This window comes from Corapipo altera, unplaced genomic scaffold (genome assembly GCF_003945725.1).
Source record: "Corapipo altera isolate COAL_440 unplaced genomic scaffold, ASM394572v1 22b, whole genome shotgun sequence".
Lineage (NCBI taxonomy): Eukaryota > Metazoa > Chordata > Aves > Passeriformes > Pipridae > Corapipo > Corapipo altera.
In genome coordinates this window covers 18,093,769-18,237,947 of record NW_020884876.1, presented here as the reverse complement: position 1 = coordinate 18,237,947, position 144,179 = coordinate 18,093,769, and the positions used below count along the sequence as shown (strand labels likewise).

General features: G+C 37.4%; 2 protein-coding genes and 1 long non-coding RNA gene across 3 annotated transcripts; 2 read left to right on the top strand and 1 right to left on the bottom strand.

The window, feature by feature from the left end:
• The first annotated feature begins 43,941 nt into the window (after positions 1-43,941).
• Positions 43,942-78,816, top strand: GUCY1A1 (guanylate cyclase 1 soluble subunit alpha 1). Its single transcript, XM_027635992.1, has 9 exons — positions 43,942-44,038; positions 65,074-65,490; positions 67,192-67,253; positions 68,874-68,932; positions 69,925-70,634; positions 72,153-72,638; positions 73,134-73,277; positions 75,446-75,600; positions 77,765-78,816. The coding sequence occupies exons 2-9, from the start codon at positions 65,242-65,244 to the stop codon at positions 77,964-77,966; spliced, it is 2,067 nt and encodes a 688-aa protein (XP_027491793.1). The 5' UTR covers positions 43,942-44,038; positions 65,074-65,241; the 3' UTR covers positions 77,967-78,816.
• Positions 78,817-80,894: 2,078 nt separating this feature from the next.
• LOC113943772 lies at positions 80,895-85,904 on the bottom strand. Its single transcript, XR_003526437.1, has 3 exons — positions 85,817-85,904; positions 83,791-83,899; positions 80,895-82,440 (listed from the first exon to the last, which is right to left on the bottom strand). It is a non-coding gene; the product is annotated as an uncharacterized LOC113943772 (long non-coding RNA).
• Positions 85,905-86,036: 132 nt separating this feature from the next.
• Positions 86,037-129,484, top strand: GUCY1B1 (guanylate cyclase 1 soluble subunit beta 1). Its single transcript, XM_027635840.1, has 14 exons — positions 86,037-86,114; positions 86,405-86,478; positions 102,294-102,394; positions 103,405-103,523; positions 107,956-108,153; positions 116,410-116,640; positions 118,065-118,181; positions 119,005-119,138; positions 119,929-120,126; positions 121,857-122,094; positions 122,941-123,081; positions 124,240-124,394; positions 124,711-124,837; positions 128,178-129,484. The coding sequence occupies exons 1-14, from the start codon at positions 86,112-86,114 to the stop codon at positions 128,199-128,201; spliced, it is 1,860 nt and encodes a 619-aa protein (XP_027491641.1). The 5' UTR covers positions 86,037-86,111; the 3' UTR covers positions 128,202-129,484.
• Positions 129,485-144,179: the final 14,695 nt, after the last annotated feature.

The following is a 144,179-nucleotide window of genomic DNA, read 5'->3' as shown; positions in this document are numbered from 1 at the left end:
ACTTCATGAAAATATGTAATGTTGTATATCTAACAGAAGAGAATTCTCACAATGTTACCAAGCAACCATAAAAAATACTTTTAAACTATTATAACTTCAAAGGGGTATGTACTGTACGGAACCCCACTACCCAAACCCCACTGCCCAAATCCACTGAGGGGATTAAGATGCTACTTTTTGTCCAAGAGGATCTGATATAAAAACAATTGTAATTGTCAAACAGAACTTCCAGACTAGAACACGTGATATTGTCATGAAATTGCAGAAGCTGTCCCAGGTGCAGAAATCAAAATACAACATTATTTCTTAAATAGGAGTCCTATTGCAAATGCTGTAGAGGCACATTGCCTCCTTTCTTCCGAGTTGGTGAGAATTAAACTCTGAATTAATACAACTTTATTGTTGCGGTAGTTTTCTAACAGGTATGCATTTCAACTCCATAGCCAGAGGATGCGAAGAGCACCAAGACTTTCACAGTCCTTCTGAGTGTTCAGCCTCATCAGCTGTTAAAAAATTATGAAGAGTAACCCCTAGTTTGAAACTGGAGAGAGACCTACTATGAGAGGAATATGGGCTGTGGATTTCAGGCGGACCTTCCAATCTTGAACTCTAGGAGCTGAGATTCTAAAGCCCTGTGTTCAGCATTTTTTGTTACCTAGCATCACCATCCTCAGAGATTTGAGACCAAACTGGATAAAGCCCTGAGCAACTAGGGCAGAATTCAGAATTGACTCAGTTTTGAGCAACAGGGTGAACTCTTGAGCAAGGGGCTCTGTGATTCTATGGCCCAATGATTAAAGTGGTGTCTTCTTCCTGACTGAACAAAAGACTTCAACATAGTAAACCTCAATTTAAATAGATGAGAACTTGAAACCTGAATTCATGTCAAGTTGATATTTTCTTCTTTAACAACTCAAGAATTTCACTCATTAAACATAGTTCTGCTATATCAGTCTTCTCAATGCAACTTACCCAGTTTCTCTGTAAACACGGAGTCCAGCATGCCATTCCCACTACTGCAAGGTACACAGAAATCTGGCTAGGTTTTTTTCTTGTTACCTTCCTGTAAAAGTCTTGCTTTGAAGACAAAGTTGGCAGCAACGTTACTTTATCCCTGACTGTATCAGGATGCAAGTTAAGGGCAAATGCAGCAAAGGAAGTTGCATTATATAAATGAGCATGTATTTTTATTGTTTACTGCTGTCTTTGTCTCCTCAAAAAATCCACTCTCTGTCCTAAATGTGCATCATAATAGCTAAGAAATGGAGATTGAATTGCTTTCCAGCTTTAACAATGAATCCACGAGTGGAGGAAATGGGTTTTGTCTGCAGTTTCTGAATCTTTTTTTAATAGCAAAAATTGCTTCACATAATTCATTTATGTAAATATTCCCACGGAGTAACTGCGTCAAACTCCTTGACAACTTAGAACTGCTATGCTTGTGTTACTGTAAAGCATCCTGATGCCTGATGGCTTTTGGCAGAGATCTGGTAAACAGACATAACTCAATTACAAGAGTTTTAATACAAAATTGAATTATTTTATTCATAACATTGGTGTTCTATCTATTTATTAAATGGTTCTGCTTTCCTTCTATGTTGATTAAATGGAAGTCAAACTGTTAAGAGAATAATCTGATGATATTATGCTGAGTTCTCTGCTGATATAAACTGACATAGTACCAGGTTTTGTCTACTAGTTTCAGTAGAGCAGCAGAAATTTAACAATCATGCTTTATATCCTAGGCAACTTATTGCAATTGAGCATAAACTTGAGTAACTAATCAGCAGGCTGAAGAATCCAAGTGTCTCTGGTCTGTTTCCTTTGTTTTGTTTTGTTACCTTTTTTTGTTTTTTAATTATACTTAGTTTATTTCTAAAAAAAATAATTGTTGCTGTAGAAGGAATTCCAAGAAAAGGCATATATATAAAGAATTTATTGTCTGCAAAAATATCTTCAGAATGAAGAAATATATATTGGAGTCATAGCAAACAAAAAAGCACCATCAACAAATAAAAAATATTAATTTCTTCTACCAATATCCGTATGGCTTCAGAACTGATTGACAGATGCTGTCACATCTAAAGCTGATGGTGGCATTTGTGTATTTAATGTGTATTTAATGTGTATTGAATTTATATGTAATAAAATCACATTTGCATTTGGTCCTTTGAGAGTCTCATTTTGTCCATATGTACTGTGGGTACTCCACTAGAAACTATACCTTCCTGCCAGTTCAGATCAATCTAAACTGTTACCAAAGGCAAGAAAACTCTCCCTGAAAATTTCTGACCAGTTGGGGGAATTTATGAAAGCTCATAATGGACAAACAATAGCTCTAGCTTCTGACAAACATCTTTCCCTCTCTCCCCTGCTACATCGTATGCATCTGAAACCAAGAGACAGTAGTTTAGACTGAATATTCTGCCACTGCTGCTTTGGAATTTGAAATGATCTCAAACACTGGAGCACAGAGAATTGTGTTGCCTTCCACAGAAGCAACCAAATGCTGGTTCATGAGCTCCTCCAACACTGTGTGGGGCAAACTGGCTGAGCCATTTTTGTCCCTGGTGAATCAGGACTCCTGACTGTAGGGCCCTTAATGCTGAGTAACCATGGCAAAGCAAGGCAAGGTAATGTCTTGTTCTACTTGTTGTATTAAGTACACAGTCTGAAAGTTTTCAAGGAGCACTTCCAAACTCTGGATCCTATTTATGTTGGGTAGAGCTATTGGCAGTTGACAGTAACTACAGTAGCTAACCATCTCCAAAAAACAGATGAGTGGAAACACTCTCTAGTGCTGCTAGCACTTCTTTGGTGCTTTGGGAATTTTTGACAAAATTAACAAGATACTAATTAAGGTAATCTCAGACAATACTGAAGTTTTCAACAGGAGCAGCCAATAATATCCAGATTTCCTTCAGCTGCATTTTTTATGTTAGAAAGTTTGTAAAACTTCTTAAATTTTGTTTTTTGGCAAGTTTGAAACCAAACGACCTTTTAAAAAGGAATCTCGTTTCAGTATTTTTCAAAGCTATATGTAATGCAACTTTCCACACTTTTTGTTATGCAATTGTAGTATTGCATATGATCCTAAACTGTGGACTAACCCTTTAAAGCAAGAAAGCAAGCAAGATGTCTCATGGTTCATGCACAGTCCTCTGATACCAAGCCGAATAAATTCAGTTCTTAGCACAAGACACCTACTCACTAGTTGGAGTTAAACTCCTAAGTCCTCAGTGCAGGCTGAAAAAGGGAACAAGGCAGAAGAAATTGAACAGTTTTAGGTCCCAAAACTGACACTGAAAATGCACAAAAAGTGGGTAAAATTGAAGCTCTTTGTTACTGTGCAATTCCTGAATAGTTCTAAATTTATGTGGTTGTTTTCCATAGTTCATTAACTTCATAACTTGCTGCAGATATTTTCTTCTGCCTCATGTACAGAAATGAAATATGTAGACAGCATGTTTTGAAGCAGGGGAGGCAAAGGAAGGTGAGTCCACAGAGGAGTTTGACTGACCTAACATCAAAAAGCCAACTTTGCAAATTTGCAGCTTCCCTGATGGGTGGCTGGTGCATAGCACAACATGCTTCAAAAAAAGGCTCCTAGGAAGGAGGTTAATCGATGGGCTAGACTGGGGAGGTCAGCTCTGTCATGTGTCCCAGAGGCCTGTACCATCATTTGCCTGCACAGGCAGCAGGCTGACATGCAGTGTCGTATCCTTCCAGTCTGCACACCTCTTTGTCACAAAAAAAAAAAAGGTATACAGAATTGGAAAGGAAAGGATGGGTCCCCATGCCAGGATGTCACTTTTGATACAGTTTTATATGAGTTGTACACCAGGAAAAAAAAAGAAGCCCTCACAGGTCTTAACGATTTTGATATAACTGTAGAAGACTTCAAATTCCTCATTAATAAACATCAGATTTATCAAATCAAAGTAAATGTCTCTAAAGGTCATGGGTAGCCTCCAAGGAGATAAAAGGGGTCAGAATATGCAAGAACAGAGATCCAAGGAAGAAAGTTATGCGGGGTACAAGTACTATTACACAAATGAAATATTTTAAGTACCATGAAAATATACCAAGGAAATGACACTTTCTTGGTATTTCCTTGGGAGATATTAGAGATTTTGTCAAAATCTGTCAAAAACTTTGAATTGAAATTGAGAGGCAATATCTAAATGGAGTCCTACCTAGAATACTACTGAATATTCAAGGGCTCTGATACAAGAAAAAAAACTATGATGGGTGATAGCTGGTAAGTTCAGAAATTACACAAAATCAAAATGTAACTTACATCGAGCTTTTGATTTTTAATTGGTCATAGTGGCCTAAACTTGTTACATTAGTTCTTAAGAAGTTCCATCCTGAGGAGAGAGATGAATGAGAGTTAAGACATTGTGTTTTTTTCTTGAAAGGCAGGCAAGATTAAGCGTACCTTGTATAATACAGAAAAGAGCCAAACAGAAAGCTAGAACAAGGGATTTCCAGATGAGCATAGAACAGATAAAAAATACACATCTGTAGCAGAGAAATAAGAAAGAAAGGAAGGCAAACTAAAGTGGGGAGGAAAATCACATAGTATCACACCAGCTGTCTTTTGATGAATCCTAAAAAATCCTATCAGTGAGAAGGGCAAACTCTGGGAGAGTGGTAGTGACAGGGAAAGAAATGAGTCTGTCACAGGCAACTATTAACTTTGAAACCTAATGCTGCTTTGCACAAATAATGGACACGAAAATAAGCATAAAGAAAGTTTATCTGTTTATGGATTTCCAAAATGGTCTGAATTACGAAATCATAGTAGATCTGAATGTAAGCATTAAGGCATCACTTAACATATTTATGTTTTGTTCAGCTGATATATATTTAGTTGCATTTGAATTTGCTTCTATTTTGATCCACTGTGAACATCAGTAGGATTTTAAGGTTATTTCAAACATGGATCTACCAACAATCCAAAATGGTACTGTCTTGCAGCGTTAGAGAGGAAGAACTACCTTTGAACCACACTCATAAGGTTGGCCTGAAATGTAATTTCCATCATTGGCTCCCAAATCTTTTCTGCACATTACTGTAAAAGATCATACTAATGAACATGCTGGCTCCAAGAAATTTTTGTTTGCTGTTGATTCATATTTTTGTTGAACACACTGTTGTACACAATAGATTGTACCCTGAATTTTTTAACATTTTTCTCGTTCAAAGCTAAGGCTGACAAACTTAAGGAATCTAGACAGAAAAATGACATATCATCACAGTGATTAGAACTCTATTTTCTGTTACTACTAACTGGAATGTTAAAGCACTTAGACAGTAAATGAGCAATTCTAAGGATTAAAGATATGAATAGCCTAGATATCACTGGAAATGGACTTTGGGATTATGGTCAAACAGTAATAATCCTGCTTTCATAGCCCAAATAGAAACACAATTATTCTGTTGTTAAATATTTGAAGTACAATGACTCTATAATTTGCTTGCAACAAACATCATTGGCTTAGGTAGCATAATTCTCTTCATCTCAGTCTTCACACAGATCACATCTACCCTGCCATCAGGGATTTTTGGAGACTTTGAACAATGAGTGATATTGACATATTCCTAAATATTCCTCTCAGATACTTGCTAAATTATTGATGTCTCTCAACTCAGTGATTATTTGAAAGACGTAATGGAATTAAACTCAAAATCAGATTGTTTGACATCTATGACAACAAAATACAAGTATTAAAAAACCCCAATAGAAACAGTGGGTTTTTAAAGGTGATCTGGACCACAGCCTGAACAATGAGACAGAAAAATTTAGGATTTAAAAGGAAATTAACTTTTACTGAATGGTTCGTATTGCTCTGAAGGTAGTTGATTGTCATCAACTTCTTTAACAATTAGGTTCTTTCAACATAATTTTAGAATATATTTACAGAGATAATACTGGAATAATCAATTTTTCCATTGGTGAAGTAATACTTCTTTCACAGGGGAAATCTGACCACAGTAATGATTTCCTCTTACTTCTCAACTACATGTTTATGTAGAACAGTGAAGAGGATTACTTGTACAGTGAATCTCCATTTTCCTACAAATACTTGACTGGGAACTTGTATACAGAGGAGCTGCAGTGATCTAATAAAAGATGTAACACTAAGGCTGTTTATTTTAACTGGTGCAAGTTTGTCTGTAAACATTTATTAGTTTTGTTACAAAAATGATAACAAACTTCTCTTGCATCCCAGACAGAAACAACATCACACCAAGTACTTGCTGATTGTGTACAAATGCAAAAGACCCAATTACAAACAGACTGGTTTCTGTCAGCTCACAAAACACAGAATGTACTGGATTCCACCACCAGTCTCACAAACTATTTAAAAGTTAAACTTTTAACCTTGATATTTAAATACCCTAATTTATTTTAGCGTTAGCTTGCATCTTTCTTAGGCACCTGGTCTCTCTCCTATCCTGGAGCTAAATGAGGGCCCAAGGCTCTCCTGTACAGCACGTGGGGCATTAGATATTCCAGAAAGATGCTTTTATTTACAGTCACCTTCAGCACTTCCTGCTGGCTACAAAGAGAGTCCAAGATTTCACTCCAATGCATCCCAAGGGCTGTGGGGCCACAGCTTGGTTCACTTGGTGATGGTACTGCTGAGCTCTCCCCTAGATGCTGTCCTTCGAAAGGCAACGTTAAAGCCCCAGCAGACCCTCTTATACCACAGAAGAGAGGATCTTCCTGTAATGTGCCAGAAGAACCCTTCAGTCAGGGATGCAAATTCTTCACAGATAAAAGCCTAGTTTCCTTTCTAAAGACTACCTTGTTGTCTTTAGATATGTTATTTATAAGTTTACAAATTTTAGGAAGAGATAACTGGTGGGAAAGATAACAGCCTTTTCCAGCTTCAGACATTTAGTGGGCAGGAAGTGCCAAAAAATAATGAGTGTAGCAGAATGGAGGCCTCCCCAGCCCCCTCTTTTTCACAGCCCTTCAAAACTCATTTTAAAAAAATCAAGATCTAGAGGTCAGTCAAATGTTCTTCGTAAACAAATACTTTGTCACAGATTTTCAAAGATAAGTGGGTCCTACATATGCAAAGAGATGCCTTACTCTTTTGTTAATGTTATGGAAGTTATGAGTAAACCCAGGTGCTCTACCAAGCACCATACGCAGAGTTCACATGTGTACCCTAAGGTGCATAGGGTGAAGGAAGACTGGGTTTGTGCTAGTACTCCTTTCCCTTACTTCACCCTCCTTCATGTCTGTTCCCACATGAAAAGATAGCAAGCCATGACAGGTGCACAAGCCTGAATCTACAACTAAAGTCCCCAAATTCTGGAAAAGTCTGGTATATTACAATATTTTTTGAACATCTCTGCTTGTCTGCTTCTGAAAGATGTAAAATATTTGGAGACAGGATTTTCCAATTCTGGTCATGTACCATTATCTAGAAAAGGAGGTTAATATTGCATTGAAAATGAAAAAAAATCCCATTTTTCCAATGATTTACAAATATCTGCTCCTGTATTTGCCATCTTGTTGCTTACTGCTTAAGTAGGTACCTATTCAATTAATGCAGCATGTTTAAAGTTTTAGATACATTAATGTATGTTAATATTACATTGCTAGGACTAGCTTACCTAAAATCTCTATTCCTCTTTTCTTCCTGAATGTTTGAATTTGTTCTTCATTTATGTGGGAAGCTTGGAGGCAGGAATGTGTGTGCTCTGGCAACTATGGTGTCAATACATACTGGGTGCTATATAATTCAAACAAACTAAGAAATGGTCTTCCTTCCTGTTCTTTTGTCCCAATATACACTGGCTAAATTTTTCTGCATTTGTGTATAAATAGATACTCTCTTATATAGGGTATCAGTCCATTCATACATGAAGTATATAACTGTCTATAATACTCGAGTATTCCCTCTGGAATAAATCTGAGTTGATTTATAAACAACACAATCAATGTACTAGTCACTCAAGCTATCTGTGTTCCTATATGTGTTATATGAGTAATGTTACTTTTTCCACTTTTACCCGTTTCCATGATTAACTCTCATGCAGAAGTACACTCTCAACAGTGATTAATGTAACTATTGTAGGAATTGTCAAGCTTGAGAATGTTTACTGGCTAAGAGATATGAGAACATATCAAGATGCTCAGACCTGGGCTAGCAAAATTCCTGAGTGCAAAGTCTATCTTCTACTACCTGTTATCATGTAACCCAAAATCCAAAATGGCAGCGATAAGAAACAAGAGTTCATATCGAGCATACTCAGTTAATATTTTTATAAATGCATATAGTATGCTTATTAACACTGCACAAGCTGTTCATTGTTTAGTCCACGTACAAACTTATTACTTCCTTCAGATTGGATATATTATCCTATAGGTGAGCTATTACTAATTACTGAGGCGGAAGAGGTGGAGTTTGGGAAGGAAGGAGGGATGAGGGGAAGGTGTTTTTAATATTTGTTTTACTTCTCATTGTCCTGCTCTGATTTTGATTGGTGATAAACTCAATTTCCCCAAGTCAAGTCTGTTTTGCCCATGAGATTAATCGATGAGTGATCTCTCCCTGTTCTTATCTCAATTCATATTGTTATATTTTCTCTCTGCTGTCCAGTTGTAGACAAGACTGACAGAGTGGCTTTGGTGGGTACCTGGCATCCAGCCAGGGCCAACCCACCGCACACCTCTACCTTTTGCTCTCTTCCTGAACTTTGCTTAATTGCTAGTATTGGTGATTAAGCAGTGGTATTTTCTATTACTTTCAGCTTCACATTTAGAGTCAGAACTTTGCAATTCTCCAATAAGAAATCAGAAACTGAAAAGTTGGTGCTTTAGACAGATAATATTCAGCCTTTTCATTGGTTACTCTAGCAAGAATTTCCTCTGCCAGCCTGTACTTTACAGCTTTCCTCTGGATTTCTGCATTTATCCAGAGCTGTAACAAAAGTATGTGTGGAACATGGGAACATAGACTATGAGCATTTATGTGCTTTACTGACTAAAAAAAAGTCAGGCAATAGCTCCTTTTCACAGTGTTCTGCCCAAATTTCCAAGCTAGCTGCAATATCAAGATTCAAGACTTTCACATTTAACTACTTTTCACAGACTTTGAATATCATCCATCCTGTCAAAGACAGCAACTTGTATTTTTTCACTGAATTTCATTACACTGAATATGTAACTTGAAAAAATGCCAGTATTCTGCTCAAGTTTGGCTGCAATGCATTGCAATTATTCTTGTAAAGGAAGTACAGACTGAACTCCCTTCGTTTTAGTACAAAGATTTGCTCATGCTATGCACATGAGGGGACAATCTAATATGTTGGAGCAAATCTGGAAGAACTCATTCAATGTGAAGATGAGTATTAACTTTCCTGTCCCAGACCCTTTAGGATTTTTCCATAAAATGGAACAACTGTTCATAAAGACAGTATCTTGTAAGAAGGTTATTCTCTCATGCTGGTCATGCACATACTTTTAACTATTGACTGATACAATAGATGTCTATTTTTACTTATGTGTAAGGATAAAGAGATACTTTCTTGCCTTCTTTTAGCTGTAAAACTCACACACACAATGCAGCTCTAAAGTGTAAGTTTGCTATAGATTATCATTTTAGAATATTTATCTCCCAGGGATGATAAAATGTGTTTTGAAACCCTTTCAACCCATTCTCCAATATTGATTTATTTTTTTTAAGGAAAAATAATTGAATCTGAATGGCAAGATTATAAGTAATGAGAGAAAGACATCAATGGAGTGAGACAAAATCTGAAGACTTTCTTAAAGTGGAAGGAATACCTGACTATCATGCAGGCAGCCTGGAGTAAATTAATAAATTCAGAATAAAATTCAGCAATATAGGTCTCAAGCACACTGCTTTTAATCCTAATAAACATTTCTTTTGAAAACTTAAAATGCTTGTTATGTGAAATCACAAAAACCTGGATGTGTTATTTGGCAGTGGATATGAAAGACCATTATGCATACACTGGAGCTTGACTTAATGTTCCCTATGTGCCTCAGTTTCCTTATGAGCCTGAGCACAACAGTTTCTGGATGGCTGCATAGTCAGTGAGATTTGCATATGACGGACGTGAGAACAAGCTTGTGAAAGGACCTATATGCAAGGACCTAACTCCTTAATGTATCAAGATTAAAACACATTTTTGAGACTGAGTTTTAATTAAAACACATATGTAAAATTGGTGTTAGAATTAATGATAGGGTGGGGAAGAATGTCCAGAGAAGCATGTATTAAATTGGTTCACTTAATTGTGCAAAACAAAAGCTGAGTGCTCTTTATAGACAATACTGCCTAATGTGCCTTATTAAAATTAAAAAAGCCAAAACTTGCTCTGCATAACTTCAGGCTGGAAGTCAGAAGGAAGTTTCTTACCGTTACAGTAGCAAGGGTATGGAACAGTCCTCCAATCAGAGCTGTGCAAGGTAAAAAAAATAAACCGTTAATTGGTTTCAAGACTCATAAACTGATCAACTTCAAGGAATTACAGAAGTGTGTTGCTTACAATAGCATGGTTCCAGCCTCCTGCTCTTGTTACAGCTCTGGGCTCCTTTGGGAGTGTTTTAGCAAGGATCAGAAGTATTAGAAGCGCCAATGTGGTGCATGCAGCCAAACCTTCCCCAGGAGAATCAGAGAGGGCTGGCATATATCTCCTCATATCTGATTGCCCGCCTCAGAAACCACAGAATAAAATATGGAGCCTTGAGCCCAGTTCTGTTTGTTTTCAGAGTAATTATCGCTGTTGGCAACTCTGACAGGAGAAGGAATGACTCAGAGTGAATCAATATGTCCACAAGCAAAAGCAGAATGTTCACAGCCTAAACAGGACACAACCACAGTTGCATAAGCACAGCTATACTACAGTCATAATAGAGAAGCCTATCAAACATGATACAAACCAAAAATCAAATTTGCCTGCCATTAATATGCCCGATGCACAACAAACCTTAAATACTGTCATATCAAAAAGTTTAACAAATAACTACCTATTTGTTTTGGGTGAATATAGGCCGCAACTGATGTCAACACCAGTTTTGTACTGAGACAAATCAGGATTTGCAAATTTCAGGAATTAAAAAAACATACCAGGGCCTGAAAGAATGTTCATGTAACTGTGGCCACGAGTTGTGGTTATAATACAGCCCAGTCTAAATTAATGGCCCCTGTGCTTGGAGCATTCCACATTAATCAACTGCTTAATGTAAAACAGCCGTCATCTTGTCACTCTCTGATTCAATGGAGTTTCCTCCACTGTGGCTCAGTTCAACCAAGGGAAAATAACATCTGCCTCAGAATAACACAGGCTATAGCTTGTGGGAATAGTATTCTAATGTAAAGTGGAATATTTGAATTGGAACTCCTCCAGATTCAGGAAGATCTGACACTAGGTCAACTTTCTGGTCTAACCCCTTGGCTATGAAAATGAGGATTATCATCTGCCACAAGACACATACAAGTAGTGGCTGGAGACAAGGCTAAAAACTGAAATAGGTCTTGACTACTGGAGGCTGGCTGTGTCTGCAAGGACCTTAAAGTCAGAAGTAATGTGCAATGGACTTCAGAGACTGAGCAAGTTGTCTGAAAATAATAGTTAAAGATTTAAATAGAATTTCTGTTCCTAGTTCTGCTTCAGATCAACTCTCTTATCCCTGGGTTTTATTACCTAACTCTTATGAGCCCTATGGTACACATTAAAAATATAAAATGCCTGATCTGCCCTGGATTTGCTTCAGATCTCTGTTAGCTGCTACATTCCAGCATGCTCTTTGCCATCCTTGGCAAGATAAGTCTTAAACAAGACTGAGGTAGCAGAGCTATGTTTAAAATAACTGTTAAGGCTATTTAGCCTTATAGCCTGTAGGAAGCAAAGGAAATTTAAGGTGAGCTACTCCCTCTGAGATGGCATATATCAAATATTTACCAAGTGAAGCACAATCTTAATGAAAGGCCATTTTCAGAGCTACTACTAAGCATTTAACATGCAGTGGTGGGTGCATAAGATAATGCTCCTTTTTTGTTATTGTTGTGGCGGTTTTTGTTTGTTTTTTTTTTGTTTTGTCAAACAGATCCTAAGACACTAACTGCTTGCAAACAAGGACAGAGTCACATACAAACCAAATGTTGAATTGATGGTTATCAGGTAGTTGCTATAAAATTTCTACTGGTAGGAAAGCTCATATTGCATTACCAAATGCTGTATTTCTTTTTTCAAAACCACATACATTTGTAGTGATCCAACAATAAAACCCCCCTTCTATAGTGCTAATACCTTCCTGAAACCTTGTCATGCCACTTTTCACACCGACTCGTTTTCTGGAGATGCTGTGGATGACTGGAGAACAGTGTTGCTATCAAATCAATCCAAAGAATTTATAGCAAGTTCATAACATAATACGAAGAATCCTTCATACTAAAAGTCAGCATAGGGTACTATCTGCAAGAGGTCATGACTACCATGAACTCCTTCCTGATCCTTTTGAGCAAAGTTTGAGATTACTGAAATTCTTGCTGGAACATGGAAGAAGTGTTTTTTTCTAAGTGCCTGAGACTTTCAAGCATTAAGATTTTGGACTCAAACTGACAGCTTGTATGCAAATCTTTTCTTCATTTAGGTCTTTGCATAGGAGGCCAGGTGTACTGCCAGCAGACTGTTTTGTTCAAATGATATGCAAAATACTTGGCTATACACCAGATAGGTATCTGTAGAACATAAGTATGCTGGTTTGGGCTGGGGTAGAGTTAATTTTCTTCACAGTGGCTGGTATGGGTCTGTGTTTTGGATTTCTGCTGAACACAGGATTGATAATAAAGAAATGTTTTTGTTATTGCTGAGCTGCGTTTACACAGGTCCAAGGCCTTTTCTGCTTTTCGTATGGACATGCTGGCAAGGAAATTGGGAGTGCATAGGAGGATGGGAGGAGACATAGCCAGGACCCAAACTGACCAAAGGGATATTCCATACCATATGACATCACGCTCAGTATATGAAGTGAGGGGAAGAAGGAGGTAGGGGGGACATTTGGAGTGATGGTGTTTGTCTTCCCAAGTAACCATTGTGCATAATGGGGCCCTGCTCTCCTGGAGATGGTTGAACACCTGCCTGCCCATGGGAAGCTGTGAATTAATTCCTTGTTTTGCTTTGCTTGTGTGTGCAGCTTCTGCTTTCCCTATCAAACTGTCTTTATCTCCACTCACGTGTTCTCTAGCTTTTACCCGTCTGATTCTCTCCCCAGTCCTGCTGGTGGGGGAGTGAGCGAGTGGCGGCGTGGGGTTTGGTTGATGGTTGGGGTTAAACCATGACAATAAGGAAACTGGAATGTATGTGCAGGCCAGCTCAAATCTTTATTTGCTGGCCAAAGGAACTGTGTTTAGTTCTTCTCTGGAAATGCTCTTCACGTGCAAAGATGACACCTTGTACTTTCTGCATCTCTGTTCTATGGCTTCATTGTTGTTACCACAAAAAATCGGAATATTATCAGTGTAGATAAAAACAAATAAGTTCTGAATTCAAGGACTGGAAAAGTCCAGCTTCACTATTTTCTGTACAGGAGATTTGTCTCCAAGACATGTTGTGGAAGACACTCACCCACTCTTTAGCACTCAGTAATTTTTATTTATAGCTGAAACCTTCCACAGAAGAGAATAGTTATTCCTGTTCAGGTTAATGGGGCAGAAATCTCTATTAATAAAGAATTTTTGGTAATAATTTAAGTAATGTACTGATTTTAATAATTAACTGATAATTTAATTGTTAGTTAATTTTTACAATGGGGAAAAACCTTGTAGAATTAGAAAATAGAAGGTTCATTTCATATATTCGTATTTTTTTACAGTTCCGTTTTATTTCCTATAATAGCAGGAAGATGTTTCAGCAGATCATTGAGTCTATTTCTGGCTGTCCAGAAATTCAAATAATTTTTTTCAAAACAAAGTTTTATTGGAAAAAAAATAAATATATACCAACTGGCCCTACTACAACACAAGATTAGCCCATACAAGCATAGCCTAAGTGTATTCCTATAAGGTTTTGTGAATCTAGAGGTTAGCCACCAGCACCTGCAGACCCACTAATGCTTCTAACATATCCAGAAACATAATTTCAGGTGCAACAAGAAATTTAATATCAAAGAATTCAGGTCTCAGAATGCACAGATTTCTCAGAGGCTTGGCAGCAGCTGAACACTGAACAACGCAAACATGAAAAATGTTTTAAGTACTTAAGCCCAAATACAATCACTAGTATCTCCAGCTGGGAAGGTTAGAGTTGGCTCTTTCTTTCTATTTCTTTTTTTTTTGTTTTGGTGTTTTGATTTGTTTGTTTGTTTGTTTTGTCTTGTTTTGTTTTGTTTGAGGAGCCCCCAGCAATTCTGTATGCACCATAAAAGAAGTCTCAGTACTTAAACAAGAATATTCTTCCTCCTGTAATGAACAAACACCAAATTGAATTACAGAGCTTCGTGCTTTGCCTCTAAAAATTCCTAATGCATACATATGTGACCCTGCATCACTGCAAGAAGCTGTTATTATAGATCTTAGAGGCATGCATTACCACACCTCTGTGCCCAGAACAATTGATCCTGCTTCTCAGAGGACTACCCAGCCCAAGTGGCACATCCTACTGATATCATACTCTTCCTTCCAGGACTACTGGCTCAACATCACATTCAGTAGCACAGATACAGCTTCCATACAGCAGGGCTTTGGCTTTATTTGACTGAATGTGGTAACAAAGACTCATCAAAAGGGGAAAAATAAAGCACCTCACCCCAGTAAAGATGGTCATATCACTTAGTAAAAATGTAATTGCACACTGCTCCACAGACAACCTCTTCTGAGTGTATTATTTATATCTGCTTTTTCAGTTCTTTGAAGTGGACCTGCATAATTGAATCACCACAACTCTGCAACAAAAAGTCCAGTTTCACACAGCAGCAGAAACACTCTATACAACCATAACTGGCAGCAACTGATCAAGAAAACCTGACCATGCCCATCCACCCCAGACTTCCACAAAGGCACCAGCTAAGGAGAGCCAGACTTCCTTCCAGCCTCTATCAAGTGAACTGACACTTCTCCTTGGTAATAATTTTCAAAAGTAAATTAGGTTATTTTAATCTACAACAGCCTATTAACACTTCCTTGGCCTGTGTGGAGTCTGTATTCCCCACCAGAGAATATTTTCTACCTAAGTTTCATGCATTTATTATAATGCTACTGAATTTTGCCGTATGGTGGGCAACCTACTCTGTAACTACACTGTCAGTCTTTTATACAACTGTAGCCCTCTCTGAACACTGACAGTGAATTAATACCTAGTAAATTCAGAATAAAGGAAACCATGTATATTTTTGAATCTACTTCCTTATCAGATGACTTCCCATCAAAAACAGTGAACGTTTTCTGTTGTCTTTAACGAACTTTTATCAAGATCAGTGAACTGCCACCTTCTTGCTAGAATGTCTCTTTCTTCTGCATAGAATATAACAGATTTTAAACTTTGAGTGATGTTAATTACTTCAGCCAAAAAATAAAATAGAAAGAATCCCAGCTATTACTTGTAATAGCTCTGGCAATCTGGCATCAAAGTACAAATATGCACCTCTTTTTCAGAAAAGCAGCTTCCACAGTGACCATGCAATATCACCTTTTCTTTGTCATATGGTGGGGTAAAACACCCACTTTTTCTCTCTGATGTCAAAATAATAAATGAAAACTGAGAAATCCTGGCATGCACTGCTACATATTCTTAAATATAGGTATGAAAATATATACCTCCACAATTTTGTTGAGTATAACGGTTTGATCCTCTGACAGAGAAATATCAGATACATATATATAGCCTCATCATCAAAGTTATTTTATACACATTCTGTTATGAGCTTCAATAAAGATGTTTGCACTGTAATTCTGCCAGTACCCAGGCATGTTTCACACTGTACCAAACAATCACTAACGAGCCCCATCTCTCCAAAGCTACTAAATGTATTTCATTAAGTTTCTTTGTAGATCTAACCTCACCTTCATTTCTGTAAACAAAAATCATATATCTTGTATAAGCCAAAGGGAAACAAATGGTAGTATGGTGTAAATCTGCTTAATTTGTTTCCACACAAGCTGCTAATATTTTATGTTCTTAGCCATTCCAACTTACTACATGCCTCTCTCCTATCTCACTGAGAGCTTTTACTTGTTGCTTGTATGCTTATGTGTGCATTCCTTTGCTGCCAGGATTTGTGGTTTTGAGTGGAGTTCCAGCCAATACCATTAATTTATACATTAAATTTGTACATTTATGTATTTATACATTTGAATTTTCAGTCTCTGAATAACAGTTTTGCTAGACTGAAGACGTTACATTTTAACTAGCAAATACTCATCGGATTCAAATTTCCAGATATATTTGATTAATAACTGGAAGCATAAAGTTGGTCTCTCATATTTGATCCTGTTCACAGGAAGCTTATTTACAGAGGAGCAGTCAATGTCAGTTTTACATGACACAGCTGACAGCCCTTGCTTGGGGGCTGGATTTAGTCTCTACAGTCTCTGACCCAGTGCCTTGTACTGTACTTCAAACAGTGCTCCAGGAATGAAGCAGACTCACAAAATGCCTTTGAAGAGGCATACTGTTTGCTTTTGGATCTGACCATTATCTGCTGGGTTGGGGGCAGTTAAGTCCAAAAATAACTGTAGGGAAATTAAAATGCTATGTTGCCCTGCCATCTACTTCGATTATTACATCTAATTATTGTGAAAACCTTTCCTCAGTTCTCATTAGTAATTTTTTCACTTAAATAACTTGTAATAATAGCTGACATCAAAGGTCTTTTCTGATTCAACTATAGTTATTTTAAACTGCCTAAATCACACTTGTAACTTTCTTGAAACAAGTTTTACAGTGACATATCCACTGCACAACTCTATCAGAGGCACAGTAAAACCTGACTCTGTGAGTCAATTTTTTTTTTCTGAAACTAATTGTATTGACATACTTTATACTACAGATAGGGTAGAAAATTCAAGTTTTAGTGCTAGACTTAGATGTGAAATCAGCAGAAAAAGTGCACTTGTCTTAACGAGTAAATATCTGATTTCTCTTAGTGTGTTCTTGCATATTAGCATCACTTACTTCATGTACCAGTAGAGTTGTGGAACTACTCAGCTGGTTACTAGTTAGTTTTTTTTGATTTCTACTGAGAGAAATCAGTAGCCCTAGGAAACAGAAGATTTTCTTGAAAAAATACAAGTTTCAGAAAGAATCAGGAGAAAAATTTCAGAAAACTTTCCATCGAATTTTCTGTAAAGATTGTGAAGAGTTATTTAATTATCTGATATTCTCCAGTGTGACCACCAGGCTTCTCTGGTGATATGATATATCTGGATTTCCCTAAATAGCCCAACGAGTCAATTACATGGCTGGTACATTTTTTTATCCTGAGCTCTTGCACATAGGCTGATCATCCTCTAAAAATACAGTTTGCCAGGAGTTTACTCAATAGAATTCAATATAATTGAGTCTTGATGCTTTACTTGAGAGATGAATAGTCAAAAAGCATCAGAAGAAGTATGTTACAGATCAGCTCTAGGAGAAGTTTTGAGCTTTTTTCACTTTAAAAATTTTCTGGTTTTCCTTCTGAATAATTAAAATTAAATGTACCAGATTATTGCTAATATTAAAAAAGATAAAATTGGGTAACAATGTATTCTCTATGTTGCAGTACACTGTTCCTGTAGAAGAAAGATTGTCCCAGCTTCACAGTGCTTCCAGGACTGTTGCACTGGGTCCTTGACTCTGTGTCCAGTTCATGGATTCTTGCTGTTTTAGTTAATCCTCAAGTTTTGGGATATAATAACCAATTAGCTACAAAATATGCGGGTCAGTGATGACAGCATTTCAGTAGAATTAATAAGATTTTATATTTCCGTAGTTATTTTCCTGGCATGTCTCTAAGAACTGTTTAAGCCTGACACTTCAGAAACAACCTAAAAAGCAGTTCCTCTATCACACTTTTATAATCAATTGCATATTTTTATATTTTCTCACCTTATGCCACCAATAAGGCCTTATGCCCCTCTCTGGCTACATATTACCACAAAACCTTCAATAAATTCTTTCTTTGATATGTTGTACTACCCAATATCTTAAGAAAGGTTCTGGATAGTCTCACTTGGTCTGTCAAAAGGACTAATAAAGTTTATTAAGCACTTTGTCAGATTATGATTATTTTTATGTGGGTTAAACGCTGCTCATATTATATATAATCATGTCATGTTTGAATAGCTGCAAGTGAAAAATCCAGTTGTACTTAAGAAACAATGTTCGCAAATCTTGAATAAACCATTTATACTATTTAAACAAAAGTGGAAATAAGCTCTGGCATTTTAGTGCTTTGCATGGTGATTTCTCTTTAAGACAAATTGTACTTTCACAGTTTCTCATAATCCCATTTCATGGGAAATGAAACCTACTTTTTTACGAATTATTTTAAGTTTTATTCCATTGCAGACATTAACAAAAGACCAAAATAATGACACTGGTTTTTAGAAGATGGCAGTGCATGTAGCCATGGCAACAGAGAATTCTCTGTGTACTGGCCTCCCAGGTATCTACTGAATTTGTCAGGTGATGTCAACATACACCAAGTTACTTGGTGCCACAGACACGTTTTGTCAGTACCAAAGATGGCTAGGTTAATACCGACTCAGCTACAGCCTCCTGAACAGTCAAAGTGTGCTAAAAGTGTTGTCTTCTTCCAGGCTTCAGAATCAGCTGTGCTGACTTTCCTGTATAGTCTGATGCTCAGGCAGAAAGTAATCTGCCTTAGATTTATTGAAAACAATATTGCAACCAGGAATGCCAGTGTAGAGGAAAAAAATTAGACATTGCCTGACATACTACAATACAATTGGCACCATTGCAGACCTCCCCCTCACCCCTAAAGTACTGAAGTGACACAAAGTTAAATGTTTGGAGACAATCAAATGAAATACAGTATACCAATTCATGTCAAACAACCTGAAAAGAAATACAACATTTTGATATTCCTGATGCAAAATGAAGAAAGACAGAAAAAGCAGTCTTTCTGAGCACAATTTCCATGTTGTGCTCTCTGGGTTTCCTTAAGAAGTATTACTTTTAACTGCTCAACACTATTTTAAATTATTTTAAGTTACATTGTTTATATAATGGACTGAATAGAAATGTACGCAAACATGCTTAGACAAATTTTTTTTGCATTTGACCCTTATGCACTTTATTTTGCATTTGTCCCTTGTCAGAGAATCATAGAATGGTTGGCATTGAAAAGGACCTCTGGAGATCATCTAGTCTAACCCTCCTGCTAAAGTACAGTCACTTGGAGCTGGTTGCACAGGATTGCATCCAGGTGGGTTCTGAGTATCTCCAGGAAAGGAGACTCCAAAACCTCGCTGGGCAGCGTCTTCCAATGCTCTGTCACCCTCAAACGAAAGAAGTTTTTCCTCACATGCAGATGGAACTTCCTGTGTTTCAGTTTGTGCCCATTGCCCCTTATGCTGTCATTGGGCACCACTGAAAAGAATCTGGCACCATCCTCTGGACACCTACCCTTAAGGTATTTGTACACATCTTCAAATGCATTTTCTCCAGCTAAACAGGCCCATCTCCCTCAGCCTTTCCTTTTAAGGGACATGCTTCAGTCCCCTCATCATCTTTGTAAGGTAGTAAGACTCCTCTCCCTTTCCAAGCTGTGTCTACTTACAACAGTCAAGATAAGGGGCAGGGAAGAGAAGTGTGGAAAGTGAGGAGGATTGAATCTTTATGTTAACACTTAAAAACTTCCTACATTCAAGTAAACTCTTAGACATGAATTCTAAAAACTTGACAAAAAGGAATGTTGTTTACCTGATACCAGGTGGTTTTCCAGTAGCACTGGGGAGGAGTCGTTACAACATTAATGATCAATGATACGTATGGATTTGAGGAAGATCTTAAGGTCAGCCATAGCTGTCAATGTAAATAAAGATCAGTGAGTTACTAGGCCAGGAGTATTCTGACACAAGCCATATACTGATAGATAATCATGTGATAGAAACATAGAATACCAGGTTGGAAGACACCTCAAGGATCCCCTTGTCCAACCTTTCTTGTCCAAGTAAGAATAAGATCCAAGTACTGCCCTTGGCCTTGCAACCCTAAATAGATACTAGCAGATTCAGAATTCCTTGCCCAGCCACATTCTCCTGTTCATATTTAGTATATAAGCAAATTACATTAATCATTGAAGTCCCATTTCTTAACGCTTATGCATGTTGTCCATTAGCTATATTACCAGAGGATCTACTAATAATTTTTTTTATTTTTCTACTACTGAGGCTTGCTGTGCAATTAGTCAATGTAAATAAAAGCTACAAATCACAGGAAAAATGTTGTGAGTTTACATAATTCAATATGTCACATTACCATTAATGTGCTACAGTTTTTCTCTAGAAGATTTTTAGTAATCTAAATAAAATTTTCTCCAGGTTTATTAAGTATGATAGCTTGTGTCAGACCCCTTAGTGTGTGCATTCTAGCTAAACTGGGCAATAATTAAGTGACTTAACGTGGGCTGTTGGGTTTTTTTTGTTTGTTTTGTTTTGTTTTGTTGTTTGGGGTTTTGGTTTTTGGTTTTGTTTGGTTGGTTGGTTTTGTTTTTGTTTTCGGTTTTGGGGTTTTTTTTGTTTACTTTTTTAAAATCCTATTATGGACAAGTCATTTGTTTTAAACAGTGGCAAATATCCTAAACTGCAGCAGAACTGCCAAAGTTGAAAAAAAATATGGAAGTTTTAAGTTCACTGTTATTTTTAGATGTTTGTCAAACAGTGAAGGATTTCAAAAGTTTGACCCTTTGTAGCCCCTTCCATCTATGCAAACTTGTAACTCAGTTTTTCAGTTCACAGAAAACATTTTTCTCTTCTGTTTTACTTGGCTTGAATTTCAATTGGAACTTCTCTTTCCCACAGTGTACTCTGAAATGTCAGAGAGAGAGATCGAGATCAAGCATTTTCTTAATGGATGATGGAGTTAGCAGTAAAGGTCTGTGACTTGCTCTTCTGTAGTGTATATGCTAATTCATCACTATGCTCTTCAAATTTGAGAAGGCATTTATAATGTACCCTCAGGAAATGTGCCTTGACCAATCTGCTAGCCATGTGTTAAAGAAGGAGTACATACAGCAACCCTAACCCTTACTGTAGGACATCCAGCCAGTCCTTGCAAGATAGGACAAAAAGGCAACCTGTACTGCAGTGACACATAGGGATTTCAAAACAAACCAGTAAAATGTCCTAAATCTTCTTGCTACTAGTTAGAAAAACACCTGATGAAAAAGCAGGCTTTGCTTTTTCATGTCATTTTATATGAAGATGAGGTTGGTTTATAAATAAACTGAAGAAAAATAATGATGTGGTTCATGTTTAAAGCCGGCAATAAGAGCAGCAAGTAATAAGACAGAGTGAAAAACCTCATGTCACTTTAGCTTAAAAGTCATGCAAAGTCGAAGTCGTGCATCTCCAAAATAAAAAGCAAATCTGAGGAAAGACAACTTGTAGCTCTGGAAAAGCTCAAGAAATATGGCCTGTGTATATACTCCAGGAAAGAAGGATCTGACTGCATCTTCACTGAACAGCAGTCTTCACTCCAACTGCGAGAGACAATGCAACCACACAGTTTCTAATTTCAAGCATTGCTTTGGATATTATGTACTTCTACCACTGTAGCTGAAGCACTATTAAGATCAAACTTACTTTGTCTTTCTCATTATAACTGTAAATGGGCTTGGAGTATCAGCTAGCTATTAATCTACAGGAAATGCCCTCTGACTTGATCAGCGCTGTGTGAATCTACAATACAGACAATTGATTATGCCTGCACCTCAGTATCAATTGTGGCTAAGATCTTTTTAATTTGCTTAGCAAACAGTAATACAAATTCTTGACTGGGCCTATAACTCATATTTCCCAAGCTACTGTCAGCCATTCTGATAAGAGCAAAACTAGAGTAGCTGACAAGTTGATGCTCATGCATAAGCACATAAGATAGAAAGCTAGTCCTGTGGAAAAATATGTGCTTTACCCAGAGAAACATTTTGTTGTGTGTTTATCTTTGAATACAAGCACAACCTCATTATTTTTGTGAGCTGACTCAGATGTTTAATATCAAGTATATGTTGACCAAGTTGGCAGAACTGAAACCACAGTGCTATGGACTTTGCAAGTCTGAGCCTAAGGGGCCTTTCATCTCCAAAAACAATGATTACTGATCATACTGCAAGGTCATCCACTCATTACTGTTACATGCTCAGTATCAGTCAGCTGCACAAAATGTATCAAAAAGCATTTAAAATAAAGCCTTGCATTGACATTATTTAATAAATTGTTGAAAAATACTAGGTAGAAGTACTAAAAAGTTTGAACCAATTGTAACATTATAAGTTTGCCTACAGCTTGCAATGACTTCATATCTACTGACTCCAGTGTAGCAACTTGCTTTGTTCTGAAAGCAGAACTTAGTTATGACAACTTAAAAACAAAAAGAAGATTTTCAGACCAATTGGTGGATAAATACTTTGTAACAAAGTGCTTCGCATTTCAACAAAACTGAATCACCACACTTTTTGTTTAGGCAATACTTTTTCGAATCAAGTCAGCCTTAGGAAAACTACAAAATCACATATTTGTATTAAAATACTATTTTTTAAAAAATGAGAATAATTCTAAACATCCATGACCTACATAGCTATTTTAAGCTATTAGTGATATTTACAGGACACTTTACTAATTCTTCTTTACATTCTGACAGCAGAAACTCAGTTACTGGAATTGAGACACTATAGCAACTGCTCAAATGGTTTAAATATAAAACATATACAGATGGGATGAACTCAGGTAATCACTTCTTATTATAAACTACATTATATACCCTCATTAGTATGAATATGCACAAGCTAATAACTAAAGAGGGAAGTCAGACCACAAGGTTGACCAGTCTCTGACCAACTTCCTCAGTTTTAAATGTTACTAAATTCCCTGGTGTACTTTGGACCTCCTCCAGCCAACCTCTTCCCAAATAGTTCAGTTGGCAGCATGAGCCAGGGACTGGTTCAGTGATCAGTGTGCATGTGATCACCTTCTGAGGGTAAGAGAGTTTAGATGCATGAATATATATGCATCAGGGCCATGGGAAATTTCATAGTCCATTAAAAATCACAGAAACACAGAATGATTTCCGTTTGAATGGACTCCTGATGGTTATCTGGTCCAGCTCCTTGCTCACAGTAGGGCTTACTACTGTAGATCATTGCTGAAGCCCTGTTCACTTGGGTTTTCAATATCTCCAAAGGTGGAGACTCTGCAGCATCTCTGAATCACCTGCTGCAGTGTTTGGCCCCTCTCACTGTGAAGACTTTTTTCCTTTCACCAGTCAGCATTTCCCTTGATGCAGTTTCTGTCTGGTATCATGCTACATTTTGCAGTGTGCATTGTGAACATTCTGGTTCAATCCTCTTTATAGACTTCCATGATATAGTAAAGACACCAGTGAGACCCTCCTGAGCCTCCACTTCTCCAGACTGAACAAACCTAGGTTTTTCAGCTTCTTGTACTCTGTGCTCCAGCCTGCCAAACACTGTGGTGTTTGGTATTCAAATTCAGTTTGTCATTACCTTTGGAAGCACAAAAGTGGATAGGTATGCTCCAGCTTAGTGCCATTTTGTAATTTCCTGAGTGTGCTTTCCATACTTTTTTGTAAGCAGCAATGGTTCCCATGAGATAGTGCCTTGGTAATTTCTCTGCAACATCCTCAGTCTGCAACAAACATACCTATACCTGGTGTATAGGAAAATTGACTCGTATAAATGGAGTAGCACATACTCAAGATAATGATCTGTATTAATTTTGCCTATGAAATCTAGTTCAGGATATCCCAGCAGTGTTGCATAGAGTCATGCTGGCACTACACTGGGTATTGGAAGCACTATAGCAACATTTCCACTGAAGTTAATCCAATTGGCATTTTAATGAACAAACCCTATAATGGAAAGCAGTATGCATTAATCCAAGTAGAAATCTTCACTAATGTGGTTTTATTCCTCCCAGTATTCAAGTTCTTCCTTTTATACATAACTCTGGCAATTCTACATTGTACTGCGATGTGCGATATAGACAGTCCTCAACAGAACCGACTGTATTCACTGTGAGTAGAGGCTGAAAAGCTTCCTTGTCCTACCAGATGGCATGGTTTTGACTCCTGACACAGAAATTAACTTATAGCTAGTCTTTAATATGAAAAAAAAAGAAAAAAAAAGAAAAAGTTACTTCTATTTTGAAATCTGTTTGTTATCTGTTTTTTTCAGTGCAGATAGTACTTCTGGCAGCCCACTTTATAATTAATCCTGACATCTTTGATGGTCTGTTTCAACATGAAGCAATGGTATTTTCTTGCTATACTGACATTTCACATCCCACTGAGTTCAGAACAAAGGTGGTTTTGCTGTGTTGCTTGAATGTTAAGTTTAGAGTAAGAGTTGACAATTTAAGACATGATTGATATACAAAATCTGCATCAGATTCTTAAAAAACAAATTCCTGTCCTGTTAAAATCCACAGTATTTCCTAGAGTGGTGCATTAAAAGGATAAATATATACTGCTATCAGTAAGTCAACATTACATGTTAGATAAAACTAGTATTAGCTTTCTTTTAACAATTTCAAGACTGGTTATTAGAATTTTCTATTTCACCCACATCTGAAGCATGTAATTTTGTTGCAAATAGACAAAAATTCAATCTCTGGACCTCTACCACAAGTGAGGAGGGAAATACATGAAACTTGGAAGCTTTTAGTTGTGCCCTCTTGCAACTTCACGTGCCCTCTACATGATGGCGTCAGAAGAGTGTAGGATGTGGCTGCCTGTACTTGTTTAGGATAAAGGACAAAGAAAGATGCAAAGCCTGTTTTCTTGGCTTTATTCCAGCCAAGGGCAGTTCAACACTAGCTGAACTGTCAGTTATGAGTTTTAAAGCTTCTGTGCTCTACCATGTAATACAGAAGAAATATTACATTGTCTGCCTCACTACATTTCTTACTGAGATATTTTATAATCCTTTTCCCACAGCTTTGCTGGAGTAGTCATAGGGATTTGGTAGGTTTAATTTTATTCCTTTGAAGCTATGCTTATTTTTTAATTCTGTACTGTAATTAGCTAAGGCAGGTGTTGGGATTCAGCTTTAACCATAATTATGGTTCATTTAAACATTACTGAAGCAAGACTTATCATCATGTAGCTAATAGGATCAACTTTATTACAGAAACTTAGTGTCTTTACTAAAGTTAGGAAATCTAATAGCTTATGTGAAATGTACAATGTTCCTAAATGGTAATAAAGGTCATCCCCAATAGATTTTATAATTTTAGTGCAAAATTTACACATGTAAATAATCTGTATCTCAACAATAACAGATAGTGGTGCATCAGCCTTGAAACTATAATTAAGCTTTTTGATCTATTTACTTAATACTGTGTCACAGCATAAACACCAAGTTCATCTATAAGTTGTAAATGCAAACAACTTTTTTGGACAGTTCCAAGTTCAAGACTCTTATAAAAAACCCTGCATATTCTCATTATTACTGTCCTTTCTCTTATCAATGAGATGTATCAGCATAGAGCAGTTTTAGCAGATCTGCTGAAAGTAACTTTAAACAAACAAGACTGGGCATATCTACCCTCACTGTGTTGTATAAATAAAATTTTTTATATGGGATTTTTTTAGATTTGTCAAGGTATTTTCTCATATCAAAGATTTACACCAACAGACTGAAAGAGCTATATAAAGATAAAGATTCCATAAAAAGGCATGGTTGCAAACATTTTTGTAACCTTCCAAGTGGTATGTCTCATACTGGTGGCCCAAAAATAAATGACAAGACTACATCACTCACACTGCAGCACTTCTCATGCAGCAGGGTGTGGAACAGAGAAGAATTATCCTTTAGTCATTCTGTCCATTTTGAGCAACTGACATTTGTGCAGTTGTAAAGAGAGAGAGGTTTCCTCAACTACAGGGTACTGGATTCTTTAATTTGTTGCAGCAGGGTTAATTTATAACCTGAGATAAATGGGCTAGGTAGTTTTCTATATATAAGCAAATATATACATATTATAAACTCTATACATAAATACAAAAACTTTTTAAGCTTCTGTGTGTCTTCTCTGGTTTGCAAGATCCAAGAATTCATGAAGCAATTAACTGTGACAATATTGATCCTATAGTGCTCCAAAAAACCAAGGGAAAGAGTTCCTAAACTTGTATAATTATTTTGATTTACTGCTGAGAAGTAAAGATGTGAAAAATTTTGCTTGCCATCTATTCTGTCATAAATTGCTAAGTTAGTTGACATACAAAAGTAAAGTCTGATTTTGGAAGCACCTTAGCAAAATACATGCCAAATGGATTTGTGTACATAGACTGAGTCACACCATGGGTGATCAATAGTAAAGCTGTATGCTGTCACTACAACCGATCCTTCCAGTGATATTTACTGAATAAAGATTTGAATGCACTGCAGCATAAAGAGGAACACTACATGTGTTCTCCTGCTGCACCGAAGAAAGGATACCAAGGCCCAGCTTTAATATGGTGAAGACAGGAAGCTTTGATGGAGTGGTTTTCCATTCTCATTACAATAATTGTTGTAATCCTGCCATTTTCCATTTCTGTCAGAATCTTTGCTGGAAAGAAGAGGTTTTCTGTTTAAAATTAAGATGTTCAGAGCCCTCCACTCTCTCTAATGTTTGTGTGAGAGGTACTTAGCATTTCAGTGAGCCTAGCCCTAAGCTTCCCATATTCTTTAAAAGACTGCAGAAGGGTGAAGCAAAATGTTCTTTCTGTTCTTCAGCTTTGCTCAGTTGGCTTATCCTGCTTTCTCTTATGGGCTGAAAAAACTTTCTGAGAAAAACATAAAAATCTAGCCATTCAAAATTAGGTTCTTTTAAAAAGTATATATAAAGCCTATATATGGGTATATGCACCTACTATAAATATATACTGTTACTTGAAAAAAAATTGGTAACTGAATTACACACGTATTTCTGGAGTGTGAAAATCTAAAAACCTAAATTATATCTAGCATCATGGTGAAAAAAAAAAAAATTACATATATTATATTCACAAAACTTTTGATCATCTTGTGCATTGATAGTTACCCAAACATAACTTTTCTTCCAGGTGGTTTCTGCAATTAGTAACTGAAAAGATTTTGAAATGCTCAAAGAAGGTTAAAGAAATTGCAGACCACTAAAGACAGGGAAGGAAAGAAAAGCTTAAAAAGGTACCAAGAGAAACAGAGACCCAAGAGAAAGACAGAACAGGCTCAAATCCAGCTAGCAATACATTAAATCCATATGTCAGTGGCAGGAAATACTCAGAAATAAGAATTTAAGATGGTCAATAAAGGAAAACAGCAGCTAAAAGGTTTACTCCAATGTAATACAAACCAGAAATTTACCCTAATCTCTCTCTTACATTGGAAAGTCTCCCCTCTTAAATAAATTGCAGTGCACTTTTTGCAATAAATTTGTGTGCTTAAATTTTAAATGGCATGGAGATTTTTTTTTCTAAAGTGGATCCTTCTTGAGTTGAGACTCCACAGTATTTGCTGAAATTTCATGGACTTTTTTTCTCCATCTTGATGAACCCTGATGAAAGTCAGAAGGCCAAAAATAGGATTTTTTCACAAATCCTTCTATTTCAGTTTTTATCATAGCTTTACTTGTCTGCAATTTCTAGCCTTTCTCCCATTATGCAGCCTAATTCAGCAAGGCTCTACTTGTATATATATTATACTTGGTTACAAAAATTGCTTCCTATAATTATGGTTGATTACTTTTGCACTGTCTTTTGAATCTCTACTAAGCTGCTGAACTTTTGTGTGTTAATCCATAGCAAGAAAGCATGAACATTTTTGACAGGTTTTCAAACTGAAGCAAACATTACCAAAATAAGCAAAACACAATGTGTTCACAATTAATTAGTTTAACCAGGGCACCTTATTTTCTCATGAACAGAAATTTTAATGAATACAAAGAAAAATAATTTAATTATAAATATACTTGCAGTTGAGCCATCAATTTTTTAGTAGACTCCACATTACAGTCCATGGGGGATCTGTTAAAATATTGATAGCAGGATATGGCCCATTATGAGGACGCAAAATGTGTTCTATTTTAAACAGAGAATTAATAAAGATTTGTTTCAGGAGGATGTAAGAAGGATAAATGCTAAGTTTTACTTCAGAATGTCACTGGAGTATAGAAGGAAATCTGAATTATTGCCTTCCACTCTTTACTTTGCCTTGCAGCATGCATGTTATTCATGGGGGAAAAAAAAGAACAGCGTGAACTAAAATATTTCTATTATGTTATACATAAATATATTTTTTTCTCTCTCTTCTGTATAATAAAAAACTAGAGTCCCCAAATGGATCTGAGTACTCAAGGCAGTGGAATTCTTTTCTGCTTTTATCTCATCCAGGTTTACCAGAATGACAAAAGATTTTTCCATTGTTCTGAGGAAAGGAAATAAAAGCCTCCATTTTTAACTCGACCTCCTTGAAGCCTTACAGAATGCATAACAGACATAGATACTAATACAGTATTTCATATCTTTTGTCCTTTTCCTTATTTCTTAGAAATAATTGAGGTATCTTTTATAAGTGCTCTCTAGCTAATACTTTCCAATGCTCAAAAGAGGAGGAGAATATAACAATGGTGGCAACTTAGTCTTTGGAATTTTTATGTGATACTCTATTCTTATTTTTCATTGTTCCCACACAAGACATCCACTCCTCCCCCTAACTTATTTCCTCTACTGGGGAAAGAGAGAGAAACACAATCTAATGAGGAAGTGGAGACTAATACAGACTATCAAGCCAGCCTAGTTCTTTGGTCACAGTAGTTCAGACCGACAATCTCCTTCTGTTTACTGTACACTGGGTTCATCTGCCATTTTTGGGCAGCCAAAACAACCTATTTGGGAGACAAGGGCAATTTATCACTTTCTAGATAGCAATTTTGAAAACTCATGAACAAATACTTTATCTTCAGGTTTCACAGTTTGAGTAAAGTGGACGCTTATGTAACATACTGTTACGAATTTTAGCTAGCACAGCAATATATGAAGATAAGCTATGTGAAGACAGCTAGCTGACAATGACAAGATTTTGGCTGATGCAAGTGTTCTGCTTTCCCTGTTGGCAGGGCTGGGATATCTCTCAGAGTAGTGATTAGGGGCTCATAGCTTGCCTTGCCCCCCAGAAAAATATAGAAATTTGGTGTGTGTGTCCCAGCTGCCAAGATTGATTTGAAGCTGGAAACAATTTATGTCAGGTCCACTATGCAAGGACAATGAGAATTGATAGGTCTTGGAAACACATGTGGCACCTGAACAGATGCCAAAGCAGCCCATTAAAATCGGTGACATTATGCTAAATAATGATTAAACTAATCAGATTTGACTGAGCTATACTATAAAGGGAAAATAAGTTTCCTACTTTCTTTTTCTCCATCTTTTACCTTTGTTGTCCAAGTCTATCTAGTATACAGTGGTTTGATTCTGGTCTCACTAACATCAGTTTCAGCTGGGCTGGAGTTACAACCTTGAACCTATTCAAACATGGCAAATGAATAAGCTCCATCTGACTGCAACTTTGTGCAGAACTGAAACCAGAAATCTCAGTGTCATTGAGTGGCTAACAGAGTTACATTAACACCTTGTGCTGGCAGACATATGCTACTGTTACAAAACAGGTCAAGAAGTCAGGTATTAGATCCTGAAGGTTTTTCCCTGGGCAGTTGCATCATAGGATGTCTATACTTCTGTGGCTTTTCTTTCTTTTTTTTAATTTTTTTTAAAAATACATAAATACAAGTCTTAATATTATTACTTAATCCTTGTTTATACGGAAAGATATTTGTATGGAAGATCTAGAGCATCAGTACTGTGAAGAGAGTTTTGCACCTCAGTTTCTTACACTAGTTTCTTTTGGATACATTGATAATGATAGCTGAGTGTGGAACTAGTCCACAAGCAGCAGCCATTTTTAGGTACCAGAAGTTTTGTTTTGTTCCAAAAAGCCAGATGGAAGTAACAAGTGATATGTTACATACACTGTAATTCGTGTGCCTGTAATGCCCAGAACAGCTGCCCAAAAGAAGTCAACACAAAGGAATGGTGTCAAACAGTCTTTGTTACTTTCAGGATGTAGTCTAATTACCTCAACTGAGGCCAGAAAAACAGATGCAAAGTTCGTAAGTGAAGACGTGAAACCATGGAAAAGAAACAACTATTTTTGTTGTGTTGGGTCTGTTTCTTAACAAAAAAGCATGAGAAAAACTTTGGAAAAAAAAAAGTTTAATCCCGACCAAAGCACTATATCACAAGACAAACTAAATAAATGTCTTTCTTAAGAGTATCTGGTTTTCAGAGTATGAAGCAGTGATTACAGATGAGGCCTATGAGACAAGTATGGCAATACAGTTTAAGCTGACTGATGAATAGTGCTCAGATGTCCTCCCTGTGAAGAGAAGTGGTGGGAGAGCAGGTGAACATGTCTGAATTGGAGCTGTATAATCTTCCATGATCTAGGACTGACCAGCCAAGGTTAGCATTTAGTTGTGACATGACTCATCCTGTGCTATAGCTGTAAATACCCACTCCTACACATCACATCAGGAATATTATCAAAGCACTTCATATATACAATCCATTTAACAAAATACTGAGCAATATGAGCATATGTACTTCAAATTTGTTTCAAGTAATTGCCATTCACATGACAAACACAAGGGTTTATCTACATTAGGGACTACAGAAGTAAAAATATTTCCTTTGTGATAACAAATAGATTAATTGTTTTGATATCATCTAGGGACAGGAAAGTTAAATTGCTTTAGTCAGTGCCTGTCAGCCCCTTGTATAAATTAAGCTAAATTAAATCCTGTGAAGTATGCATTTACATAGAAAAAAAGTGCACTACGATGTGCATATTCACTCTCATGCATAAAAGAAATGTAAACATTGCTCCAAGTCTGTGCATATGAGACTAGGACACAGTGAATCACCTTTTGCAAAACAGAATTCATATGGAAATAATTGTTTTACTTGGAACCTGAGATACAATATTGTGTATGATGTTGCAATACAATATAGTGTTGCCATGTTGTATCCTACTTCTCTAGAGGAAACAATGGAGAAAAGTAATAGTCTTTCACCCAAATAAAACAATTAAGTGATCACAGCAGGAAATGTCTTGGCAGGACTAGTCAGTGTCTAGAGTTTGCACTTTGCACAATCTCCAGCAAGGATTCCTCTAGTCGTCACAGTAAGGCATATCCTCTCCCAAACCAAAGGCAAACTCCTAATTGAATACAAACAAATATTGTCAAAATATGCAGGCAGACCACAAGATTTTTGGAAGACCATAATTTCACAAACTATAGCCTAGGAACCACTGGGGCTTTACAGGGTGCTTGCTGGTGCTTTGCAGAAATTCAGCTAACTTAATGATGTTGCCCACTTCTACTTTCTTGCAGCTGAGTTGCATTACAAGATATCTGGAAATACAAAGAATGCTTTCCTGAAGCTGGTCTGCTATGGAAACAACTGCCATTGTTACAAGAACCCGAAGCAGCTGCAGATGAGAAGAAAGATGTGCAGACGTGGACTGGAATAGCAGAACATGCAATTTACCAAGCAAGGTCTGACAGGTCAGTGAAGAAGTACATGTGGTGACTTTTCCTCCTATGCATAGAAGCCTTGAGATGTCCAAGGCAAGGGAGGGCAGGAGAGGAAGAGAGCAGCCAGGAATGAAGCAGTCACTCTCAGATGATCAAACCAATCTGCTGCATTGTAAAAAACTAGGATTTGCCCCAGATACACAACTGTGTTTCCTAAACTGTTATGACACAACTGAGTGTATTTCCCAAATCATGTTTAAAAAGTAGTTTTCCTATGTGCTATTCCCTCGGGAGGTTAGAGATGGATCTTTTTTAATAAGCAAGTTCAGTGACCATAAAACTGTATTAAGCAGCCATTTTTCAAAAACATCTCAAAATATGTCTATCTATGTGTTTAACTACAGCAGGAAGCAAATAATACAGTAAATACTCTCTACACATTGTATCTATATTTAACCCATTTGCTTTCTTCTTTCTGTGAAATTTTATACATAATTTTTCTGCTGGTGATATTTGACAGAGTCAATAGAGGAGATCAAAGAGCAGAACTAAAAATATTCAGAATTATTTCTTCTCCTTTCTCCTGTTCACACATCCCATTTTCTGTCAGTTCTGTTTAATTTCTGCTCTTTCTGCTTGTAGTAAATCTGTGTCCTTATAAATTCAACCAAAGCTCTGACAATTGTACTTTATTTGTTCTGGTATACCACTGGTAATAAAGATTCCACCGGATAAAAATTTCTGTTATCTAACAGAAACATAAGCTATGACTCATATACTTGATAATCAGTAATTTCCATAAAACCTAGTATTCTCTCATAGGTAAGATGTAACATTTTTTACTTCAGAGATTAGTAGGCATGTGCCCTCTAAACAACATTTATTGTTAAATTTTCACAGTGTTTTGTTATTTGATTGTTTTTATTTTAGCCTGCAATATGGGCAAGATGAATTGTCTGCAAAGAAGGCAATATGAATAATTTCAGAAAATTTAACATGCTATCTAAAATAATTTTCTTGTTGAGCTCATATAATAATTATTTGAAATTCAAAGCTCTTGTACTAATGCATGAGATACTAAAAGATAACACATTTGATGGTTATAGCAATTAGCTCTTCTAATTATATAGAAGCTTCAATGAAGAGCCAAAGTTTTAACTTTGCAGCAATCTGGCTTGGTGAAAGAGACTTGTGTTGATCTCCTTCACCGACAAACTCTTGAAATACTACATTAAACTCCATGTTTGTGAATAGACCTGGGAGGAACCCTTGGTAAGATTTTTAAGTGTTGTCTCCTGACTGTCAAGCCATTTTATTACTTCTGCCCCTCTAAGCATGAATAAATCAGTGTCATGCTTGGACCCAGGAGAGGATTAGATGCTTTGAGATCCCTCCTGAGATCAATGAGTCATTTCAGCTCTTGCTTTAAAGCAAAAAGAGAGGCTGGTACAAAACTGCACACCACAATCTAGTCTAGTAATCTATTTCAGGAGTTTCCCACATATTTCTATAGGACACCAACACCTGTTATTCTAGAACAGTTAGGTATTAAAAAGAAGGTGTTTTACATCACAAATGACAAAACCACCTGCAGGACAGCAGCAATTTATGCATTGAGGTGATTCATAAACTGAAATAAAATTAAAGCAGATGGAAGAAAGTTGATCACTTCTTAAAATTTCATATGAGTTGTTTAACCTTGAGGTCTTTGTGTTATTGTGAGCTCTTTGATAATATTAGGATTAAAAGAAAGGAAACAATGCAATAACATCTCAGTTTTGGCACTTCTAAAACTGTGGTTGCTAGAAAAAAAAGATGATTGCTGTAAATTTTCAACTTTTCAGGTCATTCACAAATGCAGCAAGCAGGTAATTTTTTTACCCATGAACATTTACAAGTAGTTATAAATAATACACTAACTATGGACTTGGTCATAAACTGGATTGTCTACCTGTACAGGTGAATAAGGGAACAAAATTGTGGCTCCTGGAAGTGTATGCTACATGAAGAGGAAGAGCAAATTTTGTCAGTTTTTTTCCTGAGTGTAGAAAAGTGCTGGGAATATACTATTTAAATTATAATCCAGTTGCAGACGTTTCCATTGCACACAAGTAGGTTGGCTTGTAAAGTTCCCTAGTTCAGTCTGATGCTGACTAGCAAACTCAGAGTAGTTAGAAAGAACTTAAAAATTCAACCAAACTATACAAATCAAGCATAGAATGCTTGGGGGAAAAAAGAAGCAGACAAAAATTCTTGAACTATTCTAGAACATTTTTTGGTTTCAGCTATTTTAATACACAATCTAAACAACTCGATGCAAAAATCTTTTTTTCAACAGCACCAACTCCAAACAGTTCAGATCTGAGCATAAGGTGTGGCCATTCTGTATACTAATATGGGCAATTTTTTTGCTCAAAGTCAGTATATAGACCAACTGTAAAAAATAATTTCAATATGGCAATTCTGAAACTTCCACTAAACCCTGATTCCTATAATTTTTTTAGTAGGGTGGTTAATATTGAGTATTACTTAAAGCAGCCTTTAGGCTCTATATGTTGACTTTCAGGAACTGACAGGGCTTTGTACTTTGTAAGTTACTATTGCTCTGTGATACAAGAATTTTTATTCATCAAGAAATTGCTTGTGGCTGAGATATCAGGAGGAGTGAAAACCAGTAGATTTGTAAAGCTGCTGGCTTCCCACTTGGAGAGGTTAGCATCCAGGCTGTTGTATGCTGCCTGCCCATATCTCTTCTTATATGCTTTCAGCAGCCCACTCTTTATCAAAAGTACAACTTTTAGAAAGTGTAGATTTATTTTTTCTTTTTTAGGGAAATGGCATTCAAGATATATGCATTTGTACATTTTAATAAAATGAAACATACGGTTTAACTCAATTTAAAGTGAAATTACATATTAAAAACTGAACAATTAAAAATCAAATCACTGACAAGGTCATGTTGCTGTTCCTATCTGCAGCTATTCAAACAGATGTACCACCACCTCCAGAACCTCTGAAGTGATTCTTCATTCTAAAGCTTACTAAAATTAAGCATTTTTTTAGAAAGGATGGCAGGTAAGCAATCTTTTTTGGTCTTTTCTCCCTGGTCCTAAAACATTTTTCCTTATTTGGATACAACCTGGAAAGGTCTGTTAAGAAAGTCTATTTTAGTCTTTCACTAAAAAATGAAACTGAAGGAGACCAGGACAATAAAACTATCTTTACCTTTTTTATCTGTTTGATTGTTTTTGTTTGCCTGTGTTTTTGTTGCTGTTGGTGTTGGGGGGGGGGGGGGGGGGGGGGGTGCCTCAGCTTTGGATTATTTGTTTTTTGGGGTGTATTTGTGCTTTTCCCAATCAGGAAAAATAATGAAATACACTTCTGAGGTTAGGAAAGCTTTTATAAGAGGCAAGCTTTTAACATACCACTTACAAATGATACTAATTAAGCTACAATGATATTTATATAGTGGCTTTCTAACTGAAAAATCCATAGCTTTGTAAATAACTTATTCCATAGTGATGCTGCCTATGACAGCTATGCAGTGGGCTCATTTCCTTAGAGGGAACATCAGCCAGCTTTCCAACTTTGTTTACTTATCCAGAAACCTAAACCAACCGAAAACAGAACAAACCCTTCCTGAATACCCACAGAAGGCCTTTCCATTGTCCACATTTTCACTTAAAAACACATTTTAAAGTAAAGATTTGGTTTTTTTTAAAATTCAGATTTGTGCTAAAGGAGCTGTGGTTCTGTACAAGAAATGTCACAGGCGATCCTGGGGGCAGCATTCGAGTGTGTAGGAGGAAAGCAAACATTGGTGCATGTGTCTGCAAAACCATGTATGTGCTCAGTAACTTTTTGGTTGCTAATGTAGACTTCATAATTTGAAAATCTTAAAAACATATTAAATGTACTTGACACTTTGCCTTCTTAATTTTCACCTAAGGAGCTACCTCAAGAAAATCATGTTAAACCTAGTGATACCAAATGAATATTAGGAGAAGTGATGAGACTAACAACAGGTGCATATGATCTTTAGTATTTGAGGAAGAATACTCAGAAGTCTGATGGCTGAAGGATTTCTTTACTTCAGTTTTAAGGATGCATGATCCTGCTGTGTAAAACTCCTCTGACACAGTGCTCCGACTTTCAGGACCTTTTCCATAAGCTAGTTATTACAGGACTGGCAATATCAAAACACACTTTAGAAGCTTTATAATTTCTCCCCATTAACTTTGTGAGTAGTATTTGGGACAGTACAAGCCTGGACAGCGCAGGCACATATTTACAAATTACTATCTTGCAGCAAGTGCAGTGGCACTTGGTATATTCTAGGCAGTGGAAATTTTCATAAAACAGCTAATATGTATGGAATTGGAAATTCAGGAGCAAAAGGATTAAATCACTCGGTGCTGCTCTTTTGTTAGAGCTCACTTTTTTTTATTATTCTTACCTGTATTAACATTTTTTTATTCTTGCCTGTCTTTTTATATTTTACGAGCTACCTTTTTTTGCTGGTTTTTCAGAACTGGTTTCTTTTCTCTTTTTCTTATTCTGGTTCTAGTCACTGTATTAAGTCAATTTCAGATTTCATTCTTTTGTTGTCTTATTATCATATTTAGTTATTCAAAACTGAGAGTGTGCCACTTTGTTCTGATTTTATTCAAAGAATCTGCTCATAGACTTATTCCATGGAAAGGTCTACAGAACAAAAGGAATGTCAGGCTCATTATAGGACAATATGCTTTGCAAGGAATTAATTCTTTGTGATTAATGCAAGTGTGAGGTGAAGGGATAATGACAAATGTTCATGTCTAACGTCAGAATGTTTCTGCCAAGATGTGGGAGCTATTAAAAATGACTTTAGGAAGTTTTAGAAAGAGGGAAAAAGACACGTATATTTGGGGAGGGAAGGAAGGAAGCAGGGAGAAATCAACATTTTATTTTGTAGGAAATCAAAGCTTAATGTGCTTAATATGTCAAATTCAGGTGATAATACATTTTCATCTACAGTCAGTCTTGACTTAATCAATTTGTGGTTGTTCTTTCTCCATCAGTGCTCAGCTGACCCAATGCATTTGGCTTCACAAAGATTACTGGAATACCTTTTTCCGGTGTAACATCGTAGGAAATGCTCTGCTTCTGCTGCAGAGAGAGGCAGGAGTCAGTTGTTTTGTCAGCTGTCTGTAAGCCAGTTCATTCCTATCTCACCACAATAAATTTGTTATTCCTTACCAGAAAAGTTAAATGGAAATTAAGAATCAATGAAAGAAGAAAAAAATTATCTGACAGTAGTCTGCACTATTGCTGGGAAGTATAAGAGAAAACAAAAGGAATGGATGAATTGCAGGGGGGTGAGGAGCAGGGGAGTAGAAAGGGGGAAAAAAGATCTGACAGACAGTACGAACAAAACTACAGGAAACTCCTTGAGAGTGCAGTTTCCATTTGTTTGAGTGCTCCCAGAGAAGAAAATAGGACTGCCTGCATGTGTGTAGTCCACACAAAAAATACTGTGAAAAAGAGGTTCATTGTTTGGCATTTTTTTAAATTTTTTTTTCTCAGAAAGAATAACCTGAAAAAGACTGAATTATACTTTTTCTCCATATGAATTTTGAGCCAGGTTTCCATTATTTAGCCATGATTTCTCTGACTACATAAGTTGAGGTTAATGAAGTCACTGTAACTCAGTATTTATTTCCATTTACTAAAATTAAACAACACAGTTTAATGGGGCAGGGTGTGGGGGGAGAATTTTTATGATGAATTAGAAAGCCAACTTCAATCAGTTCTTTGCAGTATGATGAGCCTATTCAAAATTTCCAGAATTCAGTAATAGCTGCTGATTCTGCTGATGATAATACCTTTGCTCTGTAAGTAGCGCATTTATTTTAACTCTGTGTGAACCGTGCTAAGAGGTTTCAAACTAAAATGATTTGGGACTGAACACTGAAAAGAAGAAACCCTACCTTGTTTACAGCACAGTCAGTAAGCATTTGCCATTGTATGTAAGTAGAATAAAAGAGAAATATTTACCTATGCAAACCAACATTTGCAAAACTGAGGTCAAACTAATTTTATTTGCAAATTTTATTCTTGCTTTCTCAGTGATGATAATTCAGTGCTGTGTTCCATTTTCTTTTGATGCAAAAGGATTTCTGGAATAATGTCCCTCTAACTGCTCATGATTGTTTCCCACAAAATCAACGGTGGATCCAGATGTTTGCAAAACAGTGTCTAAATAGAAGCTTCATGAATTCGCTCAAGAATATCTTCATGAGCAATTATTTCTATAGAAAATTCAGAGAGTATGAGTATAGAAAGTTGGATCTTAGCATATATTTTACTCTCATAGCATCCAAATGTAAAAAAATTACTGGAATACACTGTACTTGACACAGTGCAAACAGAATCTTCTTAACAAAATGCAAAGAAGCAATTTTTATAATTATGTAATTGTGAAACCTTACCTAATGTAGAAGATCAGAGATCGAAATATTGAATAAGAACTACTTTTATGCACAAGATTAACATCTGATCTTATTTTCAATATTGCTAAGACAGTAGATAATTTGAACATCTCAAACGTGATTGCCAACTTGTGCACAGGTTTTTTTGTTCTTACATCATTTTAACAGCTGAATTAAGCTGATATTCAGAAACTATGGAGAAAGGGTGGCATTACAGCAGTGGACTGCAATACATAAATCAAAACCTTTTCTAAACTCAGCCATTTAGAAATACATACTTTCTTCTGCATAATAACTGGCTTACAGTATCAGTGAAAGGCTGATAAATAGGAGGGAAATCAGTTTGGAATGGCTACATTTTCTCAGCACAAGTTTTCCACCACGGTAATACAACTGTTTCTTTCCTAGCTATAAGAAATTAATTTAATAGATGAATAATCTCATTATATATCAAGTTGCTTATCTATCAAGAAATACCAAAACTTTTGCTTGACTTGAATTCCTGTGCTGACAGAAATCAATTCACTAATCTGATTATAAAATGTGAAAAAGGCTAAAACTCGTTGCAGCATATGTGCAGTTTGTGATGCCTGTTCCCCACTCTCCTAATTCCCTGAGTTCCCTTTCAAAGCACTCTGCAGCTGCTTTCCTGCAGCCAGCCAGCCTGCCTGCCTAGGCTTCCTTTAATGGAAATCAAGGCACAGTGGGAAGGAATGCATTTGCAGAGTTCATCCACGACAAAGTAAGGGTGTTGTCAGAGAACACACCTGCAGCAGGGAGCTGAAAATTTATTCCAGATCACACATTATAGGCATAGCCAATGTTTAGTACAACACAGGACAAAGATTTCATAACAACTCACAACAGGACAGGAAGGATGCCATAACAATTTAAATTAGAGGAGGATGCAAAGAGTTTTGAACTACCCAAGCTGGAATTTGTATTTCAAGTTGAGAGTTTCCTCAATATGAAATATGAATAAATGAAATAAATTTAACCTCTGGCCAAGTATCACTGCTTCCTTGTCTAAAAATAGGTATTAATCGTTGATCAGTAAAAACAAGCATTACACCATCTTTCAACTGTTGAAATATTGGGCAAGAGAGCATATGGCAGGAAGATGTTTCCTTCCAACTGGCAGGAAGATGTTTCCACAGGAAGTCTGACTGTCTGTATCTTCCAAAAAAGATGAAAGCCGAGAATATTATTTATCTGTCACTGTTGTTAGAACTTTTCTAACATTTCTGTGACTCTCCATGGTAATTCACCATGAGATCTTCACAAAATTGTATTTCTCTACAAGATGCAGACATACTGTCAGAGCACACATAGTAAATCTAGTCTGCCCTCCAGGAAACAGCAGTTTAACAAGAAAACTTGCATAAGCAATAAAAATCCTTTTGATCCTTTGAAAGGTTGTGTTCCAGGACAGCTTGCTTGGAGGTGTAAAAGGCGTATGAAAGAATAGGGAACCTGTGCTTTTTATTCATTCATTGAAAGAAAAACCTTCTTTAAGACAGACTTGAAACTCTGCACAAAACTTTCTTTGATAAAGTAGTCATTACTCCTGATAAATACTCAGATCTGACTGACCATGGCTGAATAATAGTGAGAATAGGACATTTGAAAAGGAGTCTTTGAGTGGAAAAGAGTGAAGGTAAAACATTTAATATTAGTACCCTTTTGAAATGTGATATATTTCCAAACAGCATAAGACACGTTCCTGAGAAAGGTATTTATGAGCCTTAAGGATAAGTGATTTCTAACTGAGATGATTTAATGTTGTCCAGAAAGGGAAAAATTGAGGTACATGTGGATAAATCACTGAAACCTCCTCAGAATTTGAGGTAATTTAATAGGAAGTCCATTAGATGCCTTTAAACACATCAGTGATAGTATATTTTCCAGTGTTTTCAACATCCTATAGCAAGAACAAGTGAATCAATAAAAGAATACTAACCACTTGGCAGAGGTATCCAAAACCCACAGTTAATCTCAGTTCAGACAAAAGTAACTCTTCAGTTGGCATCACACTTTTGGCGCTTAGATTGATCTTAGAAGGCTCTTAAAAAGATGCAATGTATGAAACAATTTATTTGTAGCTTTTCAAATTTTCATTCGCATCCAGGAACTACTGTCATTTCTTGTTCTGTAAAACCCAACTTCATGGATCAGATGACTGCCACCTTTCTGTGTTATGTGCCCCTCCTCTGCACTGGAATGGAAAGGTAATGTGTTTCTCATGCAAGACTTCAACAAATGTCATTGCACCACAATACTGAAAATGTGAAACTATGGAGTGGAGTAGAAACTACAATTACAAACAAGAAACATGATGCAAAAAAAAAAAAAAAAAGAAAGGTTCAAAGCCAAGCATTATAGTTAAGGCAAAAATTAAGTTTTCCCGTGCCTTGAAAATAGATGCACAGCATAGCCACATCACTCCTGGGTTCAATAACCCACCAGTTAGAGGCGAACTGAGCCAGGGAATCCATGAGGGCTCTGGTTGACCAGATTAAATTCGGAAGCAAAAACCTACGTGAACACAAGCACTACAGCCAAATGGACTAACTGGAGTGCTGCACAGTTCAGAAATGCTTTTTCTAGTGTCAGTGATAAATGTAAATAGTATCATTTAGGCTACAATAAACATTATACAGCCTGCATTAGGAACAGCACAACCAGTAGACAGAGGGAGGCAATGCTTCCCTTTTACTCAGCACTGGTGAAGCACGTCTGAAGTTCTGGGCCCAAGTCTGGACTCCTTAGTAAAAGAGGAAGACATGGACTTACTGCAGCGAGTACAGCAAAGGGCTGCTAAAATGATTAAGGGACAGCAGCATCTGACATATGAAGAGAAGTGGACACAGCTGTTCAGCCCAAAGAAGAGGATGCTTCCAAAGGTCTTATGTACATGTAAAAATACCTGATGGGAGAGAAAAGATTAGCAAGCTGGACTCTTCTCGGTAGTATCCTGTGAAAAGACAGGATATATATTTCACAAACTGAAACACAGGAAATTACATTTAAGCACAGGAAAAAAAGAATTTTTTTTTTCTGTGAGGGTTGTCAAACACTGCACCATGATGTTTAGAGATATTGTGGAGTCTTCACCCTTCAAGATCCTGGAAACCTGACTGGACATCATTCTGAAAAATGTGCTTTGACCCTGCTTTGAGCAGCAGGGTTGGACTAGCTCAAGTCCAGAGATGCTTTTCAACCTCAGTCTTTCTGTCATTCTGTTATCTCCCAGCATCTCCAGTCCCACAGTGCTGATGTCTGAAGCCTTCTAGGCTGAGCAATCAACTACTCAGCACCACAGCTCTGGGCTGCAGGTTTCTATATTTTCAGAAATTTCAGTTGTCATGGAGGAGATGATAAATTTGAGAGGTTCTTCTTTGAAGACATCTGATTTGAGAACTTGAGTTAAATACAGCAGGTGCCAGTAAATGACAGTTTAGGAGTGTTAATTATGCTCTGATTTATGATGCCTTTATATTTGATTATACATATATCTTATCATCATTACATATAATATAAACTTTCCTTCCTATTTGTCAAAAAGAGAGCCTTATTTTAAAGAAGAAACTGAAGAAAATATGACCATTTTTAAGTGTGATATAAGTGTTTCTTGATGAAAACATGGTATCTTTTTTGGTATTTGTAGGATCTTATGGAAGAAATTTATTTAATTTTGTTTAGAGAACTAACTTTTCAATGGCTAACTAAAATGAATACTGTCTTATATTAATACTTCAATTAATATAACTTTAAATACTATTTTCTTCTTCCAAATACTCACTGTAAAGATCTTATTCATAAGCAGTTTTTATTGGGTGCAAGTTTGCAAGTGATTACTAGAACACACATAACAATTGATGTGATAAGAGATTAACAGTGGCTTTCCAAGAACTCTGGGAGACCTTTGGGTGCTGATAATCCAGTTCCTCATCAAATGTTGAAATTCACGGTTCTTGTCCAGTATTCATTTGTCACACTGGGCACAGCAGGTTTACACTGCAGTGATCACCATATCTAAATTTGCACAGCATATCCTGGAATAGGCATTCTCTTTGCAACAGAAGCTCCTACTCCTTTTGGTACATAAACTTGATAATGGAATTCATTTATATCAGTTGCTCAGAAGCTGTTTCTAACTTTTTTTTTTTTTCCCTACAGAAATGTCTGGTTTCCTGAGGCAAGAAAAGTGAGAATGAAAAGCAAGAGTTAGGGTAGTGTGCAGATGAGGGCAAACATTAGGAAAACCACACCTTGCCTTGAGACCAATCTTTGTTTTGCACCAATACATTATCTATTAATACAGTAATTTTATGAGCTACATAATGTCCTGAACTTTTTATCACTCATCAAGCTCAATATTGCCTGTCAATAACTTCAGAAATGGCAACAAAATAGGCTCTTGCAGATTATTTTCAGCTAACTAACCAGTGGTTGAAGGAATTAATCAGTTCTTTAGCTGACAGATTTCTTTTAACACAGCAGGGAGGGAAGCATGGTGTGAAATAGATATATCTTTCAGTTCTGACAGTCAAGGAGGCAACAAAACATTCACACCTTGAATTTGATACCCTCTCTTCTCTAAAGCTAGTCTGTTCAAAACCACTTGGAAATGTGCTACTTTTGTTTTGGTTGATTTTGACTCTCACTTCTGCACAAGCCTGTTAAGGCACAAGAGTGAGTGAGCCACAAGGAATGATACCCCTTCTTCTCTTCCTGTGTAGGTATGGTGCTTCTCCCTCAGTTTTCAACAGCTGTTCTTCCTGGTGAAATATTCTGTTTGCTTCCATGTGTCTTGATAAGGCAGCTCAGTCCCTGTTAATTGTCCAAGTCTAACAAAATTATTTCTGATCCTTGGTTTCCAAAAACCATCCACTGTTTTCACAGTAAAAATACCATAAATTGCTTTGGCAATGATTGTGGAGTTATCATTCTGCTTCAGTGGTGTCATGTAAGAGTTAAGACTCTGATTTCAGACCTGGGCAACTCTATAAAAAAATGTTTCATGAATTCGTATTCTAGATTGAACTTGGCTACCTGACATGCCAAAGTTGCTTAAATGATTCTCGTTTTCTGTGCTTATGTGGAAAGGCGTTGATTCTCCTCTGTCACTGTTTAGCCATTGGTTTTAACAGTTGCACCCCAAGGCTACAGTAAAAATATATGTATTCCGTGAGATTGCACGGAATATCATTGGCAACAAGTAAATCCAAGCCGCGGCAGAGAGAGCGCAAATAAAACAAATATGGCAGCACACGGTCCTCAGACTGAAGAGTATGTGGAGTGGAAAAGACATCAGTAACCACAGCGCCTTGCCACCCTGGTGACACTGGTTCCTACTCGTGCGGAAGCCGCTGACTAAAGCTCCCGACTCTGCGCAAAATGACATTTCTCGACATCTAAACCCGCGCGGTGCCGCACGACGGCGGGGCACTCCCGGGACACCCCGGGGCTGTCGGTGCCGTGACCGCAGCCCCGGGGAGCCCCGCACCTCCGGGCAGCGCTGCGGCGGCGCTCGGCGGGGCGGGCGCGGCTCCCCCGGCCCTGCCCAACCCGGCCCGGGGCCATCGCACCGCCCCCCGGCCGCCGCCCCCGCCCCGCCGCCGCCCTGATTGGGCCCGCGGGGAGGCCCCTCCCGCCGGGCCCCTCCGCCGCCGCGCCCGCTCCCCAAATACACCTTGGCGGCGCCGGGGAGCGGCAGCGGCGCCTGCCCAGAGCCCCTCGGTGGGGTTTGCGTGGCCGCGGCACCCCCGCGACATGGTGAGTGAGTGAGGGACAGAGTGAGGGAGCCTCGCCCGGGGCGCGGAGAGCGGCGGAGCGGGGCGGCGGGGACCCTGGACAGCGCTGGGACGGGGCACCCCCGTGCCCGCGGGGCTCTCGGGGCCGGGTGTGGGTCTGGATCTGAATCTGGGTCTGGGTCTGAATCTGGGTCTGGGTCTGGATCTGGGTCTGGGTCTGGGTCTAGGTCTCTCCCCCGGCCGTGGTCGGGTCTGAGCCCCGGGATCGGGCGGGGGCTGGCGGGAAGCCCCTCTCCCCTCCGCATCCCGAGCCCCGCTTGCACCGTGCCCCGAGCCAAATATGGTTGTAGGCGAAATCTGCGTGGATTAGGGGCTGGAAGCGCCCGAGGAGCTCGGTGAAGGCTTCGGCCACGAGGGGTACCCCGACGGCCTTTGTGCTTTGTGAGGCTTTCTAAGAATTCGCGAACTACTGATGCCCGTCAAGCTAATTGAACCCATTCGGGCTGGTGTTACTGCCTTAAGCTTAGGTAAGGTTTCTTGTCTGGTTTTCAGAGTAATTCATATGATTTGAGCTCACGAATTAGACACAAACCTGGTATTTCATCACATACCTGATGTTCTAACAATAACTTCATTTTTGCATTTGCTATTCCAATTTTTTTTCCCTAGGAAGAATAAATGAACCCCCAAACTGTGTTGCATTCATTATGATTAACAGTTTTTCACTCAAGTCTCTTAGCTCCCCTATTATTTCTATTTTTCAAAATTTGAGGCTCGTAATTCTTTTTCTGAGTGAGTAGGGTTGTTTCTGTGGCTAAAGTTCAGCAACCATTACTAGCCTAGGCCTAGTAGTCCCTTTATAAAATCATCACTATCTCTAATCATTAGGCACTTGAAAAGTTTTTCTCTTATGTGTAAAGGAGTGCTTTTATACATCTTACGTCCTCTCTCAAGCTTGATCTAATGCTGCTTCTAAAATGGCTCTGTTTTCAGAGCTGGCCACTTATTCTGTGGATGTAGTAAGATGGCTTTCTAAATTTGAAGGATGAATTAACAAGGAAAAGTCCTAAGCAAGGATGCAGTGTATCTGTAATGCTGTATTTGGGCTACTCACTTTCACTAGACTACAGGTTACACTGTGCTGCATGTGGGTTGGCCTAAAAAGAAATGGTAAGACATTTGCTAGTTGGAATACTAGTAGGAAAAAGGAAATTTTATTCACTCAGATTTTCCATTATGAAGTCTCGGAATACAGAGCTACAGAAAAATGTAACAGAGGAATTTTTCATAACAAGTGTAAGAGTTTAATTATATTTCTATGAATAGAACGAAGTGTTATACTTATTTGGAAATGGTCTAATCTTAGGGTTTTTTCTAAGACAAAACTCCCAATGGTGCCACTCCCTTTTCTTATAGTTAGAATTAAGATGATTTGTTTCCAAACTACAGAAAGTAGTCGCAAGGAATCATACACTTTAAATCATATAAATGGGTCTACTGCTTTTCTAGGGTCAGGAACAAAAGGTGGTGACAGCCTGTGCTGGGAAGAGATTCCAGTAACAGACTATTTTACACAATTAATCAGAGAAAATAAGCAAGTTAAACGACTGGAGAATGTGTGTGAATGTGTTATAAATGTTCTCTTAATTGTAGAGAAGTTTCTTGCTTGGACTGTGTTGCTCTGGGGTGCTACATATGGCCATACATTCTGCAGCTCTGATGACTGTTCTCTTTGCTTTGCCAGTAGCAGGAACCTTAAATGAGGAGTACTGTAGCCGTGATACAAAAACTTTATGCTCCCCATTCGCAAAAGAGAAATGCATTTGCTGAAATCATGCTGCTCTAAAGCAGGGAGGAAAAGTATGGAGAGAGAAAGAAGGGAAGCACATAGAGATGTCTTGATTGCATTTTTTTTTCCTGTGGAATTATGTAGCGTGCAGCTATTTTGAGTTATGACAGTGCAAGACCATGAGGCGAACATCAGAGGAGAAGGTAAGGAAGATAGTTCTACACTGGGGTTTTTTTACCCTTTTTTGACATCAATAAAATGTCTTACCATCCCTTCTCCCACTTGTTCGCTTGCTGAGTACTCACTTAAATTATTCAAGTTTTTAATGAACCATTAAAAATGAGAAGTCAGTATCCATAAAAGTAAGGACTAAAGTCATATATATTTCTCTTGTACTGATTAATGCTTTCTTTAACAAATTTGTCTTTAGCCTTCTATGACACTGTTTCAAAACAGATCCCACAGTGAAATCAAAGCATAAGTAAGAGTCGATAGTAAAATCTAATATGCCAAATATCAGTAACAGTCAAAACCTCATTTTGTCATGCAGTAAAAGATAAAGTATCACAGCTACTATGCATATGAATGCCATCTGTTTGAAATTCTCCAAAGAAAATACCGAGACTCAAAATAAGAAATCCAAAAAGCCAAGGTAGAGTTTTTAGCAAATACAGTTGTTTTCCTTTTAACCAAAATGAGTTGTTCAACAAAAGATGTTATAAATTGTATCTTACTTAAAAAAACCCAGAAACTCAAAATCAAGCACCTCAGTTAACTAAGGAAGCAGATGCAACATTCTAAATTATCCACAAGGAAATATGTATTGGAAGGTATTGGCTGTATTCTGTATCTACTTTGTAGACAAGCAAGAAGTTTCATTTTTTTTTTCATAAAACTTATTTAAGAAAAGTTCAGTATAGGTAAAAAGAAATACTCTAAAATATTTATTGGAAATTACAGGACATGCTTTAAGGAATTTTATTGTAATGTTTAGAAATCATTACGTCTCAGTTTGCACATTTTATTAGCATATGAAATTTGAGCCATTGGAGAGCTGCCATTAGGGTTTCTTTGTTGGAATTCCTTGCACATTTTTTACTATTTACTTTCTGAAGATCTTTACTGTCTATGTGTTTATTAAAATTTACTGCATTTATGTAGATGTTTAGCATTGCAATTGAAATTTTTAGCATTTGAAATTTAAATTAGGCCAAATCTCACATTTGGCATTACTTTGAGTATTCTTTTTAGCATGTTTTCAGCATCTGGGATATGGTTGTAATATATGTGATGTATATTCAGCACGTCTCGCATGAATAGTTGTACGACGAGTAGCGATTCAAGTTTATCACGAAACAGCTGGGGTTTTTTTACGTCAGTTCAGGGCATAGGTCTTTTTTCAAGACAGCATTACTGCTCAGGGCAGAATGTTAGTATCTATTTAATATTAAAATTACAATAGGATTTAAGCACATGCTTCAATTGACTAGGGCTTCTAGCTATGGCATAAACCACAAATACACTTTTTGTAATAAAGGCAGCAAAATTTGCTAGAAACAGCAAATTTTTATAAGGTTTTTGCTTATAAATTCACCTGCTATATTACAATTGAAAAGACCATATAAATGTCTCTAATGAAGCCCTTTGTAACATAGTTATTGATTGCTGCTCCTTTAGTAATATGCTGTTCTTCCACTTTTTTGGTTGTCCTACTCAGGTGATACCAGTCCTAGGTCAATGCTAGTGTTTCCATGTCATTTTGGCTCCTTGTTTATAGCTTGTATCTTACCACACAGGATAATTACTTATTTTTGGAGATGTGGAGTCTGGAGCAAGCTGACATCAACTCCCTTTTCATAGGAATGCAGGTTTCTCTGCTCTCAGTTGTTCTGCTGCTTCATGACCTAAGTCAGAGCAAATATGTTCTCTAGGGATTAATTTTACGTCACCACAGAGAGTCCTCATCACGTCCTGTTCATTGATTCAGAACCCAAGCACATATATGAGCTTTAGGGCTTCCACAGTCTTAAAGCAAATCTCACCCTCTCAGAGCACAGTATTTTGGGATATTCACTTCCACTTATTTTTCACTCATATTTCCTAATACACAGTAGTTTTGTTAAGTGGAATCATGCCCTTGCTAAGAGTATTACTGCTTTCAGATTTAATTGTGATGTATTTTAACTGACATTCTCATTTGGTTCAAATGCCCACTTCCACAGTTCAGACCCTCACTGCTGCTTGAACTTGGCAGTATTGTGGTAGCCATTATTCTTGATTTTACTGCTCTGACTCTTTAAATTAGTTCCTTTGTATTACTTAAAGTCAATTTGTGAATTGATTTTCTTCTTGCATATTCACACTAGAAGCAGCTGTTCCAAGAGAATGGTGCCCTGCTAGTAGAAGTACTCAAACGAGCCCCCTTCTCGTGCAAGTCAGCAGCAGTAGGCTAATTTCTTACAGGCAGAACACTAAGCCTAGATGACAACCAAGCTGTGACCTTATGTGTTATTTCTGGGAGGGTATTTCTTTCATGAGACCCCCTGTCTGTACCTCCTATGCATATATATCTGCCTGAATGTGAACAGAATGCTGTGCTGTCCCTGCTTGAGTGACAAGACTGCTTTTTCTCTGCCCTAAGGAAAGGGGAAAAATGCCTGGAGACTTGCACAGAGCTGTCTAAAACCTTCCCTTGGGACAGTTTGGCTATGCCTTGCACTTTACGCATGGCTATGCCCATTGATTGTTTCAGCTAAGTCCATATAGAAAATAGGTCAGCCATGCAGTGGCTCAGGAAGAGAGCTTTAATTGTGTGGTTGCAATCTAGAAACAGGATGGTGTGCATCATCCTGGAGGAGACTGGAACCACTTCCAAAAATGTTATCAAGCATTGTGGAATCTAGCCCTTAGAAAGCTATTTGTGTTAGAGAGTCGCAGGGAATATCCCATGCAAGTTATCCAATTGCTTCAGTGTGAATAAAGTAAAAATTTCTTGCTAGAAGGCAATATGCTGAAATTCTTTGATCATTTTCCCCTCCACAAATGGCAATTGAAAGAAACATAAATTTATGAAGTGAATCTTTTCTTTAGCCTCATTCTGAGGTATTCAGAACAAAAATTGTTTCATGCTTTTGGGGAAAATATATTTTGTTAGGATCCTCTTGGTGTAATTCTAGAATGTTATTGATTCCAGAGAGTGCAGTAACACTTAGGTTTCTGTGATGCCACATACAGTAGTTGCTGCTAAACTCTCTACCTTTAATGAATAATAGCACAGATATTTTTGAAACCCCAGAAAAAGGTTTCTCTAAAATATATTGTTGTGTAGTGAGGACTGCCTTTCTAATGCTGACCAAGGTAAACGTGTGTTTAATTTCGTTTTAACCTTGCATTTCACTTGGCACTTGATACAGATGGAGACTGACAAAAGTTTTTCAGGGAAAGCCAATTTCCCTCCTCGGCAAATACAGAAACGCTTCACGCATGAAAGAGCACTAGTAAAAGCCAGAATACAACAGAGGAACACCTCAGCAAGATTTCTAGTTTGTTACTTGGAAAAATTAGGATTTTGCATTAGCTCATAATTATTTCTGTTTTGAAAACACAAGACAATATACTCAGGTGGTGTCTTCTGGTTAATAGGGAGGGGCGTCTGCTTACATTAATAGCTGTGTCCCTCCCTAGCCCTGACTGCAGGCACCCTGGAGCCTAAAATACCCATTGCAGTTCCTGTTTTAAATAGAACTGCTAAAAATGGCAAAATTTCCATGTCTTTGGAGAAAGCATGCATCCATCTGACTTTAAATTTAATTTTTTTTTTCTTTTTGCCAAAATTGTCTTCATAGTTGTCTCTTTGCACTGGCAAGCTGAGAACGCAAAACCACTTGCCTTTATGATGAGAAAAATATTTGGTGGACTGATAAACTGTTGAAATTTTGGTGAAAATAGAGCCATTAGTCCACAGAAATCACAAGGCATATCTAGAGGTAGGATTTTAGAATTTCTACATGAGAGGAATGGTATGAAGGGAAGAATAGTCTTGTGGCTTAAGTAACTTGGCAAGGCTTTTGGTCAATGGGGAGCTGATTTTTTTTCTCAAAAACTTCAGGAAATCTTGACAGAAAGAATTACAATTAGATGGAATTAAATGCTTATTTTGATGCAGTTAAAGGTTCCCAAACAGGTTGCATGATATTAATAAAACCAGCCAAGGGGAAATACCTTTCCTTTGAACAATTATGAACCTTCAGAAATGAGAGAGTGACATTAAACCTGCTGTGTGTTAGCCATGAAGATTTAGGGTGAGGACACCTTCCTTGTTCTGCTTTTATATATAGCATCTGCACCCTTTTATGAATTCTATCTGTAAAATCTATTTGAATTTTACTTGTGTGCAAGTGTTTTGATCCCATCTTTAGTCTTGAAATCTGGCTGCAAATTTTTATAAGGCTTGACCTGATTTTTGTAAATCACTCAGATCTACTAACTGGGCAAAAAACTTGTGCAGTCTCATAACTTGTGTTATGAGGTCTGGATGCACTTCTTAGCTCAGCTGCAGTCCTTCTTTTGTGATCTTCAGATGCCTTATTTCCCCACCTATAAAAGAGACATCATTATGTCTCCTTTCATATCTCGCTTTTTCTGTCTTAACCAGTCAGAGGGCAAACCCTTCAGGTCAGACATCATCTTTTGATGTATATTCCTGTATGGCCCTGATCTTAATTTGAGCCTTCTGGGTTAAAATAAACAAGTAACAGACCTAACAACAGCAACAGAGAAAGAGCAGAATGCAAGATAACAGCGGGACAATTTCTCTGCTAAGCAACCTACCCAGGGATGAACTCACCAGATAAAAGGTTAAATACCAGTATTTGAGTGTAATCCTCTGTAGGGATTTTCACTTGTTGACCAAGTATTGATCCCACTGACTGAATGGTGACTTTCGTGAATGTTAAAAGGTAACGAATTATTTCCTTCTGCAGACAAAAACATTTGGTTGTGTTGTGTCAATGAAACAGCACAGAGGAGGCCAGTCTTCCGATGGCGAGTTAGTCATGACGTGCAAAACATTTTAATAGGCTCACAACATTTGTAGTATGACACTGAAAATCTGCAGCTGATCTGAAAACTAGTATCAACTTGGATCAGCTCCACACTTACTCTGCATGTCACATGCTCCAGATCTGTGGGAGATACAGCACGATAGCAATAATCTGTGGAAAAAGTAATTGACCAGAACAGTAGTAAATTTTAGAACCCACAGACGCAAGGCCAGTCAAAGTTCAAAGTGTGCAGCTGTACCATGCATGAGATAGAGGTGGGCATCATGACAGAGACTATTCTCTTAGAGAGGTGCACTAGCAAATACCAGTAAAAAGTGTTTTTAACAGTTGCTTCATATAGGAAATATCATTTCATTATATTTTCCTTCAAGTTTCTCTTTGAAAATTATTTGCAGTTCTAAGTACTACTAAGTTCTAAGCAAAAATGGGTTTAAACGATAAATAGAGGGGAATTAAAAGGTAAAGGTATCTTTTCAAATAGGCTTTGAAGCGATGAAGAACAAGGAATACTGATGGAATATAGAATTGCGATTTACCCATAGCAAAAGCTAAAACAGAACATCTATCCCTGCCCATATTGTGGGCAGAATATTAGCACTAAATTGGAATAGGTTAAAAATAAGATAAGAAACTGCGATGAGAGTAGTAGTGGCAGAAATGCATCTAATGGGGATGATGTATTTAAAAAAATAGTTAGACTTTATTGCCACTGCTGTAATTTACTGTATTATAAATGGCTGATCTATCTAATGCTGGAATAAATATGCCAAAAAAGGCAGTTATATGTTTTATATAAAAAAAAATGCACTGTTTTCTTTCCCAACTGTTACACTACAATAATGGAAAAAACTAATAATCTTTAGTAAAATATTAATAAATGCATTCAGATCCTTAACGCTAAACGTAGGTTTGGTACTCTGTCTTTTAGCAAAGACGCTGCATTACTTAGGAATGCAATCCTAATGTCAGTTTAATATAGTATGGGCAGTGTGGGATTTAGATGCCCGTTATAAACAGAGTTGAAAACCCAGAGCAAAGGTTTACAACATGACTGTGCTGCAAAGACACTTGTGATACTGTGATAACTTAATTTCTCCATTGTCATAAGATACTTGTAAAGTTAGTGCTTGTGTCTTGTTAGAACTTGCCAGGTGCAAGTACTTAAAACAAATGTTTTGTATTTTCCACAGCACCTAGACTGTAAGCAGAAATGTCAAATATTTCTGACCCCATGTAAAGGAAGACATACACAGTGCAGCAGACATTTTCCTCTGTTTGTTTTTACCTGCTGAGAGTGCACACTTAACAAGATTCATAGTGCTTATGAATGCTCTAGAATGCCAAAATGCTTAAAAATATTGTCTTCATCTTGGCAGGAAATTCTTCATGAAGGAGATACTACCTTTTGTTATCCTTAAACTTAGGTCTCTGGTTTATATCCTCTAGGAACTCATGCATCTCATTCCTTCCCTCTGCCTCAGCTATACATGTGGTTTCTCATCTTTTTCCCCCTAGAAGAAGGGGGAACTTGCTATGTAGATCCTCTTTCTATGCACATAAAAAAGCACAGATGTGGAACCTATTATTTGTTACATGATTTCTTTTTTTAAGGGCCCAGACAACAAAAAATCTTTCCAGTCAAACGAGTATATCTTTTCAGGGTAATATTTAAATAACATTCAAAACCTATTTGAAGTACTCCCTGAGTATAAATGCACCGGTATGCAACATAGAAAGTTGGAGACATCCTGTTATCTGCTCCATTTTTTAAATGAACCTGGTTTCTTAATATAATGAAAAGAACAAGTGTTCAGTGGTGGATTTCCATTTTACAGATTTAGAAAACAGCACATGCAGAGTGGTTGTTCTTTGACTTTGGTGGGAAATAGCACTTGAAGGACCTTTGGTGTGGGACAGCCTCTACACTAAAAGTGAGTGTTATGGTATCTGGGTGGCTGAAGTGTTGAGACAAAGAAGTTTATCAAATACAGTTGACTTTAGTTTGGATTCTCAACAAAGTAAATGACCCCAGATGACCCCATTGCTACTTCTGTTTAGCTGTCATTCCCATTTGGAGCTCTGTCCTCCAGAGCGAGACTCTCAAGTTGTATTCTCTGCTCATATTACCTGAGGACTGAAGCCCAAAGCTTCCCAGCACCAAAGCATAAATTGTCACACCTTGAACTGTGTGCCCTTACAGTTCCTTATGTCTGTGGTGGCACAGTGGGAGGAAGGTCTGGCTTGTGGTTAATGGTGATTGCTGACACTAGTGCACTTCCACGCTGCCTCACTGGAATGCAGGTCAGGGCCTTCAAGGAAGCCAGGTAACTAGTTCTTCCATCCTGGGATCTCAGATACATGTGCAGCACTGACTGGTGTTTTAGAAGGCCTGATGGAGAGAGAAGAGACTTTCCTTATAGACATATTATAAAAGAAAAATGAAATATATTTTAAAAAGAAGATGTAAAACTTTGAAATCGTAAATCAGGAGCAATGGACATCTGACCTTTAAGTTACAAATTGACACCACTTAAAACAAAATTCTAGAAAATAATATAGGAAATGTCCATGTTTGGGAAGTCTTTACTTCTTTATTAACACAATGAAATAAAACAAGATATGTCATTCCCAGCCTCCTAAGAGATGCTAGTGAGGCAAACCAATGAAACTAGAAATTGGATCTTGACAGCCAAATCACGGTGATAAACATGTATCCTTTCTTAAAGAGTAATATATAATCAACAGAGTTGGTTGAAACCCAAAAACCACAGCCACAAAAAAATTCCCCTAAAATCTAACATAATACTGGAAAGCTCCTTGAAATTATCATTTAAGCATGTTCTATAGGCTATAATAACGATTACAAAAAAATTATTTGCATAAGCACCTACCAATCTTTAGTGGATTTGTAGTAGAGGAAAAGAAATTTATCAGTAAGGGACTGCCCATTACAAATAGTTTTGTTCTATTGCCCACAATTTCCTTATTTCTTATGTATTTTTTAATCCTCATGACTTTCTATAGGCTTCCTTCTCTACTTTGTTGTTTTTTCATCCTTGCTCCTTTATCCTGTCTGTATCTCCCTTCTCTCCTTTTTATCTCTCACTTAATAAAGAACAACAGATATTGCAAAATAAATTAAAAAAAAAAAAAGAGAAAATCTATGCCGTCTGAGAAATGGAGCAAAGCTTTGATCTTTCAGACTTTGGTAAGGATCCTGTGATAATATCATTGCAATCAATGCAGTTATACAGGTTTTAAGATGAAGAATTGTGGATAACTCTAGGTACCCTGCCTAGAATAACTGCAGAAAGATTACCCCATGGTTCAAACAATGCACAATGTTCAGGTTCAGTAGCACAGAAGCACGTTAGTTCAAATCACAAGCATATTTTTTGGTAGGAGTTTCTAATATGATTCCAGTCTTTTGAAAAAACCAAGTCCTCTGGCAAAATCATCTAACTTATTTTATGGAAAAATTATCTGTATTTACCCAATGAGAGAAAGACCCAAGGGCCTTGTGCAAAAAGTGAATTTGTGAGAAGAGTAGCAGAGGAACGCTTATGGTTAAAATACATTTACTTTATCTCAATATTTAAACCCTGAATTTGTACCTCAGATTAGAGGCTAGTGATTGGTATATCTGATCAGTTTCTTTATTAACCTATTCTTGGATTTCCCTTTCTCCATATCTCTTAATCCGTTTAATTTCTGTTTATCTGAAACACCTGCCACAGAAATCAGTGAATTTCAGTGGAATTTACATGAATTTCAAGCCAAGGATCTGTTTCTGTGGCAGTCTGTGCCTAGCACTCTGGCACACAAATATCCAGAACTGAAACAGACATTAGAGTTTCAAAGAAGCTGGATGACATTATTTTTATTTTTGTGGGATTTGAGTATTCAACTTTGATATTGTTATGAGAAACTGCAATTCAACAGCTAATCCACTTGAATCAGTATAATGTATGGTTTGAAACATCCTAAATCTTTCTAAATGAATCTGTTATAACTGGGGGAGCAGCACTGACCAAGGTTTCGACTATTTGATATTTTTTAGCTATAAGGATGTATCTTTTCTTTGTTGTTTAGCACTACTGAAGGTTTGGTAAAGTAGCGTTATATGCCATTTGTTTTCCTTTGTGTCATAATCGATACCTCAAAGATCCTCTGATTTTCACTGCATATGTTATTAAAACAAGAAGCTACATTTCAACAATGACTTAAGAAGTTTCTTTATAAAGGATCTCACATTTCTAGATCTGAATAACCTGCTATAGTCTGTCCAATACATTCCTTTTGGTTTTAAATAGATACGTCAAAGCTGAATCTCCCATAAATATTTTCAGCTTACTTTTCCACAGGGCCACATTTTCACCTCGCTCTTTATATAAAACTGCCACCAAGGCTAAGGGAAAGTTATTACAGAATAAGTGGTGATCATGGCAGTTACCTCTGAGTTAATTTTGCACTCCTTCTCCCTCCTGCTGTCATTTGCATGTGCTGACTTTTCCTCTACAAAAGTAATCCGAGAAACACTCTGTGCAATTTGATTCCTTTCAAATGCTTAAAAGAAGAGTAGAATGAATGTAAGGGAAGGATTTGAAAGATCAGTAGCTGAGATAACTTCAGCAATTGCACTGGAGACAATAACAAGCATCACAGATTGAACATTTGACAGGAAGCCAAAATCTGCCTCTTGATTTATTTAATTTTTCGTTTTGTTACACAAGTGGTATACACCAACAGCGGGCTAATGTTAGTTATTAAGTGCGTATTTGTTGTGATTAATTAACAAGATTAATTTCTCTTAATACCACATGCGTAAGCTCAGTATTTCATAAAATCTCTCATCTTTACTTTGCTTCATCATTTTAGTGAAAAAAGAAGCCTGCATTTTTAAAGTCAATATAAATTCACATATTCACCTAGCTTTCTCTGCTTTAAATGCATATCTGCTATATTTTCCAGAAGAGAATTAGTAGGAAACTAAACAATATACTCAAATTGGTATTGTAATGTATTTCTAGAGCATTCAATCTCACAGGATGTGCTGATAACATTTGAAACTGTGCTTTTCAAAGGTAAGATCCACTGCTTTTGTGCACTCAAATCTTTAGGCAACAAACTGTTGCCTAAAAGACCAAGGAGAAAAAAAGACTCCAGGCCAGTTTAGGAAGAGATAAGATAAGGGAGCAGAAGCTTTAATGAGCCTCCAGGCTACAGGAATACAAACCACCACGTGTGTGTTCTGATACAGGTGCTACGATTTTATAATGATGTCCATCCAGTCCCCAGTGATGTCCATCCAATCCCCGTTCCACCACCCTCTGGTTCTGCCCTATCTGCTCTTTGGCACACCCCTTCGGGAATTGAGTCTGGGGGAGTTTGGGACCCCTCTTTCATCATCTTCATCCTCCTCTCATCACATGGAGTCCTTGGAGGCCCTCCAAAATTCTGGGCTTGAAGGTCACTTTTGCCCGTGTTTACATCTTCGGGTGCAGATGTTAAGGTGTTTTCTGCAATTCCACCTTGAAAAGAAGACTAAACAGCTAAGAGAATTTTGAGGGATTGATATGGGACGGGGTTTGGTATGTGCCACCATTAAGCTACTGCCGTTAACTTTTACTGGAAAATACTGGTAAGAGATATAATACAGTGAGACAGTTAAAGAATGCGTGTTAATTATGCTGGTAGAGACCTCAGTGTGAAAATGATATCTGAGTTCTGTGCTGCTGTAGTTACTTCTACTGGAAATATCTTTTTTAGAAGAGCAGATTTTTAAAGAGGTGGGCTATGAATAACTATATCTGCCTGTACCATTGTGTGGAAAATGACAGGCCAATCAGTAAAATAAAAAAGGAAGGTACTAATTTACAGTGCACATGGCTAAATCAGCAATTTCAATTAATTTTAAACCTGTTTTGTAGCAGAAACCATCTGTAGGCATTTAATCAAAAAGGAAGGTGCCTTCTAGTCCTGCTCTGCAAATACCATGGAAGAGAACAACTGGGAAAGTAGCTGATTTCTCTACTTCTTCAGAGCTCCCTTTTTTTTTTTTTTTTTTGCCATGGGATCTACCTAAAGCAGAATCAGTAGCTGCATGATGGCTGTGAAAACACTCCTTTCAGCCATGTATTCTGGTTGAATGCAGATCTTCAATCAATATATTTTTTAGAAAAGTTACGAGGACATGACCTCGCTGCTGCAGGAAAATGAACCATTTTCACTAATTACAAGCTCCTATTATTACCTTCCCATGTATAGTTTTTAACCTTTCTAGAATCTCAAACGACCTCCGTTCTGTGATTGCCATCACATCTGCACACCTAGCAGCAAAAATGCAAAATCAAAAAAGCCAAGGTCATATTTTGGTTCAGAAATAAGAAAACATGCAAATCAGTATTTTAGTGACAGCAGTCACAGACCTGTTAGTTTTAATCCTATTCCTGCTATATCTGGAAACATGCTGTTGACTTCAATGGGAGTTGGCACGAGTGCCGAACTATGAATAAATATGAAAGGTAGTTGTCAGTGATTTTCGGTGTGAAAATCATTTTGTAGACATTGTAAACAGAAGTGACAGGTGGCAAATACCCAGTCAGAAAACTCTGCAATTGAATTCTGCTAATGAAACACTTTACTTTAGTCTTCAGACACTTCTCTAAGATCTACAGAGTTCAGGGAAACTTTCAGTACTTTTATTTATAATACTACTAGTACTTTTATTTATAAAACTTGCTGTTCATTATAATTTAAAGCTGTGAACACAAAGGGAATATTTAACCATATGCACTGTCATTAGACACTACAATCAATGTTCTATATTGCTCTACAATGCTCCAATGTATTTGGGAAAATAATAACAATATTGATGTTTATGCAAACCTAAGTGTCAGTTGTGTAAACAGGTACCCACATCACTGTCAGTTAGATTAGTACGTGCATAAGCGTCCTTGAAGAAGTAGGAGAATTTTTCTGTCATCTCTAAGGATGCTTCACAGTTAATCCAGACCACGATTCTCAAGTGAGAAGTTAGTTCATGCATTAGAAATTTGGAATTTTTAAGCAGTTTATTGTTTAATTTATTACAGAAGATGCATGAATACTAGCTTAAGATTTCACTAATGGTATGAGATAAAAAGTTATCTTTTTGCAGCACTTTCAGGAGCTCAGTTTACTTTTATCACAAAATAATTGCAATTATTTTGTATTTTATTTACTCCTAAAAAGCATTTTTGATCTGTGAAATAAATAAAAATCAGATTTTGCAGACATTTGAAGGTAAAGGTCCAGTTAAATGAGTAAAATTCTATGCATTTTTAAGTTTGAGAAATCGAGCTGTAAGGGTAGGTAGTTGGGAGGAATCAGTAAGCACAACTACTAACCATTACTTCATATTCTAGACCCACAGTGCTTTTCCTTTTGTAGATTCTAATTTAGATGCCGTGTGCTATTGGCAAGACTTTGATCTTTACATTTAACTCCTGCTACCTGTCAAGAACACTGCATGTCCTCAGGACGAGTTTTAATTCTTGGAAAGAAAAAGTTTTGAAGACATAAACTTCTTTTTCTTAGCTTTTCTCTTACAATTTTTGTGGAAGTATTTTACTTTCAGAGACTGAAAATGCAGATTAATCCCATATTTAGAAATATATTCCTTTAAAGTATGAGAGTAATTTCCAGGTTCTTTAGATTGGTTTTGGTTTTGCTTGTTCTCACTGCAGCACTTCCTCTGTTTCAATTACCTTCCTTTTCTTCCTTATCTGGGCACCTGGATCACTCGAAATCTCATCAGTTATGTCAGTTCAGTATCAGGATTTCTCAAAAAAAATCCCAAACCAAACACAATAATTAAATAGTGCGTTGTGGTTACATACAGCAGGTTGTTTCTAGTGTTTATGAAGTATCTTTAGCTCTGCCTCAGGAAAAATGGCCACGAGCAGTCAGTCTCAACAGCTCCCACAACATAAGGAATCCGGGGTTTTCAGGGGTAGTATCTCCATCTGAGGAAGCTGCTTAGCTGATGGTACAAGCCATGCTTTGGACCAAGGGTGAGGGTGCACAGATGTGCCACAGCCAAGGGCTGCTACTTCTGCCTAAGAGTGTGACAGTGGAAGCAGAGGATCAGGTGCTGCGAGGCTCCTGCTGGGCTTGCTATGGAGTGTTTTCGCAGATAGGTTTTGACTCACAGGAAGAGAATATTTTTCCCACGCTGTCTTCTCAGCGTGCCTCCCTGTTATTTGGTTCCAGCATAGGAAAATATTTACCCTACCAAAGTACTTAATGTGATACTTAAAATGGCAAATATGTATTTTATCAGCAACATTTGGGAATCAGTCCTTCCTTTAGCTACCTGCCAAAACATGGGTGTAATAATTAAGGTTCCTCTTGTGCCTTTAATTGAAACCAGAGATGTGGCTGCAATATAGCTTTCACATCTGGAGTCTGGGCTTCTCTCAGGGGTATAGTTGGATCTAAGGATTTGTTCAGACCATTACAGGGAAATGAGTCAGTCACAAAATCAGTATAAGAAATTCAATGATACTTTAAAACTTGGGTTTTGCCCTGTCTTTAAGAACATTGGTTTCAATATTAAGGTACAGTGTTTTGTGTTATTGCACATATGCTAATATTTTAAAGCAGCAGAAATGTGTGTCTCATGATAACCTTAACTGTCAGTTTTCTATTAGGTATGACTCACTACCACTTAAAAATTTGTAAGATTTGCCTACCTCCTTCAGTTACTTACATCTTTTGCTAAGGAGCAATACCCAAACAAAGTAATGCTTTAAAGGTGTGTGCACCAGTCAAGTTAACAATAAAGGAAGCAGCCAAAGAAAGCTTACTTATTTGTGCAGGATTTAATAAGACTATTAAATACTTACTTTGACTTCTTAAAATATTAACCTATATACTGATCTGGATTTGAACAATTTTCTCTGAGTATTTTAGAAGCCTCCTTTAAGTCCTTGGAAACAGACCAATCACTAGGGCTTTGATTCTGTTGCTACACACAGCACTTCAGATTAATAAAACAAAATTATAAGACTTAGATATTTTGCTTGTGTTTGCTGATAGACAGAACAGCTGAAGCTGCAATGACCTGCTACTGATAGAATGCGTGATGGGTCCTAAACAGTCTTGCTCTCTGCAGAGGCACACTGACTGGCAAGGGTCAAAAAGCAGTGATTTCTGAATCCCTGATTCAGAATTTAGAGCTGATTCACAGATTAGAGCTGAATGGGAATAGCAAGCCTCTGCTTTATGTAAAGGAAAGACAAATTAACAGCTGCTTCTGTGGCGGCAATGGCTTCCACACCTCAGTGAGCATCTGCAAGTGCTGCAATCACTCTCACACTGGAGAAAGTTAGATTCAGTCAACTGTGTCTTCTGAGTACTGCAAAACAAACTAATCTTTTTTTAATTGCTAAACACATTCACCTAACTGATATATGATTGAAAATAAAAAAGTGACATTATATCATTATACCGTACTCTGCTTGTCATAAGAGAAAAGTATTTAATGTTGCTTCTAATTTTTGTGTCATGTCCGTAAACTAAGAGTATAAACCACTTTTAGCTACTGTTGAGAACTGGTATTGCTTAATTATGATAAATGGCTGTGTTACTGTTAGGGGATTTTATGTATGATTGATTAATTGAACTGTATTTCATGACACTCTCAAGAAAGGTTTTAACAGAGGAAATATTCAGAAGCAACTAGTACAAATAAACATAAAGGGAGGCATTTTGACTGTAAGACAAGTATAGATGTAAATATACGATGAAATGTTTGCACAAAGCATTTTGAGCACTGTTAAGTTATTCTGCAGCTATGACTATGCTATGTGAAGTCATCTTCATTTTTCTGAGTGGCACAGTGCCATGTTGTATTCAAGACACCGAATAAATTTGTTGCTTGTAGTTTGATCTCACAGCAGATTATTTAATTTTAATTTTCAATTTGTTTCCCAAGGTAACTGACATCAATTAATATGGCAGAGATGGAGAATTCACATTAAACACTGCTGCTCCCCCGGGATGAGCACTCTCAAAGCATGTTTGGAGTGAAATTACAACCAGAAAATTTTCTCATGTTTATTTATTTATTTTTTTTTTGGTTATGGTCAGAAAATGCCTTTAAACATTAGGAAAAACGTGATGGCTGGCATTCCTCATTCCTGAAACATATCTGCAGATGTTTGACTTAACCTGTGATGTGTACTATCATCTTTCTCATACCTTTTTATGGTCCATTATACTGAAATTCCTCCTATAATCTCGACACTGGGGATTCATTATCTTCTCCTATCAGACCTTTAAAACCACTCTCTAATTACCATCTGAGTGAGACAGATTTTCATATAGCACTGTAGATTTTTTTCTGAATATTAGTTGCATAAAGTGCAAGATGTACTTAGGATACTAGATGTAAACTTCATGTTTTAATAAAGAAAGACCTAGACTATGCATAGAGTTTTTTTAGTATTTGAATCCTCTGAAGTGTCATGGAATTAGGTTTTCCACTTTGTTTATTTAAAGATGTGATTTAGGGGATTTTGTTGTTGCAGAGATCAGGAAGAGTTTTGAATTGATCACTACTTGAAAATTGCTATACTATTAAATTGATAATGGTTTTGAACTGAGATCTCTGTTATCAAAGACTTAAAATGTTTTAGCAGTTATTTTTTAAATTCAAGATTTCTCTAGAAATTTACAGCCCAAATCCAGCAACGCATGGAAGTAAGATCCATCAAAACCATAAGTTTTTTTAGCCTTTGACAATGATGCATGTATATATTTACGTTTATTTCAGTGCACAGATCAGTTCAACTACAGAAAAGATGGTTCTTTTTGCTTTTCTTTCGTAGTACAGTAATATGTGTATATAGTAATAGGGGTATATAGTGCCTTCTGAATAAAGGCACATATGTATATATAAAACAATGCTTACAGTATAAAGTATTATGGATAGTTATGTATTTGGAGTCTGGTTCTTGCTTTGAATTTTTCACTGCCTTTTTTGCTACATAGTAGTATTCAGCAATAAAAAATGAAGCATTACTGATGTCCATGCAGCAGAAACAAATGAGTTTCTAAGTAAAAACTGAAATCAGAAATATAGAATGTTATATAAACATCCTTCAGTCTCTTGTTCTTAGCATTGTGTTTATTGATTCTTAAAATAATACTTTAATTTTGATAGATGTCCCCTAGAAGCTGGCCTGACAACATTAGTATTACAGCATACTTTAAAGGAGCCTTTTCTGCCAAATATTTTTTTACAGCAGCAGATCCAATGAAAGTAGTTTCTGCCTGTTTCTCCTTTTATCCACGCCACTTGTACTGGGTCTGCAGCACTCCTCTGCTGTGCCATTCATTCCAGCTGTTTTGCTGATAACCTGTATCAGGGAATTAGTTATTTTTAACCCTGATACAGTTGCTGTGTGACCCTAAAAGCCCTTTGGGTGTCTCAAGGCAGAAACAAGCGGTTTGGTGCACATGCTTGCTAAAGCTATAGTGCCTTTGAAAGACATAATTATTGTCCTATATCTCCAGAGAGAAAAATGTAATACTTAGCTGCTTCCAGAGTCACCAAAAGCTCTTGAGGATTATCTTTATAAAGTAGTATCATATGAGGATGAAAGGATCTGATTCAATAAGATACAGTCAATAGAAAATGAATGAAAGAGCCTTTTTCAGATTCTCTAACTGAAATAAATCATAGAATTGTTTAGGTTGGAAAGACCTTTAAGATCATTGAGTCTAACCATTAACCCAGCACTTCTATCTTTACCATTAAACCATACCTCTTAGCACCACATCTACACATCTTTTAAATACCTCCAAGGATGATGATTCTGCCATTTCCCTGGGCAGCCTATTCCAATTCTGAATGTTCTTTCCATGAAGAAATGTTTCTTAATATCCAGTCTGAACCTCCCTTGGCAAAACTTGAGGCCTGTTCTTCTTGTTCTGTCACTTGGTAACCCTCACTTCACTATACTTCCTTTCAGGTCATTGTAGAGAGCAGTAAGGTCACCCTGAGTCTCCTTTTCTCCAGGCTAAACACCCCCAGCTTCTTCAAGCTGCCCCTCATACGACTTCTGCTCCAGACCCTTCACCATCTCCATTGCCCTTCTCTGGACACACTCCAGCACCTCAATGTCTTTCTTGAACTAAAGGGCCCAAAATTGGACACAGGACTTGAGCTGAGTGCAGGGGAACAATCACTGCCCTGGTCCTGCTGGCCACACTACTGCTGATACAGGCCAGGATCCATTGGCCTTCACGGCCACCTGGGCACACTGCTGGCTTATGTTCGGCTGCTGTCAACCAGCACCCCCAGGTCTTTTTCCACTGTGCAATTTTCCAGCTACTCTGCCCCCAGCCTGTAGCACTGCATGGGGTTGTTTTGACCCAAGGGCAGGACCCAGCACTTGGCCTTGCTGAACCTCATACCACTGCCCTCATCACATAGATCCATCCTGTCCAAATCCCCCTGCAGAGCCTTCCAGTCCTCCAGCAGATCAACACTCCTGCCCAACGTGATGCTGCCTACAAACTGACTGAGGGTGCACTCAATCCCCTCATCCAGGACATCGATAAAGACATTAAACAGGACTGTCCTCAATCCTGAGCCCTGGGGAACCCCACTACTGACCTGCCAACTGGATTTAACTCCATTCACCACCACTCTGGGCCCAGACATCTAACCAGTTTTTTGCCTGGGAAAGACTGTGCTTGTCCAAACCATGAGCAGCCAGTTTCTCCAGGAGAATGTTGTGGGAAATGGTGTCAAAGTCTTTATTTGAGTAGGGTAGACTTCATCCTTTCCCTCATCCATCAAGTGGGTCACCTTGTCATAGAATGAGATCAGGTTTTTCTGGCAGGTTTTGCCTTTCATAAACTCACGCTGGCCTGCTCCCCTGGTTGTCCTGCATGTTGCTGTGTGATGGCACTCAGGATGACCTTCTCCATGACCTTCCCTTACACAGAGGTCAGGCTGACAGGCTGCATCCTCCTTCTGACTGTTCTCGTGGATGGACATTACCTTAGCTAATGTCCCATCAACTGGGACCTCCCCAGTTAGCCTAGTAAAGTTAGCCTGGCTGCTGGTAAATGATAGAAAATGGCTTGGTGAGCTCTTCTGCCAGTTCTCTTAGTAATCTTGAGTATATCCTATCAGGCCCCATGGACTTGTGTGTGTCTAAGTCGTGTAGCAAGTCACTGATAATTTTCTCCTGGATTATGGGGGCATCATTCTGCTCTCTGTCTCTGTCTTCCACCACAGGGCCTTGGTACCCTGAGGACAACTGCTCTTGCTATTAAAGACTGAAGCAAAGAAAGCACTAAGTACCTCAGCCTTTTTCTCATCCTTTGTCACTATGTTTCCTCCTGCAGCCAATAAAGGATGGAGATTCTCCTTAGCCCTCCTTTTGTTGCTGATATATTTGTAAAAATATTTTTACTGTCTTTTACAGCAGTAGTCAGATTAAGTTCTAGCTGGGCTTTGGCCCTGTAACAGACAGGGAACCCTTATTAAAATGAAAAGTATAGCCTTTTTTTTAAATATGGTTTTCAAAAGTTATCACCTTAAAAAACATAAAAATCCTTTGATGTTTCCGAGCAACTTCAGTCATGTGGTCAAATTACCATGATGTTAGTTGTCAGCAGTCAGTTGTTTTTACACAAGATGCTAACCTTTGGCTTTGGATGGTTTACTGTTGAAGTACACATACTAACTTTAGTCATATGTGTCTCTATTACAAAAAGGATTACAAGCATCAAGTAAATGAGATTTAAGTATCCATAACAAATGAGTTTCATTGCAGTGTATCAGGTAGTTTTTAATAGCTGCTTATGAAGAATTAAAAAGGTTTTCTCATTAGAATTCTGCTCTTTCAGAAACCTCATCCATCTATGTGACCAAAAATATATCAGATAAAACAAGTCCTCTGCCATAATCACTCCAGTCCCCATTCATCCAAGAACTTAACTGTGCATGCAACTCTAGTTACCTGAAGCATTGAAGTCAGTAGGGGTTACGTGCTTGAAAGGGCACATGAGATTAAGTGCTTTCCTGAACAAGGTCCTCAAAAAGCCATTATTTTAATGTACTTATGATAAAACTGGCATGTCATGGGAATTTAGAAGAGAAAATAAATGTTTTTAATTTTTTCTTTTTTTTTTGTTTTGTAGGGGCACACATTTTTTCCTGTGATGATTTATAGCTACCAATAACCTTCCACAGTGGTTGCCTTATCAACTTACTGTTCTGGCATCTTCTGGTCTTGCTAGTAAACAAAAGAGAACTATTTAAGCGCAAAGCCAAGTACTCTTAATCTCAAGAGAGAGACTTCGTACAGTATGTTCTGTACAAAACTGAAAGACTTGAAGATCACAGGGGAATGTCCTTTCTCCTTACTGACTCAAGGTCACATTACTGAGGAACATGACAAGGACTGCACAGAAAACAGTTCTAGAGCAGCACTGCCCATCTGCAAAGAAGTCCATGAAAAAGATGGTCAAGCAAACCTTCCACAAAGGAAAACGAGCCGAAGTAGAGTGTACCTGCACACACTAACTGAAAGCATCTGCAAACTAATCTTTCCTGAGGTAAATAGATACTGCATAATAATAAAACTTTAATAGCATTTAATTATAAATGTTAAAAAAGCAGATAAAGCATGCCTGCCTTTATCTGTAAGCCTTTAGAAAGTTGTTTTCATTTCAAAGCTTGTGTTTTTATGTAGTTCTTCATAGTCTAAATCCTCATTTCATCTGCTTCCATTCCTTTTGGATATAATTTGCCACAATCTCTTTTGTGCACACAATTCCTTCCACTGTATTTCTCTATATTTTTGCCTTATATTTACAATCTTCCACTAATCTTTTTAATTGTTCCTTTTAAATCTGTCTATATCTGTAGCATTTTTTTTACATAGAGATACAATTATAGAAACTCTGTCTTGTTACCTAATTATGTAAATTATGGGGTCATGTCATCAATTCACCTAACTGAATCCATACTGCTAAGTGCATTAGTCATTATCACAAAAAAATTAAAATAGCTGTTTCCATCTGCTATGATGCTAACCTCCTGTCATACTATTTTTAAAAACAGTATCATTTATGTTTACCACAAAGATATTCTTATGTCTCTGCTCAACTTAAATGAAAACAGGTACAGTGCAGGCTTGCTTGAGTGGAGATGAATACTATGGTTTATCTCTGTAAAAAGAACATGAAAAATGCAGCTCCATAACATTTAACACTTGACCTTGCCTCAAATTCTGTGGAAGGTTGAAGGAACTGACTGATGTATATTGGGACTACAAATGGCAAATGGACAATTCTGTACACTCATTTAATTACAATTCCGTTATGGACATTCACTGTACCTTATTTAAAGTGCTGGAGTTTTCTTAAGTCTGTTTGCAGATCTGGTTATGCAGCTCTTAGTATCTATTACCCATTCACTAAACCTCTAGATAATCCATTTTTGATAAATCTGTTTTTACCTCTGGTGCATTTACACAGACGAAGTCCATCCCTTTCAACCTGTGAACTGATCTTTAAATTTATAAAGGAGAATACTTTTAATCCAAGAATGAATAAACTGGCAAAGCACTGTTTCAGTGGTGTCATGATAGCTGTTTTGCTTTTCTAGTATATAGTTAGTGGGATTTTTAACGAAGTAACTGATATTTTTTCTCTCTAAAGAGTGGTATAAATATATGCAGCTGCCTATTATATAATCATGATAGGCTAGTTCATCATCTGTGACAAAAGCTTGGCAAAGTTAAAGATATTATGATCAAGTCATATTCATTGGAACTTTGTCCAAGTATAGTAGTCTGTTCTCATGCCAATTTGGGGTCAAGACCTAAGCATCTTCCTAATCTCAGTTTTCCATAAATGGTTTTTGCTTGTTTTCTACATTTTGAATCCATGTGGGGTTTTTTGGGGGAATGTGTAATATTAGAAAGTTGTGTTAGTTATAGTTATTTCTTAGCAGCACTGTCTTTGTGGCCACCTGAGAACCTGGAGGTAAAGAACATCACTGTATTTAAATACACAACTACTGGTGCCCATGACCTTAGGGGCTTAATTATAGAGATACTAGAGCTGAAGACATCAACATAAAGGAAACCCCAAACACAGAAATTACATGCTGTCTCTAATAGCAATACCATCTTAAAAAAAGATGTTCATTTCAAGGACAGTGAAGTAATTCTTCTCTGTATAAAAATGTTATTCTTATGATTAAATTTTCAGCAATGACATTTCAATCAATATACATATTTCTTTCCCCAGTTTGAGAGGCTAAATCTTGCACTTCAAAGAACACTTGCAAAACACAGAATAAAAGACACCAGGTATGTATATGTGATGAGCTTGTTACTAACTTCACTGCAAAAACATTTTTCAAACAGTTCATAGGGACTGACGTGGTGACTGGGAATCAGGACTTCTGGAAACTGTTTTCAATTATCTTGTCAAATTGTTGTGTAACATTTCATGTAATGTAAGTTAGTAATGATTTATTTTATTTTAAAATATTCACAAATATTTATATCACTCACAAAGTTGACTTAATGGGCAAGTTTAGTCATTTGTACAGGGAAACGGGCAAGGACTTTGTTTAAAATGAGCAAGTGTTTTGGAGGAATTCAGAGACTGCTTGGGCATAGATGGAAAGATAGATATGGTTGTGTATGGGTCTAGCTCAGTGTTTCTAAGATCCCAAGGAAAGAGTTTTAAATACTAACAATTAGTATTATACAAAAGAATTTGGCTTCTGATACAGTGAACAATCATATGCTCCAGATACTGACATATGTTTTCCTAAGCTCACTTGGCTTCTGGTTTCTGTTTCTGAGGAACTCAGTTTGATTTTAAGCACTCCTTAGTACTATTAATCATTTGAGCCTTGTAGGGAGTGAGAATTTATTAGCATCTCACGATACACTGAATATTCAATTTATTGAATGCATGTGAAAAAATAAGCCCCTCAAGTTAAATCTCTTTTCCAAGTGAAGAAAAAAATTGAAGTTGGAAACTACACTGTTGCTCACCATGATAAGAATAGATAATTTCAGTGTATCTTTTTTTTAAATTATACTTGATATTTTTAAAGCACTTTACATACATTGGCTGAACCAAAGACAGCTGGTCAGATGTGCATTGGAATTGCTGACTGGCTTATTGCTATGAATGTTTGCCCTATCTCTAATTATATGTTTCTTCCTGGAGTATTGGTTTAAAACAAAAAATTACTGTGATATTCTTAATGAAGTAATAATGCAAATGTAAAATAAATCTAAATGTCTGTATTGCTTTTGCGTATCTATTGTATTTCAAGTGAAGAAATTCTGAAAGCTTGTATCGGGAATTTATTGTTATATGGAGGTTAATCTATGCTACATGTCCTTCTCATAATTTTGAGTCAGACATTCAACAAAGAGGTTGATGTTTATTGTCCTCAGAGAACTCAGAGGTCTGCAGTTTTGTGTCAAAAATCTGGATTACTATGAGTGAAAAAATAATTTTGAAATTCACAGTTGCTATTGGCATTTCCTCTCAAAGCAGAAATACCTTCTCACCTTTTTTTAATTTAATGCAATGTAATTCCAAAAAATACTTTAATATAAATTCCAATTGTATTACACAACACATTATGAAATATAGTTATAGCTTCAAGAAAAAAACACAAACCAAATAAAAAAACAGGACTGTTGCAATGACAGGCAAGAGAATGTGGCCTCAATCCATAATTTGAGCTCAGACCACCAAAACTTTAACTCACCAGAAATGCAAAGGATAATGTAAGATCCTATCAGGACCCCATTTTTAATTAATTAAAAACTTCCTATTTGATCAGCAAAACTTGGTCTGTACACATTAAACACAAGGTAGGTAACTTCTGTAGTTACTATTTTTACTATGCTTATCTTACATTTTTAGGGATTTTATTTGTATTTTTATGATCTTTACAGAATAACTGGGGATAGTGAAGATTTTGAAAAAATTATCAGTGATCATGCTAATGCAGCAGGTAATGTAAACTTGTTTAATAGTAGAGAAATAGATTATATATGCCCTATATATAAAAGAATATATTCTATATAAATTAGTCTTGTTACTAAGAAATAATTTCTTCCATGTAAGGGTTGTGGTGATGCTGCCAAAACAGAGGCAGCATCTGTGATCTCTGTGATGTCTGTGAAACTCTGATCTCTACAACTAATATCAAAATCTGGGCTAAAAAGACAAGTTTCTTGAGTCTGAGCTGTCATAGAATCATCCACCCCTAAGATCCAACATCCGGAAGGAATTATACATTAGTAATAAGTTACAGTTTTATACTAATGAAAAACTGTTTGATCCTTTTCATCTTCTGAAGGACTGTAGTGTGTCAAAAGAGAACTGCTGTAATTTTAAATACGTAACTCTGGCTACATCTGTAATAGTAAATTAACATTTCCAGGAACTGAAATATGGTCTTCCATACACAGTTGGTCTGTGACAGACAACACTTTTCCAGATGATTCCCACTAACATCTGGGGAATTGGAACATACCCAACAGTCACTTTGCATCCAGTTATCCTGTTAAAACCAATTTACTAGCAAAGATGTGAGCCATTCTGTGCCAATTGGCCTTAGCGCTCTGGAATATTCCTAGAGTCATTTAATGTATCGGGCATAGTACTTATATCTGCATATCCTATTTTATTCTTGTGTTAATTTTTAAAATTCTTATTTTACTACTTTATATGAATCTAAGGGAGTTGAGTTAAATCTTGTGCCAAAGTGTGTATTCATTTTGTTTACATCTCTTCAAAGAACATCTGATCCTGGATGTTTTTAAGCTACAACCAATTGCCTCCCTGTTTCCAGGACTCCTAAATAAGAATGCCCTCAGGTGTCAATGATGGATCAGGGAAGGATATTGCTAATTTGTTTTGGCCTAGGATAAAAAAATGTGGAGGTTAGCCTTTGATTCAGAATGATGAATGCATTTCTGACTAAAATGTGGTTCCATGCAGGTGTTCCCGTGGAGTCTCTACGGGAATCTCTCGGTGAAGAGCTATTTAAAATATGCTATGAAGAGGATGAACACATATTAGGGGTTATTGGAGGGACCCTTAAGGATTTTTTGAACAGTTTCACTACCCTGCTGAAGCAGAGTGGCCACAGCCAAGAAGCAGGAAAAAAGGACAGACTTGAAGATGCCTCCATATTATGCCTGGAGAAAGATCAGGACTTCTTAAATGTGTATTATTTCTTTCCTAAGAAAATCACAAGTCTTATTCTGTCTGGTATCATTAAAGCAGCAGCTCATATTTTGTATGAAACTGAGGTGGAAGTGACGCTCATGCCTCCTTGTTTCCATAATGACTGCACTGAATTTGCTAATCAGCCTTATTTGCTGTACTCTATACAAGTCAAAAGTACAAAGCCTTCCTTATCTCCCTGTAAACCACAGTCTTCACTTGTGATTCCTGCCTCTGTGTTCTGTAAGACCTTCCCATTTCATTTTATGTTTGACAAGGATATGTCAGTTCTTCAAATTGGAAATGGGATAAGAAGACTTTTGACCAGGAGAGAATTTCAAGCTAAGCCCAATTTTGAAGAATATTTTGAAATTCTTACCCCCAAAGTAAGCTGCACTTTTAGTGGAATAATGACAATGCTAAATATGCAGTTTACTGTACGAGTTAGAAGATGGGACAATACTGATATGAAACCATCTATGGTAAGAGCTCTTTACTGCTACTACTTCTGTGAGGAATTTGTTTTCTTCAGATGGAGTTAAAATATCCAAAAAACATGGTGCATTTTGCATTACCTCCAAATATCTAATATAACTGCATAATAATAATTTATTTAGGGTACTCGAATGTTATTCAGATTCTGAAGCCAATTTCGGTCAAAACTCTGCTTTAGGACTTTTACCAAGTAAAATCTGAATGCTAACTTGATATTTTTGAAATAACTTGAAATATTGAGATAAAGCCAGTGACATGCCATGCTTCTGAGGATAAGGACATCTCCAATACAAAGAGAGTGTCAGGGAAACCTTTAACAAAGTGCCCCTGAATCATTTGAAAACAACAGCTCTAAGGTTTGGGGAAAAGAAGTAGATGTTTCCTTTGATCATTCAGCCTTTGGTATCTTTGGCATTTTGATATCTTTTATATTCTGATGTTTTCATCAGATGCAACCACCAAAGGTTCCCCTTAGTTTTAGCTGATGGGATTACTTACTGTCTTTGCTGAAGTTGGGTCTGTGACAAGTGACCTGGGACAGTAAAAAACATTGAGTATTCAATGACTCTTTTTATTCATTCCTGGTCCCAGCTGAATTCCAGTATATTTACACCTGAGGCAGTCCAGGATGAATTACCAGTTCAGACTCAACATTCCATGAATTTAAGGGAAGAATAGAAAAAAGTTTCACTCATTTATTAATGTAGCTACTTTTAAAAAATGTAGCTACTTCATCTCAGATCCATTTCTGCACTAGAAAATTTCAAGGGGTAGTAGACTTAGCTTGGCTTTTGCATGTAATTGCATATGCAAATGACCATTAGCAAAGAATTAGAATTAGAATATGTTATTAGAATAGTGGTCATTCAAAGCAGTGTTAAGCTAAGCTCTGCAGCACCTTGCATATTACACAACTGATTACAGAAAGAACATAAAACCACTTCATAAAAAATATATTTCTTTTTTAAATCATTAAAATGGGACATTTCTTCCATTTCTGACTTTAATTTTAAATTGTACTGAGTACTGAATATCCTATGATAAAACTGAAGCAGATTTTCTCCCTTTATCTTACAGAGGAAAGTGCACGAACTAGAGTTATTAGTAGAAATTCATAGGCCACTCTAATCAGTAACATTTTATGGAAAGATGAAAATGCACAAAATTTCATTATTTTCATTTTTCTTTTTCTCCTAAGCTAAAACTGATACTGATACTCAAACATAATTAGGTGTTTATCCTTAAGTTGGGGTCTAACTTTTTTACCAGAAGACTCAATAAAAGTGAACTTATTTGATGGCTCTATGATTCAGCACCCCATGTTGTCTCTTAAGGAACTGCATGCAAATGTGAGGACTATGGACCAGTCTTGATTTTCTTAGATTTCAGCAAAATGTATTTCCTCTAAAACTTCTTGTTTCTAGACCATTGCCACGCATGTTTTGCATGAATTCTTGTTTCTTTTAACTGTTATTAATTAACTGTTATTAAATTAACTGTTTCAGGTAATGGATCTTAAAGGCCAAATGATCTATATTTTTGAATCCAGTGCCATTCTATTCTTGGGATCTCCTTGTGTGGATAGACTTGAAGATTTTACAGGACGTGGATTGTACCTCTCAGATATTCCCATTCACAATGCATTGAGAGATGTTGTTCTGATAGGAGAGCAGGCTAGAGCCCAGGATGGACTGAAGAAGAGGTTAGGAAAGCTAAAAGCAACTCTTGAGCAGGCCCATCAAGCACTTGAAGAAGAGAAGAAGAAGACTGTAGATCTTCTGTTTTCAATTTTTCCTGGAGAGGTTGCTCAGCAGCTGTGGCAGGGACAAGTTGTACAAGCCAAGAAATTTAATAATGTCACAATGCTTTTTTCTGATATAGTTGGATTCACTGCCATCTGTTCCCAATGCTCACCTATGCAGGTTATCACCATGCTTAATGAGCTTTATACTCGCTTTGATTACCAATGTGGAGAGCTAGATGTCTACAAGGTACACAATTCATTGCTTTTCTGTGGGATTCTGGGGCAGGAAAGGAAATTAAGACTAAGTAGGACAGAGGATAATAGGGGTCCAATAATCATTTTGCCATAAACCATTTTTAAATGACAGATAAATCACAAAAAAACCCAACAAAAAATCAATATAAACAGCTGTTCATGCAGCCAAGAGAGAAACCCATCAAAACTTTAATTTTAAAATTTAATTTCAATGACAGTGCTGTGAATCTGGAATAAATAGGTGTTTAATATAGCTATGGGTGCCTGACAGTAGATGAACAAGGAAAAATAATTTAGAATTATGCCCAGCAATAAATATAAGTTGTGCAGTTTTTCCTGTTGCATGATACTGAAGGATTTGTCCAGGATAAGTTTGCATGAAAAATAAAACTTGGTCAATGTGTAGCTACAATTCTTAATGAAGTCAGACTATTCTTTTATATGTATCACACGGTCTAACAGTAAGGTACAAATATACCTCTTTTAGGTTGAGACTATTGGAGATGCCTACTGTGTTGCTGGAGGCTTACACAAAGAAAGTGAAACACATGCTGTTCAAATAGCACTGATGGCCCTGAAGATGATGGAACTGTCAGATGAGGTGGTGTCTCCCCATGGAGAGCCTATCAAGGTCATATATTTTATTGTATTTTATATGGTTAAAGTGGGCATTTTTGTTTGTTTAGTTGTTTTTTGGGGGTTTGACTCAAGGAAATTTCACGTCATTGCATCGACTCAGACAATTTGAGGAATCAAATGACTTTTTTTAAATTCTGTGAATGAGAGTTTTGTGGTGAGGTACAGGTGAAATAGAGATCTGAAAATCAACCCAAAAGACTTTAATGCAGTGAAGCCAGTATGTACAATCTGATATGCTACAGTTTTTGTCTCAGTAGCAATAAATTTGTCAGTGGCATGGAATATTCTGTTTTCTAAAGAAATTACTAATCCTCTCTCAAAATTAGACATCTATGTCTTTTGACATAGCATCTATGAATAGGAAAAAGGCATGTTCTGATTGTAGTAATCCAGATATCTCAAATGATTCCATTACAGTTCTTGTTTTACAGTCAGATACTGAACAACTACCATAAGACAATGGTGTTAATGCTGTCAAAGCAACTGTTAGATTCAATGGTAGTTATATTTATGGCTTCCTTTCAGTGAGGAATTCAGCCATCTTTGCTCTGTGGGTGGATTTTGCTTTTGTTGCAGGTTTTTCTGCTTTAACACTCAAAATTAGAAATTGCAACTTCTTCATAATGATATGATATTCTTTTGATATGAAAAGAGTAGCACACATAGTAGACATGCAAGCTTGTTGGCATCATGCCATTATTGTGTCAGAATGCTATTCTGAAGAAAACATGTCTACATATGTATAATGCACATGAGAAAAAGAAAACACCTCCAAAAAAACCCACCAAAAAACCTCATAGAATGTAGCACCAGCTAAGTAAAAGTCAAAAATCTGAGTATGAGTTAAAAAAAAGAGATATCAAAATATTGCAACTGCTGTTGGTTCCCCAGGACTGTTTTGGGGCCAGCTCTATTTAATATCTTTATCAGTGACCTGGATGAAGAGATCGAGTGCATCCTTCAGTCACTTCACAGGCAACACCAAGTTGGGTGGGAGTGTTGATTGCTGGATTGACAGGCAGCTGAACATGAGCCAGCAGTGTGCCCTCGTGGCCAAGAAGGCCAATGTCATCGTGGCCTGTATCAGCAATAGTGTGGCCAGCAGGACCAGGGCAGTGATTGTCCCCCCGTACTCAGCACTGGTTAGGCTGCACCTTGAATCCTGTGTTCAATTTAGGGCCTCTCACTACAGGAAAGACATTGAGGTGCTGGAGCGTGTCCAGAGAAGGGTAATGGAGCTGGTGAAGGTTCTGGAGCATAAGTCTTATGAGGAGCAGCTGAGGAAGCTGGGAGTGTTTAGCCTGGAGAAAAGGAGGCTCAGGGGTGACCTTATTGCTCTCCACAATTACCCAAAAGGAGGCTGGAGTGAGTTGGGGGTCAGTCTCTTCTCCCAGGTAACAGAACAACAGGAATTGGCCTCAAGTGTTGCCAGAAAAGGTTTTGAGATTGGATATTAGGAAAACATTCTTAATGAAAAGGGTTGCATTGGAACAGACTACCCAGGGAAGTGGTGGAATCACCATCCTTGGAGTCGCCATCTACACATTTAAAGGATATGTAGATGTGGTCCTTAGAGACATGGTTTAGTGGACTTGGCAGTGCTCAGTTACTGGTTGGACTTTATGATGTTTGAGGTCTTTTCTAACCTAAATGATTCTTTAACTGAATTATGAAAATTCAGTTATCTGGGACTGGGATTTAATCTATGTGTGACCTTGTCAACAGAGTTCAGTTGGAACTGCAGGATATACTGTCTCTGCAATTCCCTAAGACTTGTCTTCTGACCTGAACAGCAAAGCAAGTACTCTTCATGAACTGTCAGCAGTCTTACATTGTGTCATGTAATTCCTCCCAGAAAGTATCCAAGTGCCATCCTGCTGATGCTTCTAGATCAATTTACTGCCACAGAGACCAGCAGTTCACAGTCATATTTTGATATGGAAGGATTATTTACTAAAAATGCAATGCAAGATAAACTTCAGCTAGTTCACTCTCCATGAGCAGTGATGACCAGAATACAGATATTTTAAGGAGACTGTGCTAAATCAATGTATATTAGTAGCTCATTATATTGTTTTTTTAATAGAGGAAGAATTTATAAAACTGATCTTACCCATCCTGTTTTACTTAATAATGCTGTTTTCTGTCTTTTACTTAAAGATGCGTATTGGCCTTCATTCTGGATCTGTCTTTGCTGGAGTTGTTGGGGTAAAAATGCCTCGTTACTGCCTTTTTGGAAATAATGTAACCCTTGCCAATAAGTTTGAATCTTGCAGTATACCTAGAAAAATAAATGTCAGCCCAACAACTTACAGGTACAGTGCTTGATATATGTAAAATGTCCATCTAGTTGCTGTAGTAGTCCATTATCTTCTTTTTCTTATTTCCCTGAAGTACTGCTATTTATTTTCCTTTTTCTCTTTTTATCTGACTGCTCATGAACGCACCACAGTTATTAGTAGGCAGAATTCAACCAGCAGTAGCAAGAAAAAATGTGAAACAAAACAGCTGATACTTATTTTTCAGATCTTACATTTAAAATAAATGGACTGTCTGGACCAGTTTTGCTTTTTACCCCGCAGCTGTATATGTGTTGCTTTTTTTTCCTTCTTCTCTCATATAGTTTGCTCTCCTTTGAGCTTTCACTGTGAACTGGATGCCAAACTGGCTGCAGATGCCCTTGAAAGTAACAACCTCACTGAAGAACTGTTAAACATCACTCTACACATTGTCATTCTCTTTTGGTTAGGCAAGATTAATTATTAGGTTACAATGAGTCAACCACGCCAGTGTTTAGTTTATACAGGTCTTGATAACCAATTCAGTTTAACACTTTTAGTATGGAACTTAAGGCTGTACCAATTATCCACTCAGATATTTTTAGTAATGTGAACTCTGTGGTTATGCAGACAGCTAGCAGACTCTCCCATGGGAAATACAGCATCTTTCCTTTGTCCTTTAAACCTAACACTCTTTTTGTATTATCTGTTTAACTGTACTTCAAAATCACCTTGCAACATGTTCATGGCCAAGTAATAATGTCTTATAGATGCCAGGCAAGACAATAGGAAACTGTTTTGAATGTGATGGTAACAACAGTCGACATCCGAACTCCAGACCCAGATCTGAATTTTATGCCACTGCTCTGACAGAGATTATTGTTTCTTCCAGAGTGGCCAAAAGTTTTATAAGAATGTACTGTAGAGAGTGAATCTGCTAACACAAAGTGATATGGCTGGCTGGGTAAAGTAACCAGAAATATTATAAATTATTTTCTACATTTTAAGGAAGCTCAGCTACCCTCAGCGTAGCCTGGGCTGTATGTTGTTTCTACACAGCTTGTACTCACTGCCATGTATCTGATAATGCCTTGTGGCAAGATTCTGTGTCCAACGTCAGACAGAGAATTTGGCACAGGATCCTGACATCCCCTGCAGCATGTGCTGTGTGACACACAGGGTGCCAAGCTTTAGATTATCTTGTATAGGTGATTTAGAAAAAGTAGCACAGGTATTAGAGCACACAGAAAGTATGCTCTAAAGTATGCTCTTTTTGATTATGTGCTCTAAAAACACAGAGATAACATTAGCATTGCCAGTGCTTATGTATGTCAGAAGAACAGTGCTGGCCCACAGTGACTGTTTTTCCATCTCTGTATGTAAAATCATTTTAAATAATACTGACTACGGTCTTTTTTTTAAAACCATTAGACACTTTGTCCACACAAGACTTGTCTATAACTGGTGGCATAAGTAGGTTTCTGCATGCCTGTGTATTCATCTCCAGAGAATATTTGAAATTAGTATACTGTTGAAGAAAATATAAATCTCTGAGTGCCTAGAAAGTAGGCAATTTGATTAACAGGTAAACTGTTGTTATTATAGTTGTGTTTCTTTTTTTTCCTGAGTGATGAAGATGTTCTTTTTATTTGGTGTTTTTTTCTTTTGATTCATTCACCAATTCTCAACACATATTGATAACATTATGGCATCTTGAACAACTCCAGTATATTGCAGGAATTGTTTAAAAGGTTAGATACCAGTTATCAATATTTATCCTACAGATTAGCAATCTCTGTCTCAACCTGTGAAAAAGTAAAAATATTAGAATTGGTAGAAGGATCTGAATAGTTTAATTAATAAGTTTTACAGTATTTCATTCTTTGAAACATTAATTATGGTGCCTTTTATGTGCAGATGTGAGCTAGCTTTCAGCACTAAACTATCTTTGAAAATATTTACAACAGACATAGTTCCTACATGCAAAACAGTGACAAGACAAAAAAAGAGGTGATACTTCTACTTGCACTGATGCACAAGTTTATAGGTTACCAAATAAACAGTATCTTTTTATATTTTCAGTAAATAACGTATAAAGATTAATTTGGATTCTGCCCTGCCATACATAAAGAATTATTTAATGTCTGCACTTAATAGTGACTGATTCATTTTTAATCAAGATGATTCATTTTTGTTCTAGGTTGTTAAAGGAATATCCAGGATTTGTGTTCACACCCCGCTCAAGAGAAGAGCTTCCACCAAATTTTCCCAGTGATATCCCTGGAATTTGCTATTTTCTGGATGCTTATATTCAAGGAACAAACTCACAGACTTGGTTTCAAAAGAGAGATTTGGGAGATGGCAATGCCAATTTTTTGGGTGAGGAAACAGGAATAGACTAAATTGTACATTCAGAAATGTAAAGAATAAATTTATAAATATTTGTATTTTTTTTGTATAAATTGAAAATTTTTAAAACTGTATGAAACATGCAAGCACTTTAGATTGTTAACACCTGAAAGCCAGTATTAAAATTTCAGGAAGTATGTCACTGACTACTTTTTATTTTTCCTTTGCATAAGGAACACAGTCACTAAAGTAATGTTGCAGCTTCACAGTTGGAAATGCTACTATAAACTGTATTTTCCCTGTGGTAATTTGTTAGTGCTACGTAATAACTCAGTTCTCTCTGTACTGAGAATTCTAGACGTATTGTATATGCAGTTTGTCAGGAAATGTAATGTGCAAGTGATGCAGCCACATGCAGTGTTGTGAGCTGGTGCTTATCAATGACTATTAAAATGTATTTTCTTAGAGATTCCATAAGAAAATGTCCATTAAAATAGTGTCATTGCTATCACGTACTCCTCCCAGTGCATCATTTGGGCCCCATCCTAGAAGTTGCTGATCATCTTCTCACACTGACTGGAGTCAAATTATGAGGGTGCTCAGCATTTTCTGGATCAGGCTGCTAATTGTAGCTAATAAACATGCATAGCAGAGTTGCCGCTTACTGTTTCATGAACTTTATTTTGTGTATAAAATTAATATAGATTAAACCACTGTATAATCACATACTAAAGTCTGTAATCATCAAACTATTTTAGTTCTTAGGGTTTTTAAAATACTTTAAAATAAAAATATCCACTTGTTATTACGTATTACAGCAATAAATGTTTTCTTCTTGTTGTCATTTAAATTTGAAATGTTTTAACAGAAGTGTAATAAAACATGATTTGGAATGTTTGCTTAGAAAGGAAATTCCAATTAGACTGTATAAAATGGAACAGAAGCACACCAGCTTAAAGCTATGATCCTTATTCAAGGATGCAGTGTGGGGTATAACATGTTATGGAATGGCCTATCATATGCTCACTTTAAACTTACCAGGAGAATCTTCAAGTGAGCAGAAATGCTTTAAAACATATGAACATATATACAAAGATTAATATTACTACAGTACAAGCTTTTTTGTTGTGGATGATGGAAAATGAATGAAGAACTCTAAAGGGTCTGCCTCTGGTACTGGCAGAATAGAGTTAGTTAAGAGTTGTGCATTTAGGTTTCTGTCTGATCTCTAAGTAGCAGATCCATCTGCCCGGAAATTCCTCTGTGCTGTACAGTTTGATCCCAGCTGCGAGCTGGAGAATTGCAGAGCTTACACACACTACTATTTCCAGTAGTATCAAATATTCTTAGTTATTATTCTAATCTCTTAAACTCTTGGCCTTTGGCATATCAAGCCATAAAAGTCTTTCTTCAAGCTACTTGTCACTAAATCAGATTTTGCTTTCTGAATATCTACAGGGAGCAATTACGTTAGACTAAGGTGCCATTTTATTCATTTTCTGATCTTGACTGGTACATTCTGAAGCTCAATGTACCATTTTATCCTGCTATTTTGTGGTAGAAACTCATACAGAACATGTAGCATCAGAGCCTTGAGAAAAGTCCTTATAAGAGTCTAGCATTAACAACATTTTAAAACTGTATTTCAATTCAGATTTCCTGTAAGCAGCATTTGAACAAAACTTGAAATGTTGAATCCTTCTATTGCTTGAGGTCTACTATATCCATCTAAGATGCTTAGAAATAATTCTGTGACACAAAAATGGAACCTGAAAGTCTGTGTATCGTATATAAACATATCTCTCTATTGCACACACACGTATTCAAGCAAACGTATCTGTAACATTTTTGACAGTAGTATTTCAAGGAAACAAGAACTATGCAAATTTTCATCTTTGCAACATTATATTGGTCAGAAAATTCTATTTAATTGACAAAAATACCCAAAGGTTACTAGCAGTCCCATGTCGGTGCCCCTGGATATAAAAATGTGGGAATATTTGACTACTGACTCTTCAGTAGGCTTATGGTATTAAGTCAGTAATGACTGAGGTCAGCATGAATCTATCCATCACTGTCATTTATTGAATGTTAAAAAACCCCAGGCTTTTAAATAAAAAGGATTTCTTTCTCCAGATCTACTGAATAAGAGGGATGCTTAGGAGGGAATTTTCTTTTGTCCCTAGAAAAGAACTATTGCTGGACTAGACGATGGCCATGCTCAAGGCCAAATTCTGTATAAATCTGTCATTAAATAGGATGTTTATCATGGCAGTTCCTGACACCTTCCTAAGGGGTGTCAACCTTCAGAGAAGAATTCTGGTAAGGTGTACACAGAAAGCAACATGCCTGAATCTCAGTGAAGTAAATAGGATTTAGGCATGTATTTAAGACAGTAATTCACAAAAGTGCTTTAAAATGTACTTGTGTTCAGACCAGTTCTGCCAAAAAGCCACAAGTATGATTAGCTTTAAGCATAATTTAAGAATTTCGATTTCACTGAAGCTGTTCTTCTGTTTAAGTTTTTTTGCTGAATAAATATGTATTTAATAAGGGACAATTATTTTAACTGATCTTTTCACTCGGATCTAAAATATTTCTTTCACTTTTTAACTAATTTTTTAACTTAAATCCAGTAGAAAAAGAAAAAAAGAATCAGAAAGCCAATAAGCAAATTGTTGAGATAAACAAAAGGAAGGCAATTTAAGCCATGCAATACTGGGATATTTTGCAAGAAAATAAAAGAGTTGTTTGTAAGTTGATATCTTGTATTATAGTGTGTTATATTGTGGAAATCTTCAGAGGCTATGCAATGTTATTTACATAAATATACAAATACCATAGTATTATGTCCAGAAACAGTTTTTTTATATCTGAAATTTTATTTTATTAGTTCATGAAGATTCTGTGGGGCTGATTCCCATTCACATTTACACTGTGATGGAAGATACATTTTTATTACATTGCAATTTCTTTGCCAAAGAGGTGTAAATGGCCCTTGAAATAAATAAAAAGTGGGTCCTTTGAATCTTAACAGTGATATAGCTAAAGAGAAAGCTATAGCAAAAGAATTCAACTAATTTGATTTCATTCAGGCATGACCTGATAAGATTCCAGGAAGATGTTGGAAAAAAAATTCACACTGCTGGTATTAGAGGAAATACAATTAGCGTGGAGCTGATGGTTTCTTTCTCACTGAACTGCTGTGCAAAACCAAAGCAAACGAACTCACAGAAACTAACAAAACAGTGAAGAGCACAGATAATTGAGCCCCTGGGACAGATATACTTTTTCCTAGGAAATCTTATGAAGGAAGAATTCAGACCTCCCCCAAACCCAGTTTATTTCTCCCATAATTTTATTTCACAATCTTTTCAGAAACAGCTGCAACAAACAATACAGGAGGCAAAATCAGTATTTCTAACTGAAAGCCATCAGAATTAAGGGGAATTGCTCTTGAATCTTGGCTAGGAGACCCTTTTTCAAACCCCACCCATCCTACAACCTACCAGGCTACTCTAGCTGCTACCGTTTTTTTTTAATGCCTGCTCATTGTTCTGCAAAAGCAGTGGGAGATTCGTTTCCTGCAAAAGCAATAACTTTTGTGGCTATTTGCCATATAGTGTACAACATACTGAGTTGCTTTCAAAGTCCTGCTCCAGTTTATCATAAGCCAGCTTGGCAGGGACCAAATTTAACTGAGGCTATTTCTGAAAGGAGAGCTAGAACTTTCTTTTCTACCTCTAAAATCTGCAAGATGTGCACCACAACAGTCTTTAGAGACCTCTAGAACCACTCTGATGGTATCGCTGCTCACAACTGCATAGGAAGGAAATAATCAGATATAGGCTTTTTTTTTTTTTTTTTTTAACTTCCCAATCCATTTGCATGAGTTCACTGGTAGCCCTTTTCTGCAGAGCACAGAGGGAGAGTAAAAGTCACTGTCTTATATTACTCAGCATTGCTCTTGTACTGAGGGACAAATAAAAGATGGAAAATAATCGATGGTTTTGAAACCTTTGCTACATCCAGATGCAATCATTTAAAGATACATACTCTCCTGAGCACAAACAGAAAGATCTGAATGTTAAATATGCAGTTAGGCTGGAACATGAAGCTGGAGAGCCAGTCAAAGAAATAATAAACTGTGAAAGAATTTGAAACAAAGTAAACAACCTTATAAAGTTGTGTGTCTCATCTGCTTCAGCAGGCTTTTGATGCTGAAAGCAAAGTCGAACCAGCGGTTTCCTAATATAAATGTAAATGAGCACGTTGCTTTGCAGTCCTATTATAAGGCATCCTTTGAAGATCTGTGCTAAAATTGTTTCTCATCTTTTGAGCAGTACAAAGTTACAAATTTTTATGCCACTACAGCAAACAAACACCATGTTTACATGCACATCCTGCACACACAGCACATAATGGGAAGTAACTGAGAGAATGCATGCAGTAACATCCCAAGGATATGAAAAGAGGTAGATTAAGTCATAGATACATTTCCTCCTGATTTTTCAGCCCGAACAAAACCTGCCAAAGAAATATCAAGGACAAAGGCGTTACCAGGGGTTTTGGAATACAAGCATGTAAAAATGAATAGGAGTCTTTCCACTGATTGCAGATGATGTTAGGGAAGATTTGGATATATTGTTAGTTTGCTCCACATGGCTAAGATTACATTCCTCTTACAGGAGGATGCAACAGAGTGCTCAGTTTCTCAAATATACATGTTACTGCATTACAGAACAGCATGGACATATTGAGGGCTGTTTCATTCCTAGCTTGACAATACCAGTATTGAAAAATGAATGTAATGGTATAGTAAATCAGTGTATAGTTGCACATTAAAAATAATGAATCTTGCTGAAGTGATCTTAAGAGTGTATTTCTGCATCTCGTTAGTAGTATTATGACAATTCCAAATGTCAAGTCTCAGACCATTATGATTTGAAATTTAATTAGAAAATACCCATAATTCAATCCAATGTCAACAAAGTAACTCCCTCTTCAGTAAGTGGAATCCAGCAATACCATATAAGGTAGCGTTTTTATTCAGGATTACAGTAACAAAATGAACTGTAAAAGCAAAGTCCAAAGTAAAAAATGCAACTTATTAAAATGCTTCCTTTGTTTTATAATGCTTGTGTATTAACACAAACCATATTAAGCTGAATGCAGATGTTCTTTTCCAGCTAGTGGTTTCCCAAAGTTATTGTCTCAGCAACTGCCCTTTCACACAGCATAAAGGATCCTATGTTACTTTTTGCTTTCATGGATCTCATCAGGAATTGCCAGATCAAGTCAGCATCTCAAATCAGGAAGAAACATGTTAAAATAAAACACCTCTTAAAATGTATAGCAGTTGTTTTTCAGCTGTAATCACTGACTGCAATTCTTGCCTTTTTGATGGCCAGTGCAGGAGGCTCTTCCTGAGAAATATGTTCAGGGGAACACAAAGAGGCAAATTTGTCTGGTAGGAATTCTGTTACAAAAAACACTGCCTAAAAGGTTCCTTTCTCATCAGCATTCCATCCCATGCACGTCCCAGTTGTATCTAGTGCCACAGCTACTCTCTCACTCCTGAATACCAAAAAGCAGCTAGGCAGTAGGTCTTGAGCAGTACCTAGTGCATGAGGGTCCCCAAATGGGAATATGATTGTGTGCTACAGTGGAATAAGCTGCAGGCTTTATGGAAGTGCATCAGATACAGTCCAAATGGTTGTGTGATGTGCATAATGCATGTGACCTAACAGTCCTGGTACTGACAGGGTTGGGCCTTGAAAACACAGCTCAGTACTAACAGCTTAATCTGACATGTATTTTATCTTATTGACTTGGAGCCTTTCCTTTAGTTGAAACCAAATCTTGCCTAAGACCTACCAGATAGTCTTGATTCAGCAGGCATCGGGAATGGAAGCTTGTCCCTCTCAGCAAATCACTTTGTTGAATTCTTTAATTCAGCATCTTCAAAACTTCTGAAAGGGCATCCCTGTTTTAGAAAACTAAATCAATCACTATCTACTTTAACTCCTCCCATGCTGTTGTCACTTCACATTTTACAAATCTCACCTTGACTAGAATTTCCATTTGTATTACAATCAGTTAATCACAAGAACAGCTTGCAAATGCAAGTTACCAAACTCCGAAGAAGAAAGGCAATTTCATACTTGTCTAAGGCAATTTTGACCTTTGTAGCACTTTTGAAAAAATGTCACTCAGGTACACAAAATTGAAAGGATAATCTACTTTCTGAAAACCATATCCAAAAAGAATTTCATGTAATCTCTCTAATATTTTATGAGCACAAGGGCTCACCCCATAAGCAGACCGAGCAAGTGGATTCCCTTGAAACCTGTGAAGAACGAGGATAGTTCTTACACCGATTCTCAATGGAGAACTACAACTTTGTATTGTAGGGCATGTTTTCCTATTTTCCCAAAATTTACTTTCTACCAAATAGAAAAAGTAGATAATGACCTGATGTACTCAAATCTTAGTTAATTGGTGAAAGCCGACCACTCCTCAGCTGTAGGAAAATATAGCCTTTGGTTTGGTTTCAGCACCATGATTTATGACATTATCTCTGTTGCCAGTTTCTTGGAAATTGAAGAGAATTTTAGAGATTTTCATCTATTCAATTTTTGTTTGGTTTTCTACACAGATATATTTAACCAGTAGTTTGGTTAATTTATCTAAATATTTCCTTTCCTCCCTACAAACTAAGCTTATTACTTCTATGATTTTTAACAGATTATACAGAAGCTTTTGTGCTTGGTCATTCTTTTAAAAAATCTAAAATTGGTTTTCCCAGTAGATTTGGAATGTATTAAACTAAGTAGAATTCATTATTGTGCCTACATGACCTAACAGCAGGGTTTCCCTCTGCTGTTCTTACAATGTCTACTGAGATCACTTTGCCAAATTTCTAATGTCTATCTCACTTAGAAGAATTTTTAACATATATTATCACAGATTCAAAAGTTTACCAGGCAATAGATGAATTTTCAAAAGATTTTATATGGTGTCATTTTTTAACTTACTTACATGGAATTTCCAACATACATACTTCATTTTTTTTTCCAAGAAGTATGTGAACAGTTCAAAATTTAAACTTACTCTATCTTACTAAGGTCTGAACTTCTGTAATTTTACTTATGTCTAGAATCCATTTGGATTGGTTGGTGTCTGTGGCTTAGTGCCTTCATGTATCAAGGTCTCTGCCCAAGAGCTGCTACAGTATAGCAGACAAACTAATTATCTCTTTAATATATTTTGATTCTTTTTAAGCAAGCCAAGAAAATAAAAATCAGTAGTCTCCTTAGAATTTTTATTTCATACACTGAGGCCAGGTCTTTTGATGGTACAAAGAGCTTTAAACTACATGGGTTTTTCAAGTGCTGCACAATCTTTTTTTGTTCCATATATAGGATAACATATGATGACAGTATGTTATTTCTGATCTGTCCTTGTCATATTGTCAGTAATCCTCTACTCAAAAAATCCTGTTGTAAGGATCATACCTTACTTAGAGAATCCTTTAGGAATCCATCTGCAGGTTACTGATACAATGCAGTGTTTATTCACAGTGGCTACTGACAGGGATTCAATAATACAAAAGAAAACGCCCATTACTGAGACCACTCATTATTATGCTTTTAACTTCACCATCTTTTGAAAAATGAACGTGCAGGGCAGAAATATCTGCGGTCATTTTGTCCCTCGGATTCTTCACTTTTTAGAAGGCATTTATCTTCCTAAAAGTTGAGCGGTCGCATTGGTATATGAAAGAACTGTGGAAGCGTTTCTGTTCCTGCGAATGTAGCCACTGCAAAGAGCAGTGACACCAGAGCGAGCACACCTTGGGTACCCACCCAACCACCAGGAAGGTGCCAGGCACCTGGATCACCTGGATGACGCCCGGCCCCGCGATAGGCGCGGGCAGCACTGCCCGCTGCGCTCCGGGCGGCGCCGGCCCGCGGCCCGTACCCGCCCCCACCACCTCCCGCAGTCCCGCCCCTTCTCTTGATTGGGAGAGAGTGCAGAGGCCGCGCTCGTCATTGGCTGCTAGAACAGCGGCCACGCTCTCCATTGGCTGCCGGCGGTGCCACTCGGGGCGGCGGGGCTGGGGGCGGCGGTGAGGCGGCGGGGCCAAGGCTCTGTTTCGCGGCGGCGGCAGCGCCACTGGCACCGGCACCGGCACCATGGTGAGCTCCGCCCGGCCGCACTCCCGGCCCGGGACACTGGGGCTGCTGGGGGGCGTCCGCCCTACCCAGGCCTGGGCCCGTGGTGGGAGGGAAGAGGCTGAATCCACTTGGGAAGCGGGAAGCCGGGCCCCAGCCCTTTGTTTCGGGGGGAGATGGGGGTGATGTTTCCTATGGTGGGATCGCTTCCCACCGGCGTGGTGGGAAGGGTGGGATGGGATGCTGCGGGGCGCGGGAAGGGGCTCTCCTGCCTCCCGGTGCCTGACCGTGCCGCCGCCTCGCCCTGCCCGCAGTACGGCTTCGTCAATCACGCCCTGGAGCTGCTCGTCATCCGCAACTACGGCCCGGCCGTCTGGGAGGACATCAAGTAAGTGTGTGTGTGTCTGTCTGTCTGTCTGTGTCTGTGCGTGTGTGTGTGTGTGTCTGTGCGTGTATGTGTGTCTGTTCGTGTGTGTCTGCCTGTCTGTCTGTTTGTCCGCGAGTCCGGGCGGGGCAGGGGGCCGGCAGCGGTGCCCAGGACGCCGCTTGTCCCGCAGCCGTGACAGGACCAGAGCGGCTCCTGCCGCCCCTCGTCACCTCGCGGCCTCTCCTAACGCCGCCAAAGATCCGTCTGGTTCCACCTTTCCCGGTCTCCAGGAGCCGCAGCGGGGATGGCGTTGATCCCCGCGGTTCCCTCGGCTGTGCGGACTAAGTGGCAGAAATAACGTGCGGGCAAAATGCCCTGAAGCCACGGATATGCCCGTCCTTGCATCCGGCCACCAGGTGAACCAGGCAACAGTTGCATCCCTTCGCATCCCTGAAGGAGCTGAAATACAGCGTTTAGCTAATAAACGCGGTCTAAAACCAGTGTGAGATTTTGGTAATGTCCTCGCTTGAAATTAAAAAAAGTCACTGATTATATAGAGAAATATATATAAGAATGTAAGTATAAGTATGACTTTTGGCTTTCATCTCTTGAACCTGATTTGTTATGCTCAACCCTTGCTTTTCTGGCAGTATAATGTTTTTCTAGGGAGCTGACTGCCTTGACTTTAAACCTCTGATGAATTGTGAGATTGCACAAAAAGTTTGAAATAAGTAATGTAAACAAAATTCTATTTACCATAAATATGGTAATATTGATAATTGGGCAAAACTACAAGAAATATTTTTAAAAAGACCTAATAGCTTACAAAGTTGTAAGCTTACTTCATAAGGCTTTAGGTAACTATGTAGTCAGAAGAAAGTGTTTAATGTGATCTCTTGATATTGTATGTTTAAGGGAAAAGTCGATTATCCAGCTTGGAGAAAGTGGTCTTCTTTCAACTGGATACCGCCTTCTATATCCCTCTTTCCCATTTATTATGGGCCGATTTTAATATGTCAGTGTTGATGTCGATGTTATAATATATTGCTGTTGTGCTAAAACAATTTTCAGAGTTAAAGGACAGCTTTTGACTGTGAGATTTTTGTTACCATGACACATTCTTTTCATAAAACTATTCCTTAGGAATGTGGTAATCTTACACACTACCATGAATTCAGAGAATTATAGACATGCTCTTTGGAAGGCATCTCTGGAGGTCATCTAGTCCAGTTTCTGTTCCAGCCTGCATGGTTACTGGGACTAGATTGGGGCTCAGCTATGACTTTTGTCTAGCTGAGTCTTTAAAATCACCAAAGGTGAGTCCACAGTTGTGGTTCAGCAGATGTTCATTGTTCTAGTGATCCCTGACAGTCTATAAATTACTGTTTGCAAATGCAGTTCTGTGGATAACATAGGTGAGTGTTAAGTGAATGCCACACAGTTTTGTGCTGCAAGTGAGGTATTTATTTTTCTTACATACCTTATCTAAACACACTGATCTATTTTGAATTCTTATAATTTGATTTTTTTAAATGACATGTAAGTTATGGGACAATAAAATAAAATACTAACACATGCATAATTTTCCATGAAAATTATAACACGTATAAAATATAATAATAAATATTCGCTCTTTCTTGGCATGTCATCCCTTACCAAGATGCCGTTAAGTTACTTTTTTTCCAGATTACCCACTGCTAAGAATTTGTATTTAAGATCAATCCATCAGAGAGGGTACAAAGTTTCATCTTCTAATGCAAGAAGACTGTCAGACTGTCAAAACTCAGCTATTATTCCTGATGCATCCTATCTCTTAAGATTTTACAAACAACTAAAAGAATACTGAGGATAACTAAAGCCCATGAGGAGTGTTACTCATTTAACATTTTGGACAAATTTACTAGAAAGATACACATACTTTTCTAAGGTCAGCTATGAAAATTCAGGAAGCTGCTATGTCCTGTTTCTGTTCTTCAGGGGAGAAACATTTGTGTCTTGTAGCAGCCCAGCAGGTAGGCTCTACCATTAACTCACAGAGAAGATGGCTTTCTGAAAGGAAACTGTAGCACTACACCACCCAAACACACAAATGGAACGTGAGCTGCGAGAAGGAGCTGATGTATATGCAACAGCTGTGGTAGTTCCTTATGGAAAAGATGTTCACAACAGGGTATTTATTCAGCAGGATTTATTTTAAAAAGTAATGTATCCTTGAGTTTAGAAACCAGTAAACTAATCCCTGTATATTTCACTGTAACAGATTATAGTTGGTGCTGATTTAGGGAATGGTACAGGATCAACTGATAGCCACTACATTTTTAGGTACTTTTAGTTCCTGTAGTGCACTTACAGAGATGTTATGAAAGAGTTTGGGTGTTTAATCTTTTATAGGTAAATATGAACTTCTTGCAAAGGCTTTGTTAGAATTGTCAATCATTTAGAAAACAACAGGAGGATACAGATCAGTGTTGTGGCATGCTGAGTGGAATCAGTTGAATCACTCATGACTGCAGAAGTAATTGTTGAAGTCAACAGTCTTTGGCTGTTTAAAAAAAAAAGAGAGGAGCTTTGCACTATTAGTGTAGTTGAATTTGCAATACAACATCAGCATTTTTGTGAAGCAGAAAGGCCTCTGGGTAGTTCAGCACAAAATTTATCTAAGCTTTTTTTTGATCTCATCACATACTGCTATTTTGTTCTCTCTGAAGTCACTCCAGAGATGTGAATCAGCAGAGTGGTCGGTTGTGATTGCTGAGTGATTCTCAAATGCCAGTAGGTTAATTTGTACTTAATGTTGATAGAAGGTAAAAGAAAACATAGAACTGACTAAACTGGAGTAATGAAAACAGGTCATTCTTCAACAAAAATACATTCGAAAAGTTAAATACTGAATTGAAAGGGTATGCTCCATCTGAAGCATGAAAACACTTCTGTAACTTCTTCGGTCAAAAGTGACATTGGATGAAGTTCTTACATATAGAATTTGGAAGTCCAAACAGTTGAATTTGATGCTCTTAAGAGTGGTGTTTTCATTGCCATCACTTAGTGGTGTTATCTGAGTCAGAATGATGACTTCAAGTCTCTGTTTCTGCTTTTTCATTAATTTTTCCATGTTCTTAGGAAACCACGATCTGTCAGAAAAAGATACATACTGATTTTGTTTTTAAATTCTCCAGAGTGGAATTCTTGGGAAAGTTAGGCTCCATGGTTTTTTTCATCCACTTTAAAAACAAAGCATAACTAGGTAATGGACTTTTTCTACACATCATGCAGCCTTTACAATGAAGGTTGGGGGAAATATTGCAGTATATACTTTGATATATGGCTTGGTTTTGCTAAAGAACTAGAATTAAAATGCTTGAAACACAGAAGGATTCAAAGCCCTTTATTTTTGAACCAACTTTCTGGATCCCAAATAGGCTGAATTCAAAATAACGTGAAGAAACCTGGCATATAAGCAGAGAAAGTTAATTTTGATTTGTGGAGCCTTTACTCAATTTCTCAACAGGAAAGTCTCAAAAACTTTTTTCTCCTTGCTTTTTCTCTGGCTACCACTCATAGAATTGAGAATTTGAACTTGCAGACAGTTTTTTTTTGTGATGAAGCCCTGGAAGCATTAGAGGGATTTAGCAAAGCTGGATGAGCGAGAGGGAGCAAGAGGAAAGTCCTGCAGTTGCTGAATTCTGCAGTAGCAGTTTTTTCTTAATGGGAAGTGAAGGTGATTCAGCATAGTAATTTCTTGTGCTTACTGGCACTTGTAAGCTGCCTGTACATTCCTCGTTGTTATTCACTTCTTCAGTCCTTGGAAGGGGAGACTTAGGACCCAGAATACATGGAAACAGACTTCTTTGATCAGCACTCACTAGCTCTGCAAAGAGTTATTAGTAAATAAACTGTTCCTTAGAGCTGCTAGCCACATTTTTGCTGAGAAGACACTTTGCATTTGTTCTTTCACTGCTTAAGAGAAAACCTCTGTCAAATCCCTTATTTTGTCACTGTTACATCCAGAGGACTATTTCAGATTGTGTGGCCATGGTTGCAATGGCTTGAAAGGGTAGTTCTCAAGATTCCTTTGGCATTAGATATCTTCAAGTCCTCTGCAGCCAGCATAAACGCTAGCTAACATAAACTGGAAGTTGTCAGGCCTGACCATTCCCACATATGTCCAATTCTGTGCTCATGTCTGTTTAAGGTCAAATTTGTACTGCTGGGTGATAAGGGTAGCATGTGAACTTGATCCTAATTAGTGTTTGTGGAATTACTGTCTATATACCTGTTCCAAACAACACAGAGAGATTACTCACATTTTAAAAATAAATAAAAGTTTCCAAGGCTTAAGAAGTTGTCTTCACTAGTATGTTTTTGCTTTGGACATATTTTTATAGTACGTGGTAATACATTTTTAAAAGGGGCCTCTATCATGATAAAATCTGAGCTCTTCTGCAACAGATATCACATATGGCTGAGCTGAACAGCTGTATATGTGAAATTCTGAACACTCCATTCAGCGGGTCTAAAGGTTTAATTGTGTAACAAGCATTAACAGGGATGGCTTCTTGAAACAGCTCCAGGTCAATATGTAGGAGCTAGAGCATTGTTGTCAGTAGGGATTATGTACACAATCATCTATCCTGTGTTTCCCAACACTATCCTTCTGTGTCTGATTAAATGAATACAGAATTTTCCCATGGGCCCCTAAATCTGAATTGAGGCCAGGTTAGATGCTCAAACTGTGACACGTTCAAACATATTGCCAAGAAAATGAGTGGGAACTCAAATATCTTATTAAGAAATGCATTAAAATGCTTCATCACAATCCTGTAGAGTAAATTAGTATTCCCACACAGGTACAAGAAATGTCTGGATTTAGGAAATGAAATGGCACAACTTGTCAGCTGCAGTCTTCATCTTCCTTCTGTCTTTATGGTACAAGTCCCCACAAAACAGTCTCATTTTCCTGGTGCTCAATGCTTAAGGTAGAGTTAAGGCATCATCCTGCCTTTGCCTTGTTTTATACTCCTGGCTGGCATATGGTGTCTACACTTGCCAAGACTCCAGGTCTGGAGAAGCTGCTGGGTGACACAGACTTTACATGGACCCAATGATCTTGAAGCACACACGAAGGAAGAGAAAAAAGTCAATTAATTGTCCTTTGAGGAAGGAAATTTTTGTTCTCCCCCAAGTTTCACAGATTACAACCTACCAAGGCTCCAGGCTAGTTGTCTCTTCGAGGCTTTTTTTTTTCCTCTAAGTCTTCTGTTAAGGTTAAAATGGAGAAACACTGAGGATTGAGAAATTATCCTGGTGAAATGTGGAAAAAGAAAGTGAAAAGCTTCTCTGCTCAGTTTAAAATTGGGTTCAACTGAAGTGGTAGAAAACTCTGCAATCTGGGGGAGTGAGATAAACTGCAGGGCTGTCATTTGCCTTTAGAAAACTAAACAGACACAGAAACTTCTGCATCCTATTGGCAAAGGTTAGCATAGTCTTTAGTGACTCAGTGTGGCTTTTGCAGTAAAATGTAGGTGTTTTAAGAATACATGTATATTGGGTACATTTTCAAATGCATTCCTAGGAGTTAGGTGTATCAGTGTTGTGCAGGTTGGCTGTTTAAGTCAGGAGAGGGAAATACTTTTATGAATTTATGCATGTAAAAAATGTCCTCCACTGACTTTCATTAACAGGATGTGATATTCTGATTAATTATATTTTTAGTTATATTCCAAAACAGTAAATAATATAAATAAATAATATTAAATAAATATGAAACACCTTTAAGAATTTATTTGATTTTTTTTTATAGGGGACAGACTTGGATTTTTTTAAACACATTGTTTCCTTGGAATTTCTGACATTGCAAAAACTATCCATTTTTATGCTCTTTAAAGCAAATAAAAGATTTTTTTTAGCTGCAGAATAAAAGCACTAGCTTGATTTATTGTGTTTGTATACTGTATTCAGAATGTCACCTTGTCAATGATTTTTTTTTCTTTTTACTAATATATCAAAACAATTTACGTTTGTTGACATGTTTAAAAAATCAAGATTTTGGCCTACTACTATTATTTAGCACAATGTTTAGATGTAGTAACAGTTCATAAGATAGTATAGTTTACCTTTTTAGAAACATAGGAAAATATGTACAAAAGCTCTAATGAAAGACTGTTGATATAAGTTGCAGCAGTAAGCTCTTAATAAGTGTTGGAATTTAGGTAACTTGTAGGTCTGATGCTGGTGGCCTGTAAAGTCCATGAAAACGGTGTTTTGAGTATAAAAAGTGCTCAGTACCTTGCAAAAAACAGGACCACCTGTCCCATACTGGGCACCCAAAAGTAATGAAACCTTTTTGTCCATGTTGTTCTTGCCTATTTAAAGTGGAAATGGTATAACTGGCCTCACGAGATTGTTTGAAAGGCAGTTAATGCTTGTGCATACAAATAGTATAGGGATCAATTCCACGTGAAGACTTGTTAGAAAGGAATAATTCTGTCTTCAGAGCTGGATTTGAACATTGCTGTAAATCAAACCTGTGGTTATTTATTGGTGAATGAGATAAAGTAAAATACAGAATAGTTGTGCATTAATGAAGTGGGATCTAGCCTCAGTACTGAAAGAACTGGTAGCCTCCAGGTTCTGTGGGCTCATGGGTGTGACTGGTGGGTTGTGTCATACAGGCTTAGAGAGAGGCAGGGAAATGTGGCTTGGAGCAAACTAGACTAATGTTGCTCTGAGTGGACCTGAGTCCATTTTTCCTGCTTTCACTAAACCAAAGAAAGCTCATCAGATGCTTATGGCTCTTTATGAGATGTTTTATTTCTTCATAATAGTTCTGGAAAGTGTTTCTTAAGTTTGCAGCTGACTGTAGTTCTGTATATAGGGCAGCCCTTTAAAAAGCTTATAAAGCAGTACCATAGTCTAAACCAATCTGTCTGCAGTCTTAACAGCATCACTTCTGCTAACAGAGAAGATGGATAATCATCAGCTTAGAAATATTACATTTTTGGAGAAACAATATTTCTATATGTAGCTGCATAAGCATATAAACACTGCCGTGCATGTGTATGTGTATATGTGCATGCATATTATGTCTATTTAACCACAGTGTGGTCTGGCAGTAAACATACAAACTAAACTGGACATAAGAATCAAATAAGTGTAAAAAATGTGAGGTGTGTCACTTCAGCTAATAATCACGTGAAGCTGAAGCGAGTGAAAAGCCTTCCAGTGATTTTTGGTATTTCTCATCAAGGGCTGATTTGCAAGAGAATCTTGATGCCAAACTCCTTTTAAATATCTAAGTGTAGGTTCATGTGTGCCTAGGACTTCAATTTTATTTTATGCTATTAGTGCCTTTGGGATTTCTACCATCAAAATTCTGGCTTTGCTATTCCTTTCCTATGTACTTCTCCTCCAGGGAACTGTAGAAGAAGTCCAGGTGGTAAACAAGTTGGTTATGGGTTTTGCCACATGGACATGTATACCTGTATATTGCAGTGGTGTTGGTCAGTCCTGTGTGATTCCTCTCTTGCTTGGTTGAACTGCTCTGAGCTTGATCGGTATTTCCCTTTCCCAGTCCACAACTAATTTATTATAAAGAAGGCTTACTTTACAGTTTACCTAAATTACTGATTCTTTCATACTTGGTAATGTTGCAGACATACCATGTTAATTATTTTAATTGTCCTCTCACAAAAAACACTGATGAAGAAAATAGACTATTCACTAGAGTTTTAGACTGTATGTCCATTCTTATTTTGGGTCATGTATGAATCAGTTGTAATTAATTGCAGTGATCTGTGAAAAAACATGAAAATTGAGTTTTTGCTGCCTCCTTAGCACCATGAGAGTTTACCCAGTGCTGAAGACAGAGTGTTCTGTTCAATCAGTCTTGTGACAATTTTGAAAAAAATACAGATTACTTAAATAGATGTCGGAAAGAGACTTTGGAAAACCATCAGTGGTGAAGGGGCAATAGATTTTTTTTAAAATTCATACGCTTTTAACATTAATGAGTTTTTGTCCAGAAAGTGGTGTTAAGTAGGAACATTTATTGTTCATGTTTCTAAGTCCTTATTTCATACTCTTCTGAAGCTCTAAGCAGCATTTTATAAGTTTATTTTTTTTTTAAACTTATGCTGGAGAAATGATTCTTCATGGGTCTGGAGGTTATTATTTACAGGATTTTTAGGGTCAGGACACTATACTGCCTACTCCTTCAGTTCCTCACACCGGAAGGACCTGCTCGGAGGTCAGGAGTTTAAACTGAGTGGATGCCAAATGCTTTAATTTGCCTGGGAAAAAGCTGGCTAAGAGGAAGCAGTGGCATGTTATGAAACACTGTGTGAGTGTTCTTGTGGTATCTTTCAGATGCTTTGCTGTTTTCCTAGAATTAAGTGCTTTTAGACCTGTCAGGATAACAGGTGTTATAAACATATTGCTTGCTCTTACAAATTAAATACTTGAAAGAGTATTTTGTAAATACCATTCCTTTTAGTCCACTTACGTAAAAGGAAGGAAAATAATACTAGGTCTATATTTTTAATAATATTTTTAATATTTGTAGTAGTAGCAAAGAACTTGTACTTTTCTTAACTGTATCTTCTAGGATTATCTTGTTTTGAAATCCTACATTAAACACTCTCATATCCAGCCTGTAAAGCTGGGAAATAGCTCAGAACTCTGAATTCTATAAATACACCTATTTACTTTACCCAGAACGTCATTTTCCTGGACAGATTCCCGTTTTTATTTAATCTTGTAACTTAATATAATTTATGTTTTCCCCAGCTGGGTGTTTTAAAATATATCTGGACCATCCAAAACATTTACAAGTCTATTTTCTTTTTTTCCTTTTGGGAAGAGTGGTTCAATATTTTTAATAGTTTTTAGTAAATAATCTTTGTGAAATACATGAAAAAAAGATGGGAAGCATTTTGGAAACACCAACCATCTGTGAAGTAATATAGTAAGCAGTGAGTTTACCATTTCAATGTAAATGAGATGCAAAAACTATGATTCTGGTTTCACAGATACCATCTTTAGTTCTGACACATGTAATCCCATTTAATAGTGCTGCTCTTGGAACGGAATTAAACTTGACTTGGCCTATCAGTGAGATCAGAACCATGCTGTGTTTCTAAGTGCAGTAGTGTTATTTTGTCATTGTTTTGACTGATCTCTTCAATTTAACGAGCACTTTTTCCATCCTTGGTACACCAGGAATAACGAAGCACAATGGTGGCAAAAGTCCCAACAGAAACAATACCTATCATGGAAGAAGTCCTAGAGGTGGTCTTGGAACTAGGTTCTGTTGTGGTGTGTTCCAGGTGACACACCCAGTGCGTGCACTTTGGACTGGAGTTTTGATAGGAGGAGATACAGTTGTGCTTTTGGGACACTGGATGATCTGTTAAAGTGACAGCAACAGCTTCTAAACAGTAATGTTGTATCACAGAGATGCTTGTGCATCTTCAGGGTGCAAAGTAGTGCAGTCTTGTACTGGTTTTTTTTTCCTCTATATTTACTGCCTGCAAATGGGAAGGGTTCTTTTTCTGTAAGAATTTTTTTAAATTAGAACTTTTTGACTGACTACAGGGGTAGGAGTAGCAAGTCCTACTTCACAGGAATAAAAAAGGTTCAACAGCAGCAATCTTCTTCTTTATTATGATTTATTCAAATTCCCTTTAAATGCTACAGTCTGACTGAAAAACTACATTAAAATTCACCTTGTGCAGAATGGGCTATAAAAGTAAGACCAACCTGACATAACATCTTGTCTATCTGTGTTGCCTATAAAATCTGAAAAGATGGCAAAAGTAATCCTAACTACATCAAAATAGAGAAAATATTTCCTCTGTGAGAAATAAAAATGTGCGCAATCTGTGGTTTAAAAATCTGAAGTGCAGGATCTGTTCTGATTTTAAGAATAGTTTTGGTTGGAATGCTTGTCCACACGTAACATTTCATCCATTTCTGTGAATTATTAACATTACCTTTAACTTTAGTGGTGTGTTTACAAATACTAAACTAGTTGCACAATGGGAAAGATTTTCAAAGGGACCATTGTACACACATTGTATCACTTGTAACACTGTCCTGTGCCGGTAGATCAACAGCAGTTTGTGGGGGGTGTTAGCATGACTGATGGAGGAAAGACTACTTTAAGCCTTGATCCTTCTTTGATCTACTCAATAGGAATTTCTCCAGTGATGTCAAGGTCAAATCTGTATGTGAAAAATGGCCTCTGTATAGCTGTGTTATTTTCCGTGGTGCAATGATTAAGGTTCTTTTCTTTCCCAAGTAAAATGCCTCACATTAACCTGGATAATACAAACATTCTGGAGGAAAACAAAAGCATTTTAGAAAAGTCTGGGCTGGAATCTTTGTTTCCCACAATTCAAATAGCTCTGTGTAATCATTCAGAATTAGTCCAGAGTAAATAAAACGGGCTGCCAGACCATAGCAGTTAGGACAGGAATGTCATAGGATGTAAGTTTTGAACCATGAAATATCACATCTCATGTGACAGGAGTCAACTTGGGCAAGAGCATTAGAATCCTGGGATTTTTGAAGGTTTTGAACAGAAACTTACAGGGGAGAAAACCCCATGCTTCTTTTGTCTCTAGAAATGTAAATGAGAAATTAGTTGTAAATTCTGTTCTATTTGACTTGGAAGTTATTTTTAAAGAAAGGCCACACAAAAGTTAAAAGTTTGCTACTGTAATGCGGCTACTTCACTAAAGAATTAACCAGGGCTTGGGAATTTGCCAGAGCTTGTTACTTTTGGCTTGTTTCCAGTCAAGTCCTTAAGAAACCAACAACTTGTTATTGCTGTTAATGTCTTTGTGATCAAACACTGCAGTCTGCAGAAAACAGCAGAACTATGTTAATTCCTCCCATAACTTTATCTCATCAAAAACTGCGATTAAAGACTGCAGCAAAACATTTCCAGAGAAGTGCCACAGTTTTTTTGTAAAGCTATGGATTATGAAGTTTTCTGTGAAATGTGGTCAGCCAAATGTAAATTTTTTGCATCTAAGGATGCCTTTTTATATTGCAGTTCTAATCCTGGCTCATGATCCATCTGTCAGCCAGGAAAGGGAAGCTGTTCAGATGGGAACAGTTGCAGCCTTCTGGTCTTTTAAAGTTCTTATATTTGGGGTTGTAGCCATCCCTTTTTCCACATAGGCAGTTTTGTTTTCATATGTGGTACTCAGGTTATGGAGTTAAATACAGCTATGTAACATTGTAGGAATTACTGTTAATGGACAACCAACCACATCAGCTCTGCAAAGATGACAAAGCAGCCACACTTTCAGTATTACTTGTAAGAGTTTTCACAACACTGTCATATATTTCTTCATATCACCCTTGTTGTAGAACCAGTCTTAGTATAAATGCAGGAAGCTTTGATAAATCAGGTAGAGGTCAGGTACTTAGGAGAGAAAAGTGCAGCCATGAGGAAACCATTTAGGTATTGCCCATTCCTATTTCCTAGGCTGCTGGTGACCGTGTGGTGGTCAGCCTCTCTGGTGCTGATAGCTATGGTGGTCTCTGAAACAAGTTTATTAGAGGATCTGCTATTTTGTAGACTTGCTGAAAGACAAGTGCCTCTGTAAAAATAGGAGTGCTTTCACGTTGCAGTGACCATTTTGGATAAGCTTTCGACAGCATGTCCCCTTAACATTTAGTCTCAAAACTAATATTTCAGATAGAAAGACTTTTGGAAATTCTCAGTGCTGTCAGATTACTGAGGGAGGAAGAAGGGCTTCAAAAGCTGCAGACCCAGCTCACCAGAGGCAGGGGAATTTACTGATTTCTCTTCAACTGACTTCACTGAACCTCCTGTCCTGTCCTCAGTCACTCTGTCTGGCCACATGTTCTGTGTGCACAGCAACGGTGATGAAGCAGGCCGGGAAATTCATCTAGCAGAAAAATAATACAGAAAGACAAATATCTAACTGAATTATATTTCAGCTCAGCATCTAGCTAAATTGTTGGGATGTATCTCCACAGGAGATCTTAGAGGTATGGAAAGGAATGGACCTGAAAAGGTAGAGGAAAACTTCTGGAATTTAATAATTTTCAAATGGGGGCTTTAAAAAGGCAGTTTATCTTTTGACACAGGTTTAGATTAGACAGTGTCATGGTATTTGCCATATTTGTAGGACAAGCAAAGATACTTGCCTGTGTCACTGAGGAGTGTAATCTCCTGCAGGAATAAATATTTCCATTGACAAATTTTGTAGAAAATTTTGTTTACCTTTATCAAAAAAGGGAAATACATCATTAAGGTTACAGAGAAGATGGCTGCTGAGTGATCCAAAGGATCTTCAGTAAACTGGAGAAAAACAAAATGGTTAAAATAATTAAATGGAATAGACATTGAAATTGGAAGTGGTAATTTTAAAGAGTGATGGCTCAGGGAAATTGCAGACACTGAAGAAAAACTTGGACAAAGAAAATAAGAAAAAAACCATGACTTGGCACAGAGAAGCAAACAGGAAAAGTTCCAGTCAATATAATTGGAAAGAAATGTAAGTAGTTTTGAAACAAGAGATATCAGCATCATGAATCTGGGTCAATTTTTCATAGAGAGAATTCTCACACACAGAATCTCTGTCTACTGAATTGTTCAAGTATGCAGTATTTTTGAGGATGTTCATTGCTTTTCCAGATGTGCATGTTATCCTTTGTGGTTTGGCTGAGATCAGAGAGACTAAACGAAAGCACAGCATGCATCAGGGATGTGGGAAAGTTTGTTCACCCTTTGCAAACTTTCCTCCAAATTGTGGCTGACTTGCAGATACATACCATGTTAAGAGAATCAAAGAATCAAGATGGTTTTCTCTTCTTATATTCATTTCAGTTCCATTCTTAGGAAAACTGTAAACTCTACCTTCTTGTCTCTGACTACCTCATATGTTTCAAGACATCATTTCCCGCTAGCAACTCCAGCTCTCCTTCTGCTTAGTAAAAGAAGGAATATGTGGCATGGGATTTGTCTTCGGGAATCTGTGAGACTTGATATCCTGGAGGCTGATCTGAAGTTTTCAGAGAATGGTGGGGAAAGAGGACCAGAAGTACTATTTTGGAATGTGAAAATATTTTGGAACATGAAAATAAAGACCCCCCATTGAGTTTATTATAATATTTTTTGTGTCATTGGATAGAGAATGATGTTCCTTTTATGTAGAATTGTATAGGATATTTATTCTCACCTCCCCTCTTGCCCTGTCATAGTCCTTTAGGAAAACTGCTTAGCTTATTTTTAGGTCATCATTCTTAAAGTGAGCATAAAATGTTTATTTCAAGTAACAGTTACAGTACTTCATTAATTAATAACAAAATTAGGTATATTTTTAAAATATAAAAACAATGTATAATTTTTGATCAGTGGGAAGAATGTGATGAGCAAGATTAAAGGAAGATGAAGAGGAAAAAGAAATCCAGACATCCATTGATAAATGAACAGATTATCAAAGACTGATGATTACTAATTGGAGGGTTAAATGATGAGTCATTTTATTTAGGTCAATAGAATACTGCCATATGAGATTGGAATCAGGCCTTCTCAGCAGTACAATTTGCCATCTAGCAGTTTTAAGATGAACAAGAGTACTTAATTTTCAGACCTCTCCTAGAGTATCACAGAAAATATTTCTGTTTGTGTGGATGGATAATTCCATTACATCTGTAAACGAATTGTTTTCAGGCATTATTAGTTTGTATTATTTAATTTTTAAAATAAATTATGCCCACTTTAGAAAAATAAAATCTGAGTTTCTGTCAAAGTCTTTGATTTTAATTAATGGTTGATCATGTTATGATGATTGAGAGAAAGAGTTTGATGTAAAATGGGATGCAGAATTTTACAAACTAGGTTTAGAATCTATGTTTTGTATGCTTATAATTCCTCTGATGACCAAGAAAAATTCAGAGCAATTAGAAATATTGGCTCTTAAGCTGGAGGTTTGAACATTATCTAAGGAATCATTTCTGTCCTACTTTGGTAAAAGCCCTTCGTCACCGTAGTACAGTAAATAATTGTTTACTCATGGTTCTCTTTCATTTGTACATTAGAAAAATGATTATTCTAGTACCAAGTAGATGAATGTCTTGATTCGCATCCCACGTGCTTAGTTTTTTATAAAACCTACCTCATAATCTACCTTTGTTATTGTTTTTCTAATTCTAAAGCTTTTTCTGAAGAACAACTTCCGGTACTAATTTTTTTTGGGTGTGATATAAGAAGGTGTGATTCAGTAAATCACTTGTAGACTTTCCTGTCTCTTTGATGTTTTTGACTTCAGAAGTGTTCTGCAGCATAGAGATGCATTTAGATTAAGGGTATAATTTCTTTTTAATGAGGTAGCTGTGACCCTCCACCTGCAAATATACTAGTGATGCCATCCATGATCATATTAGTTTTGCTAATTCATTCTGGTACATAAATTACAGCATGAGTACCTACAGATGGCTTTTCTTTTGTTACTATTTCTGCAAAGCACAATGTCTCTATCGAGACCCATTCTGTGGCAACACTACAGAAGATGAACACTTATTTTAAAAAATATACTGAAAAAGGAGACTGTACTCATTTGCCAGAGGACTTCAACAAACAGGGCATGACTTCATCAGAGACCACACTGTGTCCTCCCTGCACATCCACCTCTCTTTGCTGAAGGAGAACATGCAAGGGAAAAAAGAGCAAATACAGAATATGACTTGACTTGAAGCTGGGCAGAGTCAGGGCCGTATCCGTGGGCATGCCCTATGCATGGTGGGACCAACCACAGGGGGCACCTGGCTCTTCAGGGTCCTGGGGTCTGCCTGCCCAGGAAGGTGCTCCCTGTCCTCCTCCCAAGAGCTGGGACTCAGCCACTGCTACAGCACCAGTGGCCTGGCTCCTGTGCTGAGCAGGTGGGGTAAAACAGGGGGAAAGGCACTTGTGGACCTCCCTGGAAACTCCCTTGTGTCAAATGCAAGGCTTGGAAGGCACAACAGTTTGTTACCTAGTGGGATCAACTTCTTTTTCTCATGAAAAAATTCGCCTACAGAGTTGTGCTGCCTTTTGGACAAGCTGCTGACTCCATGTTCAAGTTGAAAAGAATACTAAATAATCCTGAAAAACTAAGAAGTCATTTTGTTTTGCTTTTTGACTTAGTATCAGTAGTAACTGTGCACAAGACATATGCATGAGTCTTGTATTGAACCTGGGATTGGGACTTGTTTCCTTTAGTGAAGAAATGTGTATTTTTATTGTGATATACCTAAGTGGTGATACTTTACTCATGAGAATTGATGTGCATTTTGAGAACAAGGCCTTGCAAAATCTTGGCATCTTTTTTTTCCTGTTCAGTGGGCATGTGCAGAATTCTGAAAAAAGATAATTGATTTGGTACCTGTATCTGTGTTTTAAATTCCTCTCTGAAAATATGTGCAAATGGTTGTTAAAACCATCCCATACCTATTGTAAATAAAGTGTAATTAAAACTGGATGGAATGAAAAAGCTTAAGAAGTGTTTGAAGAGCCTGTCTTGGGCTGCATTATTGGATATTCCCTTCTTTTAAAATGCAAATTGTGTCTTTATCAGTTCAGCAATTTCTTTCTGAGGCTCTGTACTGAAAAATTGCTTTTATTTTATTATAACTAATTATTATTTTCGGAACAGTTGTGGTCTGAGATATTTGTATTGTACACTAATGACTGAGATATGGAACAAATTTATTTCTAATTTTCTATCTTTAGTAACCCTAAAAACTTATTTTATTTAAAAGACCTTTTTCAATATGGCACTTCTCCCCTAGGTGAAAAGATTTTATTCTGTTTTCTTCAGGAAGGAGGCACAGCTGGATGAAGAAGGACAGTTTCTGGTCAGAATAATTTATGATGATTCCAAAACCTATGACCTGGTTGCAGCTGCAAGCAAGGTTCTTAGTAAGTAATACAGATATCTTCTTACCCCCTCATCACAAAAAAGGTAATACCTCTCCTCCCTGCCAAATCTGTGTTCTATTGTTAAAGGGGAAGTGAAAGCAGAGTATTAGTAAAGGAGAGATTTTTTTTAACATCTAAGAAGAAAGGATTGTGGGTTTTTTATTTCTCTTAAGATATTTTTATTCCTTTTATTCCTTGAAATTATTTTTATTACTTCCAAAGTATTCCATTTTAAAGTGAAGTAATATACCTCATCCACAGAGGATGGGCAGTGTTACAAGCAGTCATGAAGTAACAATGTACTGCTGCAAGTACTTTGCCAATACACCCAGGTTTCAACCACTACTGCAAGAGCAGTGAGTGAATGAATGACTGAATTAATCCTTGATCTCTGCTGAACACGCATGCTGAGCTACAAAAACATTTGTGACATGGGCACATTTCATTTCATATCAGCCACTGATTTGGGTTGCATTCATTTTCAATTGTTGGAGCTCTGGTCTAGAATTTGAAAGGTAGAATTTTACCCGTCAGCATTATTCTGTCTGCAGACCCAAGTGTGGTATGAAATCATTCTGCATTACTAGTTAGCCAAGAACCTCTAAGACTGTGATGGCTGCAGTAATGTTGAACTGGAGAAGCTGATGTGGTTTCATGCTATTGTAAATCAGAATTAACTCTCCTGAGGTGAGCACTACTAACAACTGAGTTCCTTTAATTTTAAGTAGTGATTTATTGTCCGTATCAAAATCTAAAATACTATACATGCATGAAATTCACAATGTGGTGAAGTAATAATGGTAATTGATAAATCCTAACAAAATTCCTGTATTGAATACTCGTTATTTGCCATAAGAATCCTGAATCTTGCTATTCTTTTACTGGAGACCTCTGAATCTGGGTAGAGTTTAGGTACTGTCTTTCTCGTTTATGAATACAAGGGTAAAGTAATAAGCGAAGTGTGTGAAATACAGTGTTCAAACTGAATCATATTTTCCTGTCTTAACTAGATCTAAATGCTGGGGAAATTCTTCAAATGTTTGGGAAGATGTTTTTTGTGTTTTGTCAAGAATCTGGTTATGATACAATTCTACGTGTCTTGGGCTCAAATGTCAGAGAGTTTTTGCAGGTAAGAATTTGGTGCCAAATTATTTCAGTTAACAGAAGAACAGGAGTTTTCATATGCAGCAAATTGGGGAAGGGTGTTAAGTGAAAGGACTTACCTTGTTTATGCTAACAGCAAATGTGGTCTTCAGATTTGTAGGGTGTTTTTTCTAAGTTATCTCTGACTAATTATAGATAATGGTTATTTCTAATTGTATGTTATGTACAAAGCTAAGGCTCATACACAGCTTATCTCTAAGACATTATCTTTCATCCATAAACTGAGGGTGAGATAAAGCAGCAGTGTTTAAGTCAATTTTTGTGCTTTCCTAATTGCAGAACAATGTGATACTGCACTATAAACCAAAACAAAACGAAAATGATTTTTCAATAGCATGGAAGAAATGTAGAAATGTAGGGACTTCTCTAAAGTGTTATTTTTAAGTGTAGAAAAAAAATGGCCTTCCCTTTTTTTGTCACCTGAAAATTGATCACTTCTAAAAGCACTTTGGATTTAAGATTTGTGATCTATATCACTCTTGGAGAGAACTGTGTACTGTAATGAGTTTAAGAGCACTGAACTGGAGATTGCCCAAAAGCTGAGTGTCAAATCTCTATTGATTTTTGCTGAAAATTTAGCAGCCTCTTGTCATCTGTACCTTTAAAATCTCCCCAGCAATATGTGAATAAGCAGAATGCATGGTTTGCTGGGTTACTAGAATATTCTGTGTCTAACTGCCTGCCCCTAAACCTGCATCATTCCAGAGCATCCTGGATGGAGTCAACCTAGACTTCTTGTAAAAATCCCATGAATTGTAGTTGCTGGGCAGACAGGATATGTGTGTGTTCCAATGTGTCCATATCATGTGTGATCTGTAAACCACTGTCTATCTATGGGATGTGACGTCCTGTATATTTCATAGCTTCATTCACATGCTGCCCTTAAAGCCAGCCTTCAGATAAATGTAATTTTTAAAGGTAACTTATGTAATGAAGTTGCAGTTAGGGTTGAGCAAAAATAGGGGAGGAGGAAAAAGAAAGTGTAGTTGACCCATTGCTCCATCGCTTTGGTTTCTTATATATGGGTCAGTCCTTCCCTATTCCTTTCACTTATGCTCTTTTCCATATAGTATACTTCTATTTTCATTCCTTACTGTGTGATGATAGAAAGATTGGACACATTTGATAAGCATACCAAACATCTGTAAAAGCAGGAATGACTTACATTTATATTCTTGTAATGACAGTATTTTAAGCTGCTTTGTTTGAATATCAGTATTAACAGAGGATATTGGCTGTTATATACTTCTGTAAATGTTAAGAGGACTAATGTACTAGTAGCTGTGCCAAAAGTGTACTTTTTAGCTTTTTATTATGATAGAAAATCAGTGTCATCTGTGATTTATTACTTTTGCATATTCCAGCAGTCAGATTAGGTCAGGAAACTACTTTATGTACCTGTTATAAAAATAAGTGCAGATTTAGTTTAATGTCCTGAACTTTTGTCAGATTCTTAAAATACGTAATAGAGTTCCAAAAGGCTCTTCTTGAAATCTGTACTGAGTCCAGGATATATAAAATAATTGAGGATTGCAGATTTTTTAAGTATGTGAAAATAAATCTTGTATTTATATTTGTTTCCTTTGACATCTCAAGAAAATTTAGTTTATTCATAGTTGAAACACAAGTACTTCAAGCTTCGTGAAAGTGGAAAATAAAAAGGGCAATTAAATCGAATATTTTTACTTCCTAAGAATAACATGGATGTGAAAATTTTGCAAATCGTATTGAAAGGCACTGCATCAAAGAGAAGCAGTGGTGAAAAGAGGTACCTCCTGAGGAACCCAGAGTGGGCTTTTATGTTAAGTTCAATAGCTTTCTACTGAACGAAAATCAAACACTGGAGTAGTTGTTAGTTCTCTCATGTAGTGAATCATTTACATAGCTACTTAGTTGTTCATTATTGCAGTGTAACAAAATTCAGAGGAGTAATTCTCTTTTAGATAAATTTCCAGATGCTCTGTACCACACAGCACTGAACAGCATATCTTTGTAATTCAGGTGCCAATCACAACTCGCATTTTTACATGGGCCAGGATCATGCCTGATTTAGTATCACTGGTTGTTCTTGCTTGGAAATCCCTTAGTGTTTCACCATGGAGCTGACCACTGTTCCACAAAGCTCTAGAATTAGTGTCTCTGTCCCAGCACAAGCTCTAGCATACATCTGGGCAGTCTAGGAGACAAGAATTCAGTGAGAGAACTTAACCTATTGTTATCTGTTCCCGACTGCACCTCTGGCTCACAGCAGGTGAACATACTAGGAAAAAATACACATTTGTTTTTCCAGAAGCTGCAATATCAATTTAGAATGGATCAAACATAACAAAATATAGGAGTAGCAATGACAATATCTAATTGTGAGTGATTTCAGCTCCTTGATTTGGAAGAAGATGTCTACTGCTTTTTGACTATGTATTGGAGTGAGGTTTTGAATAAAATAAGCTACAAGCCTCCCACTCGGGATGATTAGAGAGCAAAAACTGAAAGGCATATCACATGGACTCACCTGTGACACTGCTTGGACAAAGTCATCAGTAACGGGGTAGAAGAGTAGAAAAGTAGTTTTGCAGAATGGGACTATTGCCAGTTGTTAGCCACACTTGTGCCAGATTTGTGTTAATAATTAAGAAAACCATCTGATAAAAATTCTATCCTTGTCATTGACCATTTCCCATAACAAACTCCTTTTGAATTTCTTTTGCTGTGGATGACTGTGTAACTGGAAGATTATTGTCTTTTCCCATGTGTCTCCTTAAGAGGTTTTTTCCAAAAGGTTGGTGTATCCTGGCTGTTTCTGAGGCACATATATTGAAACCGAAATTCTGCACTGTTAAGGAGATCATGGGGCAATCTCTCAGAGCCAGTCATCTCTTTTTCTCTTTTCTCATTCACACTCTTTCAAAGCAATCTCTTCCAATTTCGTTTTCTTGAACCCTGCAAAGATCTTACAGAATTTGCCTTTAAGCATTATGTTTTTTGCTGTTGAATGCCCACTAGCAGCTGGAATGAATTGACTCCTGGATTGTTGCCTCTCAGAGTTTTAATTTGGAGATGTTGATATAGCAACAAAACCATGGATTTGAAACATGCTAAAAAACTGAAGGAGGAAGTTTCAGGCTGAGTGCATCCCACGGAATTCATTTCTAGGAGTCTCATTTCCTCTGGAGGCCTCCAGAAGAGGCAACTGGTCAAGCATTTCACAGCTCACGTGAAATTAAGTTCAGTATTCTTCCACAAATTTGATGATTGACAGATGCTTGTTAAAGGTGGAGAATGGCCCAGACACCACAGTGCAAAATATTTTCACCTCACTTCCTGTGCTGGCAGAAAACAATATGCAAAGCCTTGTGGTAGCAGTTACTTGCAGGGCGGTGAGAGAACAACATTTAAAATGTGCAGTAATGTTCAGGACTTAAACTGTAAAGAAGTTGCATAAATTTTACAACAAAAGTAAAGCATTATGTGGGTTGCAACACTATCCCACAAACTAGCTTGTTCTTTCTGTTAAATACACAATAAGTAGCAAACTGGAGTCTTGATAATTGCTTCACAATCAAAGTTGGATCATTGTTATGTTTTAAGTGTGATTTTGATTTCATTATTCTCTTTAATGTTCTTATTAGGTATGCCTATCAATTTATAATTTAGCTTTACTCTCCAGATCACAATTTGTCTGATCAAGATTTAAAGTTATATACATAAGATGTCAAGGGTATTAGCTGGAAAAATAGATCTTTTCCCTTTCCTGAAAAACTTTCTCTGAAACATTATTATGGCAGCTGTGATATGTTCAGTTCATTCTGTGGATTTTTTCAATTATTCTCAATGAAAATACATATTTGTGCTTGGTCTTTCAAGCATTTAAATCTTTGAAGTTTGAAACTTAGTCAGGCCTTGTAAACTTGGGCTGACTGTTATGATGTCAGAACTAGGCTTTTTCATGGATAATGAGAAAGATTTATGTATATTCAGACATGCTTATTTGTATTTGACTCCTATGTTAGTATCTGAAGAGGAGATTATAGAGACTAGAATTGGAAGGGATGAAAATGGATGAGGTACTGGATTGAGAATCACACACAAGGTCTTTAGTCCTAAGAATGTTTCAAAATACAGCATGGTAAAGCATGAATTCTTACTATTTGGAGTAATTATTAATAGTTCTAATTTTTATGCCATTCATTGTCCAAATATTGCCATGGTATATAGAAAGAACGTTGCGGCCTACCTGAAAAGCCTGCTATGATGGCACTTCTCCAAATAATAAGGCAGATGCACAGAAAGAATGAGCAGTAAGAGAAAGGGGATGTTTGGATTAGACAAAATATGTACTTGATTTCTTCAGAAATACTAAGTGATTGACTTATAATCATGTTTTTAATTTCTTCTTCTAGAACCTGGATGCTCTGCATGATCACCTCGCTACTATTTACCCGGGTATGCGAGCACCTTCCTTTAGGTGCACTGATGCAGAGAAGGGGAAGGGACTCATTCTGCATTACTATTCAGAAAGAGAAGGTCTTCAGGATATTGTCATTGGAATCATTAAAACAGTAGCTCAACAGATCCATGGTACAGAAATAGACATGAAGGTAATGTCTGAAGTGATGTAAACACTGAAAATTTATGTCATTAGGACGAGATCAAGAAAATCCAAAGTAAAGTGGTGGCAAACAGTAATTTGCATTGTTGCTGTCTTCTGTGAAGCAGTGCCATCAGTACTGGCTCAGGAAGAGGCATCATAATTTGTGTTACTTTGAGGACACATCAACTATGTGCTGAGAAAGCCAGCACTGATTTGCAGGCAAACCCAATCGAGAGCAGTTCAGCACAATATGCTCTTATTCAAAGAAGGAGATGACATGTATGGCTTATTTGGCATATATTTTATATTTGGCATATATTTCTTACTGTCTACTGTGTTCTGTGGGAACATGGACATTTTGTCTTTGTGTCCCAGATTCTTCTGCGTACAAATTGTGAGGATGATGTGCATTGGTGAGGCCTGGCTGGCGAGCAGAGTTTTGCTCCCAGACTGCATGCCAGGTCCTTCCCAGAAACAAGATATGTTTGTGGGTTTCATACTATCATTGTGTGGGAGTGTGACTGGATATGGACCTACAGCCCCAGAAATGAAAAAATGTTCCTCAGTCACAGAGTTGACATAATGTCATGTGTGCTACAGTCACTTGTGAAATGGGAAAGAGGCTTCTGCTTTATGTCCATACAAAACAATGGAAAGATTTAATTGATCGACCTTGCCTATGGAATGGTATAAAATCAGCTTGATCCAAGGTGCAGATATATGTGGGGGGGAAACAAAAAAATGAAAACTTTTTGCTGTTAGAAATATTGCAACTGATATAAACTACTTTTCATCAAGTAGAAAAGCATCTAAGCAGGTACAGGAAGCATTCCTTTTTTTTAAACTATTCCCTAGTCATATTCTATTTCTGGCGGAGTTTCACTGTATGCTTGCTCAGAAAATCCTTTCCAGTTTTGTGAGTTTATTGCAAAAACATGATCTTGCTCAGATAAGAAATTTACAAGCAGTCCAATGACAAAGATATTTGTACTGCTGTATCAGAGTATTTGTCTTTTAGCTTTCCTGTTATAAGCTAGTACAGGTTTATAGTAAATGTCTACTTGTATATACTGTGGTGATATACTTGTGTCCATGTTAAGATCCTGTTTTGTAGAAAACCATATTTCAAACTTTTGCAGCAGGTGTTAGTAATCAGATACAGAAGGATGCAACAGAATCAAAACAATCCTCTTCTTAGATACCTGTTTATTTGAAGTGTTGAGAAAGACAAGGCGGACCATGATGGAAAATTGGCTGCAAAAGCACTGAACCTGCTGCTTGACAAGAATTTCTTTTGGTAGCACAGGCAGCTTAAGCAGTCATCTTTCTCTTAGTGCTCAAACTTGTCCTACAACAGCTTCTTCAGCCATGTCTCTCCAGCTGGTGTCAAGTTATAAAATAAACTTGACTGAGGAAATGAACTGGGTTATTTTTACCTACATCTGTTCCTTTATGTGGTTCAGTGTTCTGTCAGAGTTCTGCCAGTGTAGTTGAGGGAGACAAAAGTTGAGTTGAGCAGAGACAAAAGTGATCCATGGGGCAGAGGAGAAATCTGGGTTGTCCAAAGCAGCTTCCAGAACAAACTTTTGACAACTGTGTCCTCAGTCTGAATGTTACTTTGCTGAGAAGATTGTATCGATATCTATCTAGGACTTCTCACAAATAACATATTCCAGCAAGGTTTAAATGTTTATTACGTTTGCTTCTTATTTTCATTTGACTTTTTTAGGCTTTTATTGAAATTTTATTGTTGTACTGTAAGTAAATAGAAATTTAATACTTTTGGTCAAACCTGTTGTAAGTGAACACACAATTTAATTTAAATTCATGCTGTTCTTCCAGGCTGTCAGAGCCAAAAGCACATAGGTGGCTAAAAATAGTATTGCCTCTAAATTAAGAAAGTGCATATTGTCTGTGTTTTATTTTGTCTGTTATCCTGTTTTTAATTTTTTCCCTATTACAAAGTCACATGCCCTCCACCCTGAACTTTTTTTTGTCTCTGCTGCTTTTAAGACATTAAATAGCGTTGTACTCCATGAGTACTCAGAAACATCAGTGGTAGATAAGCAGAGACTAATCAGCCACTTGATTCTGTAAGGTGAGAGTGCCAAAATTTGCAACTTAGCCATACAGACAATGAAAGTCTACCACCATTACTTCACAGGTCACCTATTAATCAGTAATGGTATGGAGTGAAGGTTTTAAACTCCACTTTGAAAACTGGGTAGTTTTATTGTTCAAAAAAATGAAAACGGGAGAAGAAAATTTACAGACTTCTTTCATCTCTATGCTTTCCCTCATAATTCAGTAAATTAATGCTTTTGTGTTTTAGTCTGTTAGTAACCCATTGCTTGAAATAGCACAGCACAGGAAATCCGTGGAGTTGCTTTTCATCCCCTCAGTTTTTGTGGACCAATCAATGCCTCTTCTTTAAAATTTTTGTGTTGGACTTAAATTAGAATTTTACCTAAGGAAGAATTGGGGTTTTTTTTGAAATGATAAAAAACTCAGTGCCTAACCCAAAGTTTCTGATGTTATTGTGGAAGTCATCTTCTAAGTCCTGAGTTGTCCTTCCAAATCTCTTTATCCAAAGCATTTACATCCACACAATAAGTTCTGCAGTTCTCTTTATATTATTGTGAAGTTGATATCTGCAATTTGATAGTTAATACTTTATTATCCACTTTTCTTCTCTGTCTGTTTAGAGCAAATGCTTACATAAATCTCCTTTAGAGAATACATGCTTTTAAGTCTATATTTTCATGAAATGTTGTTTGAATTTGTCTAATATATTACAAGGCTCTGTGAAGGTGGCAGAAGACCTTTATTGTTTCCAATAATAATGGTTTTGTTTCATTAAGTGGTTAGATTTTGTTTCATGGATTAGACAGAATCACAGACTGTCTGAGGTTGGAAGGGACCTCTGGAGGTCATTTTGTTCAATCCCATCTGCTCAAGCACGGCTACCTAGAGCCATTTGTTCTGGACCATGTTCAGACAGCTTTCAGCTCTCTTTAGGGATGAAGACTCCGCAATATCTTTGGACAACATGTGCCAGCACTCAGTCCATCTCACAGTAGAAGTGTGTTTCCTGGTGTTCAGACAGCACCTCCTCTGTTTCAGTTTGGGCCCATTGCCTCTTGTCCTGGCACTGGGCACCACTGAAGAGAGCCTGGCTCCATCCTCTGTGTCCCCTCCCTTCAGGTATTAGTGCACATGGCTGAGCTCCTCCCAAGCCTTCTCTTCTCCAGCCTGGACAGTACCAACTCTTCAGCCCTTCCTCTTCTGAGAGATGCTTCAGTGCCTTGATTGTCTTAGTGGCCCTTGCTGGAGCGAGTGGACCCCCTGTGGTAGCTTCGTTTCTCTTTTGCACTGAGGAGCCCACAATTGGACACAGCACTCTAGGTGTGAGGATCACCTACCTCAACCTGCAGTGAAAACTTAAGGAATCATAATGATCACAAGAGAAAAAATAAATATGGAGAAAAATGTTTTGTTTTTGTTTTGTCCCAAATTGTTTTTTTAGGTGGAGAAATAGCTAAATAGAAAATGTATCACCTTTCTTCAGTTTCACACAGAACAATTTTGTATATACACATATATATATATACACATATTTATACACACACACACACAGAGGTATGTGTTCTTCTAAAATACATTAGGGCTTCCTTTTTCCAGGAAATGTGCCTTTTAACACCTTGGGTATGTGTATGCTGAAGGCAAGGAAAAAAAAGGTTTGTCTCTGTTAAACTTTGTTAGCATGGGAAAGAAAGCAATTTGGTTTGAACTTGCATTCAAAATTGTAGTTGAATAGTTCAGAAAAGCCCAAGTTGACATTAATTGATTATTTGATTCAAATCCAATTTGCCTTGTCTTCCCTGATATGGTAATCCATTTTTAGACAAATAGAGATAAGGCTATATAATTTTTGTAGAAGGTATTGTCTCAAGAATTGTTGTTGCCTTTGAGAACACACTAAGAATATTCATGTTCTGGTAGTCTCAGTATGATAACTAAAAAATCATCATGATGCTGGTGATGAACTTTGTCATGAGATCTCTGTTAGCAGCCTACTGGCTATGCGTTCTCTTGCTTCACTTGTGAGAGGTTGTTTGTGTATAAATGAGGGTGACCTGTGAAGGTGAAGTTAGAACAGAGTTTCCCTCAAAGCTACTAATGGTATGGATCGGAAAAGAGTGTTGTACATAATCCAACAAAGTCCGAATATCTGTTGGGAGAACACACTTCTGCAGTTTTGTTATTATCTGAGAGCAGACTGTTAAAATCTTTCTTTTACACAGGGAAGATGTTTTACAATATAAAATGAGAAAAGATCAGGGGAAGTCTTGACAAGATGGTAATCTCAGACTGTCTAATTAGTAATGGTAATATAAGAAACAAAGTCAAGATGTGACCAGCTGGAGCACTGACCTCACAACTACTTGGGTACTTGTCATGGAGGACAAGCAGTACTGATCCACATTAAAATGCTAGTTGTGTATGACAATAAGTCATTGATGGAGCATGATCAGTCTCTAATTCTAACACAAGTGCAGCTGGAAACTCCACTGTCTCCAGAGTTGGGGATTTGGTGCAGTGAGACAGTCTGCACTGAAACCAGCTGCCATGTGAAGACATCCCCAGTTTTAACTTTGGATATGCAAAACTAAGAGTGGTGCCATTTCCACAGTGAACTGCTTTGCCTCAAGATCATTCTGAAACAACTGCAGTGAAATTTGTCAAGTAGCATTGCACAGTCAATTTTGATAAGAAGAAATGAAGAATTTCATCCTGTATTGACCTTTAAATGACAAAACCTCCCTGATTTTGTATTAATCTTCACAATTTCATGTGAAAAGATCCCTGTCGAAGGACATTCTGTCCTTCCATGATGAGATATGAGTGTGTCCTGGGGATATACTCAGATCCACAGAACTGAGTCTTGTCTTGTAGACACATCAGTGGCAGTTTAACAGATAGCATGTGTTCATTATACATACTGTATCACAGTGTACTGCAGATTTAATATCTTGTGTGTAGCTCACCAAATACATTAAATGACAGTCACTTTAAAATAACTTTTCTTTATATTGCCCTTCCCTGAAATATCAGTGTGACTTTTCACTTGATTAACCAAGGACAAACTCTGAAGATTCATCTTCTGGAAAGCACAGGCAGGTTAGCAGTTTGATGTTATATATTCTCTTTGAAACCAGGAGTGATTTCTCCCTTCAGTTTTAACTGCAGTTACTATGGTGATTGAGCTCTTCTATGTGGTGAACTGATGTCACTTCACCAGCTATAAGTCTGCGGGGGAGGAAGAATTAGACTTGATTGCTGGCTTTGTTGCTTCTGTCACTGAACTTTCATTTGTCGAGCATTTATCAAAGGCTTCTTCAACAGTATTTAAATGATACTGAAATTTTGTGGCTTGCAAACTTTGCTTGCAGAATGGAACAATAGGTAAGCTCTATTCTAGTTAAGCTTAGCAGAGTGTCCAGTGGAGATCTTTATGCCAGACAAATATCTGGCCAGTTAGGCTGGGTTTACAGGTGCAAGGGTGAAGAGGCAGAATGTAATATATTACGTTAAAGGCCAGAAGTGCTTATTTTAAATTTGCCGATGAAGTGGATGAAATCATAAGATAGAAGATTAGATAGTTCATAAAGCAACACTTTGAAGTAAGATCCAGGACTGGAAATTACCTGGAAGCATAGATCAGTTCTAGAGATAATTCTACACAATTCTAAAAAAGTTTCTGTATATGATCCCAGCCATCCCTGGCTACAATAACAGTAGTATTAAAACCTGTGGGAATGTGCATGAGTGACAGGAAGTAAAAATTAGGACTCTAACTGCATTCTGTTAATCCTCAGTATGGCCATTGTCTCTCACAATTTCAAGGATAGTGATTTAAAGGAAGAGGAACACATGGAAAACCATGCCATAACTGGAGAATAGCAAAGCACTTAAAACACCTATCTACAAACAGGATAAAAAAGAAGTAGTAAAGAAAACAGACATCTTTGCAATCACCAATCATATGAAGTTCAACAAGGGGAAGTGCCGGATCCTGCACCTGGGATGGGGCAACCCTGGATGTTTGTACAGACTGGGGAATGAGGTGCTGGAAATCAGTGCCATGGAAAGGGACCTGGGGGTCCTGGACCCTTTGATGGCAAGTTGAATATGAATCATTGTGCCCTGGCAGCCAGGAGGGCCAACTGTGTCCTGGGGGGCACCAGGCAAAGCATCACCAGCCAGTTGAGGGAGGGGATTGTCTCGCTTTGCTCTGCACTGAGGCGACCTCACCTTGAATATTGTGTGCAGTTTTGGGTGCCACAATGTAAGAAAGATATTAAACTATTGGAGAACGTTCAAAGGGGGGCAACAAAGATGGTGAAGGGCCTTGAAAGGAAGCCATATGAGGAGCGGCTGAGGTCACTTGCTGTGTTCAGCCTGGAGAAGAGGAGACTGAGGGGAGGCGTCATTGCTGTCTACAACTTCCTCATGACGTAGAAGAGGACAGGCAGGCACTGATCTCTTCTCTGTGGTGACCAGTGACAGGACCTGAGGGAATGGCCTGAAGTTGTGTCAGGGGAGGTTTAGGTTGGATATTAGGAAAAGGTTCTTCACCCAGAGGGTGGTTGGGCACTGGAACAGGCTCCCCAGGGAAGTGGTCACAGCACCAAGCCTGACAGAGTTCAAGAAACATTTGGATGATGCTCTCAGGCACATGGTGTGACTCTTGGGGATGGTCCTGTGCAGGGCTAAGGGACTCAATGATCCTTGTGTGTCCCTTCCAACTTGGTATATTCTCTGATTGTGTGATTCTGTGATGACCTGGAAAATTTAGTAGCTAATCTTTCTCTAAGTTACTTACATGTGCAATAGAACGAGGAGACTAATGCAGCACATGGCTATAGAGCACCTAAATCAGGCTTCTGCTCTGAACTGTCCTCTGGAAAAGCATCTCTTTCCTTCAAATGAGTAGTCAAATAGGAGAACGAAGAAGACTGCCACCTTAAATTAGGCATAATTTCACAATAAAATATTATTTTGTTGTTTTACACTACTCTATTTGTATAGGACCACATAAAGGTTCCCCAACCCATCAGTTAGTGTTTCTGACATTTTTGGAGGAGAAATATTTAATAAACTAAACATTTTAGGGATCAAATGCAGTGTTTTTGCATATCCATTCTGTTTTCATATTGTAACTGTTAATCTCTTTGGTTAAGACTATATTTAAAGGGCAGAATCAGGATACGTTAGGGATTTTGAGGAAATTTTTTTTTTGCCTCAGTGGCTTTAGATCAGACTCTACTTGAAAGTAGAATCAAGTGCAACATGTTCCAGAAACTTGCTGCTAAACAATACTGTGTAAGTAGAATTGTTCTGTTCCAGTCATTAAATCTAATTAAACATGAAAAGAAATGAATTTGGCCTCTCAAGGTAAATTATGTTATTCTATTAGTTATTAGCTTTAATTATACTGCAATACATGACTCTCACTCCAAACGAAATAATCCCTATTAATTTCATATTTTTTACTAACTTTGAGTAAAATTACTGAAGTGTGAAATGCTGTATTGAAGACACCTTTTTGAGATTCCACCAAAGTAGATGACTCTAGTTTTGCTATGATTTCAGTTAATATGGAATAAAGCCCAGAGAAGATTGTGCTTGCTTTTAGTTTTGTGTTTTGGCTTTGAACTTACAGTGGGCTGGAATATGTAAGGACTGTATATTCAAACATCTCTTCTAGCTACCTTTCCTTTTGCTGTCCGTGAAATGCCCATCCTCTGGTCAGCACTGTTTGCTGTTGTGTTACAAACCTTGCAAACAGCTTTGATCAAAATAAGAATTCAAGTGATCTGTGTAATTCAAAACTCACCACAGGGTCAAGGGAAGGGGAGCATCCTGTTTTCTGGTAAGTGCCAAGAGCAAGCATAACCTGAGCTTTGACCCCTGATTTCAGAATGTGCATTTCACTCAGGCTTAATACATTGTATTTGGGTGATCTCAATATCTTGTTCTTGCAGAGAGCAACTGTGGCTAAGCAAAGGCATACTTATTCACTTGGAAATATAAAGATTCTAAAATCAGAAATTTTCATTATAATACAGTATTTTTCAATATGCAAATATAATTCTTGAATTCATCTTTCTGCTCTAAATACATTCCTGTCTTCATAGTAGCATTCCAGTTACTAATGAGTAGTAGTTTTCAGTTTTTCATTTTTCCTTCATTTTTCCAGGTTATTCAACAGAGAAATGAGGAGTGTGACCACATTCAATTTTTAATTGAAGAGAAAGAGTCTAAAGAAGAGGACTACTATGAAGACCTTGACAGATTTGAAGAAAACGGTACCCAAGAGTCTCGCATCAGTCCCTATACTTTCTGCAAGGCCTTTCCTTTCCACATAATATTTGACAGAGATCTGGTGGTGACGCAGTGTGGCAATGCTATATACAGAGTCCTTCCACAGGTTAGATGATTTGCATGCATGGATAGTCATAGAGATTCATAATGCTGGATGCTTCACAGGTTAATTATAAAGATTAATAAAATAGATTTAGAATTCTCTGTCTGAACAGAATTCCCATGTAAGTGTATAATATTTGCTGCATTGTGTTTCTTTTGTTTGATTAAGGACTGTGAAAATAGCCCTGATTCTACAACAACTCTGTTCTTTATGATTGAGTCCATGTGCAGTAAGAGAATAAGCTTGAGCAGAGAAAATCTGGCCATCCCCACAATTCAACTGATTCTTTCTCTTAGCTCACTCCGAGCTACATATACTGTGAAAGTGGCAGATAGCTCTTTAAAGTGGATGTGAGATGGTGTAACTTGGCTTGGGGTTCAAGATAATGGTCTTGCCCGTTCTGCTGTATAATTTAGCAGCAGGTACAGATTCTATATGTATTACTTGACAGTAATGCCTTCAAATACTTAAGATATCAGATGCACGATAACTAAAGAGCAGAATAACAGAAATTGTGTCATACTTTCTTAACTTGTGCATCAAAAGCATCAGTATTAACTAAGATAAGCCAAACAAAGTTTGTGATATATATATGCGTGTTCTGAACTGAATGCAGCTGCTGCTGTAAATCCTCTGGTTATTTACAGTAAAAGGGTACTCAGAGGTTCATTTAATATTTTATATTCTGTATGTATGTGGATACCTCAGTTCTGGCTTCTGAGAGCTGACAGTGCTTCTAAAAATAAGCAACAGGTAAAAGCAGTAAAAGGAGAAAAGCAAAAGAGAAGATGACAAACCATCAAATTTTCTTTACAAGTATGTAAAGACTAATGCTGCATATACTGTGTTGTTTCTGAATCATTGATGTAGTTTTAAAATGCATTTTTACGTTGTTAGCTTTTTCCTGAATTTGTTTTTTGGTGATTTCTCTCAGAATTTTCCAGAAAGATTCGAAAAAAAGAGCTTTGTAGGTAGCTCTGCCAGATTTTTCCCGAAGGCATTCTCTCAACAGCTATACCTATTCAGACTACTGAGGATGGCAGTCAGAATCCGTATTATCAGAGCTGATGCTTTACATACCGTGGCTCATTGAAAGGGGAGTATGAAGGAGGTCACTTAGGATGGAAACACTGGAAAGTGTTTTTACTGTAGAATGGGAAAGGTTTAACGAATAACAAGTGTAATAGTTTAACACAATATTACAAAGTCATCTTGCAGACTAGAATTGCACTTTGAAGTTAGGATATTTCCAGTGTAAAATCCATAACTTAAACACCTTGTGATTTAGTGGAGAAATGCATAAAGTGTATATTCTCTTCCATTCAGTTTTGTCATCTAAGCAAATTGAGTATAATTACTCCATGTATATTTTTATTATAAAACATAATAATCCTTTTTGTCTTTTTTTTTTTTTTTTAATATTCTAGTTGCAGCCAGGAAATTGCAGTTTGTTGTCAGTTTTCTCCTTGGTCCGGCCTCATATTGATATTAGTTTCCATGGAATCCTCTCACATATCAATACAGTCTTTGTACTGAGGACTAAGGTAACTAGACAATATTTCCCTGGCTTTTCTTTCAGTAAGTATGCTTTGAAGAGATAAGAAGAAGTGCCAAAAACTCAGAAGTCTTCAGAGAAAATTCTCTCTGCTCAGACCCTTTTGAGTCTTGAGCCAAGAGAAAGTCACAGGTATGAATATGTGTGTAGTTGTTACATAGAATGCTTTATAGGAATGGTGAATTAAATATACTTCATGTCTGATTCTTTCTTTGAAAGGGTCCAATCCATTATATGTCATTGTACCAAAGAAAATGTAGAAAGCTACTTACATTTACTTTTGCTTCATAATAATGTAAGAGACAAATATGAAATGTGTTCTTGCTTGGGCCCCTACATTCACACACAAGTTTTTTTCCTTTTCTCTAGAGAGGGCAGGAGATGAGGCAGGTGATCTGAACAAATGAATCATGTAGTGTAGCACTTCCTACATCAAGGAGCCTGTTTATTTATAGAAAACTGTGCCTGAGAGAAACCAACAAGATTTCTTGGAGATGTTCCCAGGCACAGATAGAACTTCATAGAATAGGCAATACTTTTGTCAAACTATTGCTAAGAAACAACGTAGAAGAAAACAAGAAGTTATGAAAATAACATAAGAAAGATACCATGCTTTGTGTCTTTGAGGTAGCAAATCACAGTATTAAAGTATGGATAATATATGGTGTTCCAATGAGAAATTAGATGAGTTTTAATGTAGGCTTAAAGTCTATTCCAAATGTTCTGACTGCCTTCATAGTGAATGCACTTACACACTTGACCTGGTGCATAACACACTATTGCCCTTATACAATTGTGACTTTCATCACCAGGAGGGGCTGTTGGATGTGGAAAAGCTGGAGTGTGAAGATGAACTGACTGGCACAGAAATCAGCTGCTTACGCCTGAAAGGGCAAATGATCTACTTGCCTGAAGCAGACAGCATTCTCTTTCTTTGTTCACCAAGGTACTTTAAACTTAAAGGATTCTATAATACTGATCTTCAATTTTCAATGGCTCATTTTAAGAATTCTTATGAGAGTAGTACTACAGAAATTAATTGGTTCAAGTATTTATTTAACTGGCTTTGATGTGTTTATACTAGAAGAGGGAGGAGCATTTCAACATCAAAACTTGACTGATTATTAAATAACTCAATATAAATATTGGCCCATTTGTACAAATGTTAATTCCTCATGATTCCATTTTTTGCAAGCTTTATCCTGTGTTTCTTAGTTGAAGAGTGCTAAGATATATTACAATTTTATTTCCTATGTGGATTCATATATTTTTGCAGTAGTTTTAATGTAATAAAGTAGTGATGAAGTGGTTGGAACGGGGGATTGAATGGAAGGATTCTTTAGCTAAGAGCATGTTAAACTATCACATTGGATTACACAGGTATGATACATTAATCTCCTCTGTAAAAGGGAGAGAGTGGATGACAACAAAGAGAAGAGGTTATCTTAACATAATCTCACTTTTATCTGTGTAGTAAAGGATGTACATTTGATATGTTCATGGAACTCATCAATGAGAATTCTATATTTAAATGCGAAAATCAAGAGCCATGGGTTGACATGAATGATCACAAATAAGGTATTCTGTAGAAAGGATATGTTGTACAGCTCATCACAGGTTCAGAACTGTAGTCTTTTTATCTGTTATTCAGCAGCCTCTGATTTCATTTGAGTTTTAAATGCTCCTTTGGCAAGTTTAATTGTAGTCATATTATTATATATTTCTCCACATTGCAGTGTGATGAACTTGGATGATTTAACCAGAAGAGGTTTATATCTGAGTGATATTCCATTGCATGATGCTACCCGTGATCTGGTTCTTTTGGGAGAGCAGTTCAGAGAGGAGTATAAACTGACTCAAGAGCTTGAGATCCTCACTGACAGACTGCAGCACACACTGCGGGCGCTGGAAGATGAAAAGAAAAAGACAGACACGTAAGAACCATATCCCAATTTTGAGCTGAAACACTCAAAGCAATATATTATTCATAGCTACCTTCTTCAAAAAATAACAGAAACTTGGAAGGAATATAAGACAGAATCACGGCTCAAAGTTTTGGAGTCAAGAAAGAACATTTTATTTGTCAGATGTCACCCGCAGTCTAGGCACAGGTGTTTTGGTGGCTCCCTCTCTGATAAGGAAAGTTATAAGAAGTGAACTGACAATTCCTAAATTATCTAAATAGTTTTGGAAACTTTCCTATATCCAGTCCTTGTAGCCAAGGTTAATTTGATGAATGCCCAAATGCTGCTATTTGACAGAGTTCTGTAAACCAACTTTGTCTTTCTGCACTGCCATGCTCACAGGTGAGTAGAACAGAAAAATGTATCATATAAACCTTGAAAATCATCTGTATAAAGCTGAAGTTTTGCAATAGGCTAATGCTATGAATTTGATTTTATAGTTACCTGTAGAAACAAATTTGGGGCTATCTAGATATAAGTAGATAACAGTAATACACTATATGCATTATATGTGCATGTATATATACAGTATATGCCCAAATCCATTTCTACAGATAGCTATAAAGTCAAATTCATAGCATTAGTCTGTGGCATCTCAACTCAATGATGACTGGCAGATAAACAAAAGCTTGTGGGAAAAATAGCCTGGCATTGATGATTGACTCTTGTTTATAAAACATAGTCTCCATCTCTGTATGAATTCCATTGACAGATACGTTCTTTTTCTGTAGTGAGTAATGGAAATTATTTTAAAAATACTTGAAAGGGATGGACAGAAGAATCAGAGATAAAAGAAGCCTAAAAAGTATTTTTTCTGTTCAATCCTGTTGGCTTGCTTTATAAAGTCATTTTATCTTCAGGAATTCTAGCCTTCTTAGCAGCTGCTGGAACAGACAGTGTCAGTTACTATATCACTGCCCAAGGTATTCACTAATTATAGCTCATGCAGTAGTGAGCTTGCCAAAAATGCAACTAATGAGGGTTTGTGCAGGAGGCTGTGTACAAAATGGTGTTCAAGATTTGAGAAATGGTTGGAGATCTTCAGCTTGTCCACTTAGCTGTGTCAGGAAGGAAACAGACCTTAAGATGGCAGATAGAAAGTTGAAGGAATACACATGAGAGTAGGGTGAAGCTCTGTGTGTGTGATTTGGATTTTATTTGCATAATTTATTATATGATCAAGTGTTAATATGTCATATAGACTATTAATTAAAAAAGCATACTATAAATCCTAAAAACAGCATGCTCAACAGAAGAGGAAGCGTTTAGAAATTGATTAATTGGTCAGAGGTGGAAAACTGTTTGATCTCTTCATGGTCTTTTTTGCAGTTTTTATGGTTCTGTGGGAAAAATCAGATTATACGAGCTGAGTAAATGGCAGAAATGAGTAAAAATGATCCAAGACACTATTAACAGATTACGTCAGAAGAATTAGTAGTGTATGTCTCATTTTGTTGGTAATTTAGGTGTATTAGTGTGTGTTTGAAATGTCATGGTTTTAGGTATGCTGATGTAGATCCGTTCCTGTTTCCCAAATAACATATTCTTCAAAAAACATATTTTATATTGCTCGTTGATGATGGGAGTGTGATATAAACCCTATGGGATGTACAAAGTTAGTATTTGAAGGGTGCTGCTGTAAAGACCTTTCTCCACATTCTTTCTGTTTTGCTTGTGCCTTTCTTTTCTTACATGTTTAGATTACTGTACTCTGTTCTACCACCATCGGTGGCAAATGAGCTGAGACACAAGCGTCCTGTTCCAGCTAAGCGGTACGACAACGTGACCATTCTTTTCAGTGGCATTGTTGGATTCAATGCCTTTTGTAGTAAACATGCCTCTGGAGAGGGAGCCATGAAGATTGTCAATCTTTTAAATGATCTGTACACAAGATTTGATATTCTGACTGATTCACGAAGGAATCCATTTGTTTATAAGGTAAGCATAAGATTTTTAGAAGTATCTAATTTGTTACTTTTCAATAATTTACTATCGTGTCAGTATTTTCCATCCTTTGGATTTTAGGCTTTTTAAAAAAATATTTATTTTCTCACTCTTTGAACTGTATTACCTGATATTAGGTAACTAAAGAAGATTATGTTGGTAATGTATGAAGGAACATAGGCTTAATTCTCAGTAGGATTTCTGCAATCAGCCATTGGGTGGATATATAAATCTACTTCCACATTTAGTGAATGTGAACTTATAGAAGCTGTTTGTGGTTCTTCTGACACTGTGCTTTAAGTTTTTCAGCCATTTACCTCAGTCTTCTAATTCTAAATTATAACTTATTATTCAGTTATTCAATGTGAATTCCACTCCTTTGTTAGGAATGAGGTGTAGTTGCAAGTGTGGCTAGTAGCAGGTAGGTATATATATGTATTTTTATGTATATATATACATCTCCCATATATGGGTACATGTGTATGCTTGTGTGTTTATATTTATAAAGTTCATTCCTACCTTTTACTAGAAATTGATTTTGTGTCCTCTAACATGTGAATCGAGGGTATGAGTCAAAACATAGAGCTCAGTTTAATTCAGAAGACACCAGAAGAGAGACTCATGTTTACACAGCCACAGTGTCATTGTAATTTGTTGCATTGTGAGTTTACAATAAATTCCCTTCAATAACAAGCGGAGATGACAGGAATTAGGGTGATTTGAATGAAAGGGAAGGGAAACTATTTGAAAGGGCAAGCAATCTCGAAGGAAGCACTACATCCATTCTAGTACTCTAAGGGCCATGATAATAAATTAATTGAAAAATATCTGTCTTAATAGGTGGAAACAGTTGGGGACAAGTATATGACAGTGAGTGGTTTACCAGAGCCTTGCATGCATCATGCACGATCTATCTGTCACCTGGCTTTGGATATGATGGAAATAGCAGGCCAAGTTCAAGTAGATGGTGAGCCTGTACAGGTTAGTAAACATGTGGGCTTGAATGAAAAACCCATTCTTTGGTAGGATGATAATGCTTTGAAATATGATAATGCTGTAGTCCCAGTCCATGCAAGCTTTGTTTTTGGTAGATATTGAGACTGATATATGCAAATAATATGAAAAGTCACACGTAGATGTGACACGTGCAGTTCCCAGGTCTAAAAATGTAGTAATTGTGCTTTACTTTTTAAAGGACTGAGTTGGGTCCGCATCATTTATGTCTGTTTTCTGATCATTTCAGTCTAATCAAAAAATTCCTATTGTGCATCCAGTACAATCTGTTGACTCTTCTTCAATTCAATGAGCAGAACAGTAATATTCCCCAACTGATATTTTTGGTTATGCCTCAGATCTTCATGTCAGCATGAAAAAATATTGCATTAAAAAGAGAAGTACAGTTCCACAGACTGTTACAGCAATGATTACTGACACCAGTGTATATTAGTGGAAGTTCAGCCATTGTGGGACTTTATGAAGGTGTTGTGGCATTGATACAGAACCGGGCAGGCTACACTGACCTGTCCTCATGAGAAGGCTGTGAGAGCAAAATGGTTAATGAGCGTGATGCGTATTTCTATTTACATTAATGTTATTGTTCTGACATCTGGCTTAGAGCTGTGTACTTCACTCTGTCAATGGACAAAGCAGTGAGAGGGTTTGAATTGGGGCTTTACAGTAACTGTAATATGCTATAAGAATGAGCTTATCCAAACCCTTGTCCCATCTCATGAGCTTTCAAGCACAACATGCCATGATGTTTTCTCTGAGAAACATCTTTTTTTCTTGGCCTATGCCATCCATTTCTGCAGCTTCTAAGCACTCAATAAACATAGACCTGCGGAGTATGCCTCTCTTCCTACCTTTTTTTTAAATTTCACCGTACATATTAACAGGATGGTGCATGCTGGAAAAATATGGAGTTTGATTTTTCATGTGGAAGGCAGAGGCATGACAGTGTACTAAAGTAAAAAAAAAATGTGACAAAAATCCACAAAATGCAAGGCTTTGAAGAAGTAGGAGTGACACATGAGAAAAATAAACTAGTAGAAATAAATGGCATATTACCTGCATTTAGTCAGAAGCATCAGATTAATTACATTAATTTTGAATATTAAACTTTATTTTTTCTCTCTAAAGATAACAATAGGAATCCATACTGGTGAGGTAGTCACAGGTGTCATAGGTCAAAGGATGCCACGGTACTGTCTCTTTGGAAATACTGTCAATCTAACAAGCAGAACAGAAACTACTGGAGAAAAGGGAAAGATCAATGTCTCCGAATATACTTACAGGTGAGTGATGTATTACTTTTATGGGTACTGACCTCTTAAAAGAAATCACTTTGTCAACATAACATCAAAGTGTTTTGGGAGTTGAAAGTGACAGGACTCTGCAACCATTATTTAAGTATGTGAGTTCTCATGCAGTCTGTATGGCAGACTGCATTATGATACACAGTTATCAGTATGCAAATATGATCTAGAGATAGATTTGAATCTTTTGATATTTTGCTCACATATCTGTAGTATGTTTAATATTTTAGATACTGTGTGGTGTGCATGTGTATATTTAGTGTGTATATTTACATGTTTTCTCTTTCAATTTCAGGTGTCTTATGACACCAGAAAATTCAGATCCTCAGTTCCATCTGGAGTACAGGGGTCCTGTTTCTATGAAGGGCAAAAAAGAACCAATGCAGGTTTGGTTTTTGTCCAGAAAGAGTACAGAGACAGAGGTATGAGTAACTAGAATGTAATTATTTTTTTCAAACAAGGCATAAATATTACAAATTTAATCTAAACCACTGAGATCCATTTGCATTTGCAAAACTAAATATTTCCTAAAACAATATGAAGATTTTTGTACAACACTATTTACTATCTTGACAGCACTTGAAAGTCCTGATTATTTGTCTTTGCAGTTTGTGCAGTTCCTGAAAGAGTACTTTTGATTTCAAAAAGTCCTTGAGGGAATGCCAAGTGTTTAAATATTTATATCTCCCTCTTACAGATTTCTCTACTGTACTAGATTTTGCAATATAATGTCCATTTCTGTTTAGCTGGCGTGTCTGGTTATCAGCACTTCAAAATTCACCATTTGTTTTCTTGCAGTAAGTGAATAAATGTTCCTTCAAATATTTAGGCAATAGTCCAGCAACTACTTGCAAGCAGGTTCACAGCTGATGAGTATGGTGATCTGTTAACCCCTGATGGGTTGTTCAGAGACTGTTGCATGGTAGAGGTCTTGCTTTAGAAACATATAGGGTGAAAACTATTTCTTTTAATGACATATTAGCCTAAATTCTCTTCTGAAAATGATGTAGGGTAAAGCTCTTCAAGCACTGAGTGGTCTTTTAGCTTATACCTCAGTTTCAGAATTCTGGGCATGTATTATCCAAAATCTCGGTAAAAGCCAACAAAATTTAGACTCACAAGTGTGCTACAAACTTATGAGTTACAGTATGCCAGCTGCTTTGCCATAGCTGAGCAAGTGCATACATTCTACCCATTGTCAACACGGAGGAAAAAAATGGGTAAAAGTAATTTACATAGCTTGAATTTTGCCCTAAAGTAATACAAAAAGAATGAGTTTTAAACTAATGTATTTAATCTTAAAAATACAGTTGAAGAAAATAATGAAAGTCATCAATTATCTTGGCTGAAATAATTCTTGTAAGTCACAGGAAATTATTGATATGTCTGAATACTCATGTATTTCTGAAAATGAAATTTAGGTTGTTAAACTGTTAAGGCTCTTTAGGAGATCTAATCCAGATTTATTACCACTGGTACCCAAGTATATGAATAATGAATTTTTAGTGGTAACTCCCAATATTAACCCCTGGTATTAAACTTAAGGGGAGAGCCTGTACTTTTAACTCTGCATTTTAACTCTGTATTTTAGTATGTATTATTTAATTATATTCTGGGTGCCACTTTTGAGAATACTTTTCTTATTCTACAACAAGATTAACTATAATTTCACATGGCTATCACTATTTCAAATCTATAGTTGTATTTAAAATATACTTTAATTAAACACCTGTCACTTCTTTTTTCTGCATTGTAAATGTCCTATCATTTGTAGCAGGGCACATTGTAATTTTAAATGTAAATTTCAGAGAGGTACTGAGTCAGGTGGATATTTTCCTTGTTTCAGCCTCGCACCTGTTTGATATGAATATCAGGTTCAGATAGTTTAGGATTTTAAATGTTGCAATTTCTTTTCAGAGATCTTGTATGACATTTAGTTTTGTTAATCCTCACAACAGTCCTGAGAGATACTTGTTAATACTATTAACCTAGTAATTGAGCTTTATAGAGGGAGACATGGGGGCAGGAATAAACCTGACAGAAACATACTGTGAGCCTGATTTTCAGGAGCACTTAAGACTCACAGTTTAAGTACACTCAAAAAGTCTTTCTAATTTTGATAGTTTTTGTTAATTCTGAAATTAAGATATAGATGTAATTCTAACAGTCAGAAGGACTTCTCCCATCATAGGTATCTCTTCTAAATTGTACTAAATTTCAGAGAATAAGAGATTAGAAAGATACCTTGATGTGGTGATGTGAACTGATAATCATTTTGTCAGAGGTGATTTTGAAATGTGAAAGAATATACTCCTCTAATCTTTTAATTCTTTTTCACTCTCTGCATAATTTCATCTGTCCATACACAGAAAGATATACTGAGTTTTACTCCTTTAAGATTTTCTGAACTGTTTGCAGTTTCTCCTGTGAAGGTACTCTTCATGGGTTTTTTTCTGGCACTTTATAGGCTGTACATAATAGTTGTAATCCAGAAGCAGAAATTAGATATCCAACTTTTTATGTTTGATTACTTCAAAGTAATCACATTGCTTTATGCAAGGATGTAGTAATGGCTTTCTTTTCAGAAATTTTTTGGAATGCAAATGTATCATTGTGTGCAATACCACCAATTTCAGGGGGACTGTTCATAATAATAAATATAGCATGTTAACATATATTCAGAAACTATATGGTAAACTTCCTTAAAGTAGTTTACCATATAGTTTCTGTACAGAAAGGTCCAGAATATTGCAAGAAGTGGCTTGTAGAAGTAAACATGAAAATAGTTCTTGAATCATCCAGAAGATATTTTTGATGATTAGGCTTTTACTTTGAAGTTTTGTGCCTCCAATATCTTTAATCTAGGATAGATGCACATTAGTGATATATTTTCCTTTTCATTATATCCATTAGAGAGTTATTAGCTCAGCATTTGCAAATCTGTCAGCATAATGTTTTACCCTGAAGACCACTAGTAAATATATTGCAAGGAAAGAGGACAAAATACTTACAGCTGCTGTAGAGATGTGAAAGCAATTCTTAAAATATGCTCTTGCTCTGCTAGCCTGTAGAAAATGATAGAGTTGAAACAGTTCAGCACACCTCAAACTTAGTTCCTAAGTTGACAGCTCTAATATCAGTCACCATGAGCAGCAGTTACTTCTGAGGAAGACCTAATTTACAAGAAAAAGTGTTGGTTTGGAGTGCTGGTCCTTTATTTTTTTCCCGTTTAAGATATCTCTTCCATGATACCAATACAGCAAAAAATAGAATTGCATCAAAAATACACGTAGAACAAAAGCAACAGCGACCAATTACTCATTTTGCATCTACTTGTTTGCATGCTTTAAGATTAATTATTACCATCTTTATTATTTTAACAGTGGTTCAGCTGAAGCTTCTCTCTTGAGAAGCAGATTTGTTGCAAAAAATAAATCTTGCAGAGAGCCTCAGATGTCTGACTGCACTTTTCCTCCCTCCCCACTTTGAAATATCTTTCTCTTCTACCGTGTTCCCACATTACTGATGGGAACAAATTAAAGTATCTCATAGCTAGTAGTTCATCAGGGAATGTAAGAATTGTTACATTCCTACATACAATACATACAAAAGAAATACATGCCCTACCTATGCTTTTATTTCTTTTTATTTACTGATGTTGTTTGCAAGTTGTAAAATGTATTTTGTCACTGCATTAACTCACCATGTTGTTGCTTCAAAGAAAGTCCCTTACTTCTTGAATTCTACTTGCATGCACTCAAGGAAACAAATCAAGACGCTTTCTGAACTGAGGGAAGAGGAAGAGGATCTGGATAGGGTGCAATACTGTCTCCAAATAGGGTGCCTGGCAGTAAGGTTGAGTTATGGATGTTATTTCACATTATATCCCATTGCCACATGCGGTACCATTGTCTTTCACCCTTCTCCTGAAATCATACTCACCATTTTTCTCCAGGCTTGCTTGCTAATTTTTTGTCCTTATTGTTTGGTATTGTTATATCTCTGCTATGAGCATGTATTTCAAGCTTTTCTTTTCTTGATATGCATTTTTGCACGTCAGTCATTCCTACCCCTGGATAATATTGAGTGGATCTGTGTAGAATGCACGCTACAACTAACCACTTCAATCTGATGCTTCACATCATCATCTTCTTCTCTGAAGTACAGTGGTTATGTGAATTGATGACATTGCTGGAAAGATAGGTGTTTCAGTTGATGGGCAGAACAATGAACCTAAAGAACTATTTTTAAAAACAATACCTAAAGCAGCATTATGAAAATTATTGTATAAATATTGTTATCAGATTTAGTTCTGCTGTTACCATGCTTCCCATTCATTTTGTGAATAACATTTGATGCACTGTAAATTCCTGGTTAAAAAAAGGTTTCTCTTTGGATAGTATACTGCGTTTTCCCTTTGTAGATGCTTTGTAAACATCTTCTGTATTGAAAGGGGGCAGTTGTTTTTCTGCCATTTGAAGCATGTGCCAATATACTTCTACTGAAATGCTGTTCACTTGCAATGTATTTCTCATTGATTTGTATTAAGTAAATTGAATTGTCATATTAATTATAGATTGCTGGACAATTTTAGACCACTTGTAGTGCATTGATTCTTGTCTCATGGAGCCTCTGGAATTGAAGGCATGCTCTCGGGACATGGTTGCCATAGTTGCCTTTTGATTTGGTCTCTCAAATTTTCAGAAATGATCTTACTTTATTTCTTGGGAGGACCTGGTAATATTCTAGGCATCATGGCATAATTAAGGGATGTAAAGTTTGGAAAGGGTCATAGTGTCTTTTATCAGCTGATACAGTTAGTAAAAGTGGACAACGTATCGGATGCATAGATCTTCCATAACTCCAGTATACAATGCATTTTTATGTGAATAATATCTGTTCTTATCAGACTGATAATTTCTGAATATTGGCATTATAAAATAGGATAGTGCAATTACTTTGTGTATAAAAATTGTCTATTAGTATACCTTATTAGCACAGAATATATATGTATAAATGTTTCATGTTAATGTGCAAAAGAAATTGCAATAAATTATTTTTTCCACTGACCTGTAGAAATCTTGTGATTTTCTTTTGGTAGAAAATGGTATTTCATTGTTTGATGCAAAACAAGTATTTTCTCCATAAAATAATTTGCAGTCCAAATTTAAATAAATCATTGAGTCATTGTTCCAATATTTGCAAATGTCCAAAAGTCTCACACATTCAGGTTAATGAATCACATCTGCAGATTAAAGTAATGTTCAAAGTGGATCAATGCTTCAAAAATAGTAGACAAGGTTGCAAAAATGCATACCTTCCTTTGAAACTGTTGGACAATATTTAACAATCAAAAATTATTAGTGTGATGGTTTCACTCTAGGCCTTCCTGGAGACCAGCTTGTAACCAGGAAGGAACCAGGAAGGTGATCACGGAAGTATTCCATGCTATTCCTTTACATAACTGGAGGTATAAATAAAGCCAGCGGGAGGGACGTCTCTCTCTCTTCCTTTCCGGCGAGGTTCGAGAACGGTGGGTCCCTGTCTCGGTCTGGCTTATCTGGAGCTGAGGCCTACAGTGACTGCTGTCATCTGCCACGCGTGAGGGGAGAGTGCTGGACCGTGTCCAGCCATCCTGCTTCTCTCAAGGGTAGTGGTGAGATTTTGCCTGTTCTTCAGTTTGCTGGTTACCGGGTTTTTAGATTGTGTAGACTCGTTTGGTTTTTGTCCCTTTTTGTCCTATTTTGTCCTTTTCCCTTCTCCCTCCCCCTCTTCCCTTTTAGGAAGCTATTTAGGGTTTCTGGGGTTATAGTATACAATATTCTCATTGTATATATCTGTCTTATATGTAAAATACATAATTTTTTTTGATATAGCTTTGGCTGCTTGGTTCATTTTTCTCTTTCCTCTCTGGGAAGCGGGCCTTGTTGTCAAGTTTCAGAGACTTGGCGGGAAGCCAGCTCGAAACTTGTACAATTAGCCATCCACTTTGAGCAGGATGTACATTACCAACCAAAGCTTTAGGAATGGGAAATGAAGAAAGGAAGCCACGCACTTTCTTCATCATCTCACTATTGGACAGCAGCACATCCCAGGACACCATCAGAGGCTGCCCTCACTCAAGTAGATACACAGTAGCAATTTGGACTTGAAGTTCATCAAGCTTACCAAAACTTTAATGGTGACTCCTTAAGACACAGGATTTCTGACAGCTGTGGTTGTGTATTGATAGAATTCATGCAAATGGCTCTGAAGAAACTGAGGTTCTGTATCACACTTCAAGCTGATGGAAGATGGAGTGCCAGAAGACTTAAATATTGCTCTGATTTTATATTCTACCTTCTTAATAACTTCAAAATATTAAAGCTCCTGTTAAGCTACTCTGTAACATAACCAGTTTCTTAAAGCACTAGAATGATAGCTCATGTATTGTGTTCATATAAGAACTTTTTATCTCAGTACGATTTAGGCAGGCACTTAACCACTTCTATTACTGAAACTGATCTTCACTTAAATGCCGCATTCAGCTACTAAAATTATACTTTGGTTAAATATTGTTCTCAGATAACAGTTAAACACTTCTGCAGGTATTTAGTTCTTTTATATGTGCTCTACGGCCTCTTTTATTGCACTGCAGGGATTTGCTTTTTCAATAGAAGCTCTCTAGCTGAAACGTGAGACAGAGTAATTACCAAAGTCTGTTTTGAAGGTCTTTACAAATGCAAATATTTTATTTTAGTATTTATTGTAAAAAACCCAAAAAAAACCCCAAAAAACCAAAAAACACCCAAAAAACTTGAAGCAAGGAGAAGGAGAAAGCAACCATGAAATTGCAAAGTATGAAATTCTAGGCTGTTTGTAATCTTCTGGATCATATGCTTTCCTTTGAATTCGGATAGGCAGGAGAAACTGGGTTTCAATGGTGTTTGTTCTGTGGCTATGCAGGGGACTCTGGGACTCTAGTGCTAATTTAAAGTTGGCACTGCAGTTGGCTTCCACAATGCTGATTTGGTGATTGGTAGGAACAATCTCTGGAAACATAACTTCATGTTTGATTTTTTTTTTTTAACAGAACAATAAAGAATGGATGAAATGCTCATTTGGGTATCTACTTACAGAATTATCACAAAAATGTCTTCACTGAAAGGGTATTCAGGCACAGGAACAGACTGCCCAGGGAAGTGGTGGAATCAGCATCCCTGGAAGTGTTCAAAAGACATGTAGATGTGGCATTTGGGAATATGGTTTAGCAATGAACACAGCAGTGCTAAGTTAATGGTTGGACTCAATGGTCTTAGAGGTCTTAGAGGTCTTTTCCAACCTCAATGATTCTATGTAAAGGACATCCTTCAGGAAGAACAGAGGAAGACAAAGCCAATAAGGTTATGTGAGATTTTTTCTATGACCTGGTTACGGTGTTTAATGTAGCTGCTAGTACAAATCATAGCTGACTAGTTCCAAGCTCACATTTGAAAGACAATCATATGCACAAGAAGGAAGTAGGATATGCTAGCATTTGATATGAATAAAAACTGGGTGGAGCTGAATGCCCCAGAACCTTTTCTTTGAGTTAAACTGAGTAAAAATCCAAAGCTAATAAACATCTGAGTGTGCTGCAGTCAAGCTGTGCACTGTAATGTACACTCTTGTACTCTGAAATTCTGATAGCCTTGTCAATAACATCTGTCTCCATGGAGGCAGGGCAAGGCCTGAGGCATTGGTATCCTAAAATGGGTTTTTCGTTCACCATGTAGACAGGTCAACACTTACATATATTGTCACGAACTGTAAAATGATTATCCAGTGCATTTCCAGAGCCATCATTTATTAAAAGGGAGAGAAAAAAATTCGGTCATCATGTTCTCTCAGTATGAAAACTTGAAAAGAATTTGGCATTCATGTTCTCCAGACAGTCATCAGACAGTCCAGCATAGTGGTACAGATGGGAGTTTATGGGCAATTGGAAATTAATTTTGTCAGTCATGGTGTTGGCTTATTGTCTCCAAGTAGAGGGAAGTTACTGGACTTACAGTCCTGTTTTATTTTAACAAAATTTTATTTTTTGTTTTAACAAGATCCTTTCTTTCCTGGGGGAGAGAGTTTGAAACTGTTGGCATTTCATACGCCTACCTGACCATGAGGGGGGAGCAAGTAATAAGACAGTAAACAGAGCTGTGTTAATGTAACTGTAAACAAAAAAAAAAAAAGGAAGAGGTTTCATTACCCAATCTATAGCTGGACATACTAGGCACTATTTTTTTATTACTGTTCTTTAGACTTCTGGCTGAGAGTTGTGGAAAAACTGCAACAATACGTGCTGTCTCCACTGATTCATTTTTTCTTATTAGCAGGAAAAGGCTAATGTTCTTTTTTATCATAATCAATGAGTCTTTTTGCCAATGCAGTTGTTTTGGAGCTAATGACTACTATGGAATGTAAGAACAATTTTGTGATTAGTATTCTGGGGTGAAGTTGTGTGATCTCCTTTATAAAGGTTTTGTTCCAGACTATTCCCCATATCCAGCAGTCAGATGGGCATTGACTTTACTACTGGTTTTTTTTTCAGAGATGATTATACACCTAGTACAGATTCAGTGCTACAGAACAACTGTACTTTCAATAGAAGCAATTTTGTGTTATGGGGATCTATCTGTTCATATGTTAGACATATCTGGCAGGAAACCTGTATGGGTTTTTATATTGCAGGTTCTCAGGGTCATTCTAGTCTTTCAGAATTGATTTTACATTTTGGTAAGTGTGATGTCTTGTCTAGTCCTCAAACAACTGACTTGTGTTTAAAATGACAACTTAGCTGAGTGCAGGCAAAAGGCTGAAAGTGTTCTTAGTTGGTGTTGAACATAATCCTGAACTGGAGACCAATTAAGCCAATAGTCCTTGAGCCTTTGTTTAAAAATAAAAACAAACAAACAAAGACCAAGAAAAACTACATAGCCGTAGTTTTCAGATAAGAAATAAAACTTTGAGTTCAGTAATGCTACCTTCAGCCCCTGTGTCAATATGAGCATAGTGCTGTAATGAACTGTGTGAAAAAGAAACCATCTTCATAAATCACACTGAAGTATGCCATGTAGTAAGTGTGAAGAAATGCACATCTATTTCTTGCAAGTCCTACACACTCTTTGTAAGGTTCCTGGAAAGAAAAGACAGCCGATTATGTCCTGCTATTTTCAGATATTTTGTGCAAGTCAATTAATGTCAGTTTACCTGTTCAGTCTTCAAATACAATCTGATTTGCAAAAAAACCTGTATAATGAGGTTGAAGAGTAAGTATCCTTTTTCCACAGAGGGCATAGTGAATCATTCAGAGCTTCAACTGCCTGTACAAGAAATCAAAGCCTTGCCTTCTGTCACATTGTAGGTGTGTTTGTGGGAAATTTTATAATGATGTAGAGGATAAGAAACTTGCCCACAAAATAAGGATACATCCCTTCTCCCACTGCCTTCCTTTCCCACATCATCCTATCCTTCAGGTTTTATAAATGCATGTATACACACATACACACACACACACACACACACAGACACACGCAGATGTATACATACATCTCACATTTAACTTTTAGGTAGGCCACTTTTCTTTCCTTGCTGCTTGGACCTGTGTCCAGGAGAAAAGAGGCCTATACAAAATGTGCCCTACCAGCCCTTCACTGGCACAGCTGCCAGTCCACAGTTTTTGTGTTTCTTGTCTAGTGGAAGAGCCTAGCCTGTTCTGTGTCAGATGATGTCATGTTTTCTAATTAAATGCTGTGTGTTGCTGTGTGCTAATATTTTTCTCCCTGTTGCTACAGTAATACCAGGCAATCTATACAGAACATTGCAACAGGAAACAAAAAGGTGTTGAGGAATACATTCAGTGCAGGTAGCTCGGTGTGCAGCTGCAGTGAGAGCTGCAGGTTGAACCCTGGATTGCAAAGAGCCCCAGGCAAGAGGCTGTGACCTGGTGCTGACCCTTTGCACAACAAAGGGCACGAGGACCTGAGTCCCAGCCAGATGACCAAACATCCAGAGACATGACAGAAGCCAATGACCCCCAGACTTTAGTGTGCTCAGACTGAGGGTATAAAAGCCCAGGCATTCCTTTGTTTGGGGTCCCTCATCAGAGTCATCAGGTCAAGCTGTTATTTTATTTAGTTATGGGAGCAAGATTAAATTATTTGAAGGATCTGGACATCTGAGGCTCTGCTATGGGAAACCTGTGGCCGAGCCGGTAGGAAACCTGGTCTGACTGGGTAAATGTGGTGTGTGAAGCTGTGAAGGGGCCTCAGTCCCAACTCAGGTATGGCCAGAGTGGCTGCTGGATGGTTGGACGGGGAAGTTTCCTTAACAAAGGGTTAGACTATTGTGTCAGGCTTTGAAAGCTCTGTAAGGCTGACAGGATAAAGCCATAATGGTTGCTTGGTGTATAATCCTGCCTGTAGCTCTCAGACCTAAGTTTGAGTGCCATCCTGAGGAAAAGGCAGTGAAATTGTCAGAGGTTCTCTGGTAGAGCATTTCAGTGCAAGAGTTTGGACTTTCCTTGTTTGTGTCCTCCATTGTGACAGCAAAAACTTACTTCTCTGCCTTCCATAATTAATAGGAATACTTTTTTGCATATAACAAAACACTGCCCTGCAAAAAGAAAAAACCCCAGACCTTCATGTCCCACTGCAATACCACCTGGGTTAAATACTCTACATCCAAAAAATCCGTATTTCAATCACTTTGTAAAATCGTAACAGGATGGAGGAACACTCTTTAGAAAAGGAAATCCTGCCTTTTCTTAGTTTAAATGTAAAGGGAGGCAATGGGATGGGTTGCTGAATTCGTATTAGTCTTGCAAAAGGTATGAGGCTTGTGGTCCTAAGGCTGGGACTGCAGCTGCTCTGGACCTGTGGTGGCTTTGCTGGATGCACTTCAGCCTGGCCCCACTGAAGCTCCACAGCATTGTCAGAAACATACTGTCAGAAACATACTGATAAGACATTTGCTTAACTAGATTTGGCTTCTCTTTTGTTGTTTATTAGTTTTTAGCAGGAAGAGTAATTTTTCTTGAGCAGCAACTCAAAACTGGTTAAAGTATCCCAGGCTATAAAAAAATGGCAAAAAGTAACAGTAGGGCCTTGTTTTGTCCTGACCCCAGTGAAAAAGACTTTAATAGAATCCAACAGGTCACCCAGGGGTGGAACAGGAGCTGCCTGAAAAAGAAATGTGTCTGTTTTGTTTGGAATTTTTAAACTGAAGTCTGTAGGAGAAGGTACCATGAACTGGATAGTTTTACCTTACTGTGTTTTAATGTTTATTATCTGTTTATATACAAGTAGAAGATAAAACTTTCCCTGGAAAAAAGGAACTTGTGTGGTTGGCACTGAGTTACTTTATGTTTGCTAGGCTGCAACATGGACACAAACACTTTGCATGGTGTTCCTGCAGGGTGAAGGTTGTCTTTCTGTGCCCTTCTGGCTGATTTGCTTTTCACTGGGCTGTCACCTCTGCAGAGAGTGGAGACTGCAATCCCATCAGCCGTGTTATTGCAGGCTGAAGAGTTTGCAACTAATACCCAGGCAAAACTCAGTAGAGGCAGATAGTAAATTCTAAATTAAACAAACACATGGACTATGGCTGAAGGAAATTCGTAAGACTGCAGATGTTTTGCAGGAATGAGGAGGAATCATAGAATCAAAGTTCAAGGAGCATTTAGAGGAGGGTTTGGACAATGCTCTCAGGTGCAGAGTGGGATTCTTGGGGCTGTGCTGGGCCAGGAGTTGGACTTTGATGATCCTTGTGGCTCCCTTCCAGCTCAGGATATTCTGTGTTAAGTCTGTTCTTCAATCCCAAGGCAGAGTCTGCTGCCAGACAGGGAAGGGGCAGAGATGTCACTGTGGCTGCAGGATTATGCATCTCCAGAGTCTTGTCAACTACCCCTGCTGTCACCATCCTGGCAAAAGGGTACAGAGAAGCAGCTGGCCATCAGCCTGGAGGCAAATGGGCTTACCTTGAGTGCTGGAGGTTTGCTTTTGGTTGAAGGCAGCAGGATCTTGCACGTATTTGCAAGGGAAGAAACACAGGGTCACCTTGCTAGTTGTTGCTGGCTTTCTCCTGACTAGCAGGCAGTTCACTCTCTGCTGTACCTGCAGCACTCCTGTTTAAAAGATGAGAAATTAATCTCTGACCAAACAGGCACCTTGAACTGTGCACATGTTTGTGCACTGCACACTCTTGCATAGAGTAGCAAGAGTGGCACAGACTGGAAAATCTAAGTCAACAGCTGTTGGAAGAACTTGCTTTCCTGAGGTACTCTGTTCTCCTCCTAAGGAAGACCATGGAAGTAAACTGCTGCTTTGCTTTGGTCACTGGAATAAAAGGAAGGTCAATTCTGTTTATACAGGTAAGTATTTAGTTTTGAAAGCAATTGTTTACTTCCACTATTCATTTTATAAGGCTGAAAAGAAAGGCTATCTGGACAAAAGTGCTGATTTAATGGTCAGATCTCTGCCTCTGTGAGAGGCTCAACCTCAATTTTCACTTGAACCTTATTTTATAAACCATGCATACCTGTCAAGGGACACTGTCCATCCTTTTGGTTCACTGGTTTTGTTTTCATTAAGTGTTGAATTCTCACCTTGCCCTTGACTGCCCCTGGCACCCTGAAGAAAATTACAAGCCTTTCCCTTCTTGACTTCTTCTAATTCTGCTTTGGACTTCAGACATCAATGTAATGTCTGTGGTCGTTTTATCTAATACTGGTGGTATTGATGTTATTTAAAAAACATGCATCATTACATTTTAATACACAAAACAGATGTTTTGCCTCTGATGAATGTGTCAATACTTTGTATTGTAACACCTGTTGTGTAAACGGATGTAACATAAGCTACCATTTTAAATGAAGATCAAACATTCCAGTATCTACATAAGAAATTGATACAATGCCATGGATCTTTGGTAACATTTTGGTAATGACTATGTAACAATGCTGTTGTAACTTCAATTCAGGGTAATGAGTTAAAACAATGGTGTTGTTACTTCAAGGTAATGGGTTAAACTCTACCCAAGCAGCACACAGTATTCCTGTAGCTACCTTTAGAGGAAGCTCTTAGAGGAAAAGCATTCTAAAGTAACCAAAATCTGTTACAATGTAAATCCTATTTTAAGAGATAATTGTTTTAATTATTTAAGAATTACGAAACACATCTTTCTAAATATTTAAATTCATAATTCATGGATAGTTTCTCATACAAGGATTTTTGGGTCATTTCCGTTTGCATAGCAGCCAGTTTTATTGTCCCCGTGAACCTGGCGACTTACGGCACCTGTAACATTGCTGGAAGACAATGTTATATTAGGGCATTACCATGATACATTTATCTAGTCTATTAGTGGAAATAGTTGTTTGAAAGAGATCTCAGCACTTCAGGAGTGGCTTCTGTTTTAGAGAGCTTAGTTCTCTGCTAGGAGTTCGAGTTTCGACTGATCAACAGTATCACTCCCAATGCAATGTAGTCCATTTTACACATGTATTTCTGTACCTTATGTTCATTTCTAATATAGCCCTCTCGGAAATATACAAAAAAAAATGTTCTAGTAAGACAAATGTTACTGAAAGTGTCTCTGAATTGAAGACTGGAATGAAAAATACTTGCAAAAAAGAAAAAACTAATATTTTTTTTCCAGACTGTTTACAGACTGCTCATACCTGTTGTATGCCTAAAGTCCCTGGATCTGATGCTTCTATTCTGTTCTGCAGTTCTAGAGTCTTCAAGCTGCTGCACAATCTTTAGTTGTGAGAATGTGGATGAACTGGAGGGGCTGATGTTAAAGAGTCCGTGCTTCTTTCCCTCATCTATTTTTGTAACAATTCCCTTTCCCTTCTGTGCATCTCAGTAATGCAGACTTGCACTTTGGGTTGTATTTATCAGGACCATTTTACTTGCTCACTGTACTTGAAAATATCCGTAGGTCATTGGAGTTACTAACCACAGTCACTAGGTCAGGTTGGAACATCTCCTCCTCCTAAACAAAAAACATATGCTGGAAGGCTCCTTTGTGGAGCCTTCTTGTGGCTGATAAGCAAGTGGGTGAATTCTATCAGTGCACAGCTTGGTGCAAAAAAATGTAGTAGCAATCAGGGGAATAGAATTCTAAGCAGGAAATTAGGCTATGAAAGGAATAGTTCCCACCCACCAACACACAGCTCAATCAGGCAGTACCTTTAAGCACTGCTGTGGCTTTTTCAATGATGCCTGTTTCCTCCCTGCAGGGGCAGGTGGAACAGATAATCAGGAGGCTGCAGAAAACAGATTTGTTCCTTCCTGAGCACCAGGCCTCATTTGGCCTCCTCTCATTGTTTGGGCACTTGCACAAGCAGCAGCATTTGGGATGAACCTGCCTTGCCCTGTAGCAGAGGGAGTGTGGCTCTGTGGGTGCAGGGGGCCTGGGCAAGGGAGACTGGCTTGCAAGGTGCTGGAGGCTCTGGTCCCTGCTGAGAACTTTCTTCCATCAGCATCCAAAGAAACAGTACAAAGCAATGTTGCTGCTTTTTCACTTTTAGCAGGAAAAAGAGAAACAGAAGTTGGGCACTAACAATTCTGTAAGCATGGCCAAAGGAATTGTTTTGCTTTATGGATCTGAGAGATGCCCGGCATCTGCTTTCTGTTTTGCTGTCCTTAACCTCCTTAGGGTAAATATTAATCTACTGATGCATGTGAACTATGCATTTATTTTAATTATCAAATCCTGCATATGCTTTATTTAATTAATCTGTTGTTAGTAATACGTAGCCAAATGCATGCATTCAGAATACGTTATATAAATCCATTCCACTCAAAGCTTTCTCAGGAGGAGAGCCATTCTGTTCAGCTGATTGCTGAGTAATCTCAAAAACTAACCCTCAACATCTTTCAGCTGGTTATTTGAAGGTAGAAAGTGTTTGGATAATGTAGTATTTATAAATCAAGACAGAGAGACTAAAATAAAAATTAGTCAAATTTTGTCCTTGATTTTGCTAGCTTTAACCACTATTGCATAGGATTTTGTTGTTAATGACATTCATAGTGATAAGTAGCCACTGCATATTTTCCTTGCATGGCATCCTGGATCTGGTCTTGAAATCATGTAAATTACTGATCAGTTTGTGGACTTGTTTATATTCTTTATTAAGGGAAAAACGACAGAATTATACAATTGAATTCTGAACCATAATGGTTGACTTCACACTGTGAGAATGTAATGAGTGTTTCATGTAAGTGTTAATTAATGGAGCTGAATTCCATTGCTGGATGAAAACTCAGTAGGAGTTTCTGCCTTTAGAAGAAGTTTGGTGTTATAAAAGACACAGAGGCAAAAAAGAAGAAAGAAGAAAGAAAAAGTCTAGCGTTTCCCTGTTTGGAGCTGTTTGGACTCTCAGTCCTTCTGATTTTCCTCAGAGGTATGAACTGTACCAAATACTCCCTTCTTCAGTTGGAAACTACCCCTTCCTCTTCCATAAAGAGGTTGTTTCCCCTCTTGGATGTGTCTTTGTAACTGAATAATACTAATTTGCTTATAGTGTTCTTGATTTCCAGACAGAGTTTTCTGCCAGAAATTTCTTACTGGCGTATTGTACTGAAAACCTGCCATGGTATCTGAGAATCTGGCAATGCCAACTAGTGAGAATTTGGTTGTGTATCAGCAATAAAGAATGAGTAGATTGTCTCCAAATTTAAATGTCAACCTCATAATGCAGTATTTGCTAGTGCCACTAGCAGAGCTTATGTGGATGAGTATTTACTGGAGCAGACTCAAAGATGTCATCAAAACAACTGGGTGGCAGAAAGCTTGGATGTTCAACCTAATTTGAAACCATTGCTGCTCACCTCTTCTTCAGGTGCATAACATGAAGAGAGACTCAGGAAGGGTCAGGTCCGTTCCTATGACAGTGCTGTTGCTGTTGTCTGCTCCCTATTTAGACCATTTGTTTTATGTTAAGGCATCTAATGTTTCTGAACAAGCAGTAAAAATGAGAGAAAAGGTAATAGCCATTGCCAACCTAACCACACTTTCTTATCTGATGAAGTAAAGCATCCTCCCAAGCACTCAGGTGCTTTGAATTGAGGAAGGAGACAGATACCTTGCAGTTTTCTAAAGCTGAAAGACCTTTGGAACAGAGTCTGTGTTGTGTGAGGTACTCCACACAGGCAAGTCCTTGTCTGAACTGGGATACTGGAAAATAAAGAGCAACCAGCAAATTACTCTTCAGGACAAATGAATTCTCTAAAATATGGTGCCATACTGCATGATGTGACTTCATTTCCCTGAGGAAATGTAAACCTCTTAGTAACAGTATTACCTTTTCTCTTTTTTTTTTCCTCCTACTTGCTGCTGTTTGTTTGATTTTCATGTTTCAACGGTGAACAACTTGTTACAATTTGTCTTAAAACAGACATTTTGTGATGTTTCTCCAGTCAAATATTTTTTTCTCATATCTGGTTTGTTTCATGTGGGGCATTGTTTACCACTTTTATTCATACATTTCTCAGATGTTTGGACTAAAACAACCCCAGAAAATTCCATTTATTCAGACTGCAGGAAAAGAGGAAGGTGTGCTGTAACACTTCCAGACTAGAGTATATACCATTGATAAGTGAACTGTATATTTACATGGGTATGGTCTGAAGCTGTTTGGCATTTTTAGGTTGGAAAATTTACACAAAACTCTGGATCAAGTCTGTAACAAGTAATACTACTCATATAGAGGGAGGCTACAAAAATGAAGGTGTCTTTCAGGGTTACAAATGTAGAAGGCCAGCTGACCGACAGGCAAATATTCCTGGGCTAGTCCTATTAGCCAGGATTCATAATAGGCCTTCTAAGTATGTTTTCTTTGCATCAACTACACGTGAAGATCTGTTAGTTGCCCCAGGAAAAGGGGCAACCAAAAAATTCTTAGCAATTAAAATTCTTAACTGAAGATATTGGGAATGTCAGTTATGGAAACTGCACTGAGAATCGAGTGATTGTTATGGGAGGTATATGGGTTGAGTTGAATAACACCAAAAGCAAATTTGATGAATGGTTTTTGCATGTTCTATAGCATGTGTGCAGCCCTGATAAACCTACACTTTTTACAGGTTGCACGAAAGCATTCCTTCTTGTAGCTGTTCCATTCTTCAGCTGATTCACAGTATGTGAAGGATGCATCAGCAATTGTCAGGTATGTAATAATCAATCCTGCCTTGCATACCTATTTGCCAAGTCTTAAATAGGTAGTAGATAAGTAGATAATGCTTTGCTCAGATTGAGACCCACAAGGGACACAACCTGTGTTTACTTAAGTGTTCATCTCTTTAATTCAAAATTACTGGCTAGGTTGAGAGTGGCTTTGAAAGTGTCACCAGGTAGGCAGAAATACTAACAATTATAATGTGGACTGCAAACCTTCTTTTTGTTAAGGACCCTGAAGTGTACCAGAAGCATTACTAAGTCTTCTAGGGCTCAGGGTCATTTCTTTGAAAACAAGCCCCCACAATTAGCAAGGAAAACTAGATACACACTTAACCAGGTTTCCTACTGCAAAATGACACACTTCTGTAGAGATAGAAAAGTTTTAGTATTTCACTCTGGAAAGAATAGCTACTTGTGTAGACCTCTCTCCTTCCTACAGTTTTGTAAGGGCAGTCCGTATCCCAAAAGATATTAAAATAAAACCAAACCAAACCAAAAAAAAAAAAAACAAAATACACCACCTAGAGCATCTCTGTCCTGGAACACAAGATAGTTAGGGATCCCCTTTTTGGACATCAACTGTGTGCATAGCAGGATGGGCCATTTGGAAGTTTTCCTATTCTGAAGAAACTTTCCTTCTTGTGATGACTGCTTCTAGTGAGGAGTCAGCAGAGGTGAGCATCTTCTGATGGATAAAGGGACTTTACAGTGCAGGAGGGTTAAGAGTGCAGGATGGTCAAAAGCAACAAGAACAAGATGTGATGCTAACCCTGGATCTACAGCAGTATCCTATCAATACAGAATTTATCACTTATAAACCAGTCATGTTTCAACACTGCACTAAGTAATTAATGTAATATGAGCTTGGACATATTTCCTGTATCCTGAGTTTAATAAGCACATCAGCTGTCAACACAAAAATGTGTTTAACTCCGAATACAGTTAGAGTGTAATAAGCATAATATACACTTCTGAAACACTGAGTACTTTGAGAGGCAGTATGAGTGAACCATTATGGTTTATCTTGGTCAGGGAATTTCTAGAATTGCATGATGATGCTTGGTTTTCCAAAATACAGAGCAACCATAAGTCTTTAACCATTTAGCTGGAAAGGAGCTGTAAGAAACTAAGGGGCTGTCTCATGCTGCCATGGCATGCTACTCAGGTGAGGAAGACTGCTTTTAGAGATTTTGCCAGCACCAGACTCACACACAGTGTATTTGGGCTAGGGCATAGGCGCAGCTAGCAACCTTCAAGCTTGAGTGATTTATAGGGAAATACTTTCCCCCCCCTGTTTAGTTTCAGCTTCAAGAATTGGTGAGGATTAAGGAAATACTTATTTTACCTTAACCAACACTTTTAAGTAACATTGGATCAGCTGGGTTGTATAAGCTCCTTAGGAGATGCTTTGATCAGCTTATTTTGTTGCAGAACGAAGATGGCTGTACACTTCTCTTTGTTTACCTCAGAAATCAATCTAAACACTGTGCTGCAAAGATGATGTCACTTGGTCCAGGCTGAGTTTGCCAGCAGCTCCTTTGAAATATTTTCCTCAGCTCATCATTTCCTCATACATCATTAACCTGAGGGAAATAATCTTCAGTTACCCTGAGTAATTTTATAATAGGTGCTGAGAAATCAACTCTATGCACAAGAAGGCTTGTGAACAGCTGCCTAAGGCAAGTGGGGCATCTGCTGGTGAGGTGCTGCAATGAATTAATTTACTGCATGACAGACTGATCCAAATCCTATGTACATTTTACTTTACCAGATAAGCAAGTGCCAGGCTTGATTCCTGAGCTCTTTGGGAAAAAATGCTCCTTGAATCAATCCTTATTTTCTGACACTCCTTTAGAGGTACATTTTCATTGCAATAGTAGCCTTGTGAAATATCTTAATTAGAAGAAGAAAGGAAATGAGCTAAAAAAACTTGTCAGAAGGTATGATGCATGTCTTTAACTTTCTCCAACCTTTCCCTGCCACAGTCTCTCATGGCAAGTTCTCTGATAGTTTATAAAACTGTCTTCTTTGTACCAAGAGCTATTTTGCACTCTGATCTACTGCCTAAGGGTGTGAAATGAATACAATGCATAAGGGAACGCAACAATACTCTGCGGTCATAAAATCCAGAGCTCCCAAACACAGGTCATTATCCACATAAATTAATTGCCTCCCTCCATTCTTCAGAAAATGTATGCAACAGCATGAGATTCTCTATGGTGTTAAATACAGTTCAATGACTTCTGCAGAATGCATTTAATTTTATTTTTTTCCCCACAAAATTCTGTGTTGCATCTCTTCGTGCACATCAGACAAGAACTTGGGAGAAGCCCAAGGGGGCTTTCCCAATCATGGCACTAATTTCATTTTAGGATTAACATTTTGGAATCAAACAATTACCATGGGAAAAGCTTACCAATATGTTTAGTTGGAGCATGGACGTTCACTTGTGAAAAGGAAAAGTGAACGAACAAGTAGCAAAGTAATGCTAAACTGGGATGTGACCTGGTCAAACTGTTAAAATATGTCGCTTCTGCTCTCTTTATAGATATGACATTGTCACCT

Excerpts from the sequence above, each read along its gene's own strand:
- GUCY1B1 (XM_027635840.1), top strand. Across the intron at positions 102,395-103,404 it reads AGCTGCAAGCAAGGTTCTTA|ATCTAAATGCTGGGGAAATT; the intron begins GTAAGTAATACA and ends TGTCTTAACTAG. Across the intron at positions 116,641-118,064 it reads TATACAGAGTCCTTCCACAG|TTGCAGCCAGGAAATTGCAG; the intron begins GTTAGATGATTT and ends TTAATATTCTAG.
- GUCY1A1 (XM_027635992.1), top strand. The coding sequence starts at position 65,242 with ATGTTCTGTACAAAACTGAAAGACTTGAAGATCACAGGGGAATGTCCT. Across the intron at positions 72,639-73,133 it reads GAGAGCTAGATGTCTACAAG|GTTGAGACTATTGGAGATGC; the intron begins GTACACAATTCA and ends TACCTCTTTTAG. Across the intron at positions 75,601-77,764 it reads GTCAGCCCAACAACTTACAG|GTTGTTAAAGGAATATCCAG; the intron begins GTACAGTGCTTG and ends TTTTTGTTCTAG.